Genomic DNA, 144,179 nt, shown 5'->3' with positions numbered 1-144,179 from the left:
GAAGCAAATATGAGATTTGTCTCAGAGAACTAACGCTCACTGAGACAAAAGGGAAATAATCTAGACTACACAAACAATCAGAAATAAAAATAAAACCGTTTCCCCGGCAACGGCGCCAAATTTTGACAGGGTAAAGTCGTATCCCCTAATCAAAAGTAAATACCTAAATCCTCTAACTAAAGTAGATAGGGAAGTAGGGTCGTTCTCCACAGGGAAACAAGTCTTTTTACTCCTAATTAATTATTATAATCTAAATTATCTAAGTAACCAATATTTATATTTGAGTATGAAACTAAACTACAAGGAATAGGAATAGGGAGAAAATAATATATAAAAGGATCTAGGGCATAGGTTCACCAATAAATAATACTCCAGGGTAAAATATAGTAATCAATCATTGACAATGCATAAATAACATGATTAACAGGCTCTCGCAATTTGTTAAACAACATAGATCTAACAGGCTCTCACAATTTACTAAATCTAAGTCCTTATTGAAAATAGCCTTAAATATCAAATTAACATCTGCTCGATTCATCAATTCAATATTGCTATACTTTTACAAGCCGCAATTGTAAAACGTTAAAACAATTCAATAAGAAATTATCATGCAATACCAATAATCAATAATAGTCAACCATCAAAGCATCAATTAACCAGATTGTAAAGGGCTTTCGCTACGTATTACAATCACACAATTAATTTACCGGTATTAATCTCATCTCTCGAATCTCGACTTAACCATTTATAAATTAATCTGCCTATTGAAACTAGACCTAAACATTAATTCTCATCTGTCGAATCTCGAATCAATGTTGTCAAACTCATGCATAAAAGATAGGCCTAATCTAGTCACTGAGCATTAAATCAATCAATAGGAAATTAATCTAGCATTGATAATTAACAACAATAAATTACCCCTTCATATTATTTATGGATCCCCATCAACCCTAGAAATAAACTACTCACACATATTAAAAACTAAACTAATCAAAGCAATAAAACAAGTCATGATGAAAGGAATAAAATAAACAACTAAGATTAAGAGAAGAGAAATCGTTACCAAAATAAATCTGGAATTAAGAGTAGAATTAAGAACAAAGGTTTAAGAGAAAAGAAATCTAAGAGAATAATTAAGAGAGTAAAGAAAGAGTAAAAAGAAGAAGAAAAGATCCTAAAATCGAATTACGGAGGAGTATTTATACTCTGTACAAAATCCTAAATTAAAACAAATTAAAACTACGTTAAACGTCTCCTAAGAAATACACGCGCCCAATCGGGCGAGGCACCGCCCAATCGGGCGCGCCTTTTTAGCCCTACAACTAATCTCGCGCCCGGCCGGGCGCGTCACCGGGCGCGCCTCTGGGCGCCATCCTTTTTGGCCGGGCGGCTCATTTGGGCCACTATTTGGACTACGATTGGGCTCCAACTCTTCGGGCCAATCTGGGTTTCCTCTTCCAGTCTTGAATACTCGGTCCAAATGCCCCGGTATCACCTATACCGAGCCCTTAATCACCAGTTCGATGGCTCTAACCGGCCCTGGGCTATAAACTCTGGTCGTGTTTCCCCAATGCTCGTGATTGCTCCAAAATATCTCGGGAAAATACTCCAAAAGCATAAATCCCTGCAAAAGTCAACCAAATCTACGAAAACACTAGAAAACACCAATTAGTAATAAAAGTGGCTTTAAAGAGCCAAAAACACTACTAATTATGACCAAGGGACGGGGGTAAAATACTATATAAAATAGACACATCAGCACGACTTTTAAATTCATAAGTAATAACATTGTTATTACGAATATTACAATTTAAAACACGAGTAATAGTTATAATATATTTTATATCTGTCCCTTTTCCGTCAAATGTCTAATTCAATTTAACTTTTATTCTTCTTGTTTAGATTGGTTATTAGTTCAATTTTTTTTTATGCAAGAAAAACAAAAGGTCATTGTAAAAGGCCGATTAAAATTAAATTTATGTTCAATATTATGTATTTTTTTCCAAGACAACATTTCGGCTCAGCATTCAGTATTTGTCAAGGAGTACAACAAATGATAAAAGCAATTTTTACACTATTTTGTATCTTTATCAAAAACTTTTGTATTCATCCGATTACTTGAATTGAATTTAGGATAACTTGTAGACTATTTTGGGTAACTTTTATTAATAAAGCATAAATAACTATTATTCATTACAGGGTAGCTTTTATAATAGGTGCACAATATTTTATTGTACATTTGATTTTTTTTATATGTTTGTATTGATTTCATAATTGACATCAAACTAAATTCTATCGATTTTATTTAATTTTCATAAAAAAAAATATTAGCCTTTCAAAATACGAAATATTTGTTCCTTAATTATGTCACTTTAATCATATTGCTTCAAATTAGTTATTATTCTTTAAATTGACTATAAAATTGGAAAGACTTTATGGATTATTTGTAGTATTGGAAAGTATATATTTATTATAAAAAAAAATCAATATTTATGTTAGGAAATCATGAAAATCTTATGCATGTATAGAAACTTGCTTTTATTGTTTGAAGTTTAACAAAAATAACTATGCTTGAATATGTAAACAATAATTATATAGATATATTTTATACATAAGATAAGCCAATGAGAGAGTGACATTTGTCATCCTCACATTGAGGCGCTTGTCTTTTAGTATAATATATAGATAGATTGATAATCTAAATACAACCTTTTTTAATTTTTTTAAATATAATTAATACTCCGTAATTTTTTTTAGAAAGTAGTTTTGGCGGGAAATTTTTTAATAATGCATTGCCAAGTGACTCCTTAGATCCGCTTTTAGTAATAGGTAATTGATAATTAATTGTCACTAGATAAACACTTTTTTTTTAATTTTATTTTATTTACCACGAAGATAAACTTGTATTTTTTCGACATCATGAGGATTCAATGTCTCTTTGGAATCCTTGCACCACCGAGGATTGGAAATCTCATTGCCTGTTCAACGGGTTCGTTCTATGTTCATATAGACTCTAGTTGGGTTGGTTGTGTTCACACTTGTGATGATGACTATAAAATCTTCTTAGTCTTTACGATGTACAAGAGATCTCATGGAACGTGTAAGTATCTATACTCATTAAGGGATGATGAATAGACAAATGATTTTGATGAAGATTATGAATGTGAAGTTGACTCTATTTTCCTAGATGAAGCATTGCATTACCTTGTATGCCGCTGTGTGCTACGTTTGAGTTGTGGACACTAAAAGAGAATAATAATAGGGATTCTTGGGAAAAGTTGTATTGAATTGACTTGTGGGAAAAATATTGTCATAAATTGCATCCAATTTTTAGGGTTTACATATAAGTGGTAATCTTTGCAGTCAACAAGAAATGTATATACGTGTCAGATAATGATCCACCTTCACATATCATATTTCCGAATCCCTCTTTTTAAAAAGTCTACAAGGTGATGGATTATGTGGAGAGTCTTGTGTGTTGTGTCTTCCTAATTCTGTTCAGTTAGTTAACTTTGGTGGCAGTCGAACCATAGGAACATGACAAGGGACCATATTAAGGACGTGGACACGATGGCTAAAAGGATAACGTTTTGGGTTGAAGAATTAAAATTGTGATGCTATAAGTATTCGTACGTAGTAAAATAGCTAGTAATCCTTTTGTTGACAATCGAATGTTCAATAGGATAGAGTTGATGAAAGGCAAAGAGATGTAGCATTTCAGGAACATGGTTAACAGAATAAATAAGCTTCTGCAAGGGATTTGGAACAAATGATACACTAACTTCTTTAATAGATTTCACGATATGTGAACATTCTGTTACAACAGCAGCATATTTTTCCTGGTGAAGCAGCATATCTATCATAAACTAGCTTCTTAAGTAGTCGATTTCACAATATGTGAATGTTCTGTTACAGTAGCAGCAGCAGCATATTTTTCCCAGTAAACATATCATCTCCCACACTTCTGATTCTTGAATAATACACATATCATCTCCTACTCACAAAATTACATATTTGCAGGCAACCCCAAAAATCTAGGAAACAATAGATGAAAAGCCTTTCATACTGCACAGCAAAGTTTTGGATCGATCGAAGCCAAACAGATGCAGAATGCTTGGTATCCAGTAAGTGGATGCCTATTACATTGAGAATTTCGGCTTCAGTTAACAACTCCTAATAAAAAGGCTAGGTTTCTTAGAATCAACAAACTTTAAGAAGATCAATGAATCCATTACCTATAATCTAGCACAAACTTTGACTTGCCCAATCTTCCAAGCTGCAGGATAGTTTGTCCTCCACTCCCCTACAAATTAGTCATTTTTTTTTACAAGTGTTAGCATATCCTTAAGTGACATGTATAAGAAGCTATAAATTGAAAGACTAAGCATATGTTTTCACTAAATTACGCTTCATTTTTTCATTGACTCTAAAACTTACATTCCAGATTAGAGAATAAATTTAAACCTTAAGGATACATATAAGTATAGCAAAACCCATTTTAAAACCAATCTTGTACAAAAAAAAATTGCGCATAAACCCATACCCTTACCTTCATAGTAAGCTGGATGTTCTTAACTGAGCTCCGAATTCTAAGGCCAGCTCTGACTTTCTCTCTGAAATCCAACTCGTATTTTTTTGAAATCTAAAGATGCAAATCAGTCAGAAATTTATTGTAAATTACTACACCAAGATGGAGAAAAATGTGATAAAATTATAGGAAAAAGCATTCTGACCTTGTTATAATGAGGTGCTCTTGATGATAGGCAATGAACTTGTTCTTGGTCCATCTTCCCCTCCCATTGTGAAGGAAGACCCTTCACATTTTGTACCTGTAGATGTCAAAATTTCACTGATTCAGTCACAAGGTCGTTGGTATAACTGTGATGTATTAAACAAAATATCGCGTCTTCATCAATCAAGATTGACCTGATTATTAGTTGTATTCTTTGACTGCGTGGACAGAGGCTGCTGCTTCGAAATCCATGCTCTAAGACTTCTGTGCCTCCCAGTCCAGGTAGCAATGGTGGGAGTGAACCTGCACATAACTCAAATTGAATTCAAGATGCTTTTGGTGCTTATGTTATAAACTATTGCTCAAAGCACCAAGAGGACGATCATAGGGAGGCTTACTCTACAATAGCCTCAAGCAATCTTGATCTATCAACCCTTGTCCTAGGGGACCTGCCCTGGGAAACAGAAATTCACATTTGCATTTCAATCACGAGTTTGGCCAGAGTACGAATCAGTGGTACTATATTTTTCATAATTTTCATGGACTAGAAATAAAGGTTCTTCATATGGAGTATCATGCTATCACTATTGTTGTACTTGTACCTTATTCCAGACATAATATCTTGAACCCATGAGGTTGGCTGTTACTAGACCAACGAAGCTGTCATCTGAGGTAGACAATACACCCTTTGTGTTTTGGGCTATGACGAATACAGACCGTCCACTACGTCGTTTGTGGTAAGCAACAGCCAGTTTTCGGTTTTGTCTGCCTTGACCCTCCTGAAAAAAGGCTGAGAAAATCACTAATCGTGTCCAAATTATAGCCAGTATCATTCAATAAGTCTACTTGTACTGTAGAAAACCAACTAATTTTATAGCATAATCCTTTGTTGTCATACAAAAAGACCACTTAATGACCTTTAGTTATGTTTAGAGAAATCTTAATCCACTGCAGTAATACACAACACAACAGCCAGCTAAACTTCATAAATTGAACTAATATTTTAGTTTGTTTTACAAGTCATAAATTGAACTAATACTTGTACAACAGAAAGATCAGTCTAACGGTCTAACAGGTACAAAAAATTATTGGAAATTAAATAAGCATAAGAAATTAAATAGGAGTAGAACAAGTACAAAGATATAATTGAGTCACTGAACTTCTGACATAAGAATACTAAAACGCTCAAGGAAATTAAGCAGGTACGTATCCATGAGCTATACAACTATACAAGTATATAAGTTTCCTAATATTTGTTCAGAATTGAAACGTCAAGAATACATGTACTTATGTGGAGCATCATGTGTCAACAAACAAATCCTCAAGAATGCAAAAATGAACTGTTATCAGATTATCAAGCATCAAAAGATATGAGCTAATTCAATAATCATAATGAACAGAAAAGTTAAAAGCAAACAAGGAGCATACATTGGTATACAAAGAATACAACCAACCGCCACGAAATCCTTGCGGTGCAGCTTCCTTGATTATAATACAAGTGCACCTTCCAACATCTATTGGTAGTGGTCTACACAATAAAGCCCTGCATAAAATTTTCACAATTACGCTAATCTATGATCATAACAGACCTTTAAATCATAGTATCATTATTTAGTACCAGTAACAAATTAACTCTTTTATTATCAAAATTGTACAGAAATCAAACCAACCTATTAGGCAATGTAGACCAAGAAGAAGCAGGAGCAGCCTCAGAGTCAGAGTAATCCCACATATTAACCGATTTCGCGTTCTCGGTCTCCTCAGCAGCATCCCACACCTTAAAACCAAACCCGAACCCGAAACTCGAGTCGGGTTCATTCATTTGTATACACAATTGAAGAGAAGAAGGCTTCAAAGCTCGTTCTTTACAATTCTGCAAAGATTTCCCATCTGGGTATTGTTTCTTGGTACAGAATTCAGTCATTTTTGGCACTAGATTCTCCTTATCATCAGTAAAGTTCGAAACTTTCTTTGATTTTGATATGAGAATATCATTTTCCTTACAACTCATTATGTTTTTGCTGCTGTTTTTGAGAGAAAGGTGATTTCCAAGAGGAATGACAGCAACTTCTGCTACATTTTCATTGGTTTTTCGATCAATGAGAGGATTTGTGTAGAGTGAATTATATGAAGATTGCCGTAAAATTGACGTTTTCTTCAATCCAGCCATTTTGTTTCTTGTTGGTTTTTTTTGGGGAAAGATTAATAGTTGTTCATGAAGGAAATTTGGGGGAATTTGGGAAAGAACGAAAGAAGTGAGGAAAATTGGATTGGTTTATCTGGGGAAAATCTTTGAGTTTGTCTTGGGTTTTGTTGTCATTAAGAAGGTGTTGGTGTTTCAAGGAGTTTGAATTTTGAAAGTGGAGAATGATAGTGATAGGGGAGTTTGAATTTGTAATTGCTACTTCTTGTAGTAACGGTAAAATTTTTTGGAGTTCTATTTTCGTTTGTTGACTATATATGGCGGTGACTTTTTTTTTTTTTTTTTTTTTTTTTTAAATTTTTTTATATTTTGAATTTATCAAAACTTTTAATTTTAGTATTGAGTAACAGTAAAACGAAAATTTATTAATTACTACCTCAAAAACAGAGGCCTTGTGAATTACTACTTCTAATAAAAAGAAGGTTTTCACTCCGTAATTACTAGGGGTGAGCAAAAATTCCGGGTACCTGAAATTGGAACCGGAACCGGTTAGGAACCGGCGGGTCCGGAATCGAAATTGGACCCGTGGTTCCAATTTCGTGTAATAAATTAAGGACCCGATTATAACCAATTTCAATTTCAATTTCAATTTCAATTCCAATTCTCAACTTTTTAGAACCGGAACCGGTAGGCTACCCGGTTACCTAATATATGCTAAACTAAATAAATTTTAAATAATAAAAATATGTTGATTGTATCTAATTTGTAAATTAAAAAAGTATTATTAATACCTAACATAAATACAAATAGCTTATTGCATGTATAAATATAAGTATTAAACGCTAAAAATGAACCTAACTAAAATAAGAATTATAATTTGTTTTATATTTTAACAATCACATACATAAGTGGGTACTCGGAATTGGAACCGGTACCCGGTGATTCCAATACCAATTTCTAAATTTTAGGACCCGGTTGAACCAATTCCAATTCAGGATCCAAATTTTAGGATCCGATTCAAACCAATTTCAAATCCGGGTCCTAAAATTTTGACCGGGTACCCGGTTTGCTCACCCCTAGTAATTACTGCCCCTAGTTCACCTAAATAGGTTTGATTACTACCTAAGGGGCACTTTCCGGTGACTTAACTCACCTTATGATGTCGTAACTCCGATTTAACCATAATTACCTAATTCTAATCTAATTAACCTAAATTAACCTAACTAACCCAAATTAATTAACACAATAAACCTAAAACAAAAAATTTCCCAACTAATTTTTTTGAATAAATTTATATTGTTGTAAGGTTTTGATGATTGTGAACAAATGATGATTATCTAACTAATATGTGTCTTGAGATGTGCATGAACCAAGGCATGAAGCATGAAGATGATTGAGTACATATTAGATCATTATTGAAGATTACAAAGTATGAATCGTGCTTGAGTTCCTTAGGAGAACACAAAAAGAAGTGTTTCTCAAGGGAACATAAAGAAAAGAAGAGTTCCTCAAGGGAACATAAAGAAAAGAAGAGTTCCTCAAGGGAACACAAAGGGAAGAGTTCCTCATGGGAACATAAAGAGAAGTAAAGTTCCTTAGGGGAACACAAAAAGAAGAGTTCCTCAAGGGAACACAAAGAGAAGAAGTTTAAATATTCAAACGTTCTTTTAGGCTTTATATGCAGCTCCTAAGAAGCACTAGAAGTCGATTCTTCGACGAAGGGAACAAGCAGCAGTTCCTTAATGGAACAAACAAAGAGAAGTTCCTTTGAAGGAACAAGAAGCTTTGGAGTAGAAGTTTCATCAGAGAAACATGAAGACGACAGAAAAATAAGAGTATATTTTTCTAATAATCATGTAAGTATGTTGGACAAGAGAAATTGTTTGAACAAGCCTAAGGAACTAAACTGGAACTTTAGTCTAGAAGGACTGAGTCTGATAGCTTAGAAGGAACTAGGTGACCAGTCAGTTCCTTTTGGATCAGTTAAAGAAAAATAAGTAACGTTCTTTTTAATGAATGAGTTTATATTTAGTTATTTATCTTTAAGAAGATAAAGTTTTTAAATGGATAAAATTAGTTTTCGAAATTTTTTTTTACTGTTTTGGAAAATAAATCTTTGATATTATTTTACAAAAAGATTTTATTTTGTTTTTAGAAAATAAATATCTTAAATATTATTTTACAAAAATATCTTTTTCATCAAATAAGATTTTAACTGCTTACTTTATCTTCTCTCCAAGAAATCAGTTTTCCTGATTTTACTCCACGTTTAACGAAGTGCACCAGACTTTGACTACCATGTTAACACGTTTCTCTACTGCCCAAGAAATTGGAAATTGCCTAAAAATAAGGAAACTTATTGTTAGTGGAGAATTAAGTGGGCGTAGTGGTTAAGTCTTATGCATGCTATAAAAGGAGAGTTAAGTTTTATTTTCAATATGTCTGACTTTAGTGAGTCATTCCAAAATAGCGTATGTTTAAACTGGAAGAGCAGTAGAAAAGAATTATATTTTTTCTCCATGTTTTTGAGTCAGTTCCTTCAGGTTCCAAGTTCCTTATAAGTCTCAAAGTGTCCAACATATTATTTTTATATAGTACATCTTTCATATGTATTTGGGAGTTGTTAAAGGGTTTTAGTGAACTCTTGTAATGGGGAATTTATGAGGGTTTGAGTGAATTCTTGTATTGGGGTGAGAACTTGAATGAGTTCTTTGTATTAAGAGGAAGATCAGAGTAAGAGTAAGAGTAAGGCTTTGAGTGAAGTCTTAAGTCGTTAGAGAGAGAGAGTTAAAGTAATCAACTGATTGAGGGATTAGTTGATTGGGGAACTCGGGTGCGTTGAGGAACTCGACAGAGGCTCAAGTTCCTTATAGGTTGTAATAGAGCCGTCGACCTATTTTAGTGGAATGTTTCGAGTCAAAATCCCATGGGGTCGAGGTTTTTCACTTCCTATTTGGCCTAGGAAGTTTTCCTCGTAAAATCCCTTTTATACTATTTCTCTATTTTAGTTTAGTTTCTTTTATTTCCGCAAAAAGTGACTAGCAACCTCCATACTACAATTCACCCCCCCTCTTGTAGTATTTCATCTAAATAACTTTTGTATCAGAGCAGGTTTCTCGAAGAAATCAAGAAACCCTGATGAGCAAGTTCTTGGCTAAGATGAGTACGTAGTACAAGAAAATTAAAGGAAGGAACTCAGCATTGCGTTGTTCCAAGCACCATGTGGAAATTAGCTTTTACTAGAGAAGTGAAAGATATTCAAAGACTCATACTTTTAAGGTAGGTATTTTGTTTTTGAGTTCTCCATTATATGCATACATTGGTTTAAGCTTGTTCCTTGTAGTATTTTTGTTAAAATCATTTTAATTCTTTTGAATTTTTTTTCCAACTTTGGTTAACGTCATTTTTAGTGTGTTTAAAAGATGTTATATTAATTTTTTTTTCATAAAGAATTGATTGATTAGAAGTAGCTCAAGGAACACATTTTGTGGAACAACAAACTTGGAAACCTATCAAAAGGAACTTTACTTTTTTTTTCTGACTTGGTAATACATGAATTTTTTTGATTATATGTTAGAGAAATAGTTTTTCCATGTATCTTGAATAATTTGAATATATATTATATAGATATATGTTGTTTCTTAGTTGTAAAGTAGTTATATAAATTTTTGGCTACTGTTACGAGCAAGAAGGAACTCAATTTATCTTGGGTTCCAAAGACAAAGATGTATATAAGTTAATCTTTTCAATTATGGTACATCATTTTCTTGTAAGATCATTAATGCATGATTATAGAAGATTATAGAAGAGATGATTTACAGGTTTATAAATCATGATTGAGACAACATTTGAAGCAATGGTCAACATCAAATTTATCGTAAGAAAAGAAGAGATGAAAACCCATTTGATTCGTTGAAATAAGGAAGAGGAACTAACGCCCGGTGATACTTACAATGTTGAATAAGTTCCAGTTCCACCAACAGGTTATTTCCTTTCGAAGATTGCAATACATATCAACGATTCAACCCATATGAACTATATTAATAGAAGTTCCCTTAAGCATTTTATAGGAATTTTTCTAATGTGAGGATATTATATTTTCAACTGCTCATTCTTTTTCTTATGTTAACTCATGTTGTCTATTTTGTTAATATAATGATAAACTTAATTATTTCTTCATGATTTTTGTGCAGTTAAATTTATAATTATCTGTAGGCTTTATATCTTGATTTAATAATTAGAAATGCATGATAGCTAGTCTCATAGACCTAAGGAACTGAACCTAAGGTCTGTTAGTATTAGTTTAGTGAATTCAAGATGCAGGAACTGTATGAATGGTACAGGGAACTGCCTGGTATGATATTAAGGTGTTAAAGAGTCTAATGAACAAAGTTATTTTCTTGTTTTCTATTTTTGAATGCCAAAACAAAAGATTTCTTGTGATTTGGTATTATTATCATGTTTCAGTTATTATATCTTGGACTAACCTACTGATCATAGCACTACACAATATAATTAAAAAAATGTTCATGGAAACCAAAAGAATATGTTACAGTTTAAGATCAAGAGGAACATGAAGATATATAAAGACGATATCTAGTGAGGGGGAATAACTCATGGTATCTCGACATTGGGTGCTCCTAACATGTGATGGAAGGCACGACAAAAGTTAACTCGCTAGTGGCCTACGATGGAAGAGCTTCAACTTTTGGCATATACTTAAAAGGTTGGTAAGTTAAGTTCCTACTCCATTGTGAACATTCTTTCGAGATCATGAATCACATTATGATATGTTCAAAGTTTTGTAACTTTATTTGTTTTACCAATAACAATTCATCATCTATAAAACTAGAAGTGTCATATTGAAAGGGAATCGATGAAGGAACTCATACTATGTATGAGGGTCACAATTTGGTTCCTTACAATAACCTGACATTTCAAGGATTTATTGAAGATGAATTCTTCTGTATCTCAAATGTATTTGACATACTGATTTTCCATACTTGATAAACATCAAGAAACTTTATTGTTAGTTTACCATACATCAAGTTCCTTACCATAAGTTTGTGAAGTATGAAAAGTGAGTGATTCTGTCTAATTTATCTTCTTTCAAAGCAAAATAATGATAAGGAACACAAACCTATTGAATCTCATTCATTTGGACTTTTGTGACTTTTTCAGTGTTTATTTTGAAAGAGATATGTCTTGGTTATATTTGATGATTATCATAGGAATATTTAACCACTTTCCTTAGAATATAACAAAGATTATATTTTTGTTATCTTTTCTATAAGGTATTCGGTGATTAAGTAGTAATCAAATGTTATATTAAAGATCTAACCATGGAACCAAGTTCCTTTGAAGTTTTATATTTTGTGCAGGAACAAAGTATTGATTACAAGCTCTCAATGTTGAAATCACTACAAAGTTATCAATGCTACTTGCTACATCATATACAAGGAAATGGTTAGACTTTTGAGAAACAAGGCACCCTTCATTTGAAAAGGGAAGTTTGATGATAGAAGTGATAAGGTGGTGTTCTTATGGTGCACCTCCAAGTGTGAAACATGTAAAGGTTACAACTAGGTATTAATGTGCATTGAGTGACCATAAATTTTATGAAACTAACATGTTTGTTCCCAGCATGTAGGTTTAAGAGAATTTAGTGTTAAACTCATTAGTTTCTTTGAGACTAGTGGAGTTTCTATAGAAGTATGTCACTTTATAAAAGTAGCATCAATCAACTACATTGTCCTACAGCTCCTTAGAAGCTCCAACATATCATAAAGTGTTGGTTCCTTAAGGAACTTAGAGCATAGCTTGACCAAGGAACATATGAAGCCTTACAACACGGTACAAAGGAACAAGCTAAGATGCAGAACCTTGAACTTATTCAGAAACACAAAAAAAAATCATTTGATAAGTTTTTATGAATATATTTGAGCATAGTTCCTAGATCAAGGAACTTTGTCAAGTTTGTGTTTTTGTAGCTAGATAATAAGTTGATTGCATATTATTTATTTTGCTGCTTACATTATGGGAATCGGGTTGTTTTTAAAAGATATCTAATATGAATTTTCTAAAGATTCTAACTATGGATGTTGTAAGGAGGATGATCCCATCGTAAGGGGTACTCTCCTTAAATTCCCTTAGCCACTTAAAAGCCTAGGACTTTACAATTGTTAAGGTGTAGTAGGATTTGAATTCCTGACTGTTTGGGGGACCTTGAATTAGAATTGATTTTATCATCACGCTTTTTTATAAGAAACAAGTAGGAGTCGCTAATGAGTTTTAGGAAAAACTCATAAACCTCGTTCATGCCTTCATGTGGAGTTCAAGGAATAATTAGCACAAATCATAAGTTTACCCATGCCCAAATTGGTCTATAAACCAAAAATGAGTTCGGGAGCGAGGGTACTAAGATAACGTTCCTTATAGAGGGAAATCGTCATCCTAAACGCGATACCTAAAACTATGTTAGTTGATTTTTTACAAGCATTAATTCACGTAGGAATTACATTGCAAAAGTTGTTATTTTTATTTAATAATATTCGTGAAAGAACAATAAACAAGATTCGCCTTGGCTTAGGTGATCAACCAACAATATTTAATTCAATTCTAGTCTTTATTTAACGCATGATACTATGTAGAATTGATTAATTAATTATTTTAAAAGTGATCGAATAACACTAAATAATTAATTAAAGTCCTTTTAAACAAGAAAAATAAAGGTGATTTAACTAAGTGCTCGGGAATTTACCACTTCTCTTTGCTAGATCTTCGTTTAGAACACTTATGGACACCTTCTTGTTGGGGAACCTCCACCGTAGTAACAAAGTATCGAAAGGATGAGTGTTTAGGACAAGAGGGCTAGGTTGCACAAGTTCACAAGTTATTTCGCCAGAGTTTTAGGTTAATTTCTGTCTCTTGAAGCCTCGGTTTAAGCTCGTATTTATAGAGAAGGATTAGGTTTAGGGTTTCGAGCAATCTGCCGCAGCAGGTGTCGCGCGCAATAGATGCAGTTGCGCGCAGCAACCCAGCGCAAGTTATAGAGTTGCGCTGCTATATGCAGCGCAACTATTGGTCTTGCGCGCGGCTTTATGGTAAGATTCGATTTTATATTTTCCCTATAATTTCCGAATAATTACAAATCTTCCGCAGCGCAACTCTGGAAGTTGCGTTGGGTGTCGCGCGCAACTAAAATAGTTGCGCGCGGCAGCCCAGCGTGACTTTGTGAGATGCGCGCGACTTTTTCTGCGGCAACACTAAGTTTTAACCTAGGCGCTCCTAAATCCGTCATTATTAGGGTTTAAGCACGGGCTTAAGACTAATTATGATCGAGTTTAGTTAATTAGACCCTTTTTTTGGCTTTTCTTTAATTTGGGCTAGTCTTTTGTGTTTTGTGGCTTAACTAGCTATCCATAAGTATTCTTCACTTTGATCCAACACGAAGATGGCTTTATTTATCATCATTGCACTTCCTGTCGGGACAAGAGGCCAAAAGTAGATGTCTAAAGTTAGCCCCCACTTTTATCGAGTCTAGATAGACGGTGATCAAAGTAGTCAAGGAAATAAACCCGAGACTCATTCTCCGAAGTTCTCTAAGGATAGAGAATCTTTCAGTAATGTTTAAGGATGTCGAAACAATCCTTGGTTCGCTAACTGCTTAAAACAAGTAGCTTTTAAGGCTAGAAAAAGTCCTTCCTAGTCTTAACGCGCTAAAGAATCTAGATTTATCCTTTGCAATTGTAGAACGCTCTTACAAGTAAAAGTATTCTGGGTGATGTCAGGTCATGAGAAGAGATCGGTTTTAAAAGAATAAAAGGGGAGGATTTCCTCTCAATTGTGTCATCTTTGGTCTAAAGTCCCTCGATATGTGATTGAAACTTTAGCCTGACTTTAACAAAGTAATAGATGAAAAAAGGGGTTTTCGGTATTTGAGCCGAAATGGTTCGGTATTCGAGTTGGGTCCGGTAATCGAGCTGGACGTCCACAAGATAGAAATACATGTCACAGGACTGAAGGCATATATCCAAATTCAGTGATAGGGAAGAAAGTCAGCAACTCTCTGATCAGTTTTGTCCACAAGATGAGTACAAGTGTCTCAGGACTGGGGGCACGTGACTACATAGGCGCGACATCGTCTCGTCGCTTCTTTATACAGGGGGTGGATTCGACACCCTAACTGTCCAGTAAGTTAGTAAGCACACTAACTCTCGTATTTGCTCCCATTCAAGAAGTGCATGTTCCTAAAGGTTCGACGCGCTTGTCGACTCGTTGAGCTAACGCCTACAGTAATTCTCTACCTATTAGTTCCGAGAGGTAGATCTCGCAAAGCTTGGGCTGAGTGAAATTTTACGCATCACCTACACCGTACAATTTTGCGCCTTACGATACGCCATTTCCATTTTTACGCTGCATGAAAACGCCTTCCTTTTTGCTTCGGACATGAAAAAATAAGAAAACCCGGACATTTGTAACGTCAGTACAGTAAAATGACAAACCTGTCTATGGATGCTTTTACGTAAAGCACCACCACGGAATGTCTTAAGGCACTCTTACGAAAAACGTCCAAAACGTATGCTTGGGGAAGGCACAAAGCACAATGTACATGCAATATGATGCAAAAAACTAACAAAAAAGAAAATAAACTACAATATGCAAAGCAATTAAAATTTTTTTGATAATTTGCGCGCCATTACGTCTAATAACGAGCAAAAACCGTTCAAAAAAATGATCAAACGGATCAAAATCAAAATCCCGGTCTTTTGGTGACCAGTATCCGCGCGCAACTCAGTAGATCGCGCTGGCCAGGCGCGCGCATCGTTCTGAATTGCGCTGGTCTGTCACGCGCAACTGATTCAGTTGCGCGCGACATTTAAGTCAGCAAAAGAGAATCGTTGAGCGCGATTTTTCATTTCTCTTTCTCTCTCCTTCCTTCACGATTTTCGCTTCTTTCTCTATCTAAAGAGCTCAGATTTTCTTGTTTTTCGAAGCTAAAGGAAGTAGATCTCGTCCTTTATTCATATTAGCCATAATTCGTTCATTCTAGGCTGAATTTGGGCGTTCGAACCGTCAAAATTTGGGGTTTTTTTTATTCGACTTGTTTTCATGAATTTGTTTGTTTGTCGTTGTGACATGTTTAAGCAAAATATTGCAACAAATTTTATGTGAAGTGATAAAGTATTGATCCTGTATGAGCATGTAAAGCATATATGTATTTTTTTGTTCTAATTTTGATTTTGTGCTTGAATTTTATTTCTCTTTTGTTTTGCTCATATAGACTATACTTGTTAATTTTAATGTAAATTGAAGTGTTCAGAACAACAATTATGTATAAAATTATAAATAAAATTTTGAACTTTTATAATAGCATGAATTTGTTCTTGCGACTCATGTTTATTTTTTTATGCCTAAGTTTCAAAATTGGTTTTATCAATGATAAAAATAACCGACGGTTATTATTATTTACTTATAAAACTGTGATCTCAAGATTTGCATTAGAGTAGTTTGGCTATACTTCGGGCTTTTGAGCCCCCATTTTATATTATCGAATATTGTAGCCCCCAATGTTGAGTGACTTCGATGACTTGTTTATATTGTAGCCCCCATTTTATATTATCGAAATCCTGTGTTTCGTCTTATTATGATAACAACTAGGATCTTGGAAACTATTAAACTAGTGTGTTTAAATCGTTTTTTGACCATTCATAGTTTTAACAAAGAAATTTGCTAAGTGTAGTAATATTGATTATTCATTAGAACAAGTAAGAGGAAAAATGAAATGTTGTTCAAATTTTTTGTCTATTCTTGCTACTTTTGAATTCTTTCTTTTGAGTTCGAATTTTTTTCACTGTTTTGAAGCTCGAGAAAGTAGATGTTATCCCCCTTGAAAAATTCTAATGTGTGGAACAATGGATAATAATGAAGACTCCTTAATTTAGAATTTAAGAGTCTTTTGTTTACATTCTAACTCATAAAATAATGTGTCTAGATACAATTTTCATGATGAATGATTGAGTACTAAACTTTCGTATGAGCAAGTATTTTTTATGTATCATGACTTTGTTTCTTTGCTCTTTACTAGTCATACTCTCTATTCTCTAGAGTAAATTGAGGTATTGAAACAAAAATTATGCAATAAGATTAATTTCTGAAGTTGCACTTGAAAATGGCTTGAGTATGTAACATGTTTAATGGCCAAGTTTAGCTGCAAACTTAGTTTTCAAAGGAAGAACATGATTATTAAATCATTGTGATACGTTTGAGAGTTATAAGGCTCGAGATCTACGTAAACCCTTTGTAGTTAGGCGATTCTCAAAAGTAGCTCGAATGGCATGAATATCTCATTTTGTTTTTATTTATTGATATTGGAGCCCCCATGTCTCGGGTTATGCGCACTCTTGCTATCTCACAAGTCTTGGAGCCCCCATTTTGGGGTAGTTCTAATGACTTACTATCGTTTAGGCCATCCATATAATCATGATATTGGGATGGACCTATATATATTTTTTGTATATATATGACACATTTGTATATATGTCATTTTTTTTTTCATGTGTACATTAATGCGAAAAAAATTTTGAGGGAGGGAAAGGGTTCCCGACATACCCCCCTCGAAAAAAATAAACAAACTCAAAAAAAGAAGGCAAAAGGAAGGAAAAAGAAAAAAGAAAAATAAAAAGTAGGGAAATAATAGAAAATAAAAAGAAAAAGAAAGTAGGAAAACAATGGAAAAAAGAAAAATAAAAAGAAAACAAGAAAATAAGAAAATAATAAAAAAATAAAAAATAAAATAAAAAAGTAGGCAAGAAAAGGGACACAAAGTGTTAGAAGGCAAGCGTATTATTCGTCTTAAGATCTCGTGAAGACTTCGTCATTATATGAGCCAAAATACGGAAATTAACCATAATTACATGCCGCGTCAGGGGAGTCGCGCGCACCTTTCAGAGTTGAGCGCGGCTGTCGCATGCATATAATTTTGTTGCGCACGGGTGTCGCGTGCAACTCAGAAGTTGCGCGCGCCACCTGTTAGTGAACTTTCCTTTAAGCCGAATTTGCCGAAAATTTGCCACTCTTGGGTCTATTTAAACGTGGTTTTGTGTAGGCTTTTAATCATCTCGCATTCATTCGCTTAGTAACATAAGAAATTAAAAAGAATTAATCTCTCTAAAATCTTATCCTCTCTGTCTTTTTTTTTGAACAATGGTGAAGACCTTTGAACAACGTTTGAAGCAATGGGTCACTTCCCTTTCAACCGAGGACAAACTAGCTTTCAAAATTTATCACTTGTCCCTTTATTAAATTATATGCAATTAGTTGTTAACTTTGATTTTCTTCATGCTGCAGTCAACCATTGGGACTCTAACCACCATCTTTTCTTGTTTAGAGGGGATGAAATTGTCCCCCTTCCTGGTGAGTTCGAGGCCTTGCTAGGTTTCCCTACAAACACTCTCCCTGTGACTTATTCTCCTACCTTGTCGGATCCCAAACCTATATTCCAAAGATTTTTTGGTTTGTCCGATAATGATATGACCAACATAGGAACTGAAGAAGGCGTGAATTTAATTCAATTTATTGAACACTTCGTCGCCCCTCGTGACAACATGACTAAACAACGCTTTAAAATTCGTGCTTTATGTTATTGTCTTGTTGTTAATTGTTTACTTAGGACAGGCAAAGAATACAGAGATTATTCAATGGTGTCCATAGCAGAGCAAATAGAGGGATGTCATTCACCCGCTCCTTTGGTTTTAGGCAAAAACCGTTCTATACTTGAACCGCCTTAGAGGAGATCCTAACGAAAACGGTTTCACGGGAAGTCCACTCCTATTACGCGTACATTTTTTTCGGCGTTTATCAGCGTAAGTCAAGAAGTTGCGCTGGCATGACCGGCACAATCTTCTGAGTTGCGCGCGGATTGCGCCCCCACTTGCTCGTGTAATAAATCGTAAAATAAATTATAATTATTATTTTTTTTTGTTTTTTTTTCTTTTCAGATTTGGCTCATGGAGCTAGCGTTTGCGAATTGTTGATCAGCCTCAAAACCTTAAGGCTAATGGAGTAAAGACATTTCCTGGACATCGAATCCTTTATAAGCATAAGAATGAAGAGGAATGGACGTTGTTTTTCTGTCATGGAGTTCCTAACATACGGTTTGTGATCCCTTGGTGGAACATAAATAGTATGATTGGGAATAGTCTCAATTGCCCTTACATTAGGCTTTTAGGCCTATCTAGTACTACTTATATTTTTCCTTGCAGGGTGATGAGACAATACGGGATGAGGCAATATATTCCTCCGCAAGATTGTGATGCCCCTAAAAATGCGACTTTTAAACCCGAAAGGATTGCTCGTTGGATGGAATATTGGTCAAGTCTTCCTAAATGGGTAATATAAAATCCTCCTGCGAGTATCACATTATCTTCCTTTTACAAGGCTTAGATGAATGCGGTGGATAAGGGTGAATTAAACAAGGCTCGATCTCAACTTAAAACCGCCACCGCTCGCAATCCACCTAAGCCTTTGATGCATTCAACCACTACTACTCCTCCTAGTGGTCAAAACAAAGGAGTGAGAAGAAAGTTAGACTTCTCGTCCCCTAAGGCTCGTTCGAAGGAAACAAAAAGAAAGGCTCCCTCCAAACCCGCGCAACAAGGTGTGAAAATTAAAGAACCTTCACCAAATACTCACAAGAAAGCTCCAATAGTCAAAGGGAAAGGAAAACAGGTTGCAAAGGCCCCAATCCCAAAATTGAAAAACAATGTTTGGGTGGAAAAGAAGAGTGTAGGGGAAAACTCTAAGGTTTCTGACAATGCTGCGATGGAAACTACTCCTCCATCATCTGAGACAATCGAGGACATAGTAAAACCTTAGAGTGTTACACAATTTTACCATTAGTTTTATTTTTTTATTTTATTTTTTTTTCCGAATAAAGTGTAATCACTGCTATGTATTTTTTTTTTCCGTTTACTATCTAGTTCAATAATGTCTCTCTTTTGAATTTTGAATGAAATAAAATGAGCTTCATATTTTTATATTTTTATATGACTGAATCATAAAGATTGCCTACGTATGCGCTTTGCAAAATAAGGTCTTTGCGTAGTTCTAATTTTTTTTATATTATTTTGTGTGTGTTTTTTTTCTTTAATCTCTTAGATAGATTAAATGAAAAAAAATTAATCAAACCTTGTTTAAAAGAATTAAATCAAAGTTTAATTTTATTTTCCGAGTATATGTTATATTTAAGAAACACCCTCTTTTTATTGTAAGTAGAAATCGCAACTTCATTCAAACGCAAAAAAATCGGGTTCGCAGTTCGTCATCAGGTGGCGAGGGCAACTTCTGGAGTTGCGAGAGCCTGTCGCGCGCAACAAAATTAGTTGTGCATGACATCCGCGCGCAACTATTCCAGTTGCGTGCGACACCTTTGCTACAAATGTCTCGAAAAAATTTATTTTAAAAATTTGTATTATTACCCCCCCCCCCCCAAGTGTGAAGATTCTTTCATAATGTTCGAAAAAATTTGAACACTTAGAACGGTTTATTAATTCTAAATACCCCCCAAGTGTTATGTATTTTACCGTGTTATTCGGTAAAATGCATAACACTTAGAATCTTTCAATTGAATGCTAATTAAAGTTGGTTGTATGAGTGAACGAGTTTTATCCGGATTTCATATTTAATATTTCTTAAGGCGATCAATGTTTATTAATTGGCGAATTTCATCTCCTCCAATATCCATTAATCTGACGGCTCCTCCTGATAGGATTTCAATTACGCGGTAGGGACCTATCCAATTAGGGTTGAATTTCCCTCTTGGATCGATTGGTAGACCCCTAACTTCCTTTAGTACAAAGTCACCTTTTTTATATTTCTAGGCTTTACCCTTTATTAAAATGACGTGCAATGCACCTTTGGAAGACTTGTACATGATGCAAAGCTCTTAATCGCGCTCATCGAGGAATAAAAGCTCTTCATACCTCGCTCTTACCCATTCAGCTTCCGGTAGCTTACTTTCAAGTACGATGCGTAGGGATGGTATTTCCAGTTCGACTAGTTGAACTGCGTCCATTCCAAAAACTAAGGAGTATGGAGTTACCCCTATTGATGTTCGTATAGACGTTCTATAACCCCATAATGCGAAGTGTAGTTTATTCGGCCAGTCTTTGTAATTTTTCGCCATTTTCATAATGATTGTTATATTTTTATTTTCCGACTCTACAGCTTCATTCATTTGAGGTCTGTATGGGGATGAGTGATGATGTTTTACTTTATAACGAGTTAAGAGGGTCTCGACTTCAGCTTTGAATTGAGATCCCTGATCACTAATTAGTTCATGTGGAAATCCATATCTACAAAATATGTTTCGTTCGAGAAACTTTACGACATGTTTATAAGTGATATTCACGTAAGAAGCAGCTTCAATCCACTTAGTAAGTAATCAATGGCAACTAATACGTACTCGTGCCCTCCTGATGCTGTTGGAGAGACTTTTCCAATTATGTCAATTCCCCAAGTCGAAAAAGGCCAAGGGGAAGTGAGATTGTATAGTTCGGATGGTGGAAGGTGTTGTAAATTAGCGAACATTTGGCACTGTGGACATTTTTTAACATATTGTATGCAATCATGTTCCATAGTGGACCAATAGTACCCTTGTCGTGAAATTATTTTTGAAAGCATTTTACCATTCATGTGAGGTCCACAAACACCTTTGTGAGTATTTTCCATAAGGCGTGTGGCTTCCGGTTGGCCTATACATAGTAAGCCTTGACCATTAGGTCCTTTTTTGCATAATTGACCATTTATTAGACCATATTGGGCCGCAAGTGTTCGTAAGGCTCGTTGGTCTTTCGATGAAGTATTTTCGGGATATGTGCCATGAGTAATATATTGGATGATATGATCATACCAAGGATTGTCTCCTTCAATGCCATTTATTTCCTCTATTGCGTTACAATACGCTGGTTCTTCTCTTTTATCAACGCATAATGGCATCATATTTAAGTGATCTGGAATGTTGATCATTAAGGCTAATTTTGCTAGCGCATTGGCAAATTGATTGTCATCCCTTGGGAGATATTTAAAATCAATATGTTCAAAATGCTCGATGAGTTGCTCTAGGTGTGCTTGGTATAATATCATTGTGGAGTTCTTTATTTTCATTTTTTAATATATGATTTATAATCAAACTGGATTCTCCATATACCTCTAATTTTTGCACCTATGCTAGCTGCTGCTTTTAATCCAATAATGCACGCTTCACATTCTGCGGCATTATTAGTAACCTCAATGTCTAATTTAACATAGATTGGAGTATGTGCTCCCTCTGGACTTATGAGTAACAGTCCTACGCCGCATCCTTTTTGATTGGAAGCACCTTCGAAGTACATTACCCATTTGTCATCTTGTGTCATGAGAATCTCTTCATCCGGAAGATGAGTAGTTTCTACATGACTTGTTTGAATTGGATGTTGTGCCAGGAAGTCAGAAATTACTTTTCCTTTCATTGATTTTTTAGGAATATATTTTAGCTCAAATTCAGCCAACATCACCTACCACTTAGATATCCTTCCTTGTATGGGTGGTTGTTCAAACAAATACTTTATCGGATTTAGTTGAGAAATCACATGAGTAGTGTGTGGTAACATATAATGTCGTAACTTTTTTGTTGCCCACACTAATGCTAGGCTTGTCTTTTCAAAAGTGCTATATTTTGTTTCGTATTGGATGAATTTTTTGCTTATATAATATATTGCACGTTCGACTTTTTCTACCTCTTGTGCTAACATGGCGCCTGTGGCTGTGTCTGTAACTGTAATGTATAGCCTAAGAGGTAGTTGGGCACTGGTGGTGCTAAAATTTGTGTACTTTTGAGATAATCTTTGATTTTCTCAAAGGCCTTTTGGCATTGATCGTCCCATTCATGTTTCTCTTATTTTTTCAATTTTTTAAATATTGACTCACATGTCATAGTCAATTTGTTGATAAATCGACTAATGTATTGTAACTTGCCAAGGAATCCCCTAATTTCTTTTTCTGTTTGAGGGGGAGGCATGTCAACAATTGCCTTTATTTTAGAGGGATCGATCTTGATGCCACGTGTGCATACTATGTATCCGAGTAAATTACCAGAAGTGACTCCGAAGGCGCATTTTTGTGGATTTAATCACATTTTATATTCTTTTATGTGAGTGAAAAATTTGCGTAAAGCTTTTATATGTCCCATTCTATCTTTGGACTTCACTATCATATCATCCACTTACACTTCTATTTCTTTATGCATCATATCATGCAAGAGGGTCGTAGCCGTTCTTTGGTACGTAGCTCCTGCATTTTTTAAACCAAATGGCAAAACTGTGTAGCAATACGTACCCCAAGGGGTAATAAAGCATGTCTTTTCTTCATGTTATTTTGTCATTAAAATTTGGTTGTAATCTGCGTATCCATCTATAAAGGATAACATCGCATGTTCGGTGGTGTTATCTACCAATATATCAATATGTGGTAGAGGAAAATTGTCTATAGGGCTAGCTTTATTAAGATCCCTAAAGTTGACACACATTCGAACTCGTCCATCCTTTTTAGGGACTGGAACGATGTTCGCTACCCATTATGGGTAATTACATGCGTGAATAAAACTGGTGTCCAACTGTTTTTGTACTTCTTCTTTTATTTTTAATGCAACATCAGGTTTCATTCGTCGAAGTTTTTGTTTTATTTGTTTAGAAGTAGGGTTCAAGGGAATGGTATGTTTCACGATTTCCCTATATATTCAAGGCATGTCCTTGTATGACTAAGAGAACACGTCTTCGAATTCTTTGAGTGTCGATATGAGGGTCAATCGCTCTTTCGGATTTAAAGTTAAGCCAATTTTGATTTCTCTCTTATTTTCGTTAGTTCCTATATTAACTATTTCAGTTTCTTCAACAATAGGGTTCTTTTTTTCTCGTTCATTCATTAATTCAACCAATTTATTAATGTTATTATATTCATTAGATTGATTGTTAGAGCATTCAAAAGATTCAAGAGAAGGCATATACTCGGAAATAGAGCTCATATTATTAAAATCAAAAGAGAGCACATCAAGAGAAGAATCCTTTTTGGGATCTTCATCCTTAGAACTAGAAAATAAAGACTTAGTAATGGCCACAAGGCCTAGATTTTCAGCTTCCCTAGAGTCTACAATAGATTCATCGTCCGATTCTTCAAACATCTTCCCTTCGCCTGTGACGATCTCCACTTTATCGCCTTTGTGATTGATCCATTTGAAAGATTTCCTCCATCCATGCTCAAAAGTTTCGTTTAAAGGGGTGATCAACGAGGTTGGGTCAAAGGCTTCATCTTGAATGGCGTTTTAATTGTTCATTGTTGCGACATGATTTTGCTCTAGTCCAAATAGCAAGTTAAATGCTTACCCATCATAGCACCCTAGAGTTGGGTGTTTTGATTTAACGATACTAAGATCGTCATCCAAGAATTAGCAATCATGAAATATCTCAAATCCAGGCTTCTTGATTCCTTCCCAAAACTAAGGGTTCCGGAAAGTCATAGCATGGGTAATCTTCTCCCTCCCTAATGAATTGTCCATTAAGGGTTTGTTGATAGGATGGGAGTAAAGTGAGTATCCCTTTCTTATTATTGTCTCTAAGTGCTATGTTTTTGGCATCGTGAGACTCCAATTCTTCTTTGGTTGGTTTATATCCCAATCCAAAGGAGAAGCTTTTCTTTGGGATAGGAAGTAAGAGAGATTTCTTTATTCCTATTCCCAAAGGCATCCCAGGAAAGTAACTACTCTTGATCAAGATGTTGTTTACTATCCGAGTGGAATATGGATCAAGCTTAAATGGTTCTTCCAAGTCTTCTTCCATTTTGATTGTGAATATTGGCTCCACGGTAAATCCCCACATGTCCTCTTCATCATTATCATGGTTTATTTCTAAGAGTGATTGATCATTTATTGCTATTCTAAGTGAAGAAGAATGTATAGTCATAGGAAGCCCTTGATAGTTCAACCTAATCATTTGATGAAGTGAGGATGGTATTGCACCAAGCTCGTGTATCCAAGGATGTCCAAGTAAAAGGTTGAATGTAGGCTTTATGTCCATAACATGGAATTCAACCATATTTTGAATTGGGCCTGTGGTAATTGGTAGCTTAACAGTTCCACACACCGATCTTCTTGAATTGTCATAGGCCCTTATGCTTTGTTTTGTTGATTGGAAATCTTTTTCTGGATTTAGGCCTAAGTATTTTTCCGTTCATAATGGGCATACGTTTACAGCCGACCCATTTTCTACCAAAGTTAGAGGGATGTTGTATCCCTTGCATCCCACCGTTAAGTATAATGCATTGTTGTGGGTAATGTCCTTTAAAGGCAAATCATCATTAGTGAAAACGATTGACTTGTTGGATTTCTCGCTAGTAAGCAAGCTAACAAGATCCTGAGGGGTTGTGTCTGTACTTACAGACAAAGCCGTTAGAGCGTTCATGAGAGAATTCCTATGTTCTTTAGAAGTACTTAGGAGTTCCCAAATGCTAACATTCACCTTGGATTGGCGAAGTTGTTTGACCAATGGATCTTCCACCTCAAGTGGAAGTGGTATTGTATTTTGTGTTTGACCTTGAGCTTGATTTTGTGTGGTTGAAGATCCATTTGGTGGTGGTGCTTGGTAGACTCACCCAGAACGAGTTAAATGATCTATCTCATTTGGGTTAGTCATAGGACTCATAAACCAACTTTCTTCTAGAGGCTTTGGATGTGCCTCCATTTCAAGATGCTCCATGAGTTGTGCTTGATGCCATTTTTCATCCAAGGAGAGATTCGATAAGTCTTGTGATTTCCCCAAGAAATGATCCAAATTAAGCGTTCCATTTTTTTCATTTTGCAAACAAGATGGAGGTGGGACGACGACATACTTAGAGACATATAAGTTTTTAAAGTTGTCGTCCCATAGTCCACATACTTCATTAGTTGCCCCTATGAGTATTGTGGATAAAGGTTCTCCTATGGGTGTGATATAGTTCAAAGGATTGAACGTGTCACTTCCCATATGGTCTTCCTCGATATGAAACACCCCTAAGGGGGATGCATTATTGTTAGGTTTAGGCGTGGGAATTCTCCCATCGTCTACTAAATCTTGTATTTTGTGCTTTAAAACGTAGCAACATTCAGTATCGTGTCCAATGCCTCTATGATAAGCACAATAAGCACTACCATTCCATTGAGGAAACCTCTTTTCTGGTGGAGTGGGTGGTGTTGTCCCTGTTGGGGCAAGTAAGCCTTTTTCATTTAATTTTTCTAGAAATTCTTTATAGCTTAGAGGAAATGGAGTAAATTTTCTCTCTTTTGTCCATCTTTTCCTAGGATCGTCATATTGATTCGTGTTATTGTATTGCGTGGAAGTCGTAAATACGTCAATAAAGGATGATGCATTATCATTCCCCTTCTTGTAGTTATTCTTAGTTTGATGATGATAATGAGGTTCGTTTGCTTTTTTCTTAGCAAGATCATCTTTAATCCTAGTGGCCATAGAATGAACCTTTTGAAAAGTGTCTAGACCAAGGTAACGTAGATGTTTGTTGTACTTTTCATGACAATTGTCAATGAATTTTTGTACTAACTCGAGTTCAGGTGGCCTTTGGGCAAGGTGGGCCATCTTTTCTCGCCATCTACCATAGAAAGCAAGGAAACCTTCATCGTCGCCTTGCTTAAGCATCTTGAGTTCACGTAAAGTTGACTTGAACTCTACGTTACTCTCGTATTAGGTGATGAAAGGCGAAACTACATCTTCCCATGTTGCTTTAAATTTTGGATCTATCCCATAGTACCACTCTCTCGCGGTTGGGTCTAGTGATATATAAAGGGAAAGTCAAAGCATAAAGCTTAGGATCAACTCCCTTTAGTGCCATTGTGCCAGTAAAACACATTAAGTGATTTTGTGGATTATTGGTCACCTTAAATATTGGCAATTCCGTAGCTATGAACTTTTCTGGTAAACAAGTCTTGGGGAAGGAGCAAACTTTTCTGCGTCAAAGTACTTGTTCCCCATTGTAGAACGAAGAACTAGCTTCTCTAACGACTTTTCTTTGATGGATAGTTGCTCCATCTTTTCTTGTAAGGCTAACGCTTCAACTTTTTTCTTTTCAGCATTTTCAATCTTCTTAATTCTTCTCTCCTCGGCCTCTTGAGCCTTTTCCTCTCTCATACGAAGAATCTCTTGTTGAAGTTCTTCGACGGTTGTCATTGTTGTTGGACTAGGATTAGTTGTCGAAGGAAAGTGGTTTGAAAGGGGTTGATCTTTGGGTGGTAAACGTAGATGCGAGTGCTTGGGGGTCCTCTTTCCCAAGCTTGAAAACCGGCCTAAAGGAGTACGAAAGGATAAGTAAATCGATACGCTTGCTTTTGAAAGGAAAAAAAAAGAAAAAAGACGTAAAATATACTCAAACGGATAACATCCCCCTTAACAATTCTTCAATGAAGATATTGTTCGGATGAGTCAATTTGTTTTTTAAGAAATAAAAACTGACTTGTCCAGTGGGTGCGCGCAAGTTACTAAGTTGCGCGCGGCTGTCGAGCGCAACAAAATAACTTGCGCTGGGAGGGGTCGCGCAACTTCTTGAGTTGCGCGCGCCACCTGCTCGTAGTATTTTTTTTAATTCGAGCGTTTTTTTAGTCGATTTTGTTTATTTGACCCTCTTTTTTTTTTTTTTTTTTTTTAATGTTATCCTTTAAATATGACGCTAAATCACAAAAAGACAACTTTGTAATTGGAAACCTAGACCAAAATAAAAAAGAAAAAGAAGTCCATCCTAACACGTTGCACATAGTCACATAATCACATAAGCATGTTATAAGTCAAGATTCATGCAATGTCATTCTAAGGTCAAAAAAGGCATGGGTGTCCAAAGGTACCATACCTTAAGAAATGATGCATAAATCAATCACTCAACGTGTTGATCCATGTGTAGACACCCATTTGTGTCTCCCCAAAACCAAACCCAGTGATGAGTACCTTTCACGTCGAATCATAATCGAATGAAGTGAAAGTGTGGAAAGTTTAGTGTTGCGGATAGTTTTAATTTCTTTTTTCCTCTCTCTGTTTTTGAAAACCTATTTTAAGAAAACAGCCAATCCAGTTTGGTTGGTTCATGATATGGGTCCAATAGTAGTGTAGTTGGATGGGGCTTGAAAAGAGCTTTCCAACGATATATTATAAGCCCAATTCCGATGAATATTGAGGAAGTTATGGCCAAATTACTGGACTGGGCCCGGTTTGAGCCTTATGTGCGGCCTAATGATCTAGAGGAGGGCCTAACATGGATTTATCATTCCTAATGCAATTAGGAATGGTTTTATTCTTCTAGATTCTTCTAGAAAGTTCTTTTCATTCCTATTTCGATTAGCATTGATAAATTGACTTTTGTTGACTTTTTAGAGTTTTAATCAGAATAAAAGAACATTTTTGAGGAAAATACGATTTTATCCTCCTGTAAGGCAATTTCTATCTGATTTTAAGAAAATGCGTCAAAAACTTAGTCAGCGCCAAACGCCAGCATTAGCGCCTGGCGCTAACCTTGGTTTTGCGCTTCAGAACTCTGTTTTGATTTTTTATCTTTTCGGCTGATTTTATCTATAAATAGCTTCCTAAAAACTCCGTTTTTATTCACCAACTCTCATCAAGATTTTCTTGGTTATTCTCTCTCTCTCTTTTCTAAACTAGTTTTCTCTCAAATATAAAAATTCCGCATTCATTAGATTTAGAAACACCTACCAAATTCGAAATTGCCTTCGCCCTAGACGTGAAAGGTTTTAATTTATGAGGGTTTGGTCCCAAATCTCTATTTCAATTATTTGATTTAATTGTTTTAATTATTATTTTCCTTGAAGTTACTAACGCGTGTATTTTGTAAATAGAAAGAGATACGAGGCATCCAAGTAAGTGCTTTAATTGTTTGCATTGTTATTATGATATAGAAATTATGTCTAGGTTGTTATTATGATTCCTAGTATCATGTTAGGATGCTTGATGTTTTGAATGACAACAATAAATTCCTAGCATCATGTTTAGGGTAAAGAATATAATGTCAATTATGATTTCTATGATGTCTTTTATTGTCTTTCATAATAGTATCGTGTTATGGCTAAAGCTTTGATTTTTATTGTTTAGTGACATGCTAGGGTTTGTTATTAATCTTGTTAGTATCATGCCTAGTGTAGGGAATATTTCAAGCGTTAATCCCCTTAGCTTGAACCCCACTGTGATCATACACTATAGTACGGTGGCGTCCAAAAGGGAAGAAGATAGAGCAAAAGAGTCGCGAACAAGATTTTTTAGGAACTTGTAAACCGTTCACGAGGTGAAGGTTACACCCCTTAACGATCCAAGAGATCGTCAACTCCATAAGGTCTTGAACCAAATAGGGTTCGGGGATGAAGGTACAAATCCAACCTAAAAGAGATTGAACCTGCACTAATAATAGGCCTCTACTTTATTCTGATCGTATTCATGTGCGCTTTCTGACTAACATACAACCAATAGGTTTACCCTAAACCTGTTTATCTATGTTGGTTGAATATTAATGCACACATAAATCTATTATTTGCGATCACTTGAATTATAATCAAATTAACCCTAAACAAGATTATTAATTATCTTATTAAGCGTGATTACAAGTACAAATTCCCTTTAAACATGCATAAAAGGTGTGATCAAGCAATAACAATAAATATCAAGCAACATAATAATAATAATAATAGAAATAATAATAATAATCATGTTAAAACATAATAATAGCAAGATCCTAGGCATGATACTAACAAGATTAATAACAAACCCTAGCATGTCACTAAACAATAAAAATCAAAGCTTTAACCCTAACATGATACTAACAATCATAAATATTAGGAAGAAAATAAAAGGCATCGTAACGATCATATTTAGCATTAAATCTACCCTAGACATGATACTAGGAAAATCATAATAACAACTTAAACATGACCTCTACATAATAATATCAATAAAAACCATTAAAGTACTTACTTTGATGCCTTGTACCTTTTTCTAATAACAAAATACACACGTTAGTAACTTCAAGGAAAATAATAAACAAACAATTAAATTAAATAATTGAAAGAGAGATTTGGGACCAAACCCTCAAAAATTAAACCTTTCACGTCTAGGGCGAAGGCAACTTCGAATATGGCTAGGTGTATCTAGATCTAATGAATGCGGAATTTTGTATGTAAAAGGCTAATTTAGAAAAGAGAGAGAGAGAGTAATCAAGGAAATCTTGATAGGAGTTGGTGAATGAAAACGGATTTTTTACGACATTATTTATAAAGAAAATCAGCCAAAAAGATAAAAATCAAAACAGAGTTCTGGCGCACGTAAAATTGAACCAGCGCCAACGCTGGCTATTGGCGCCAGGCGCCAAGCGTAGCGCCAGGCGCTACAGCTGGCGTTTGGCGCTAATCTGGAAATTCACGCGTTTTCTTAAAATCAGATAGAAATTGCCGTACAGGAGGATAAAATCGTATTTTTCCTTAAAAATGATCTTTGATTTTAATTAAAACTCTGAAAAGTCAACAAAAGTCAATTTATCAATGCTAATTGAATTAGGAATGAAAAGAACCTTCTAGAAGAATCTAGAAGACTAAAACCATTCCTAATTGCATTAGGAATGATAAATTTATATTAGGCCCTCCCCTAGATCATTGGGCCGCATATAAGGCTCAAATCGGGCCTAGTTTAGTAATTTGGCCATAACTTCCTCAATATTCATCGGAATTGGGCTTATAATATATCGTTGGAAAGCTCTTGTCAATCCCCATCCAACTATACTACTATTGGACCCATATCATGGACCAACCAAACTGGATTGACTGTTTTTCTTTAAATAAGTTTTAAAAAACAGAGAGAAGAGAAAAGAAATTAAAACTATCATCAACACTAAACTTTCCACACTTTCACTTCATTCGATTATGATTCGACGTGAAAGGCACTCATCAATGGGTTTGGTTTTGGGGAGACACAAATGGAGAATCCCTCACTTTGACTGAGTTTGGAGAAACATAAGTTTCGAAAACAAAAGTCAAAGTAGCGATAGGGACGGAGAATGATTCAGAACGTTCTGCGATCCTTAATCATTCTTGTAACGCCAATACCTGCAAAACTAGCGTTAGTTTAACAGATAAAAGAGTTAAGAAACGCGTATCTTGCACTGTCGAGCACACGTCTCTGAAAGTAACCGATTTGTTGCCGCTTTACTGTTGTTTTGATGACCTCCTGCCAAAAGAATGCCATCCTGCTTGAAAACCGCTACACTTGTAACTGCTTCCAATATAGAAGAATGCTTCGCTTGAAACAATCCTCTTATGCTTTGATAATATTCCACGTCCAAGGGAATACTATCGAAGATTGCTTCGCTTGAAACAATCCTCTTCCGCATTGATAATATTCCAAATCCAAGGGAATACCATCGAAGACAACTTCACTTGAAATCACCTTCAGTTGTTTTTGACAACTCTCCACAATCTAGGGAATGCCATCTTGCTGTTTCGATGTTCACTCGTCTCTGAACAAAGTAATTCTTTTTGTTTGATATGTTCTCGCGTCTCTGAACAAAAGAGCTTGAAAATAGGATGCCCACGCGTCTCTGGAGCAAAAGAGCTTGAAAGAAATGTTCACGCATCTCTGAACAATAGAGCTTGAAAATAGGATGCCCACGCGTCTCTGGAGCAAAAGAGCTTGAAAGAAATGTTCACGCGTCTCTGAACAATAGAGGTTGAAAATAGGATGCCCACGCGTCTGAGCAATAGAGCTTTGATAATATGCCCACGCGTCTCTAGAGCAACGAGATTAAAAGGAATGTTCACGCGTCTCTGAACAAAAGAGCTTTGATGTAAATGTCCACGCGTCTCTGGAGCAAGAGAGCTTCGAATGATATGTCCACGCGTCTCTGAACAAAAGAGCTTGATTAATATGCCCACGCGTCTCAGGAGCAAAGAGCTTCGATGATTGAACGTTTGTTGCGATAATATTCCGAAGAAAAATTTCCGAAGACCAACGCTTGCCGATCTCTAAAGCTCGCTTGAATTTTGCTTCCGCTAAAACCAGTATGTCGGTGTCTCCGTGATGAGCCAATTCTTAGGTGCTTTAAGCTAAGTGAGACGATCTTTCATCAAGTCGATCACTTATTATGATTGTAATCAAACAGACTACTTAATCATGTCAAATTTCTCATAGGGGCTAACTGGCGTACTAAGGAACCCGAAATTGTTGTACGAGATTGAAATCACCTTTCTGAGAGGCTTCGAGCTGAAATATCGCTGGCGCCAAGAATTGTATGTGTCGCTACTGAAATATCGCTGGCGCCAAGAATTGGCTCTGTCGCCAGACGCTGAGATCTAGCGCCAAGCGCTGAAATCTATTTCCATACGCTAGATGTTGTCGTCTGGCGCTGGAGTAGGGTCTTCCCTATTCTGCTGCACCTGTTTTTATTTTTTACTATAGAACTTTGCCAATCTCTTTAATTATCTTAGGGTTGACCTAATGTTTAATGTCGCTTGACTCATTGACTTGACACGACTCAAGGTATAAACTTGACTCTTTGTGACTGACTCAAGGTTGACTCGACTCGAAGTGTTTTACACATGTGTTAGAATCAAATCAAGGTGATATGACACGACATGACTCAACGTGTACATGACTCGTGTGTGCTTTGTAATGTGATCGTGCAACTCAAAAATGCAAAAAAGCAAAAAAATTTCGTCATTTTTGTGGAGGGTACCGACTTTCTCCTGAAAAAGAAACACGCGAAAAAAGAATCAAAGTTTTGAGGGCATGTTGAATGAGCTTAGTAAAATGTTGTTTGATACTATCCCTCAAGGTGCAAGGATTAATCCATCCTAGGCTATCTCAATTGTTGACTCAATGATGAAAGCATTTGGGTAACTTAGGCACGGAGGCTAAGCACTTCGTACTTTGTGATGCAATGACAATTTTGATTGATGAGTGATGTGAAAAGGCATGCTTCAGCGTTATGTTAAGATTTCATGACAAAGGGTTCCTAAGGGAAGTATATTTGGTCATGTATCTGTGCAGTGTGTGAAAGTGATACTAAAGTTAGGCCACAAGGGCTAAGTGTGTGGAAAGATATTATTTTTTAAAAGGGTCAAATGGTTGTGACTCTTAGGCTAGGTAAGCTAATTATGTAGGGATCAAGCCCCCAAGTTTAGCTCTACATGGATAGGGATGAGAATAGGAGATCCCTTGATATGATCAATTATGAATGTAAATATGAATGCATTTTTATTACGGTCGCACCTCGATGTGAGGTTGCCTACGTATCCGTTAGGAATCAGGCCGAACGTAGCTCTAGCCGAACCTCGCACAAATACCTCAGAAAGTTCTTTTAAAGGGTTGTAGCGTGGTTAGGCTAAAGGTTTGAAGAAGAAGGGGATAAAAGGCTCAAGACCCTAGATAAGCCCCCAAGGTGTGCAACTTTGCTTTTGAATATTTGTATTTTCCTGCTTGAGGTTTTCTACTCTTTTTTAGCTCTTTCTTTTGCTTTAGCATTTATTTCATTTTTATAAGTGTGGGAAATCCCGATCATGCGGTCTATCACTCACTTGGCATTCATGTTTCTCAGGCACGGTACCGAGCACTCGATAAGAGACGCAATCTGAGACATGTTCTTATCAAAGATATTTTCATATCAACGACATTGGAACACTTGCCCTTTTGTACACTTTTATTTATTTTTTTACTTATTTTTGCTATTTTAATTTTTTGAATCACTCAAGAATTTTTGAAATTTCATAAGTTACACACCATCCCATCCCAAGGTTAGGTAGATATGGGTTGAAAAAATAAAGGGTCTATCGTTAGATGAGGCTCAAAGTGGTTTACCAAAAAAGGATGTATAATTGAAGGGTAAAAGGAGATATGATGTGGCTACAAGAGGTGCCTCAAATCATTGGTATACCTTGTGCTTAGTTTAACATGAATTTTTTTTTAATGCAATATAATGAAATGATCATATGCAAGAAAATAAATGCTCATTTTATTAAAAAAAAAGGGAAAAGAAGGAATCTACAAAATTAATCTAAGGGAAAAGAAAAGGTGCCTATGCTAGACTTATTGGGGGAAGGGTAAATAAAGAAAAAAGAAAAAAGATGTCATGAAATCTCATCGTTGAAGCTCGCCTCATCACTCGCTCTTCTTGTTAACTGGAGGTGTGGGAAGCTTGTTATTATCAATCAAATGTTAGATAGCCTCCTTTAGCTTCCAACAGCTCTAAGTAGCATGACCCCTACCTTGATGGTACTTGCAGCGCACATTTGGATTCCAACTAGGCACTCTCTTCTAAAGCGGGGGATCTTGAAGAGGTCCAATAGGCGTAATAAGTCCTTTGGCATGGAGTCGATCGAAGGCGTCGTCGTAGCTAATTCCAATAGGGGTAAAATCCCTTTTTTGTTGCTTTCTAAATCCTAAGATCTCATTAAGGTCGAAAGTACCAACACTGCTGCTAGAGTAGGTGTTTTCGGAAGAAGAAGGATAGTCGTTCTTCTTCCCTTTACAGCCATTGTTGTTATTGTTACTGATCTTGGCCTTCTTGTCGCGCGCAGGAACATAAAGGAGATTTGAATCAATGAGATCTTGAACACGATCCTTGAGGGCGAGACATACTTTGGTGGTGTGATCACGACCTCTATGGTATCGACAATAAGAATTTGGATCCCAATTGGGAAACCGTTTTTCATGTGGAAGGTCTTGACTGGGACCTATGGAGTGAATATGACCTTGATCACGAAGACAGCCAAAAGCTTCATTGCAATTTGTTCCTATTAGTGTGTATTCTTCAATGGTCCGTTTTGCCCATGGCTTAGGAGCATTGAGTTCTTCAGTAAAATCTTGGCGAGAATTTTGTTCAATGGCCATCACCCGATTTGCTAGTCCTTCTACCACGTTCAAGAGCATGGCAACGACATCTTAGTTTTCGAACGTCCTCTTTTAGACTTGGCGAGTCTTCCTTGGAATTATCTAAGGAAAGACTTTCATTCTCCTCAATCATGGCCACTTCATCAAGAGAGGTTATATAAACTGTCTCGATCATGGGCTCTCCTACAAGTTTGATAAGAAGTGATGGATCGAAGGATGCTTGATCATCTTCGATGGCTAGAATCTCGAAAGTTTCATTATTATCGATCAGATCTTGAATAGCTTCTTTGAGTTTCCAACACTCCTCAGTGTCGTGACCCTTTCCTTGGTGATATTTTCAGTGCTTATTAGGGTCCCACTTGGGTGGCCTGGCTTTTGGAACTGGATATTTGATGGGCCATATGGGCATGACTAGTCCTTTGTGATGTAGCTTCTCGGAATTTGTTTCATAACTCATACCAAGTGGAGTGAACACCCTTTTTGATATTTGGATTTGTGATTTAGAGGCATTCGTGGCATGTACCTCATTAATGGGAGAGGAAGAAGAAGGATGGTCATTCTTCTTTGCTCTCGCACTATTACCTTTCAGAAGGTCATCTTCAATGTCAATGCCTATATTATATACAGCCTTGAAAGTATTCAAGTTGTGTTGGTATCTTAAGTGCCTTGAATACTTCCCTTGGAGGTTCTTGATAAACATCCTCACAGATTCTTTTTCGATAGGAGCCTTGACCATATTAGCGAAAGTTTCCCTCCATTTGTTGAAGAAAGAAGTGAACCCTTCGTTTTCTTTTTGTTTTAACATCTCGAGTTTTCTATGGTCTGTTTCGTCTTGAATGTTACGCTTATATCTATCTATGAAAGCGTTTTCTATGGACTCCTAGGTGGAGGTTTTTTCTTTCTCGAGAGAAAAGAACCATTGCTGGCAAACGGTGTCGAGAGATAGTGGGAACAGAGAGGGGAAAACCTTCTTATCGATACCCTTAATACTCATTATGGTTTCAAAAGCTCTTAGATGAAAGTAAGGGTTACTAGTTGCCTTTAATTTAGGGATGTCAGTGGCGTTGAACTTATGCGGAAGAAGTTCCTTGTCCAGCGAGACCCCTTGTGAACTAATGCCCTGAAATTTATAGTCACTAGATAGCTTGCTCAAGCTTTCTTGCATGAGGTTCATTTGTTGTTGCTTCACAGGGTCATTAATTTTGAGGGTTAAAGCCTTTAACGCCTCAGTCACGTCAGTCAATTGACTCCTAAGTTCATTGACCTCTTCTTGACTTGCCATTATCTTTTTAGCTTTCTTCTTTTGACGGATTGGTTTATCAAAAAGTAAGACTTGAATAAAGAGGTTGTCCTTGATTAATCGCCCTTCTCTCCTCGACCAAGTACTGTGGAAAAGGAATTTGGGGATATTCATTGTTAATTATTTGACTCAAATTCTATTCAACATGAAATGGATGGAGGAAGGTAGGAAGAATGAAGGTTGTAATGTGAATAAAGCATGTAGAGAATGGAAACATGATGTAGATGGAGAAATATGAAAAAATTAGGAATAGAATGTACCCCCAACTCAAATGACGGAGAAAACCGACTCATGCATGAACCTAAGACATGGTCATGGTGTATATACATATTAGTGGGTGCTTTATTGTGAGTGCAAGTGACATGTTAAGACTCGTGTCATGACCATGTGGCTAGACTATGTGACTAGACTCGAACAAAGACAAAGTTAAGACCTCACGTATATGCATTAAACTGGACAGGCTGTGGTATTTTAGTCATAACTTTTGATCTGTGACTCTGATTGGGATGAAACTAACGCCAAATTAAAATAAAACTCGGGGCTACAGATTCATAGGTTCTACGACTCGTAGTCTTCTTAGAACTTCGTCTATGACCAAAACAAGTTGGCGTTTGTGCAGTATACGGGAATAATAATCCGGGTTGATTTAAAAGAACTATGACCCGATTTTAGGCATACTTATTAGCTCAAATTAATTAGTCAATTAATTAATAAAAGTCCTTTAGTTATTAATTAGTTTATTTAGGCTTAATCACAAGTCAAACCAAACGGTTAGGAAAAAACACATAGAGTATGCACAACAAATAATGCACAATTAGTCAAGTAGGCACAATATGATCTAATTTCTACCAGTTTGCTAATTAGTCATCATATTGTGCCTACTTGACTAATTGTGCATTATTTGTTGTGCATACTCTATGTGTTTTTTCCTAACCGTTTGGTTTGACTTGTGATTAAGCCTAAATAAACTAATTAATAACTAAAGGAATTTTATTAATTAATTGACTAATTAATTTGAGCTAATAAATATGCCTAAAATCGGGTCATAGTTCTTTTAAATCAACCCGGATTATTATTCCCGTATACTGCACAAACGCCAAGTTGTTTTGGTCATAGACGGAGTTCTAGGAAGAACTACGAGTCGTAGAACCTATGAATCTGTAGCCCCGAGTTGTTTCTTTAATTTGGCGTTAGTTTCATCCCAATCAGAGTCACAGATCAAAAGTTATGACTAAAATACCACAGCCTGTCCAGTTTAATGCATATACGTGAGGTCTTAACTTTGTCTTTGTTCGAGTCTAGTCACATAGTCTAGCCACATGGTCATGACACGAGTCTTAACATGTCACTTGCACTCACAATAAATCACCCACTAATATGTATATACACCATGACCATGTCTTAGGTTCATGCATGAGTCAGTTTTCTCCGTCATTTGAGTTGGGGGTACATTCTATTCCTAATTTTTTCATATTTCTCCATCTACATCATGTTTCCATTCTCTACATGCTTTATTCACATTACAACCTTCATTCTTCCTACCTTCCTCCATCCATTTCATGTTGAATAGAATTTGAGTCAAATAATTAACAATGAATATCCCCAAATTCCTTTTCCACAGTACTTGGTCGAGGAGAGAAGGGCGATTAATCAAGGACAACCTCTTTATTCAAGTCTTACTTTTTGATAAACCAATCCGTCAAAAGAAGAAAGCTAAAAAGATAATGGCAAGTCAAGAAGAGGTCAATGAACTTAGGAGTCAATTGACTGACGTGACTGAGGCGTTAAAGGCTTTAACCCTCAAAATTAATGACCCTGTGAAGCAACAACAAATGAACCTCATGCAAGAAAGCTTGAGCAAGCTATCTAGTGACTATAAATTTCAGGGCATTAGTTCACAAGGGGTCTCGCTGGACAAGGAACTTCTTCCGCATAAGTTCAACGCCACTGACATCCCTAAATTAAAGGCAACTAGTAACCCTTACTTTCATCTAAGAGCTTTTGAAACCATAATGAGTATTAAGGGTATCGATAAGAAGGTTTTCCCCTCTCTGTTCCCACTATCTCTCGACACCGTTTGCCAGCAATGGTTCTTTTCTCTCGAGAAAGAAAAAACCTCCACCTAGGAGTCCATAGAAAACGCTTTCATAGATAGATATAAGCGTAACATTCAAGACGAAACAGACCATAGAAAACTCGAGATGTTAAAACAAAAAGAAAACGAAGGGTTCACTTCTTTCTTCAACAAATGGAGGGAAACTTTCGCTAATATGGTCAAGGCTCCTATCGAAAAAGAATCTGTGAGGATGTTTATCAAGAACCTCCAAGGGAAGTATTCAAGGCACTTAAGATACCAACACAACTTGAATACTTTCAAGGCTGTATATAATATAGGCATTGACATTGAAGATGACCTTCTGAAAGGTAATAGTGCGAGAGCAAAGAAGAATGACCATCCTTCTTCTTCCTCTCCCATTAATGAGGTACATGCCACGAATGCCTCTAAATCACAAATCCAAATATCAAAAAGGGTGTTCACTTGATAGGCTTATCGCGTACCTAACAAAAATAACCTAACTATTCCTTCTAACTGTGTAGTAGGGCAAGTAAGGATCGAATCCCAAGAGACTATGGTTCATTCAATTAATCAGACTCAATTAATCACTAAGCACGTCACCAATCAATAATGGATGATAATAATCAACTAATATATTAAATAACACAATTAACTAGAGGAAATATTAATCAATAAACTAAAGCATCCAAGATCAAGCATTACCACGATTATGATTGATAAACTAATAAATCTACCCCCAATATATAAATCAATTGACAAGAAGAAAAGCAATCCCTAATAATAATACCAAAGGTCTCTTCCAAGTTATCAATGGCTTCCCAAATTAACTATCAAGCCTACTTCCGTGGAATCAAGCGAATAAGGGACATTAAACACCATGCCTAGATTCCTAATTATTCAATCATCTACTTCCGTGATGATCTTCAAACCCTTAATTGGAATAACCTAATCCCGTTAATACCCAACTTCCGTTGCAATAAGAACAAAGGGATGATAACAATACTAATTATTCCTAATCTAGTATTGGCATAAACACAATCAATTAAGCATGTCAATTGGGATTATTATTGGGGAATTTAAAGATCTACTTTATACATCAATCATAATCGAGCTTAGCAAGATCCCGGATTAAGGAAACTACTCACACATCATAATAAAATCAAAATCAAGTTCAAAAACAAGAAACAGTAAAGAAAACATATTTAGAGAACAGTGAATATCAGAAAAGAGTGAAGTAAGATAAATACCAATTACTCCAATTGAAAGAACTCAAATTGTTGATGAACAATTGATTAATCTGGGATTAAAAGATTGAAATTGCTTAAAGGAAATAAAACTAGGGTTCTTGAGAGTTTTCTAGGGCTTAAGGAGAAAAACTAATGAAAAACTCTCCTTAAAAGTTAATTACAAAAGGGTATTTATACCCTCAAAAGATAGAAATTCGGAAATAGCTGAAATCGCGCAATCTTGAACATCGCCCGGTCAGACCGGGCAAACCTCGCCCGATCGGGCGGAGGAAGGCTGCGTAAAATACGACAGTTTTCCTTCTTTGCCCGGTCAGACCGGGCGAACCTCGCCCGGTCGGGCGCGCGTAACACGTTTCCAGAATTGCATCTTCATAACTTGACTTCTTCATCGCCCGGTCTGACCGGGCGAAGCCTGCCCGATCGGGCGCGCGTTGCACCGTTCAGAATTGGGCTTCTTCCTGTGAACTCTTCATTGCCCGGTCTGCCCGGGCAAGCCATGCCCGGTCGGGCACTCCACATAAATTGCAGTTCTTGGCTATCAACTCTTCCGAATCTACTAAAAACACGTCCAATTGCCTAGAAACGCTTCATATTCCTGAAAAGCTTACTAAAACAATCGAATACACTAAAGAAGAGATTGTTAGCAAGAAATGGCTCCGTAGAGCTCAAAACCATATAAAATTACTAAGTAAAACCGGGGAAAACCATTGTATAAAACACGTATATCAAATTCCCCCAAGCTAAACCTTTGCTTGTCCCTAAGCAAAGCAATGAATAAATAAATCAATACTTCACCCCAAAAGCAATTCAAATCAATAAATACGATTAAAGGTAAACTCGACAGTTATGCATCAAAGTCAACCAATCAAATCCATCTGACTACTCATCCTGTCTGACAATAGTCAAATAGAGCAAACCACAAGAGCATATAGAATTCAAGACTAGTGTTCACACACTCAACTCTCATTTATGTGGCGAGTAAAAGATATACTCGATCGCTCTCCATCCAACTCCTTTAAATGTGAACAATGCCCTCCCAAACTCACGCACTCGTGTGTTTAAAGAAAACAAGCACTCAACCTAGCAGTCGACTCGAAATATATCAAATCATTCTTTGCATTGGAAAACAACTAATTTCACATTCACACAACTCTATGCACAAAGGTCAGAAGGTCTTCAAAGCTTGTAATGTAAGGCTAGGATAAAAGGTAGGAAATATTTGGGAAAATGTAAGAGTAAAGCTATGCTTAAGGGAGCCAAAATCCTAATAAATAAAACCAAGGTCAAAATGAATTAATGACCAAATCATCTCCAACACAACTCAACTCTACCAAAAATTCACCAAACATCCAATTATATTAAAAATTTCCAACACTTAAAATTTCACTCATATATACAAAATATAAAATTATAGAACTTGAGTGAACAAACAAACTTTGAACTCTCCTTTTTTTTTCTTGAGCAGCCTTCAATTAGAACACTTGAACATTGAAACAATTTTTTCTTTTGCTCTTTCTTTTCCCTTTTTTTTCATCTCACATTGGAATTTTTTCTTTGCACAATAAATTTTCAATTTTTTCAATCCACAACAATAAGAACAAATAAAAACTTCTCAAATCCACCCAAAATTGTGCAGATTACATGCACACTACAACTCCCTCACCTCACTCACTATTAGCTCCCCCAAGCCAAGCTTGGGACTAGTAACCAATGGGGCTTAAATAGGCTTGTAATGTGGCAAAATAAACAATAAAAGGGCACAAGCAACAACATGGGTAGCAAGAAGGGAACAAATGTATCTAATATCGTCTGAAAGCCACCTAGAGGAACAAATGCCTTCGTCCTCCTCAATGTGCATATTAATGAGTCATGCAAACATTACTCAAAGTTATAAACCAATACTCAACTTCATTGACATACCAGGAACTAACACACATTCCTAACCAAATCAACTAGTCAAGCACTATATTCACAAGTAGTTGGGCAAAATTGACTCATGTTAAGACATCCAAGTAATCAAACATCAAATCATGGCTAACCTATCCACAATACTCGTCATCATATACCAAGAATTAAAACAATTTTCATGAATGGGGCACAGGGAAGCATGATTTATTATTCATTGGATCGTATTTTTTGTATGTTTTTTTTTTTTTTTTTTTTTTTTTTAAAAAAAAAAAAAAAAAAAAACTAAAATAACTACACTAAAATAAAACAAGAAAGATAAGAGAGATAAGGAGAGAGAGAGTACCACATGTACGAAGCAACTCCCCCAAGCTAAATGCGGCAATGGCCTCATTGCAGCGTAAGGAGAGCATAGGAATCTCGACGGCTCCTCAAAAAGAATCGGGTTGCCTCCCTCAAGCGCTTGTTTAGAAGGTCATTAGCTTGACCGTATTCATCCTCATTGAGTTTGTGGTGAGGAAGAGAATGTGATATCTGACTTTTCTTCAATAGGATCTCCCGCTCGATAGTGCTGCACCCTTTGTCCATTGACTTTGAAGGTGCCCCCGGTGTTGTTCCATAATTCAATGGTGCCATAAGGATATGCTTTGTAGACCGTGAAAGGGCCCGACCATCTTGACCTGAGTTTCCCTGGAAATAGTTTCAACCTTGAATTGAATAGAAGGACTTGCTCTCCTTCTTTCACAGAATTTGGAGGGGGAAGTTTCTCTATTACCTCTACTTTGGCTTTGTCCACCTCAATCCCTTTGTTTGAAACTACATGGCCTAAAACGATTCCCTGTTGTACCATAAAATGGCACTTCTCCCAGTTCAATATCAGATTGACATCCTGGCATCTATGGAGCACCTTTGTTAGATTATCAAGGCAAATATCGAAAGATGAACCATAAACAGAAAAATCATCCATAAAAACTTCCATAGAATTTTCTATGAGACCTGAGAAAATAGCCATCATACACCGTTGGAACGTGGCTGGGGCATTACACAGTCCGAATGGCATTCTGCGATATGCGAAGGTGCCATATGGACATGTGAATGTAGTCTTTTCCTGATCACAAGGGCGGATGGGGATTTGAAAAAAACCGGAATATCCATCCAAGTAACAGAAAAAGGAATGGTTAGCCAATCGTTCGAGCATTTGATCAATGAAAGGCAAGGGGAAATGATCTTTACGGGTGGCTTTATTTAATTTTCTGTAATCAATGCACATCCGCCACCCTGTAACAGTTCTTGTGGCAACAGGCTCGCCTTTGTCATTCTTGACAACTGTCATACCTCCTTTCTTTGGTACTACTTGTACAGGACTAACCCACTTACTATCTGAGATAGGGTAGATTATTCCTGCAGCAAGCAATTTGAGAACCTCTTTCTTGACTACCTCCATCATAGTTGGATTTAGCCTTCTTTGAGGTTCTCTAGAGGAGGCATGATCGTCCTCAAGAATGATCTTATGCATACAAAAAGAGGGATTAATACCCTTGATATCATCAATGGTATACCCAATAACATTTCTATATTTTCTTAAAACAGCGAGAAGTTTCTCTAATTCAATGTTATTAAGCTCAGCATTAACAATAACAGGGTATGTATTTTTAGGACCAAGATATGCATATTTAAGATTAGATGGAAGGGGTTTCAACTCTACCTCGGGAGGCGTCGAACTCTCCCCAACACTCGATGTACTAAGGACTTCCTTGACTGGAGCGATGATTGGATTAGCTTTTGCGTCTTCTAGTAGCCTCGTGTACTCCCTTACTTCCCAATCTTCATCATGGATACTCCCTATCAACACCGTTTCAAGAGCATCTTCCTTTTTGATCAGGGGAAGTTGTTCTTGTTGTAGATCATCGAGGACATCCACTTGACAAATAGTCTCACCCATAGACGGATTTCCCATAGCATTCAGTAATGAATACTCCATTTTCTCATCCCCTACTTCAAATGTTATTTTCCCATTCTTCATGTCAATAATTGCACCTGCAGTAGCTAAGAATGGTCTACCAAGAATAATAGGGACATGGGCATCTTCTTCCATTTCCATAACAACAAAATCACATGGAATAAAGAATTTACCAACTCGCAATGGAACATCTTCAAGTATACCGAGGGGAAATTTAACTGACCTGTCTGCAAGTTGCAGAGATATCCTTGTAGGCTTTAGCTCACCCATTTGAAGCTTTTCGCAGATGGAGAGCGGCATAAGGCTTACACTTGCACCAAGATCGCATAGCGCTCTATTGATCTCTATATCTCCGAGCTTCACTGGGATTGAATAGCTGCCTGGATCACCTAGTTTCTTAGGAAGAGTGTTTTGCAGAATGGCACTACATTCTGCAGTTAGAGAAACAGTAGCATTCTCTGCAAGCTTCTTCTTGTTAGATAGCATGTCTTTCAAAAACTTTGCATAAGAAGGCATTTCAGAAATTGCATCCAAGAACGGTATATTAATGTGAAGTTTCTTAAGGATGTCTAGAAATTTACCGTACTTTTTCTCTAACTTAGCCTGGGCTAACCTCTGTGGGAAAGGGACTCTTGGCATGTATGGGGCGAGAGGTGGGATCGGTTCCCGTGGCTTTTCTTGAACATCATTCCTTGGAATTAGGCTGTCTGGATCTCCCGCCCGGTCGGGCAGTGATTGCCCGGTCTGACCGGGCGAAGAAGAGCTGCTTATGTTCTTCTGTTTGTCTGGAATTTCTTCTTGCGCCCGATCGGGCAGACCTTGCCCGGTCTGACCGGGCGAAGAAGAAATTCGCACAGTCCCCTGTTTTTCGTCGACTGCTTCTCGCGCCCGATCGGGCGGACATTGCCCGGTCTGACCGGGCGAAGAAGAATTTTGCAAAATCCCCTGTTTTTCACTCATTCCCTCAATATCTATCGTTGATGGTTCCCTTACGGGAAGGTCTTCCAACTGTTTTCCACTCCTTAAAATTACAGCATTCATGTGCCCCTTTTGTGGTTGCTCTGTTTGGCCAGGAAACGTACCTGGTGTTTTTGAAGATTGGCCGACTTGATGAGCAAGTTGGCTTATTTGATTTTCCATGAGCTTATTCTGGGCTTGTAACTGTTGGATGGAATTATTTGTGGTGTTGATGAAGTTCTCCATCATTAGTTCGAGATTGGATTTTTGAGGGAGTGGTTGCATAGGTTGCATGGGTTGTTGTACTAGGGGTGGTCTTGGTTGAAAACCAGGTGGATTATAATTGTTGTTTCGAGGTGGGGGCGGAGGTGGATTTTGCTGAGCCTGGGTGTTTTTGTATGAGAAATTTGGGTGATTCTTCCAACCTTCATTATAAGTATTAGAATGGGGATCGTATGGTCTTTTAGGGTTGGAATTGTAGAAGGCATTGGCTTCCTCAATTGATACCTCATTCGAATTTCGTGGGCAATTAGGTGCGATGTGACCTTGAGTATTACACATTTGACAAGTTTCTAGCACATTATTAGAAGATCCAGTTTGTAATCTATCGAACTTGCTTGAAAGTGCCTGCACAGAACTAGTTAAAAGAGTTAGAGCATCAACATCTAATTTACCTCCTTTCTTGACACTATTTCGGCCGCCTGGGTGATAGTTGTCATTGGCTGACATCTTCTCAACCAGCTCCTTTGCTTCGGTTGGATTTTTAGTTAAAAGGGAGCCTCCAGATGCGGCGTCGATATAGATCCGGAATTCATGGGTTAGACCGTTATAAAAGGTTTGGATTAACATCCATTCAGGTATGCCATGATGAGGGCACTGTCTCTGTAATCTCTTGAATCTCCTCCATGCGTCATATAAGGATTCTTCATCTGATTGCCTGAAAGTGGATAGCTCGTTCCTTAATCTTGCAGTCTTTTCTTGTCCCAAGAACTTGACCAGAAAAGCTTTTACTAGTTTATCCCATGTATCAAAGGAACCAGAACCCTCATCTCTTAACCATTCCTTCGCCCTATCCCGTAATGAGAATGGAAAAAGGCGAAGTCTAAGAGCATCATCTGTAACACCATTCAGCTTCATAGTGTCACACTTTTCCAAGAAACCATCTATATGATTCACTGGGCAATCAAGAGGTGTGCCAGCAAATGAATCATTGGATATGAATTGAATAAACTGCGGTTTCAATTCAAAATTCTGAGCGGTGATAGGTGGTCTAACAATGCTAGAAAGGAGTCCGGTTGTTGTGTCAGGGATACCGTACTCCAAAAGAGACTTTGTTGCTTGGTCTTCCATATTTCTGTTACCTGCTCTTCTTCTACTTCTTCGTCTTCTTGCAGTCGCTTCAATTTCTGAATCGAGAGGCACTAAGTCGTCTGACCCTGAGCGACGTGTTTGCATACAACAAAGAACTAGGCAAAGAACATCAAAAACACAGGAGGCAATAGCCGAAGCAACAAACAACGCTTAGTAAAAACGAATCACGGAAAATCAATATGAAACCGTTAGTCCCCGGCAACGGCGCCAAAAATTTGATAGGCTTATCGCGTACCTAACAAAAATAACCTAACTATTCCTTCTAACTGTGTAGTAGGGCAAGTAAGGATCGAATCCCAAGAGACTATGGTTCATTCAATTAATCAGACTCAATTAATCACTAAGCACGTCACCAATCAATAATGGATGATAATAATCAACTAATATATTAAATAACACAATTAACTAGAGGAAATATTAATCAATAAACTAAAGCATCCAAGATCAAGCATTACCACGATTATGATTGATAAACTAATAAATCTACCCCCAATATATAAATCAATTGACAAGAAGAAAAGCAATCCCTAATAATAATACCAAAGGTCTCTTCCAAGTTATCAATGGCTTCCCAAATTAACTATCAAGCCTACTTCCGTGGAATCAAGCGAATAAGGGACATTAAACACCATGCCTAGATTCCTAATTATTCAATCATCTACTTCCGTGATGATCTTCAAACCCTTAATTGGAATAACCTAATCCCGTTAATACCCAACTTCCGTTGCAATAAGAACAAAGGGATGATAACAATACTAATTATTCCTAATCTAGTATTGGCATAAACACAATCAATTAAGCATGTCAATTGGGATTATTATTGGGGAATTTAAAGATCTACTTTATACATCAATCATAATCGAGCTTAGCAAGATCCCGGATTAAGGAAACTACTCACACATCATAATAAAATCAAAATCAAGTTCAAAAACAAGAAACAGTAAAGAAAACATATTTAGAGAACAGTGAATATCAGAAAAGAGTGAAGTAAGATAAATACCAATTACTCCAATTGAAAGAACTCAAATTGTTGATGAACAATTGATTAATCTGGGATTAAAAGATTGAAATTGCTTAAAGGAAATAAAACTAGGGTTCTTGAGAGTTTTCTAGGGCTTAAGGAGAAAAACTAATGAAAAACTCTCCTTAAAAGTTAATTACAAAAGGGTATTTATACCCTCAAAAGATAGAAATTCGGAAATAGCTGAAATCGCGCAATCTTGAACATCGCCCGGTCAGACCGGGCAAACCTCGCCCGATCGGGCGGAGGAAGGCTGCGTAAAATACGACAGTTTTCCTTCTTTGCCCGGTCAGACCGGGCGAACCTCGCCCGGTCGGGCGCGCGTAACACGTTTCCAGAATTGCATCTTCATAACTTGACTTCTTCATCGCCCGGTCTGACCGGGCGAAGCCTGCCCGATCGGGCGCGCGTTGCACCGTTCAGAATTGGGCTTCTTCCTGTGAACTCTTCATTGCCCGGTCTGCCCGGGCAAGCCATGCCCGGTCGGGCACTCCACATAAATTGCAGTTCTTGGCTATCAACTCTTCCGAATCTACTAAAAACACGTCCAATTGCCTAGAAACGCTTCATATTCCTGAAAAGCTTACTAAAACAATCGAATACACTAAAGAAGAGATTGTTAGCAAGAAATGGCTCCGTAGAGCTCAAAACCATATAAAATTACTAAGTAAAACCGGGGAAAACCATTGTATAAAACACGTATATCATCACTCCACTTGGTATGAGTTATGAAACAAATTTCGAGAAGCTACATCACAAAGGACTAGTCATGCCCATAGGGCCCATCAAAGAAGCTATTCAAGATATGATCGATAACAATGAAACTTCCGAGATTCTAGCCATCGTAGAAGATCAAACATCCTTCGATCCATCACTTCTTATCACACCTGTAGGTGAGCCCATGATCGAAACAACTTATTTGACCTCTCTTGATGAAGTGACCATAATTGAGGAGGGTGAAAGCCTCTTCTTAGATAACACAAGGGAAGACTCGTCAAGTCTAAAAGAGGACGTTCGGAAACTGCAAGATGTCGTTGCCATGCTCTTGAATGTGGTAGAAGGACTAGCAAATCAGGTGATGGTTATCGAACAAAATTCCCGCCAAGGATTTAATAAAGAACTCAATGCTCCTAAGCCACGGGCAAAACGGACCATTGAAGAATACACACCAATAGGGATGACTTACAATGAAGCTTTTGACTGTCTTCACGATCAAGGTCTCATTCACCCCATTGGTCCCAGTCAAGACCCTCCGCCTGAAAAACGGTCTCCCAATTGGGATCCAAATTCTTATTGTCGATACCATAGAGGTCGTGGTCACACCACCGAAGTATGTCTCGCCCTCAAAGATCGTGTTCAAGACCTCATTGATTCAAATCTCCTTCATGTTCTTCCGTGCGACAAGAAGGCCAAGATTAGTAACGATAGTAACAGTGGCTGTAAAGGAAAGAAGAACAACTATCCTTCTCCTTCCGAAAACACCTACTCTAGTAACAGTGTTGGTACTTTCGACCTTAATGAAATATTAGCCATGGATAATCGAGGATTTAGAAAGCAACTAAGAAAGGATTTCACCCCTATTGGAATTAGCTACGATGATGCCTTCGATCGACTCCATGCAAAGGGACTCATTAATCCTATTGGACCTATTCAAGATCCCCCACTTGAGAAGAGATTGCCTAGTTGGAACCCAAATGTACGCTGCAAGTACCATCAAGGTAGGGATCATACTACCGAGAGCTGTTAGAAGCTAAAGGAAGAAATCCAATATTTGATCGACAATAACGGGCTTCCAATACTCCAGTCGGCAAGAACACCAAGTGATGATGAGCCAAGGGACAGGAAGAAAGCTTCAACGACAACATTTCATGATCTTTTTTTCTATTTTTTATTCACCTTTTCCCCAATAAGACTAGCATAGGAACCTTTCTATTCTTTTAGATTTATTTTGTAGGGTCATTATTTCTTTTCCATAAATAAAATGAGCATTTTATTCTCTTACATATGATCATCACATTGCATTGCATAAAAAAAAAAAAAATTCCATGTCAAACTAAGCACAAGGTATACCAATGATTTGAGGCACCTCTTGTAGCCACATCATATCACATTTCACCCTTCAAATATACAATCCTTTTTTTTTATAAACCACTTTGAGCCTTGTCTAATGACAAACCTTTCATTTTTAACCCATATTTACCTAATATTGGGATGGGATAGTGTGCAACTTATGCAATTTTCAATATCATAAAAAGCTTGAGAGACTTCAAAAGATTAAAATAGCAAAAAAAAAATAATAAAAGTGTACAAAAGGGCAAGTGTTCCAATTTCTTTGACATGAACATGTCTTTGATATGAATACGTCTCACATTGCGTCTCTTATCGAGTACTCGGTACCGTGCCTGAGAAACATGAATTCCAAGTGAGTGATAGACCGCATGATCGGGATTGCCCACACTTATAAAAATGAAATAAATGCTAAAGCAAAAGAAAGAGCTAAAAAAGAGTAGAAAACCTCAAGCATGAAAATACAAATACTCAATAGCAAGGTTGCACACCTTGGAAGCTTATCGAGGGTCTTGGGCCTTTATCCCCTTCTTATCCGACCTTTAGCCTAACCACGTTACAACCCTTAAAAAGACCTTTTTGAGGTATACACATACTTGTGTGAGGTTCGGCTAGAGCTACGTTCGGCCTGATTCCTAACGGATACGTAGGCAACCTCACATCGAGGTGCGGCCGTTATAAAAATGCATTCATATTCACATTCACACACTCACACAATGATCATATCAAAGGATCTCCAATGCTCATCACTTAATTTAGAGCTAGACTTGGGGGCTTGATCCTTACATCATTAGCTTATCTAGCCTAAGAGTCACCATTATTTGACTCTTCTAAAAATAATATTTTCTCCACACACTTAGCCTTTGCGACCTAACTTTAGTGTCACTTTCTTACACATCACAGATTCATGACCAAATATACTTCCCTTAGGAACCCTTTGTCATGAAATCTTAACACAACGTTGAATCATGCCTTCTCATATAACTCATCACTCATCATTGCATCACAAAGTATGAACTGCTTAGCCTCCGTGCCTAAGTTACCCAAATACTTTCATCATGGAGTAAAAAAATTGAGATAGCTTAGGATGAATTAATCCATTGCAAAACATTTGACTAAGCTCATTCAACATGCACCTTCAAAAACTTCACTTCGATTCTTTTTCGTGTCTTTCTTTTACGAGAGAAAGTCGGTACCCTCCACAAAAATGACGGAAAAGTTTTTCTTTTTTGCATTTTCGAGTCGCACGATCACAATACAATGCACACACGGGTCATGAGTCACACGTGTCATTTCACTTCGAGTCAAGTCATCATCGAGTCAATCACAGCGAGTCAAGTTTATACCTTGAGTCATGTCAAATCAATGAGTCAAGCAACGCTAAGTCTTAGGTCAACCCTAAAGAAAGAAATTGGCAAAGTCCTATAGTCAAAGATAAATACGGGTGTATCCCAGCGGCAGCAAGAACAGAATATGGAAGGCCCGACTCCAGTGCCAGACGACAACATCTAGCGTCTGGCCACAGATTTCAGCGTCTGGTGCTAGATCCTAGCCAAATTGCCGCGCCAAAGGCATTGCAGTGGCGATAGAACGCTCAACTACTCAGAGCAGTATATTTCAACCTCTTTCAGAAATTTTGGGTTCCTTGGTACTCTAGTTAGCCCCTATAAGCAATTTGACATGATCAAGTAGTTAGCTTGATCACAATCGCAATAGGTGATCGACCTGACGAAAGATCGTCTCACTTAGCTTAAAGCGCCTAAGCATTGGCTCATCGGAAAGACACCAACGTACTGGTTCCTAAATAACAGAGACACTAACATACTGGTTCATAAACAGCAGAGGCACCGACATAATGGTTCACAAGCAGCAAACCGCCGACGTACTGGCATAGCGGAAGCAAAGTTCAAGCGAGCTTTATAGATCGACAAGCATTGGTCTTCGGAAATTTTTCTTCAGAATATTATCGCAATAAACATTCAAGCTCTTTTGTTCAGAGACGCGTGGAAAATCCTTTCAAGCTATTTTGTTCAGAGACGCGTGGACAATCCTTTCAAGCTCTTTTGTTCAGAGACGCGTGGACAATCCTTTCAAGCTCTTTTGTTCAGAGACGCGTGGACAATCCTTTCAAGCTCTATTGTTCAGAGACGCGTGGACATATTAAAAAAATAAGCTCTTTGTTCAGAGGCGCGTGAACATATCCAAAAAAAAGAAGCTCTTTGTTCAAAGATGAGTAAAAATCGAAACATCAAGATGACGTTCCCTAGATTGTGGAGAGTTGTCACAAACAACTGAAGGTAATTTCAAGCGAAGTTGTCTTTGATCGTGTTCCCTAAGATGTGATGGATGGTCATAAAGCGGAAGAGGATCGTTTCAAGCGAAGCAATCTTCGATAGTGTTCCCTGGCTTGCAGAAGATTATCAAGGCGGAAATTGGAGAGAGTTGCAAGCGTAGCAGTCTTCAAGCAATATGGCATTCTCTGACTTGCAGGAGGTCATCAAAACAGAAAAAGCAACAAATAATCGGTTACACTTTCAGAGACGTGTGCTCGACGGTGCAAGATACGCGTTTCGTAACTCTCTTATCTGTTTAACTAACGCTAGTTTGCAGGTATCGGCGTTACAAGAATGATTTAGGATCGTAGAACGTTCTGAATCATTATCCATCCCTATCGATACTTTGACTTTTGTTTTGGAAACTTGTGTTTCTCCAAACTCAGTCAAAGTGGGGGCTTCTGTAGAAACCCATTTGTGTCTCCCCAAAAACAAACCCAGTGATGAGTACCTTTCACGTCGAATCATAATCGAATGAAGTGAAAGTGTGGAAATTTTAGTGTTGCAGATAGTTTTAATTTCTTTTCTCCTCTCTCTGTTTTTTAAAACCTATTTTAAGAAAACAGCCAATCTAGTTTGGTTGGTTCATGATATGGGTCCAATAGTAGTTTAGTTGGATGGGGCTTGAAAAGAGCTTTCCAACGATACATTATAATCCCAATTCCAATGAATATTGAGGAAGTTATGGCCAAATTACTGAACTGGGCCCGGTTTGAGCCTTATGTGCGGCCCAATGATCTAGAGGAGGGCCTAACATGGATTTATCATTCCTAATGCAATTAGGAATGGTTTTAGTCTTCTAGATTCTTCTAGAAGGTTCTTTTCATTCCTAATTCGATTAGCATTGATGAATTGACTTTTGTTGACTTTTTAGAGTTTTAATCAGAATAAAAGAACATTTTTGAGGAAAATACGATTTTATCCTCCTGTACGGCAATTTCTATCTGATTTTAAGAAAACGCGTCAAAAATTTAGTCAGCGCCAAACACCAGCATTAGCGCCTGACGCTAAGCTTGGCGCCTGGCGCTAGCCTTAGCGCCTGGCGCTAACCTTGGTTTTGTGCGTCAGAACTCTGTTTTGATTTTTTATCTTTTCGGCTGATTTTATCTATAAATAGCTTCCTAAAAACTCCGTTTTTATTCACCAACTCTCATCAAGATTTTCTTGATTATTCTCTCTCTCTCTTTTCTAAACTAGCTTTCTCTCAAATATAAAAATTCCGCATTCATTAGATTTAGAAACACCTACCAAATTCGAAATTGCCTTCGCCCTAGACGTGAAAGGTTTTAATTTTTGAGGGTTTGGTCCCAAATCTCTATTTCAATTATTTAATTTAATTGTTTTAATTATTATTTTCCTTGAAGTTACTAACGCGTGTATTTTGTTATTAGAAAGAGATACGAGGCATCCAAGTAAGTGCTTTAATTGTTTGCATTGTTATTATGATATAGAAATTATGTCTAGGTTGTTATTATGATTCCTAGTATCATGTTAGGATGCTTGATGTTTTGAATGACAACAATAAATTCCTAGCATCATGTTTAGGGTAAAGAATATAATGTCAATTATGATTTTTATGATGTCTTTTATTGTCTTTCCTAATAGTATCGTGTTAGGGCTAAAGCTTTGATTTTTATTGTTTAGTGACATGCTAGGGTTTGTTATTAATCTTGTTAGTATCATGTCTAGGATCTTGCTATTATTATGCTTTAACGTGAACATGTTTATTTCTATGATTATGATTGTTATTCTTATAATAGTTGTTATGATGATTATTATTATAATTATGATTGTAATTATTTATTATATTGCTTGATATTTATTGTTATTGCTTGATCACGCCTTTTATGCATGTTTAAAGGGAATTGGTACTTGTAATCACGCTTAATAAGATTATTAATAATCTTGTTAGGGTTAATATGATTATAATTCAAGTGATCGCCAATAATAGATTTATTTGTGCATTAATATTCAATCAACATAGATAAACAGGTTTAGGGTTAATCCTATTGATTGCATGTTAGTCAGAAAGCGCACATGAGTACGATCTGAATAAAGTAGAGGCCTATTATTATGGCAGGTTCAATCTCTTTTAGGTTGGATTTGTACCTTCATCCCCGAACCCTATTTGGTTCAAGACCTTATGGAGTTAACGATCTCTTGGATCATTAAGGGGTGTAACCTTCACCTCGTGAACGGTTTACAAGTTCCTAAAACTTGTTGGCGAATCTTTTGCTCTATCTTCTTTCCCTTTGGACGCCACCGTACTTTTGTGTATAATCACAGTGGGGTTCAAGCTAGTGGTAATGCTTGAAATATTCCCTACACCATGACATCGCCCTCCCAACATTTTGTTGGTGATATAGGTGGGATGAATGTTATTGATTTTGGGATAGACGCCTAGTGTTGGTGACCCCTAGTTAATGAGCCAATCCCCAATGGTTTAAGTGCGCTATGCTTATGCATGATGCAATGTTGCTTGTTTGATTTTTAATTTTGTGCAAAAGGAAGATATTATGCGTTCAAGTCTTGCTCTCTAACTAGAGATTATCCAAGTTAATTCTCGTTACAACCCATAGGCAACCTAGTGTTGGATACCTTGGACCATAACTACGAATTAATCATGTAACCTCTAAGTCCCCAGTGGAGTCGCCACTGAAGGAGGGTGATCCCATCGTAAGGGGTACTCTTCTTAAATGCTCTTGGCCACTTAAAAGCCTAGGACTTTACATTTATTAAGGTGTAGTAGGATTTGAATTCCTGACTGTTTAGGGGGCCTTGAATTAGAATTGATTATATCATCACACTTTTTATAAGAAACAAGTAGGAGTCGCCTTAGGAAAAACTCATAAACCTCGTTCATGCCTTTCTTCCATGTAGAGTTCATGGAATAATTAGCACAAGTCATAAGTTTACCCATGCCCAAATTGGTCTATAAAATAGAAATGTGTTCGAGAGCGAGGGTACTAAGATAACGTTCCTTTTAGAAGGGAATCATCATCCTAGCCCTAGTACGACCTCTACTAGCTCTTCCTTTTTCATAATTTCATCACAAAACAATATATGCAACGCGATACCTAAAACTATATTATTTGGTTTTATTTACAAGCATTAATTCACGTAGGAATTACATTGCAAAAGTCGTTATTCTTATTTAATAATATTCGTGAAAGAACAATAAACAAGATTCGCCTTGGCTTAGGTGATCAGCCAACAATTATTTAATTCAATTTTAGTCTTTATTTAACGCAAGATACTATGTAGAATTGATTAATTAATTATTTTAAAAGTGATCGAACAACACTAATTAATTAATTAAATTCCTTTTAAACAAGAAAAATAAAGGTGATTTAACTAAGTGCTCGGGAATTTACCACTTCTCTTTGCTAGATCTCCGTTTAGAACACTTATGGACACCTTCTTGTTGAGGAACCTCCACCGTAGTAACAAAGTATCGAAAGGGTGAGTGTTTAGGACAAGAGGGCTAGGTTGCACAAGTTCACAAGTTATTTCGCCAGAGTTAATTTCTGTCTCTTGAAGCCTCAGTTTAAGCTCGTATTTATAGAGAAGGATTAGGTTTAGGGTTTCTAGCAATCCGCCGCAGCAGGTGTCGCGCGCAACAGATGAAGTTGCGCGCGGAAACCCAACGCAAGTTATAGAGTTGCGCTTCTATATGCAACGCAACTATTGGTCTTGCGCGCGGCTTTATGGTAAGATTTGATTTTATATTTTCCGTATAATTTCCGAATAATTACAAATCTTCCGCAGCGCAACTCTGGAAGTTGCGTTGGGTGTCGCGCGCAACTGAAATAGTTGCGCGCGGCAGCCCAACGCGACTTTGTGAGATGTGCGCGACTTTTTCTGCGGCAACACTAAGTTTTAACCTAGGCGCTCCTAAATCCGTCATTGTTAGGGTTTAAGCACGGGCTTAAGCCTAATTATGATCGGGTTTAGTTAATTAGACCTTTGTTTTGGATTTTCTTTAATTTGGGCTAGTCTTTTGTGTTTTGTGGCTTAACCAGTTATTCATAAGTATTCTTCACTTTGATCCAACACGAAGATAACTTTATTTTTCGTCATTGCACATCCTGTCGGGACAGAAGGCTAAAAATAGATGTCTACAGATGACTATGAGGAACAACCTTTAGGATTTGAAAATCCTAAATATTTTTACCATATTTATGAGCCTAACAAAGTTCTTTAAATGTTGAAGCATGCAGGTTCATACACAATGGTATGAGAGATTATTCAAGTTCCTTCTTGAAACTAATCTAAAAATTAATTGTTTTACTTTCAAGAGGAACTTATTGATTTATTAGTTGTACATACTTATATTGTTATATCTTTGGTGCAACTAACGAATCTTTCTGCAAGGGATTTTTAACCTTGTAAAAGCATGATGGGGAACTCAGCTTCTCTTTGGATCTGCATCCAAAATAAGAGAAAGGAATAGTGCTCTAATCGACAAAAATGTGACAAGTAACTTTCAAAGAAAGATGGTCAACGATCTCAAAGTCACTTAATGAGTTTCAAGTCAAAAGTGATTGTTCGCATCGAATGTGAGTGCATCAAGAGGATGGAACGAATCATTAAGGAACTCGTAACTTAGCCATCAAATTTCGGTCCATTGCAAATTTATTGTGATACATGGTGAAATATAACTTGAGTTATGTCCTCTCATATTCACGATATTGCATAGTTGATGTTTTAATTAAGTGTTGTATTTATTAAGGAACTTGCAATATGATGTTTGAATACGTGGAATCTCTTTCTTATGCTTTCACCTAATTAGTAAAGTATGGAATGTTTTAAGGAATAAAATATATTGAAGTACGGCATGAGCATATATACATATTTCTTTCTTATAATTGTCAAGTGTGGTTTCTTGTGCACATTTTAAATGAAGTAAAATACGTACATACATTTAAGTGTATTGTGTCACACTTAATTACTGTGTTGTAAAAGACATATCACTTGCCTAAAAGTGGCAAAGGTCTCGTTGAGAATTATGGATGCTGTCAAAAACAAAAATCCTAAGTTGCTAAAGGAACAATGGAAGAAACTTTGATGGAATAGGACAGGTACATTCCCAAACTATTTTATCTCATATGGTTATATATTCTAGAGGGAACAAACCTACCATTTTGCCAACTTTCAAATTATCCACACCATTCATGTTCGAAAACAACATTATTCTACAACATTATGTTGTGTGTCCGTGTTGTGTTATGGTTTGTGTTTCTCATTTTCATATTTTACATATACATAACTTCAAAGATCCTTATTCTCATTATGTTTTCCTTAAGTCATTTATATCTTCCCACTTTATTTTCACACAACCCATGTGCTCTAAGTTAAAATTCATCCTTTTTATGGTTCAATGATACATGAAGAGTTGGATGAATACATGTTGAAGGGGGAATGTGTGGAAGGAGTGAAGTACTTGTGATTTATCATTTAATGTTTTGGAGGAAAAATCATCTTGTGGAATTTCTACAAAAATATTAAAAAAATGAAAAGGAACTAAGATGAAATAAGGGAGGAACCAATTAAAGTGGTTCATATATTTGGTGTTGGAACTCAAGAGCATATGAGTAAGTTCCATCTTCATTACTATACGTGAATGAAAGAAAAATTAAAAGTCACCCTTCAACAAAAAAAAAAAGGTGATAGAAGTTATAGATGATGATGAATATTACTCATGAAGCTTGAGAAAGCTAAGGAACAGAAGGAGATATTGGAAGAACTTGATTATGAATATTAATTCTAATGAGCATGTTCCTTAAGAAAGTTTGGTGGTTGAAGTGAAGGGAACTTGGTAAATTCATATATACCAAGGTAATGTGTGTTGAGTTTCGTTTAACATCCAAGAGTCTGAGATGAAGGTAATTAAGCTCTTATGATTGTTAAGAACCAAATTCAAACATTCTAAACTAAGAGCACAACATCTGTTTCCCTCTACTCGAAATATTTCCATTATATTTTTTTTTCATATTTTTTGAGCTAAATATTCATTATCCTTTTTTTTCTAACAAACTTTCAAAACCGATATTTTCTTGATTTTGTATCTTATCTGTCAAGTTCCTTCATTGGTTTTGAAGTTGGTCTTTGGATTGTGAATTGGAAATTTGTGTAGTAGCATCCTAGTTTGAAAATTGAGTCTCTTAAACTTAAGGAATACCAAGTGTTTAACCATTTTTATGGTGGTATGTGTGACATTTTCCCTTATGTATGTATGCATAAATGATTGAATTGAATTAATAAATGTGTGCAACAATACCTTTTTCGATAATGACAAAAGGGGGAAGAATATGTGTGTGCAATGCTTATTATGAGATGTGCTTATTGAAATTCTTATTTATTCATGAGTGATGCTTATTGAATAATGTAGTTAAGCTAATTTATGTTGGTGTAAGTCCATATAATGTACGTCAAACATGTTATTGTCCATTTATAAGTAGTTCCTTATCATACATGCATGAACTGTTCAAATGCTCCTAATTTGCATAATTAAGAGGGAATAATATATGTGCATCCTCTATTATTTATCTTGTGATAAGAATCATTTGTTTTTCATCATCAAAAAGGGGGAAATTGTTGTAAGGTTTTGATGATTGTGAACAAATGATGATTATCTAACTAATATGTGTCTTGAGATGTGCATGAACCAAGGCATGAAGCATAAAGATGATTGAGTATAGATTAGATATCATTATTGAAGATTACAAAGTATGAATCATGCTTGAGTTCCTTAAGGGAACACAAAGAGAAGAGTTCCTCAAGGGAACATAAATAAAAGAAGAGTTCCTCAAGGGAACACAAAGAGAAGAGTTCCTTAGAGGAACATAAAGAGAAGTAGAGTTCCTCAGGGGAACACAAAAAGAAGAGTTCCTCAAGGGAACACAAAGAGAAGAAGTCTAAATGTTCAAACGTTCTTTTAGGCTTTATATGCATCTCCTAAGAAGCACTATAAGTCGGTTCTTCGACAAAGGGAACAAGTAACAGTTCCTTAATGGAACAAACAAAGAGAAGTTCCTTTGAAGGAACAAGAAGCTTTGGAGTAGAAGCTTCATCAGAGAAACATGAAGACGACAGAAAAATAGGAGTAGGTTTTTCTAATAATCATGTAAGTATGTTGGAAAAGAGAAATTGTTTGAACAAGCCTAAGGAACTAAATTGGAAATTTAGTCTAGAAGGAACTGAGTCTGACAACTTGGAAGGAACTAGGTGACCAGTCAGTTCCTTATGGGTCAGTTAAAGAAAGATAAGTAACGTTCTTTTTAATGAATGAGTTTATATTTAGTTATTTATCTTTAAAAGTTAAAGTTTTTAAATGGATAAAATTAGTTTTCGAAAAAGATTTTTACTGTTTTGGAAAATAAATCTTTGATATTATTTTAAAAAAAGATTTTATTTTGTTTTTGGAAAATAAATATCTTAAATATTATTTTACAAAATATCATTTTCATCAAATAAGATTTTAACTGCTTACTTTATCTTTTCTCCAAGAAATCAATTTTCCATATTTTACTCCACGTTTAACGTAGTGCACAAGACTTTGACTACCACGTTAACACGTTTCTCTACTGCCCAAGTAATTGGCAGTTACCTAAAAATAAGGGAACTTATTGTTACTGGAGAATTAAGTGGGCGTAGTGGTTAAGTCTTATGCATGCTATAAAAGGAGAGTTAAGTTTTATTTTCAATTTGTCTGACTTAAGTGAGTCATTCCAAAATAGCGTATGTTTATACAAGAAGAGCAGTAGAAAAGAATTATATTTTTTCTCCACGTTTTTGAGTCAGTTCCTTCAGGTTCCAAGTTCCTTACAAGTCTCAAAGTGTCCAAAATTATTAGTTTTATATAGTACATCTTTCATATGTATTTGAGAGTTGTTAAAGGGTTTTAGTGAACTCTTGTAATTGGAAATTTATGAGGGTTTGAGTGAACTCTTGTATTGGGGTGAGAACTTGAGTGAGTTCTTTGTATTGAGAGAAAGAGAAAGCTTTGAGTGAAGCTTGAGAGAAAGATCAGAGGAAGAGTAAGGCTTTGAGTGAAGTCTTAAGTTGTTAGAGAGAGAGTTAAAGTAATCAACTGCTTGAGGGATTAGCTGATTGGGGAACTCGGGTTCGTTGAGGAACTCGATAGAGGCTCAAGTTCCTTATAGGTTGTAATAGAGCCGTCGGCTTATTTTAGTGGAATGTTTCGAGTCAAAATCCCTTGGGGTCGAGGTTTTTCACTTCCTATTTGTCCTAGGAAGTTTTCCCGTAAAATCCCTCTTATACTATTTCTCTATTTAAGTTTAGTTTCTTTTATTTCCGCAAAACGTGACTAGCAACATCCATACTACAATTCACCCCCCCTCTTGTAGTATTTCATCTAAATAACATGTATCCCCAATACAACCACTATAACGGCTCCTTCACCATATCCAACTCAAATCCTCTCATCCTATTCAGTGCAAATCTCCCAATCTTCAATCTTCCTGTCACATTGCACATACAGTTGTTTGATTAATTTGAGTAATTTGCAAGAGGAATACATCTTAAGAGGTAATTGATTAATTTGCTTCAATGTAGCTGTAAAGTTGTTTGATTTTTAGTGTTCATTGTAAAGTTTGGGATTTTTTTTATTTTTTTTTTAATTTTTATAATTGAACAATTAAGCAACATAAATCCTTCAATTCAAACCCAATTTAGCATTTGTTATTGGTTGCAGATGAGTTTGCAAATTGCTCAAAAAAATAGAAGGCTTCGTAGATTGTAGGTGTGGGTTACCTATTTCAATCATGACCTCTTGGACAAAGGAGAATCCGGGGAGACGATTTGTTGCCTGCCAGATTTTGATGCAGAAACAAACACAAGGGGCTGCAATCATTTTTACTAGCATCATGAAGAAATGACTCGGTCGCAAAGGGACACCATACTAAGGCTTTTGGAAGAAAGACAGGAATTACTGAGAGTTGAAAATGAGATTATGAAGTGTAGGCGTCGTTCGATGTGCGCCTACGTTAAAGCATGGGTGAATATGCTTGGCCGTCATAGGAAGTGGGAATTGACATAATACGATTAGAGACAAGTTAAGTAGGGAGCCTCCAACAATTTTTTGAGGAACTTGTAAACCGTTCACAGTTCATAAAAGGCAACCACGATAAAGGGACAACGAAAGGGAACAATAAAATGACCCATGAAGGTTACACTCCATTCATAATCCATGAGATTACTAACTCCATATGGTTCAGAACCACGAAAGGAGGATCAGGGATGATGGTACGAAGTGAGTCATGGAGTCACATTCGCCCGTATTGGCCTCTACTCGATTCTTATAGTGAAAAGTGATTCCTGCAATCTTAAAGGCATGCAAACAAAGATTTAATTTGCTCCAAACTATAATTATGCTAAATTGGTTGAATATTAATGCAACACATAATACTTAAATATTGTGATCACTTGAATTAATAACAAGATTAAAAGGATCCTAAACCGGCCGTCCAAATTATCTTATTAGGCGTGATTTTCACTTACATATTCCCTTTAAACATGCAATATGGTGACTATAAAAAATATAATAGAATAAACATCAATATTGGAAGCAATTCAACAATAACAGCGTTAGTAAAATCGAATAATAAATTAACCTAATCATGATACTAGCAATATAAAAATAAAATAAGTAATTAAGTTAATAAATTACTTACATTCCGCGCGTTTCTTAAAATTGCTACATCATGAATAAATTGTTAGTAACTTTAATAAAAAATATAAATCAAATTGAAAATTAAATTAAATAAAAATTAGAGTTGATTTGGTCCAAACCTCAGTTAATTATACCTTTCATGCCTTAGTTTACGGACGGAACCTCGGGTTAAAAGCAAGTTTAGCCCCAAGTCTTAAGACTTAATTGGGTTGACATCATCATTTTGATTCTAAAGATTTATACTTAAGACTTTTCCCATTTTTCTTCAAAAATCTCAAGCTAGTCTCAAGTTGAGTCTTGAAATTTCAAGACTCAACTTAAGACTTGAGATTAGGACCCACTTCACTTTTATTTTTATTATCCCTTTTTTTTGTACACTTTTCTACATATAATATGTCAAATATTTAAGTCTTAGGGCTAAAGTGATAAATTTGAGTAAGTCTTAGTGAGTCTTAACATGAATTTGATGACATCATTTTCAATGGGGACACAAAAAATGATGTCACGTCCAAGTCTTAAGATTTGGGGCTAAACTTGCTCTAAGTATGGACTCTTTAGAGTGCTGAAGGGAAGAATGGTGTAATTAGGAATATAGGTTTAAGGCTTAGAATATGAGAGAGAGAGAGAGAGAGAGAGAGAGAGAGAGAGAAAAAAAAAGAGAAGAGAATGATTTTTGGTGTAAACGAGAGGAAGAGAGAATGATTTGGTGCCCTAAATTGTAGAAAGGAGGGGGGTATTTATAGGGAAAATGAGCAGAGGGAACACACGGAACCCTGAAAAGATAAAAACCCTAAAAAATATTGCCGCGACACGGAAAAACTGTCGCGACACGGCAAAAATTTCCGTGGCACGGGAAACTCTTGTGTGACGCGACATACTCTTGAGTGACGCAGGAAATATTTGACCTATGGGAGTAAAAACATGTGAAGGGTTTATGCGGAAAAGACACGAGAAAATTTCGTGACACGACACACGTACCATGACATGGCAGTGTCCACCATGGCACGGTACAGTACACCGTGTCACGGTAAAAAAAACGCGTGAGAAAACATGGAAATGACACGGATAAAGCACCGTGACACTATGGTGAGATGTACCGTGTCACGACAAAAAGGTACCGTGCCACAATTGAGTTTCACGCAAAAAAAAACATTGAAAATAGCACCGTGACATGTTGTAAATTACCGTGTCACGGCACCAGGCACCGTGCCACATCATCAGGCGCCGTGACACAGTGCTTTTACACTGTGCGCGGTAATTCCAATTTTGTACACGTTTTTAAAATCTTCATAACTTTTGATCCGTAACTTGTAATAAGGCATATAATATATCATTGGAAATATTATCAAGTCTTCTTTCTAATCCAATTAGAATCAGGTCAAAATCATTTGTATATTTTAATATATGACCGTTTTAGTAGAAGGGTTTCGATTTTTGGCCGAGTTTAGGATTTTGCTCACATCTTCTTCGTTTTAAATCGGAATTGGGCTTATGATATATTTCTGGAAAGCTTATTTTAAGGCCTATACAACAAAATAATAATTGGATCATAATTTTTAGGCCAAAAAATCAGTTTATCTCGGTTTTGTGATGTGGACACGAAAAGTAAAAAGTAATTTATGGTTTGGGGAAATGAGCTAGGAATTGGATTGGTTTATGAAATGTATTGGATAGAACATGGATTTAAGTACTCCGAAAATTAAATACTCAACCCAACCAATAATGGCGGTGAAATGTTGTTGGTCATCAGATTTGGTTTTGGGGAGACATTTTTAGGTGTCTACAGAGGCCCCCACTTTTACTGATTTTGTAGAAACGTCAGTTTTGAAAACAATAGCAAAGTAGTCGCTAGGAACGGAGAATGATTCAAGACGTTCTACGATCCTAAATCACTCAGTATACGCCGATTGTAACACCCCAATAATTCTCTCTTTAAACCTGTGAGGACCCTGAACAATATTCAAGAGAATTACTGGCGTGCTACCGCCACGTGTTCAAACGTTAAGGCTTTATCAGAAAATAGCAGCGGAAAAACTAAATCAGTTATAAATAAGTTTCAAAACCAACAAATGAAACCAAATTAAGTCATACAACTTGGAACCATTAAGACCCTTATTCAAAACCCAATAAAAGTAGTAAGTGATTAAATTCAGTGTTCAAATAAATTCAAACCCAAAAGAAATAGTGTCGAATAAAATCGAATTAAAATAAATTCAAACTTTCAAAAGAAATAAAATGCAAACAACCAACTCTCTACTCAAGATCCCACAACCCTGATGAATGCTGCATGTGCAAGAATCTGTGGTAATTCTGCTCCCCAATATTACAAGTGTAAAAATTGGATCGTCACAGGGTCATTTAAAGGCGAAGGCCATGACCAAAGAAAGACACACAAAGCACGCAATCAGCAAAGCTGAGTACATACAAGCTGCGAAATAAATTAAGAAATCCATAACATGCTACTGATAATCAATCATCATGCATCATTAAATTATAGACTCAACACACGACTCAACTATTTATATTACTAAGACTCCATTAATTAATAATAGGTAAACATTATTTTTATTCATTGGATTACGCAATAGACAAGGTTGTCCAACCCAGGCTCCATTTAGAACATCAATAAAAGAAAAACCCCATGCCTCCTTTCGGAAACATCAATAAACATCCAACGACCACGGGCGCGACTCCGTGACCGTAGTTAGTATGAGATCTCACCTAACTCCTAGTTTTGAAAAATATTTGAAATAAGAGACTCGTAGATCAGACGGCCTCGAGAAAAGTACACGGCTAATACCCCATGTACCCCAACCCCTGATTGTCATTACTCCAGAAGTGCACCAATCCAGAGTTTTATTGCTCATCCATCTTGCACTTTATGTGATTTACAGGTTTAGACTTGGTGATGACTCATATGCATAACAATACAATCAATCCAATATCAATTCAATCAAGTAAAACAACTTTTCAATTTCAATTCTTGATTTATTAGTGGCAAGCAACATTTATTATTTATTCCTTTACTACCTCGGTGTATAAACACCTTGAGTGCATAAGGCACCCCAAAACCTTAACCTCGTCTTAGAAGACTTAAATTTTTCCTTTACTCATCCTGCTTGCATAATCATGAATGAGTAATAAATTAATCATTACACCAATCATATACCTTTGCCTCTAAGCGCACCTTGCATAATTAGAGCACAAATAATACTTGCAATATAAAATAGTGCACGTCATATGAAATTCACAATGTATAACCAAACAATTTAACTCAGTCATCCCTATACATGATACTAAGTTCACGATCCGTCATCCTTAAACATGCACCTAAAAGAAAGGTTTCGTAACCTGTACGTACCTTGAGCAAACGAATTGGTATGCCACTTTACTAACTAGAAATCACCTTCAATAAACTCCTCTCCTAAGCCAAATAATAACATCTCAATCAATACCCAATCAATCAAATTTACAGCAATACTAATTTATTTTAAAACCTTCAAAATCCAAATCAAACAACACTTTAAAACCTTCCCTTTAGTTAAAATTAAAGGCTTATATATAGTTCTTTAAATTTTCTTCATAAAAACCTTAAAATTCACTCTTATACATGAAATTACAGCAAGTTCAAAGTCTAATAAAAATCTGAAAATTATATAAAAACCCCTAAAAATCTCCCGTTTTAATGGGTGATTAAACCCTCTTTATAAAACATCAAAAGTAGTACTTTGAAACCATTTCCAACACTTAAAAATTCAATAAAACATATATTTATGCTTAATTAACTTTAAAAATAATTAATTTTATTAATCAAACTCAAGGATAATATTTTAAGTATAAAAAAAACTTCGTTAAAATCAAAAACTGCCCGAAAATCATATTTAGAGGCTGAATTTGGCCACGAGATGGTGGTGCTCACTATTAAAGGTAGTGAGTCTTTCTTAAAACGTTGTTTTCACATGGAAAACACTACTTTATCATCAAAATCGGATGAGTTCAGAATCTGATCGGGATTAATATTAACGAACGAAAATCTAAAAATTAAAACACGAATCTACCTGTTCAAAATAATCTGGAATTAAGTTAAAATAATCAGTAGTTATAATCACCAAAATTTCAAAACATCATTACTATAAAAGCCCTAAATCAATTGTTCATAAAAACTCTAAAATCATGAATTTCAATAAATTGAAACCCTAGGTTTATAATTCATAAAATATGAAATTTATAACAAAAATATAATCTGAAATTTATAATCTTTATACCATTATAATATAATTTGATACTAAAAATATAAACTTTATACTAAAATCAAAACCCAAAACAATTAAATTAACATTAAGCAAAATAATGAAACAAAGGAGGATGAAAATAAGACTAACCTTTTTGTGTGGGAAATTTTTGGAGATTCATGGGGTATTTATAGGAGAGAATTATTGTAGGGTAAAAAGAAAGATTGGGCCTCATAAAAATAATGGTTCGATTAAGTAAACAAATGGGTGAGGCTTGTGTGATTGGACATAAATTGTAGAATAAAGGTGCATAAAATAATTTGTTCAAATAATTTTCAACCCAGATTAGTAATTTGAAACTTTTGAAATTAAATTATGAAAAATAACAAATAAATATTATAAATAAAATAAATTTTCATTTATAAAATATTTAAAAATACGGGGGATTACAATCTACCCCTCTTAAAAGAAGTTTCGCCCTCGAAACTTAACCCAAAAGCCATAAATTTTCCAAAACCATTCAAACTTTTGTGTTTTATATTGCTGTAAATTGATTGATTCTCAACATGCACACTCAACAAACTGAACTTTATGCTTAATAGACTCGTACTTGGCCAAAGTTTACATACTTTAATTGCATGTAAATACAACAATAGTGCATATTAATAAGCAAAATAATGCAAACTCAAGCAATAAATAGCATAATTGAGGTAAAAAGCGTGAAATTACATTGCATTATACTCCTCTTAAAGAAAAGAGTTACGCCCCCGTAACTCACCTCAATAACATCATTAGGCATTTCTTTTTCATTTCTTCTTTCTGCAATAATTTATCCATAACTTGTTATTCTATAATTTTCTCAAATTTGAATAGTTCAATTCATAGGCACTCAATAATCCATTTAGCTCTCCTTAGCTAAACAAACGAAGGCTATTAAGATCTATAAAAATCTTACCGGTGACACTGTATTTCGAATGAATCTCCAATGTAAACAATATATACGCAATCTCAAGATCATGGTAGGGTAATTGGTCTCATAAGATTTGTCTTGGCAAGAAGCATTATCATTTTTCCATTTTGTTGCAACACACATCCATTAAGTAAAAACTTCAAGTCCAACACTCCCATTAGGCAAGACTAAAACAAGTGCAACGATTAAATGTTCTTTAAGAGTTAAAAGGCTTGTTTACACTTCTCATCCCATTCAAACTAACTCTCTTTCATCAAGGTATATACAACAATCCTCAAAAGTCCTTCACAACCCTCTTTAAACATCTAATCCCAATAAAATCCTTATATCGGTCACATTGTTAGGTGTAGACCACTTACTCACCACTTGAACTTTTTTGTCCCGAAATGAAACTTACTCTCATTAATAAAAATTCACACTTCAAAAACTGAGCATATTACAAGTCGTCCCTAAAATGTCACATAATCCTCAAATGTCTATTATAATTCTCCTCACTCTTCAAGTATAGCAAGATATCATTAATAAAGCCATATATTTATCGAATTACTGTACTCATGGAAATACTCGATTCATTAAATCCATAATGATTATTAATACATTAATTAACCCAAAAGGCCTGATTTATATTTCCATGTTTATGAATCCATGGGCTCCTCAAAATTTTCTTCTCTCCAACTTGGTTTTCAAATTCTCCCAACGAAAGTCAATTATCTCACGAATCGTATCCCTATTCTCTTTCCACCAAAGTTATGCTCCTCAAATTCTCATGGCAATTCAAAACAACAAAAACTCATCTTTCACTACCTAATTCTACAGAAAAGCAGGGTCTCCACTCTCCTTAAAGTATGCGGCTTGACCAAAGCAAAATTCATACACTCCTCTCGTGTAGTTTATCATCACCAAATATATATAATTCATCAATTCTCCAAGTACATTCCTAATTTGATCATAAGGTTTCTCAAATAAACACTCATTGGTTGCAAAAATTGAAGGAGATATCAAATAATAAAAATATAGATCTTACCAATAACCTAAGGCACCTAATAAATAATAAATAACATCATTAAATAAGCATAACCAAATAGTCACATAATTACATGCTTCATATAATGATCATCCATACATACACATTACATTGCACAAATCATCACAAATTAATCTATATTGTATTCTTTAATCCTTACACATGATTCTAGGTGATCACAACACCCAAATTCGCATGATTATATAAAACATATACAATTAAATATAACTTGCATAATAACTACATTAAAAAAAATGGCACCAAGAATTAAATTATAATGCACATAGAAAGAAATCATTTGTCCTATATGCCTAAGACTACCCAAATCTCACACATAAAATAAAATAAATAATACAAAGGTTCAAAGAATAAAATAAGTACGGAGATTCAACTAATTTCAAAAATAATTAATAACATAGTAATTTATAAAAATACATATATTTTAATTAAACTGCCGAATTATTTTAATTAAAAATAATTTTTTTTTTGAAATTAAAGTTTAACCTTAAATCACGTCATAAAATCCAGAATCATAAGATTTAAAACGTTAGGCGCCCAAAAACTTTAAAAGTAACTTTAGTGGTAATTAAATCGAACCTAAGCTCCCAGATACCACTTTGTAACACCCCAATAATTCTTTCTTTAAACCTGTGAGGACCCTGAACAATATTCAAGAGAAATACTGGCGTGCTACCGCCACGTGTTCAAACGTTAAGGCTTTATCAGAAAATAGCAGCGGAAAAACTAAATCAGTTATAAATAAGTTTCAAAACCAACGAATGAAACCAAATTAAGTCATACAACTTGGAACCATTAAGGCCCTTATTCAAAACCAAATAAAAGTAGTAAGTGATTAAATTCAGTGTTAAAATAAATTCAAACCTAAAAGAAATAGTGTCGAATAAAATGGAATTAAAATAAATTCAAACTTGCAAAAGAAATAAAATGCAAATAACCAACACTCTACTCAAGATCCCACAACCCTGATGAATGCTGCATGTGTAAGAACCTGTGGTAATTCAGCTCCCCAATATTACAAGTGTAAAAATTGGATCGTCACAGGGTCATTGAAAGGCGAAGGCCATGACCAAAGAAAGACACACAAAGCACGCAATCAGCAAAGCTGAGTACATACAAGCTGCGAAATAAATTAAGAAATCCATAACATGCTACTAATAATCAATCATCATGCATCATTAAGTTATAGACTCAACACACGACTCAACTATTTAAATTACTACGACTCCATTACTTATTCATAGGTAAATCATTATTTTTATTCATTGGATTACGCAATAGACATGGTTGTCCAACCCATGCTCCATTTGGAACATCAATAAAAGAAAAACCCCATGCCTCCTTTCGGAAACATCAATAAACATCCAACGACCACGGGCGCGACTCCGTGACCGTAGTTAGTATGAGATCTCACTAACTCCTAGTTTTGAAAAATATTTGAAATAAGAGTCTTGTAGATCAGACGGCCTCGAGAAAAGTACACGGCTAATACCCCATGTACCCCAATCCAGAAGTGCACCAATCCAGAGTTTTATTGCTCATCCATCTTGCACTTTACGTGATTTACAGGTTTAGACTTGGTGATGACTCATATGCATAACAATACAATCAATCCAATATCAATTCAATCAAGTAAAACAACTTTTCAATTTCAATTCTTGATTTATTAGTGGCAAGCAACATTTATTATTTATTCCTATACTACCTCGGTTTATAAACACCTTGAGTGCATAAGGCACCCCAAAACCTTAACCTCGTCTTAGAAGACTTAAATTTTTCCTTTACTCATCCTGCTTGCATAATCATGAATGAGTAATAAATTAATCATTACACCAATCATATACCTTTGCCTCTAAGAGCACCTTGCATAATTAGAGCACAAATAATAAAAGGAACGGTGTCCATCGAACAAGTGTATTATTCTGATAACGGGTTCAGAATTATTAGAAAGCTAATATATTCAGTAAGGTCAAGTGATCGGAATGCCTGAGTGGAGGCCGCTTCCGATCAGTAATATTAATATAATTAATATTACAGCTTAATCTTGACTGACCCCTTCGGGTCACACCCAAGCAAAATATACGAACCGACTCGACGAATTAATTCGGAAGAAATTAATTCGTCGCCCGAGTGTTAAATATTTAGACGTCGGTAATTCGAGTTTGGAGCGTCGAAACCGATCATCGGATGTCGAGTAAAAATTAATAAAAAGACGAGACGCGCAAAATAATAATAAATCGACCATATTCCCAAAATACCCCTAGCATCGAAGTGCCCCGAGCATCCAAATGCTAGGGGCAAAAAATGTCCAAGCATAGGTGGCTAGCAAGCGCACCAAGCCGAGCCTAGCATGGCTGGCTAGGTGCGTGCAAGCGCACCGTGCTAGCAGCCACGCACAGTAGCAGCTAGCAGCCGCGTGCACGTGGTGCGTGCAGCAGCTAAGCTACCGCAAGCTAGGCGTGCTAGCAGCGCACGCACTAGCAGCCACGCTCAGCAGCAAGCCCGCACCAAGTGTGTGGTTTGCGTGCACAGCAGCAACCCACATCTTGGTGCGGGGGTGAGCCCGGGCTGGGCTCGTGGCTGGGCTATAGGGCCGGTCACTATGGGGAAGCTTGAGGAATATGGGAGCAAGTGGGTAAGGACATGTGGCACAAGGAGAGTATTGAGTGGGGAGCAAGTATGGTCCCCTACTCTCCATGTGGTCCTCACCAACCCATTTCACATGGTAATGTCACTTGTATATTTAATATTAGTTTGCAATTTTAATAATTTAGCTTTAAATTAATTTGTGGAATTCATGATCCCACATTGATGGGATAGAAATTCCCACTCATACTTTCCTCTATAAATACCATCCTTGGGATTTGGAGTAAAGTGCTTGAGTGGGAGTTAGAAAGAGCATTCCATATTTTGAAAAAACTCTTAAACTCCATTAACACTTGGGTTTTGGTCGGACCTTGCTAACTTCAAGATAGTGGACCTAAAAAGTCGTGTTCGTCCTTTATGGGTGGATACCGTTGGAGGCACGGCATTTGCGGTGCTCAAGGCTTTTAAGTAAGAGCCCGTTTTGAGAGGGCGAAGCTCGCTTCAAGGGTATGATTCGTTCTTCCTTTTCTTGTGCTTATTTATTTATGCTTTATGGTTTTATTAATTACGAGTGGTTCCTTGGGTCGGGGTTGTTTCTGCGGTGAGTCGGACTCACCAAACCCCAACAGCGGTATCGGAGCCTCGCGTTATTTTATAATCATGTTTTTCAAGGTTTATTTTGGCTTATTTTTCTGGTTTAAGTTGCTAATTAGATTAGTAGCTCGGTTTTATTTATTTTAATCCCGTTTTTAATGTCGAATTTGGCCCACAACCCAGATTTTCGCCCCAAAATAGTGAATTTTAGGTGGAAAAGGTGTTTTGCAAAGGTTTTTACCCCAAAGGAACTGTGATTTTAGCCAAATTCTGACCAAAAATGCCTTTTTCGAGGGATTTTTCGTTTTTGACGAAAAATTTTAAGTCTTTTCTAACCTTGAAATTAATGGCATAACTTGTTGATTATGTGGTTGATTATTTGCATTATTTTCTGCATTTTTAAGTCCCCTTAAAGCACACTTACTTGGTAGTATTTGATGCTTAAAGGTTGATTTATTTTCACATAATTGGAAACTAATTACTTTTTAGTGTGAAATTTTTTGTTTTGAGGCTTCCTAAGTGTTAAAGATTCAATCTTTATTTGTGATAAGTGATTGAAACTTTAAAAACCACTAAATTCCATGTTATTTTGTGTTAAACTTTGTTGTTTTAATCATTTAGAGTTGATTGGAAACATAAAGTTTCAATTTTTGTGATAGAAATTTGGTTATCTTCATGTTGGAAGATATAATTTTCAAGGATTCGCAAAATTTAGATGTTGTAATTTTCATTTGAACATTAAAGTTCATATTTTTCCAACTTCCCCTTACTTTGTCAAATTCGCAAGTTTAATTTAAATTGATTAAATTAAAAGTGAGAAAATGCCTCAACTTTGTTATTGCACCAAGCTAAACCAATTTAATTAAGAATGGTTCTTAGAATTATTTTGATTATTTGCACTTTGAAATTTTATTAAGTTAGACTTGTTTAAAATTTTATTTTTTTGCTCATTGAGTTAGTTCTAAAATTAATTAAGAATTAATTAATTATATCTCGCGAAATGGGATCAAATCCCGAGGCCATGGCACGCAAAACGAGGCAAAGAACCACCCTTGGCTAGCCGGGCTGCATAGCAGCCCGCATGTGGCTGCCAAGGTGGCTGCCCCGCCTTGCGTGCGGTCACACGCGCGGCAGCAGCACACGGCCGCAACAGCCACGCACCAGCAGCCATGGTTGTGCGTGCGCGTGCATGCGTGCGGCAGTGGCAGCAGCCCATGGCTGCTTGCCGCGGGCCGTGTGTGCGGAGTTTTTTGTGTGTGCATATGCTTGGTGTGGTGAGGTGAATAGTCGTAGTATGATTGGTTTGCATGAGCCGCGATTATTCGAGTTTCCTTGGCAAAACGCTTAAAGCGAAAGCCACTTGAAATGCGGTTGGCTTAATATTGCGTATTTTGTCGTTTTATTTATTTTAATTAATTTTGTTTATTTTAATTAAAATTTTGGGAGGCTAGGCCTCGGTTTTGAGCGGCATTGGCAAAATTTTATTTTGACAAGTTTGGGTGCTACCGACTTAATTAATTGGATTAATTAAGGGAAATGCGGAATTTAGTGGGAGCTTCAATTAATTAATGACGTCAAATTACATAATCGGTTAAACAACTTTGACTAGTTTTAATTAGGCGTGTTAATCGGATTAACCACCTAGATTAGTTACTAGTGCGCGCGTTGTTTAAATGCATTTTACTTGTTTGATATTGTAAATTGCATGGGCCATTCACAAATAGTGAATGGATGAATGGAATATATATTCTCTCTCACAGGTTTTATGAAATGGCAACTAGTGGGACCCGAGTAGGATAGAAAATACGGACTATGTGTCGTTATGTATTTTTGTAAATCTAAATACAGTCTACGCACAGTTAAGTATTTTTGTACCTTAATATTTTGATTATTCGTAGTCGTAGACACTAGTATTTGCATAGTTTGGTTAAGTCTTGAAGACGACGTATCTTGGAAGACAAAGCCTTGAATTGCAAATGAAGACCTTTTGAAGATTTGAAGAATTCAAGGGGTCATGCTAGTTGCCAATGTGCATCTATAATTTCGCTTTATATTTTATGCTTATATACATGTGAATTATTCGTTAGATGCATGTTTAGGTTTTCTTTATGTTGCGATGATTAGTTAAGTTCACTTAAATCAACCAACATAGAAATCCTAGGTCCCTAATAATATTGAGTCAAACTTGCCTTTCCAAAACAACACTTACCAACCGAACGAGGGTGATGGTAGGCTACGCCAAAGCGAGATGCCATCACTTCTCCAAGGCTCATAAGGCACACCGGGTGTGCACGTTGGTTTTGGTTTAACTCATCGGTATGAGTGAGGAGTCCTCACATACCGTGGCAAAAGAGATACATCGTCAAAGATGCATTAGATGTGACGATTGCCTAACCAAGAGTGGCTTAGAGCCATTAGCAAGGCAATGCTTACCCTAGAAGATTGAGTATTAAGACAAGCCAAAGTATGCTTAACCACTCTTTGTTTCTTCGGATCTTGTAATCGCCTTATTTTCACAAAATAGGGACAATTTTACGTGTAAATAAGACGCTAAATAAGTATTGAAAATTTGCATGAATAAAATTCAATCTTATTTAAGTAATTTTGAATGGTTTTTTATTAAAATTCTTTCAATTGTAGAATCATGTCTTCAACTAATGACAACGACCTTATGTACCCGAAACTTCCCGAAAAGTTACCATTTTTGCTCAATTTGGTGAACTTTAAGGAATGGGAAGATGAACTTCGAAAGACACTCAGAAATTACTACCTAGAGCATATCTTGGACACTCTGATCCCCAGTTTCTACTCGAAAGGGATCATGAGTAATGAAGCTCATGAAGAATGGAGCATGGATTGCAAGAGAGTTTCGAAACTCATGGAAAACTCCATCCCGGTTCAATGGAAGGAGATTTTCTCCGGCTATTTTTCGGACATGATGCTCAAGGCGCTTGAGGATGTAGTCAATTTGAGGGTCACCAAAAGTGCTAGGGGCAATTATGATGGTCACGTGGAGGATGTGACTAGGTCACTCTCCAAAATGAGGATCAAGCCACCGCAAGATGGTTGTCTCTCGAAAGAAAGACAAGAGGTGTGGGGAAAAGTCTACAATGCGAGACTTAGGCCCGGAATGCCACTTCAAGCTCATGTAATTTAACATGACAAGGCTATTCAACCATCTGGAGCTAATTGGCAAACCTGTGGAAGACGAGCAAGCGGCTCACATGCTTCTTAGCTCTCTTCACTCGGGATATGTGGGGCTTAAAATGCGTCTCACCGCCAATAGGGATACACTGTCCTTAAGGGAAGTCATCCAAGAGCTCCAAAAGACCTATTCTTGCAAGAAAGCTAACTTTGCCCTTAGACCAAGGAAGAAGGAGTTCAAAGACAAGAGGAAGATGCGCTGCTTCTATTGTGGTAACCCCAGACACTACAAAAGAGAATGCAGCAAGTATCTGGATGATGAGGCGAAAGGAAAAGTAACCTCAACCTCAGGTATCATCTTAAGCACTTGAATATAAGAAATTTTAAAAGGTATTCGATACCGGAAAATTGACTCACAATACACTCCTTTTTCAGGAACCAAGTGAGCGGTGCTTTTTCATGTGGAAATGAGTACACAAGTAGGATGAAGGTGATCTATCCAAGAAAACTTGTAATCTCAAGTTTTGTCTAAAGAAGTAGAACTTATTTAGATTTATGCACCATACTTTTGATGTATTTCCGACGTTGGACGTCGTTTTCATCAACCAAGACTTTTGTTTTGATGTCTTGAATATATTTATGGAATGACACTTTCACGTGTTTTTAGACAAAATGTTTGATACCAATGCAAAGAAAGCTAAGACTACACCGTCTAGTCAAACTTACTTGTGGCATTGTCGTCTTGGCCACATTAACATCAAACGCATCAAGAAGCTTCTTCAAGAAGGTATTCTTGACTCATTATATTTGATTTAGAATCCTTTGAGAATTGCGAAGGATGTTTATTAGGCAAGATGATAAAGCAACCATTCTCCAAGTTGGGAGAAAGGGTCGGTGACTTGTTGGGACTAATACACACCGATGTATGTGGGCCAATGAGTACACCCGCAAGGAGTGGTTATCGGTATTTCATAACCTTCACGGACGACTATAGTAGATATGGTTATGTCTATCTAATGTCGCACAAATCTGAATCGTTTGATAAATTCAAGGAATTTCAGAACGAAGTTGAAAACCAACTCGGCAAGAAAATCAAAGCGCTTCAATCGGATCGAGGTGGCGAATATTTGAGCCAAGAATTCGATGACCATCTGAAAGAACATGGAATACTTTCAGAGTTGACACCTCCGGGAACTCCTCAATGGAATGGAGTATATGAAAGGAGGAACCGAACCCTGTTAGACATGGTCCAATCGACTATGGGTCTTAGTGAACTTCCAATCTCTTTCTGGGGACATGCACTTTTAACTGCGGCACTTACACTGAATCGTGCTCCGTCAAAGGCAGTGGAAAAGACTCCATATGAATTATGGACAAATAAACCTCCAAGGTTGTCTTTTCTCAAGATTTGGGGATGCGAAGCATATGTCAAGAAACTCATTTCTGACAAACTTCATCCGAAATCTGACAAGGTTTACTTTGTGGGTTATCCAAAAGAAACCAAAGGGTATTACTTCTACAACAAATCCGAGAATAAAGTGTTTGTTGCTCATGATGGTGTCTTTTTGGAGAAGGAGCATCTCTCCAAAATGATAAGTGGGAGGAAAATCGAACTCGACGAAGTTCCAGAGGACGAGCAACAAGGACAAGTTGACAATCAAAGTGCTCACGAAGCATCTGTTGACATTGGACAAAGTTAAAATATGCAAAGTCAAACCGACAATGCAAATGCTCAATCCATTACCCTACGTAGGTCAACTCGGGCAAGATCTCAACCTGACAGATATCTCGATGTTGTATTAACCGAAGATCAGGACATCCTAGTAGTGGATGGAGATGAGCCGACAACCTACAAGTAAGCTATGACGAACCCCGACTCTGCAAAATGGCAAGAGACCATGAAATCCGAAATGGACTCCATGTTTAAAAATCAAGTATGGGACTTGGTTGATTTACCCGTAGGTTACACCTATCAGATGTAAATGGGTTTTCAAGATGAAAACTGACAAAGATGGAAATGTATTCATTTACAAAGCAAGGCTGGTAGCAAAAGGTTACAGGCAAATTCACGGCGTTGATTATGATGAAACCTTTTCTCCGGTAGCTACGCTTAAGTCCATTCGAATTCTTCTAGCGATTGCTGCATATTACAATTATGAACTATGGCAGATGGACGTCAAAACCGCCTTCCTCAATGGAATTTTGGAAGAAACTATGTACATGACACAGCCTGAAGGTTTTGTCGACCAGAACAATCCTAATAAGATATGCAAGCTTAAGAAGTCCATTTATGGATTAAAGCAAGCAAGCAAGCAGAAGTTAGAATCTGCGATTTGATGAAGCCATCAGTAAGTTTGGTTTTATCAAGAATCCAGATGAGTCTTGTGTTTACAAGAAGGTCAGTGGGAGTGACATCGCCTTCCTAGTCTTATATGTCGATGACATTTCGCTCAATGGAAATAGCATTCCGTTGTTAGAGTCTGTAAAGGCTTGGCTCGGGAAATGTTTTTCAATGAAAGACTTGGGAGAGGCTCAGTACATACTAGGCATCATGATCTATAGGGATAGATCAAAGAGGATGATAGGAATGAGTCAAAGTACTTACATCGATAAGGTACTAGCTCGATTCCAAATGGAAGGAGCCAAGAGAGGGAACCTACCCATGTCACATGGCATAACCTTAAGCAAGAAGCAGTGTCCAAAGACACCTGATGAGCGAGAAAGGATGAGTCGTATTCCATATGCTTCGCTTATTGGATCGATCATGTATGCCATGATATGTACTAGGTCAGATGTATCGTATGCCTTGAGTGCTACGAGCCGATACCAATCAGGAGAGGCGCATTGGACTGCGGCCAAGAATATTCTGAAGTACCTTGAACAAGGATAAATTCCTGGTCTATGGCGGTAAAGATGAATTGGTTGTTGAGGGATATACCGACGCAAGCTTCAGACAGACAGAGACGACTCCAAGTCACAACCCGGATACATATTCTGTCTCAATGGAGGAGCGTTTAGTTGGAAGAGTGCAAAGCAAAGCACAACCGCTGATTCTACAATTGAAGCCGAGTACTTGGCAGCGTCTGAGGGCAGCCAAGGAGGCAGTTTGGATTCACAAGTTCATTGATGAACTTGGTGTTGTACACTCCATCAAGGGTCCAATAGACCTCCATTGTGACAACAATGGAGCTATTGCTCAGGCTAGAGAGCCACGAGAACATCAGAAGGTCAAACATGTCAAGAGGCGATTTCACATGATTCGAGAATGGAAGACAGAAGGTGAAATCAGAATTTGCAAAGTGGGAACGGATGACAATGTAGCCGATCCACTTACTAAACCCTTGTCTCAAGTGAAGCACAACAAACACATTGAGGCAATGGGAATCAAGCATGTCGCGAACTGGCTTTGATTTCCATATTATAGTGTTTTAATTAAATTTTGGACAATGTTAATGTAAAGCACTATGATGAACCATTCAGTTTTTGGAGTAATTAAAATTTTTCATGCAATTTAATTCACTCCGTCTCTATTTAATTGTGGTTTAGAATTAAATAATGAGTCCATTCGATTTTAATAAATATTTACTAAATATTCAAAATAGGGTATCAAGTCAATGGCTTGGATAAAGAAACACCTATTAAGTGAACATTGAATATTTTAATCGAAAATTATCCCTAATCAAGGTCATATTTTTTGTGGACGATTAATAACCATTAGAGATTAGTGTGTAGTATGATTTGTAGCACCGTTTCTTGTGCTATGAAGATATAAATCATTTGCACAGGTGTTGTTTTAGAACCATACTGGATCGACCTATGAGAATACTTTAAGAGATTTAAAATCGTCATAAGTAATTTTTCTCATTATTACTATCGGAACTCTTTTCCTTGACCATGAGTAGTGGGAGGTCTCTTGTTTGAGTACTAGTCCGCTTTGGTATCCGCCAAACGTCTGCCGTAACTGGGGATTATAACGACAGATATCGGGTGGCTAGGTCCTCTTAGTAAGAGAAGCTACATTACAAGACTGGAAATGTCCCCCTACTAACAATAGGAAACATGTCTTGTTGTTTACAAGACCTGTCGAAGAGCGAGACTGTGAAAATGCATGGTCGCGCTCATATGGATTTTAGAAATCATCTGCTTATTGACAGTCAAACTCGGATTTCGAGAAACACTTCTGGACGTAACAAAGATGACGAGTAATCTTACTCTGTAGTTCATGAAGAGACATGAAGAGACGTAAGAAAGGGCTATATACTAAATGCACACTTGTCCGAAAGGACAAGTGGGAGATTGAAAGGAATGGTGTCCTTCGAACAAGTGTATTATTCTGATAATGGGTTCAGAATTATTAGAAAGCTAATATATTCAGTAAGGTCAAGTGATCGGAATGCCTGAGTGGAGGCCGCTTCCGATCAGTAATATTAATATAATTAATATTACAGCTTAATCTTGACTGAACCCTTCGGGTCACACCCAAGCAAAATATAAGAACCGACTCGACGAATTAATTCGGAAGAAATTAATTCGTCGCCCGAGTGTTAAGTATTTAGACGTCGGTAATTCGAGCTTGGAGCGTCGAAACCGATTGTCGGAAGTCGAGTAAAAAATAATAAAAAGACGAGACGCGCAAAATAATAATAAATCGACCATATTCCCAAAATACCCCTAACATCGAAGTGCCTCGAGCATCCGAATGTTAGGGGCAAAAAATGTCCAAGCATAGGTGGCTAGCAAGCGCACCAAGCCGAGCCTAGCATGGCTGGCTAGGTGCGTGCTAGCACACCGTGCTAGCAGCCACGCACAGCAGCAGCTAGCAGCCGCGTGCACATGGTGCGTGCAGCAGCTAAGCTGCCGCAAGCTAGGCGTGCTAGCAGCGCACGCACTAGCAGCCACTAGGAAGTATTTTTAGAGTCATTTTCGCGTTTATTTTATCTTATTTTCCCTTTCTTTCTCTTGTTTTCTCTTAATAACATTTCTTGTTTATTTTGGTAATTTTGTCGTGTTTTAGTTCTTTTCGTAGTTTTTATTACAATTAGTTTATTATCGTATTTTATTTGCTTTTGATTTGTTATATTTCGTTCTTTATTTTTCCTTGAAAGTATTCTAATTTACTTTTATTTATTTTAATTAGTTTTGAGTCTATTTTATTTTACTTTCTTTGCTTGTATAGTTTTTGTTTAGTTATTATTAGTTTTGAGTTTATTTTGTTATTTATTTGATTTTATTTACGTGTATAGTTTTATTTAATTTTTATTAGTTTAGTGTTATTTCTCTCTTTCTATTTTACTTTATTTTATTCCTAATTTATTTATTTCATTTTTATTTGTCTTGATTTCTCCTCGGTTTTGTGTTTAGGGTCCCGGGTTTCATGTCAAGTGAGTTCGGAGATCGGGGACGAGTGAAAGTGTGTGCAATTCTTTACTTTGATGGCTGCTGCCCACCTCTTATCCATCACCCCACCTTCTTAACCTCCACCACACCAATTCCCCTGCTCCCTCTCGCACACATCAGCCCACCAATTTACACTTCACAGCCGTTGTTACCACCTTCACCCCCAATCAACTCCACCTCACAGCCGAGCCGCACCACTGCAACTCCCCCCACCTCCAGCTCCCACGCACCAGCTCTCAGCACAGCTCCAATTCCCTCGCCTGCTGCCACCCTCACAACACCACCAGCCGCAACAACGCACACCAAGGACCACCACTCACCTCCATTTCCCCTGCTCCAATTCGCACAATCACCCCGAAACAGCCACCATCACAATCCCCTGCTCCGCCACCACAATCAACCACAGCAGCCACTCAATTTCAGCCACCAATTAACCTCCTCCTTCCACTCACACCACCTGACCACCTAGAACCTCCCCTGTTCCACCGTCCAACCAAATCCCCTGGCAGCAACCTATCACCAACACCAGCAGCCACCCAAACCAAACCAAAATCACCACAGTAGCCCCTCACCAACACCACCGTCAACAACCAGCAACAATTAAGCAATTCGGCCCCTCAATTAAGCAAAAATCAGATTAAATTTTGATTTCAATCAAGTTCGAGCAAACCGTTGAGGGTTCGGCCGAACGTCGAGTCAGAGACTTTGAGGGTTTTGTTATTCGAAGAGGAGTGGTCGAATACACCCATGGTTCGACCGAACCAACCCCGTAGTTCGGTCGAACCAACCATCGGTTCGATCGAACCATTTCACGAGACTCGCACATGATGGTTAATGAAGATCGAACGGCCTTGATTGATGCTCAATGATAAGAGATGATGATTGACGGTGGTGATTTAACGATAATTGTTGATGATGGTGGTATGATGATCGAAAATCAGAGCAGCCATGAAGATCGAAGAGAAGGAGTCTGATGTTTTTGTTTTTGGGGTTTTATTTTGTTTTTCTTTTATTTTTATTTCTTTTTCTTTTCCCTTTTCTTATTTTCTTATTTTTATTTTTATTTTTATTTTAGTTTCTGATTTTTTTACTTTTCCTTTTTAATTTAATTTAATTTATTTTCTTTTCTTTTCTTTTTCTATTTTTCCTAGCTTAGTATTTATACCCATTTTTTTTTGGGGTAATAAAATATAGAATAAGTATCATTTTTAATACTCTCTAATTAAATTTAGGAGAGTTTCTCTCTCTACGTTTAGGTTAGGATTAGTCTTCATTGGTAGAGAGAGAAAGTGGGGTTTTCTTCATTAATGAACTTGGATTTTGAAGAAGGAGCTTGTTCAATTCTTTGTATACCTTCATCTTCAATTAATGAGCAATCTCATACTCTCTCTCCTCTATTTTTATTTGTTTTATTTTGATTATTATTTTAGTTGTTGATATTGCTTGTTGATCATGTTTATTCTTGATTGTTTGTTAATTAATCTTGTTATTAGCATGATTAGTGAGTAATTTCCCCATTAAGGGAATGGTTGTGGTGTAGTTGGACTTTGAGCATGTTCTAGGGTTTAGAATTGATTTATTTGTGATTAAAGTCTTTATATGCTTGATATTCTTTAATCTTCTTGCAAGTGCACATTGTTGGTTGATTAAAGGTGAATCTTTGCTAACAAGAAACGGAAGTTGACTTAGTTAAGGTTCATTACTATCGATTGTTATTTAATATTACCTCCTAGTATATGGTTCTAATGTGGAAACATAGAGGCTATGTTAGGAGAAGCCAATTGATCCCGAAAGGCGGCTAGATTGGATCCTTTATTTCGATATTCGAGCATGTTTAGTTCATAATTAATTCAATTTCTATGCCTTTGTTTATGTTCAAGTGAATGCTATACCTAAACCATTTTTCTTAATGTTTTATTTCTTGTTTTAGCATCTTTAGACTTTAGTTTATTTATCCCCTATTCCGGACTAGCTTAATTGTCGATAATATTTGGTGGTGTTTATCCGTTCTCTATGGTTCGACCCCTATGCTTGCCTTATACTCGTATTAGGTTTGTTTAGGTTGTATAAATTGTATTTGATCTAGGGATACACAATTGACGACGCGATTATTGCCTTGTCAGCCACGCTCAGCAGCAAGCCCGCACCAAGTGCGTGGCTTGCGCGCACAGCAACAACCCGCATCTTGGTGCGGGGCTGGGCTCGGGTTGGGCTCATGTCTGGGCCATAGGGCCGGTCACTATGGGGAAGCTTGAGAAATATGGGAGCAAGTGGGTAAGGACATGTGGCACAAGGAGAGTATTGAGTAGGGAGCAAGTATGGTCCCCTACTCTCCATGTGGTCCTCACCAACCCATTTCACATGGTAATGCCACTTGTAGTAGTTTGCAATTTTAATTTAATTTAGCTTTAAATTAATTTGTGGAATTTCATGATCCCACATTGATGGGATAGAAATTTTCACTCATACTTTCCTCTATAAATACTAGGGCTGGCAGAAGCTGACCCAACCCGACAACCCGACCCGAACCCAACCCGAAATAAATGGGTTTTGAAAGAGATTTTCAACCCGTTTATGTAATTGGGTCAACCTGAACCCGACCTGAAGTTAAATGGGTCGGGTGCAGGTTGGAAATCCCAACCCGAAACCAACCCGCCTAAACCCATTTAATTAATTGGGTTGGTTTCAGGTCGGGTCAACCCGAACCTAACCCACCTAAACCTGTTTACCAGCCCTAATTTTAGTTATTTTCACCCTAACTTTTAAATATGGGCTAAGCCCAAATATCTAACCACAAAAATGAAAAACCCTAAGCTTTGTTCTTTATTCGCGCCGCTTCCCCAATTCTCCTCTTTCACTCATTCTCTCTCCTCTCTCTCTCTTTCATCTCTCTTCTCTCTTGTTTTCATATTTTTTCCATGAAAATTGTTTATTAAAGCTTGTGAATCTTCATCTCAACATTGTCAAAGGTAATTTGCTTGCTAATTAATTCTCTTTACTTAATTGTTCTGTTTTTTTATGCATTTTATCTTAGTTCTTCAATTTCATCTCAACATTAGTTTGTTTTTATGTGTTTACTTGTTTGCGATTTAATTTCTTCGATTTACCTTTTTCTGATTTAAGCTCGTTTGTTATGAGTGCGTTTTGTGCATGCGGTTTTTTCACCATCTGATTATGAGTGAGATTACTTGTTTTTACAACTGTTTTTTTATGAGTTTATGAGTGAGATAAGTGATTTTGTGCTAAGTCTGCATTTGGCATTTAGTATTTTGATAAAGTTAGCCTAATTATTTATCTAATTAACTAATTTATTCTTAATTAATAGATGGTTGAAACTTGATTGTCCTCTTCCTCCTTTACCCGTTGAACTTGCTGGTTATGAAGAATCAGATGATGAAGTTACTAATTGGCAAATATTGAATTTCTGTTATATGTATTTTGGAACTCTTGGAACTTTTTAGTGTTGTATAATTGTACTATAAACTATGCAGCAAGTGGCTTTGAATTTGCATTTTACATTTTTTTATGTTGTTCAATATTTCAGGTTAATTTTTGAAAAATAATTATATTTTTATTTTTAAAAATTACAAGATTAGTTAAAAAGATTACAGGTTAAAAAAAATAACAAGGTTAATCAATATTTTTTAAAATAAAAAAACAGGTTAAGACGGGTCGGGTTCAGGTCAACCCGCTTAAAACCAGGTCGGGTTCGGGTTGAATTTTCTGACCTGTTTAAGTAAACAGGTCGGGTTCAGGTTGGGGGGGTCCTGACCTGTTTATGTAAACAGGTCAACCTGAACCCGACCCAACCCGACCTGTTTGCCAGCCCTAATAAATACCAACCTTGGGATTTGAAGTAAAGTGCTTGAGTGGGAGTTAGAAAAAGCATTCCATATTTTGGAAAAACTCTTAAACTCCATTAACACTTGGGTTTTGGTCGGACCTTGCTAACTCCAAGGTAGCGGACCGAAAAAGTCGTGTTCGTCCTTTGTGGGTGGATACCGTTTGAGGCACGGCATTTGCAGTGCTCAAGGCTTTCAAGTAAGAGCCCGTTTTGAGAGGGCGAAGCTCGCTTCAAGGGTATGATTCGTTCTTCATTTTCTTGTGCTTATATTGGATTAGTTCATTAAAGGAATAATCCCCAAAATTTTTGACTCTGTACCAGGGATTTCACTATTATATTTATTTATGCTTTATGGTTTTATTAATTATGAGTGGTTCCTTGGGTCGGGTTGTTTCCGCGGTGAGTCAGACTCACCAAACCCCAACTAATAATACTTGCAATATAAAATAGTGCACGTCATACGAAATTCACAATGTATAACCAAACAATTTAACTCAGTCATCCCTATACATGATACCCCTATACATGATACCTGTACGTAACTTGAGCAAACGAATTGGTATGCCACTTTACTAACTAGAAATCACCTTCAATAAACTCCTCTCCTAAGCCAAATAATAACATCTCAATTAATACCCAATCAATCAAATTTACAGCAATACTAACTTACTTTAAAACCTTCAAAATCCAAATCAAACAACACTTTAAAATCTTCCCTTTAGTCAAAATCAAAGGCTTATATATAGTTCTTTAAATTTTCTTCATAAAAACCTTAAAATACACTCTTATACATGAAATTTCAGCAAGTTCAAAGTCTAATAAAAATTTGAAAATTATATAAAAACCCCTAAAAATCTCCCTTTTTAATGGGTGATTAAACCCTCTTTATAAAACATCAAAAGTAGTACTTAGAAACTATTTCCAACACTTAAAACTTCAATAAAAACATATATTTATGCTTAATTAACTTTAAACATAATTAATTTTATTAATCAAACTCAAGGATAATATTTTAAGTATAAAAAAAACTTCGTTAAAATCAAAAACTGCCCGAAAATCATATTTAGAGGCTGAATTTGGCCACGAGAGGGTGGTGCTCACTATTAAAGGTAGTGAGTATTTCTTAAAACGTTGTTTCCACATGGAAAACACTACTTTTTCATCAAAATAGGATGAGTTCAGAATCTGATCGGGATTAATATTAACGAACGAAAATCTAAAAATTAAAACACGAATCTACCTGTTCAAAATAATCTGGAATTAAGTTAAACTAATCAGTAGTTATAATCACCAAAATTTCAAAACATCATTACTATAAAAGCCCTAAATCAATTGTTCATAAAAACCCTAAAATCATGATTTTCAATAAATTGAAACCCTAGGTTTATAATTTATAAAATATGAAATTTATAACATAAATATAATCTGAAATTTATAATCTTTATACCATTATAATATAATTTGATACTAAAAATATAATCTTTATACTAAAATCAAAACCCAAAACAATTAAATTGACATTAAGCAAAATAATGAAACAAAGGAGGATGAAAATAAGACTAACCTTTTTGTGTGGGAAATTTTTGGAGATTCATGGGGTATTTATAGGAGAGAATTATTATAGGGTAAAAAGAAAGATTGGGCCTCATAAAAATAATGGTTCGATTAAGTAAACAAATGGGTTAGGCCTGCGTGATTGGACATAAATTGTAGAATAAAGGTGCATAAAGTAATTCGTTCAAATAATTTTCAACCCAGATTAATAATTTGAAACTTTTGAAATTAAATTATGAAAAATAACAAATAAATATTATAAATAAAATAAATTTTCATCTATAAAATATTTAAAAATACGGGGGATTACACCGATACCTGCAGAAAAGTGTTAATTCTACAGATAAAAGAGTAAAGGGATAGAATGCGTATCTGACACCAGTGCATCGGTGACAAATATGAAAGGAATGGTGTCCTTCGAACAAGTGTACTATTCCGTTAGTGGGTTCAGAATTATTAGAAAGCTAATATATTTGATAAGGTCAAGTGATCGGAATGCCTAGGTGGAGGCCGCTTCCAATCGGTAATATTAATGCATGATTAATATTACAGCTTAATCTTGACTGAACCCTTCGAGTCATACCCTTAGCAGTAAACGAACCAACTCGACGAATTAATTCGGAAGAAATTAATTCATCGCCCGAGTAATAAATATTTAGACGTCGGTAATTCGAGCTTGGAGCGTCAAAACCGAGCATCGGAGAATCTCAAATGTCAAGACGGGAAAATTCTTTAAGTAACAAGTAAAATCCTAGCCACTCGAAAGGCTAGAAAAGCGCACCCAACAGAAGCGTGCCACATGGCAGCACACATGGCAAAACGCCAAGTGGCAGCACACGTTGGCAGCCGCCAAGTGGCAGCGTGCAATGTGGCAGCATGCCACGTAGGCAGCGCTCCACTGGGGCGACACATGTGGCAAGGGCCGTGGACCCGGGGCGATGGGTCATGGACATGGGCCGAAATAAAATGGCCCAACCGAACCTAAATTGGGGCTCAAGGTTGGGTGACACATGGTTAGTTCACATTGCATGTGAAATGCCTTGGGGACCAAGTGGGAAAGTGGTCCTCACCTAACTATGTGACACTTGTTCCTTGGTTTATTTAACTAAGGATTGAATTCATCAATCTTTCCATGTGAGATCTTTTTGTGAAAAGTCCCACATTGAAAGATGAGTGGAATTCACAAGCTATCCTTCCTTATAAATAGTCAAAGCATGGCATGAGAATTCCTTGCTTGAGTAGGAGTTCAATAGAGCATTGCATTAGCAAAAATTCTCAAACTCATATAATACTCGGGTTTTGGTCGGACCTCGCTAACCTTGAGGTAACGGACCTAAAAGTCTCTAGTAGTTTTTGCGGGTGGATTTCCGTAGGAGGCTCGCGTATTTTCGGAGTTTAAGCTTTCAAGTAAGAGCCCGGCTTTGAGGGCTAAGCACGCTTCAAAGGTAAATTCTGATTTTATCCTTTTATGTTTATTTGTTATGCTTTATGGTTTTATTAATTGCGAGTGGTTCTTTGGGTTGGGGTTATTTCCGCGGTGAGTCGGACTCACCAAACCCCAACAAAATATGTTTGGTAGCTTCCTATGCTTGAAGGAATTCACCGGATGATGTTTGTTGAAATGCTTTCCATGCCTAAGGAAAGCCGACTGACGAGTTTGGTAGCTTTCTATGTTGGAGAAATCTACCAGATGATGTTTTCCATGTTTGAGGAAGTCGACATATGAATTTGGCGATTTTCTATGCTTGAAGAAATCCACCGGATAATACTTTTCATGCTTAAGGAAAGTCGACAGATGATTTTGGCAGTTTTCTATGCTTGAAGAAATCCACCGGATGACACTTTCCATGCTGGAGGAAAGACTTGTCTGATGATGTGATTGCAAGTCTTTGTGTATCGAGAACCTTGCGCCATGAATCGTCTTCGCTTGGGAGATGATCACTAAAATGATAATGGTTCGCTTGTCCCCGAACGTGGGCTGTAGATGGTTCGCTTGTCCCCAAACGTGGGCTGTAAATGGTTCGTTTGTCCCCGGACGTGGGTTGTAGATTGCCCGCTTGTCCCCGGACGTGGGCTATAGATGGTCCGATTGTCCTTGAACGTGGGCTATAGATGGTCTGCTTGTCCCCGAACTTCTCCAAAAGAAAAGGAAAGAAATTTTGAACTTCCTCGTTGAGCAAGAAAAAATGAGTCACATGGATTGAATTGTGTTTCGGGGTTTTCTGATGTCCTGCGGGTGAGTTACAATTCCGAGACTGGAACCGGGCGCCTGTACCTGCAAAACAAATGGATGCTCCGGATGATTGGAGATCCGCCTCCGACGGTCAAGTTAGTACTTGATTAAGGAGTAATTAATGCGGAAATTAAAGTGATTGGGTCTCTCTAGGTGAGAGTGTTTAATGTGTGTAATCTGCGTTTTTTGTGTGTTATCTCCCTTAATGAGGATTAAGGGAGGTATTTATAACCTCGGGAAACGTGTCAATCTAGGTTTAGGTTAACCTTGGGCTGATTGGGCTTCCCTCGGAAGTTGGGCCTAGGTGACCGGTTATCCCAGGTGTCATGGGAAGGACACGTGTCGTGTCGTAATTGGTCCATAGTGGACGGATCATTGCTTGACACGTGGCAGGCTCCTATTGGCCCATGTGACGGACACATGGCGGAACCTGATTGGTCCACTTGTCAGATGGTGATTGGTGGGGAAAAATCCCCTAATCATTTGCCCCTCACAGGTGGCACGTGACTGGTCACGTGTTACCTGTGACAGGTATCGCCCTGTAACAGGCGACGGCCTGCTACAGGTGTCACTCGGCGAGAGGCCGAGAGATTCTCCCGCCAAAATTTTGAATTCTGGAAGTGACCCTTCGCCTTCTCACTTCGCCTATATAAAGGAGTGTTGACTTCGGTCATTTTCACACTTGAAAACTTTGTGAGAGAACATTCGGACCCCTGAACTTGCTCTGACATTTTGGACCCTTTCTGCCTACCGCCTGCTCTAACAAGCCGACTGCAAAGAATTTTCAGAACTTCATCACTCGTTCAGGTAACCGTCGGTTCTCTTACTCTTAATTTTCTCTTACTTTATTCTTTTTTGAAATGGCACCACGGAAGCACACAACACGACCTAGGTTAGTGATCAGCCGGTCACCGGGGACGGCTGAATCTAGGACTAGGAGTGCCGCCTGCCCTTTTCTGGACCCATCTTTGCCCTTTATACAAAGTCCGACTGTATCTGTGTCTATGCAGAGCATGATGGCCAGAACAAAAAAAGACTACCAGGATCTTAAACTCAGACGGCTCCTCCCACAGGGTGCCGATTAGTGAAACATCTGACCAGGCGCCAGATGTGGAAGTGAAACAAAGCGGCTTGAAAGCCGGCAGTTCTGAGGGAGGAGTCAAAGTGACCCCTTCCCATTTTACAGTTGACAATTCTACATTCTCTTCTGCTCCTTTTAAAGGAGAGGAGGCGGGCCCCTCCGGGAGAGGGGAGGAGTCGTCCTCTTCGGACTCGTCAGAGGACGATTCCGAGTCTAGCTCTTCTGGCCATGCTTCTCTGGACACAGAAGAGAAAAACAGTCGCCTGCAAGAGGCGAGGCTTTCTCACGCAGTTGAGAAGGGGGACGATTGGGCGGAGCCATCCGCCTCTCACCGAGAGCAAAATACCCCCTACTACTGCACGGTACCTCGGGGCCGGATCACAGCCATGCAAGAGAAAGTGGAGAGCTTTATCGCAAACCACACAATGGGCCCCGGCTTTTTAGTGTTTGTGCCGGATCCAGAAGACACAGTCGTCTGGCCGGCTGGTACCAGTTATGATAGCGCCTGCTTTGGCTGCTACGAGGCGGCCATCAAGGCTGGGCTGCGCTTCCCACTACATCCGGTTGTTCAGCGGATCTTGGATGGGTATGAGTTGGGGTTATGGCAGTTAGCCCCGAACTCCTAGGTCAACGTACTCGGCTATGTGGCCGGGTGCGAACTGCACGGGGTGGAGCCGAGCTTCGAGGCTTTCGCCCACATGAACTACCTCAGCCGAACCCCTAGGGCAGGCGGTACCGGCTGGTATCAATTGACGAGCCACAGGAGCTACCTCATGACGAGAGGTAAAGCAAACAAATGGAAGGACTGGCGGAGCACCTTCCTCATCATTGAGAGTTCAGACACAGAGCTGAACAAGCGCTTCAACAGGTGGAACAGGAATCCGCCCCTTCTTGCAGGCGGCCGCAGCATGCCGCCTGTTCCCCCCAAGGCTAAGAAAGAGATCCTAGATAAAGGACTCTTCAAAGTAGAGTCGAAGGTGAACTCTACTTCAGGGGTACGAGAGCAAGTACCCCTGCACTGCGTCCCGAGCTTCAAATGGCTCTACGACGAGTACTTTTTGGCCGCCTGTGGCCTCAGCAGTCGGTGCTCAAGAGGTAGCCGGCCTGTCGAATACTCTGCTATTCCATGCATTTCTTCTTATGACTTTTATTAACTTTGCTATTTGTTTTTGCAGCGGACGCCTAAGAAAAATTACCGCCTCCAAGACTGCGGCGGCCATGTTGCGGGCCTCCATCATGCAGCAGTCTTCAACCGACTCCCCCAACAAGGGGGCACCCTTGGTGGGATTCGAACCTTTCACCCTCTTTTTGGAGTTGTGTTTATGCATATACTGACTCTTTTCTTCTTTTTTAGACGGGCGCTCCAAGAGCTTCTTCTTCCCAACAGCCGGACCCCAAGGCCCGGAGGACGACTGTTGCGAGCTCTCCTGGTTCTGCCAGGAAACATGCGGCGGCTGAGAAACAGCCGACCAATTCTTCTAAAACTCCAGCTGGGCCACCTAGAAGTATGAAATTGTCCTTGTAAATTTTAGACTTGCTCCCTTCTTTACTAGGTCTAATCCGTTTGTTTATGCTTGATGCAGCCGGCCCTCAGGAGCCTGACTTGGTCGAGGTGGCCAAGTCTATGATCAAGGTCGTTCCTCCAGCTGAAAGGGAGGCGGTCAGGGGTTTCGGCACCCTTGACCTAGACGGGATTGCAGGGGTCCTTGCTGGGGTATACTTATCATATTTTTGAGTATTTGAATTCCAGGACGCCTGTTTTCTTTTTGTTTGGAAACTGACGCCTGTTCCCCTTTTTACTTAGGCCCTGCTCCGAGTGAACGGCCTTCGCAAGCCGCTTGACCGGAAGAACAAAGAGGTAAAGGCTGCAAAAGCTATGGCCGCCTCTGACTGTGATAAGGCAATGTTTCAAATTGCCCAAAATGAAGTTCTGACCATTGATATTCTTTATTATCAGGCGCAGGCTACCGCCGCTATCCGGGCTCAGTTAGAGGCGGCTCAGAAGAGGAATAGCGAGCTGGAGGCGACCATCAACAACCTCAAGGCCGAGCTGAGACCTCTTCGCCAAAAGATGTCCTCATACGAAACCTTGGAGAAATCCTTGGCGAGCGTAAAGGTACGCCTGGTGACCCAGGAGAAGAGTCTTACTCAGGAGCTCTCGGAAAAGGCCGAGCAAGAAAAGAAAGAGCTGGTCCGGGAGATGATGGAAGACTCTGCTCAAATCCAGCGCATGACTTGGGGCCGCCTCTTCCCCAATGCCGACTTTGCCTCATGGGAAAAAACGTACCGCCAGTGTTCTGATAGATATAATCAAGAGATCCTGGCGGCTGCTGAGGAAGAGGCGTTGGCGGCTGCTGAGGAAGAAGCGTTGGAGGAGGAGGAGCAGTCGGTAGTGGCGCTTGTGCCGCTTGGGGGTAATGCATCAAAGAAGGATGCAGTTGAAGCCGAGTCCAGCAAGAAGAGTGCTGACCAGGCGGCAGCTGCTAATATTGAAGATCTGCCCCCTTCTTAAGCTTTATGTCTTCTTTCCACGGCCTGTGTGCCGTTTGTTTGTATTTACCCGGCCAGGGGGCCGGGGCTCTGAATATTTTGCCGGTCTTTAATGACCGGCTTCTTTTTAATGAATATTTTTGTTTTGCTTCAAATTTGTTTAAGTATTGAATATCCTGATATCCAATTGTACACTATACCGACTGTTTTACATGGCCGATAGTTGCAGACAGGTACGGATAGTTAGTCACGCCGCCTATGCCCCTGGACGACTGGTCGTCTGTTTCCAGGCTAGACGATCAGTCGGCCATTTATCCAATCGGTATTCGAACCATTTTAAAGACTGGATCCCCTTAGGCAGGCGGTTCTGTCATATAAAATTAACTAAGTAGGAAAGTGGTTTCCTACTTGTCATGTTTTTAGGCTAGAGACTTTAGGCCGCCTAGGCCGATTGTTCCCCGCCATATTTAATCTAGTGTGAACCGGTGCTGCATGAACACCTTTTTAGTTTCATACTAAATTTTTAAGGAGTGACCAAGTAAACATGATTGTTACCTAGTCGCCAAGTAATTGAGTAGTAGAGGTATCAAGCGGTGGGTACCGGTTGTTCCCCTTTATTCGCCAATGTTTGTTGGCTTTTAACTCATAGGTTGTTAACCTAGCAGGAGTAGTGGTTGAGAGCCACTGTTTGCTAAAAACAGGCGGACGACTCATACCTTTTAGGCTCCATACTAAGTTTGAGAGAGTGACTATGAGTTAACTTTGGTGTTACTCAGTCGCCGTCATTCCTGCTTGAGTAGTAAAGGTACCAGGCGGCGGAGGCCGGCTGAACCTTTTGATTCGCCAATGTTTGTTGGCTATTAACTCAAGAGGTACCCCCTGCATTTATCCCAAGTAATACAGGCGGTCATCTGACTCAGATGTCAACTGCTACCACTGGTTTGGTTAGTGATAGAGTTATCCTTGTCTCAAAAACGGCTACGTGGTTGCCCTTGGGGACAGTCGTATAGGTGCCGTGTAATTAGTTTATAGAGCAATGTTCCACCCAAAAGGGAGCTGCTCTCTGCGACGAATTTCATCCGGAGGGATGCCGCCGGACGCCTGCTATGATGTTGGGACAGGTCGTATTAGTTTTGAATATTGGATCAGTTGGCTTGGCGCCTGGTCTGATCATTCGGCCTGTGGCCTTGGTTAGTTCTTGGTGAACGTAGGTGCTAAGTAAAAGGAGGGTAGCCGCCTGTTTAGGCACAGGGTCGGCCAGGCCCTGATCATTTTTAGTTAAGTATAAGGGGGGTGGCTGTGTGTTTGGAACCAGTCGGCCCTCTTCTATGGAGAGTAGCCGACTATATGTCCAGACGGCATGCCCCTTTTGAGTAAAATATTCAATGGAGAGTAACCGACTGTAAAGGTACAGGCGGCATGCCCCTCTGAAGATAGAGTAAAATACTCAATGGAGAGTAGTCGAATGTAAAGGTACAGACGGCATGCCCCTCTGAAGATAGAGTAAAATACTCAATGGAGAGTAGTCGACTGTAAAGGTACAGACGGCATGCCCCTCTGAAGATAGAGTAAAATACTCAATGGAGAGTAGCCGACTGTAAATGTATAGGCGGCATGCTTCTCTTAACTAAGAATAAAAATTAAACATGGAGAGTAGCCGACTGTTTGTTAGTAGGCGTGCCCCTCTTAGTAAAAAATTGAATATTACGTATTCAAACTTTTATTAAGTAGCCCTTGACTATTTACATCATTCAAAAGAAATATTTCTTAAGATTATCTACATTCCAAGTACGAGGCAACGGTTGTCCGTCTGGTGTTCCCAGACGGTAGGTACCGTCCCTGACCTCTTCACAGATTCGGTAGGGTCCTTCCCTGTTGGGAGTTAGTTTGTCAGACTCATTAGCCCTACCAACTGCTTCCATTTTTCTAAGTACAAAGTCCCCCACTTTGAGTGGACGCCTGTGTACTTTTTTGTTGTATGATCTAGTCATTCTCAGGCGGTAAATTTCATGGCGCAAGACAGCATTGCCCCTCCTTTCAGGAAGTGAGTCTAATGTCAGGCGCATGGCTTCTCAGTTTGCCTCTTCGTCATAAAGCATTACTCGAAGAGTCGGCTTGTAGTGTTCTATTGGAAGAACAGCTTCCGCACCATAAGTTAGGAGGAATGGAGTTTCTCCAGTCGCCCCTTTTTCAGTCGTCCTAATGGCCCAGAGAACATGTGGTAATTCATCCGCCCATAGGCCGCCTGCTCGTTCAATCTTTTTCTTGAGACCGTCTGAGATGATTTTATTAAAGGCTTCTACCTGGCCGTTTGCTTGTGGACGGCCGACAGATGCAAAGTAGTGTGCAATTCCTTGGTCACCCAACCAGCTTTTGAGAACAGACGTCTCAAATTGGGGACCATTATCAAAAACCATAGACATGGGAACCCCGAACCGAGTGATGACATTTTTCCAAATGAATGAAATTACATCCTTCGTCTTGATTCCCTTTACAGCCTCCGCCTCTACCCATTTAGTGAAGTAGTCGACGGCAACAAGTATGTACCTCCTTCCGCCTGTAGCAGGCATATATGGACCCAGAATATCCATGCCCCACTTAGCAAACGGTAGTGGGCTATGAATGGTAGTGAGGTCAGTAGCCGGACGGTGAATTAGTTTGCCAAACCTTTGGCACTTGTCACATTTTTTTCACCATCACCATCGCATCTGCTTCTAAAGTAGGCCAAAAGTAGCCCTGCCGCCTTGCCCGTTGAGCAAGCGTCCTACCGCCTATATGGGAAGCACAGTAACCAGAGTGAATATCGTCCAGTATCTCTCGCCCCTTTTCTGGAGTAACACACTTTAAGAAGGGTTGAAGGTACCCCCTTTTGTGAAGTTCTCCCTTTATTATTTCAAAACTGGTTGCTCGTTTTTTCAGTGCTGCCGCCTGTTGATGATCATCCGGCAGGGTACCATTTGTCAGATATGCCCTGATTGGATCCATCCAGGTTGAGCTTCTGTCTAAGATTCCAATAGGTTCTTCCTTAATGCTTCTCTTCTCCATTACTTCCCAAAAAACAGTTCGAGTAGTATCACAGGAGGCGGATGATGCTAATTTTGAAAGAGCATCCGCCTGGTTGTTTTCTGATCTCGGCACTTGGGTCAGATGGAAATCCTCAAGGGAGCCGACTGCTTGTCGGACCGCCTGTAAATACTTGATCATGGCCGGATGGGTTGCTTCGTATTCGTCATTGTACTGACTCACTATCAATTGTGAATCGGAACAGGCGTCTATTTTTCCTGCTCCTGCCGCCTTGCACATGTGGATTCCGGCTAGTAAAGCTTCATATTCTGCCTCATTGTTTGAGGCCTGAAAACTGAAGCGTAAAGCATACTCGTACCTGTCGCCCTCTGGCGACTGACATATGACTCCTGCTCCACAACCATTTGAAGTAGAGCTTCCATCCACATATACCTTCCAGACTTGGTCTGTAACTTGAGAGTCCTGAGGACGAGTCATCTCAACAATAAAGTCAGCAAAGGCTTGCCCCTTCACTACTTTTCTAGGCTCGAAAGTAACTTCGAGGCTCTGTATTTCTATGGCCCATTTGATCATTCGGCCTGACGACTCCATGATGGTCAGTGGCCGCTTGATAGGTTAGTCTGTATACACGACGACTGCATGTGCCAAAAAGTAGGGCTTCAATTTTTTAACAGCCATGAAGAGTGCAAGACCAAATTTCTCCACTAAGGGATACCTCAACTCGGCATTTTTCAGTACATGACTGACAAAGTAGACCGGGAGCTGACAACCGTCTCTTTCAGCAAGGAGAACAGCGCTTAACACATGATCAGAGACGGCCAGGTACATGTAGAGTACTTCTTTGGGCAAAGGGTTGACCAGCCTCGGCAAGGAATGCAAGTGAACTTTCAATTTCTGGAAGGCCGCTTCAGCATCCGGCCCCCATTCAAACCTTGCCTTTTTCTTAATTGCCTGGACAAAGTATAGGCATTTGTCGCCTGATCGGCTTAGAAATCTTCCCAAGGCCGCCAGACAACCTGTTAACTTCTGAACCTCTCGGATGGTACGAGGCGACTGCATGTCAATGACCGCCTGCACCTTCTCAGGGTTCGCCTCTATTCCTCTCTGATTGATAAGGAATCCGAGAAATTTCCCAGACTCAACTCCAAAGACACATCTCTAAGGATTGAGCATGACATGGTGCCGCCTGAGTGTGGCGAAAGTTTCTCGGAGGTCCGACAGATGATCTTTCTGAAGTTTAGACTTGACAATCATATCATCAATATATGCCTCGACATGTCTCCCAATTTGATCAAAGAACACAGTGTTTATCATTCGCTCGAAAGTGGTCGGGGCATTCTTAAGACCAAACGGCATGACCGTGTAACAGTATAACCCCTGATCAGTGACGAAGGCCGTCTTCTCCTGATCTTTCTTCCATAAAGGAATTTGATGGAAACCAGAGTAGGCGTCCATAAAGCTCATCAAAGCATGGCCGGCCGTTGAGTCGACCAGGTTATCAATTTTAGGCAGAGGGTAACTGTCTTGGGGCACGCCTTATTTAAGTCTGTGTAGTCTACACACATTCACCAGATGTCATTCGGCTTTATAACAAGCACCACATTTGCAACCCAGTCTGGGAAGTAACATTGCCGAATGAACCCTGCATCAAGTAATTTTTTAACTTCGGCGGCTGCCGCCTGACTTCTTTCTTCGCCATGGTTCCGCTTCTTCTGCCGTACCGGCTTCTTTTTCGGATCCACGGCCAGTTTATGTACCGCCAGATCAGGACTAATGCCTGGCATTTCATGGACTTCGAATGCAAAGATGTCCTTGTATTCTTTCAATAGCTTGTGAAAGTCATCACCTAGGTCCCTTAGAGCAGTCGTCCCAACTTTGACTGTTCGGTCAGGACGCGAGTCGTCTAAGATCAGGTCCGTATGCTCACCAGCCGGCTGAGGGCGGAATTCATTCGACCGCTCCTCTGCCAATGATTGCTATTTTCTGTCTTTTCTTGCGGCCTCTGTCTGGGATGCCTTTATCTTCTTGCCGCCTGCTTCTTGAACAGGCGCACTCTCCTTGACATTGTCAAGGTCTATTTTTCCACCGTTCGACATAGTGGCCATAACAGTGGGCTTGACATCCGAGAGATAGCACTCTCGGGCCATCCTCTGATCTCCCCTTAGGGACCCGACTGTTCCATTATCCCTCTCAAACTTGAGCAACATAAGAGATGGGATTATAACAGCCTTGGAATTATTCAGGGTTGGTCGTCCCAGAATCATGTTGTAGGCCGAGAGTTCTTTTACAACCAGGAACCGGACTACCATGTGTCGTCCTTCCCCTTTTTCGCCCAGGCGGATGGGTAAATCCACTCATCCCACTGGGTGGACGACCCCTCCTCCAAACCCTACTAAAGGGTGGGATGCCGGATGTATGCAATCAGTCTGATATTTTAGTTTCGACAGACATTTGCTACTGATGAGATCTGAGGAGCTTCCGGTATCTATGAGGATTCGGCCAACTCTCTGGTTGGCCACTTTACATTCAATAACGATAGGGTCGTCATGCGGCCCTCTTACCCCTCCTAGATCTTCTTCAGTGATGACAATCTCAGGAAATGAATATTTGGAGGGTCGTTCTTGGTGAACGGAATTTACATCTAACCGTCTGATATTGTCTTTGTTGCCCCTAATAGTGGGGCCGCCTCCTGAGAAGCCGCCTGCAATGGTGTAGACGACTGCATCATCTGTATCGGAGCTGTCGGCCCGTTGATTTTTTTTTGGTCGACTGCTTTTTTGAGGAAGTGTTCCCCGAAGATTTCTTGACATAAGTGTCAAGGTCACCTTGCTCAGCCAGGCGGTCCAGATACCGCATGAGACTGATGCATTCATTGGTGTGATGACCAACATCTTCATGATAATCACAGAATTTTTCTTGGTTCCGATTGTTTGCAGAACTCTTCATGGGGACCGGCTTCTCAATTGAGATCCGTCCCTTGATTTCCTTTAGGATAAATTGGCTATCCTTGTTAAACACATACTTCTGGGAGTATGGTTTGAATTCTTTTTTCTTCTTCTGGGACGGCTGTTTAGAGGAATCAGTTGCCCAGACCTCTTTTCTCTTCTCGTCTTTGTTTGACGACTGCTTCTGTCGTCCTTCTCTTTTGTCGGACCTTTTCCCGTCTGACTGTTTTACCGTACTACAAAGATCAGTCGCCTGTATATAGGCTTCCGCTTCAATCAAGGCCTCTTGAAGAGTCGCCACCCTCTTTCGGACCAAATCAAATTTGAAGGTCGACCCGTCTTTGAGACCTCTGAAAAAGTCAGTATAGGCTACTTCATCCGGTAACCCTTGAATCTGTATTCTCATCAGGTTAAACCGCCTGATGTAAGAACGAAGCCCCTCCTTTTCGCCCTGCTGAATTGTTCCTAAATCAAGGGTCGTCTTCTTCGCAGGGATGTTCATGGCGAAGTTGGAGGTGAATAAGTAAGCAAGCGTCTTGAAGTTATTTACACAACCAGTCGGCAGGTTGCCGAACCATTGTTGTGCGATTCCTTTGAGAGTCGTTGGGAAACACTTGCACCAAGTGAGATCATCCAACCCTTGAAGGTACATCAGGTTGGTGAATGCCATCAGATGGTCTTCTGGGTTAGTAGTGCCATCATAGGCGCCTACTAATACATTTTTCACTTTGGCCGGCTGAGCGGCTTCAGTAATTTCCTTGGAAAAGGCCGACGGCTGTTCACCAAGTCTAAGCAACCGTAGCTGCCAGTCCATAGGTTGGACATTTTTTGCTGCATGTCCACCAAACGGAGGTGGCTGTAAAAAATACTGTTGTTGCGGTAAAAACGGTAAGTTTGGTACCGCCTGGTCGCTATGAAAGCCGGACTGACGGGAGGTGCCGCCTGACTGACTCTCATGATACGACTGAGTATGCCTCATTGAGGTATTTCGCAGACTGTCTTGGAAGTTTGAAGTAGAGGCCGACTCTGACAATCGGTCACTCTTCTTCTGCTCTAGCAGTAGCCGAGCGTCTGTGTATGTTTTCCTCGACCCGTCCGCCTGAATATGACGAACAGGTTTCCTATTTCCTGGAGTAGGAAAACGGTATTTTGTGAAATCAAGGGCAGGTGGCTCCCACTTCCTAGATTTAGGATGAGGGGTCGCCTCTCGCCCTTGAACTGGTTTCCTCTTCCGTGAAGTGGAGGGTTTCTTAGCCGACTGCTCCTTGTCCAGAGCAGGCGGCTTCTTGTTGATCAACTCTTGAATTTCTCCTTGAAGTCCCTGATGAAGGTCATGAGTTCGTTCCTTGTGATGGGAGCAGACCCATCAGTCGGCTGCTGCCGAACAGGCGGTGCGCCTGCTGGCTCGCTTCCAGTTTGAAGATGTTCTTGTTCCCTCCTTTCGGTATGACGGGTACGTCGGGCCCTTAGGGTCCCGTCTGAAGCTGTGTGAGCTTCAACTTCAAATTCATTCTCACTATCGTGGTCCGACTGAACTAGAGGGTCGTCCAGGGGACGTCTCTCTTCAGGAGTCGGTACAAACGTGGATGCCATCTCAGAAGTACTCTCCCCACAGACGGCGCCAAATGTTTCGGGGTTTTCTGATGTCCTGCGGGAGAGTTACAATTCCGAGACTGGAACCGGACGCCTGTACCTGCAAAACAAACGGATGCTCCGGATGATTGGAGATCCGCCTCCGACGGTCAAGTTAGTACTTGATTAAGGAGTTATTAATGCGGAAATTAAAGTGATTGGGTCTCTCTAGGTGAGAGTGTTTAATGTGTGTAATCTGCGTTTTTTGTGTGTTATCTCCCTTAATGAGGATTAAGGAAGGTATTTATAACCTCGGGAAACGTGTCAATCTAGGTTTAGGTTAACCTTGGGCTGATTGGGCTTCCCTCGGAAGTTGGGCCTAGGTGACCGGTTATCCCAGGTGTCATGGGAAGGACACGTGTCGTGTCGTAATTGGTCCATAGTGGACGGATCATTGCTTGACACGTGGCAGGCTCCTATTGGCCCATGTGACGGACACATGGCGGAACCTGATTGGTCCACTTGTTAGATGGTGATTGGTGGGGAAAAATCCCCTAATCAAATTGCTTATCTTGAAAATAAAGTATGCATGTTCTTAATCCAAGAGGCTAAGGACGATTACATCATGTGACACGATAGATGAATGAACTTAGGTCATGGAGCTAAGCATCGTATATGGTGTAAAGAAGCAATCTTGAAAGTCACTTAGGTCTAGAAGCTAAGCACGTATATAGATGAAGTATTTATTGCATAATGAATGTTGCTTAGGTTAAGGAGCTAAGCACGATATGTTTTGTATGATTGCAAATCATTGATATATAAATGTTGCTCAGCACATTATGCGATGCATGAAATATTGAACATTGCTCAAATCAGGAAGTTAAGCAAGTATACAACGTTTCTTCTAATGAATGTTGTCTAGAAAGATGATGAAGCATGCGTGGTAGGGAAACAAGATTTCATGATAAATGGTTCCTAAGGGAAAGATGATTTGGTTATGTATGTGTGCAAGAAGTGTGTGAAAGTGTACTAAGGTTGGCTGCAAAGGTTATGGTGATGGAAATATATGTGAGAAGAGTCAAAGATGATGACTCTTTAGGCTGAGTAACCTAATGTGATGTGGGTTCAAGCCCCCAAGCCTAGCTCTAAATGGGTAGGGGTAATCATTGGATATCCTTCGACTCGATCATGCATATGAATGTGGACGCACCTCAATGTGAGGTTGCCTACGTATCCGTTAGGAATCAGGCCGAACGTATCTCTAACCAAACTTTGCACAAGTGTATGTACACTTCAAAGAGTTCTTTCAAGGGTTGTAATGTGGTTAAGCTGATGGTTTAAGGAAGAAAGGGGTAAAAGGCTCAAGACCCATAAGAAGCCCCTAAGATATGCAATTTTGTATTATACTTCGCAAGTTTTATTTTTCATGTATTTTTTTGTTTTGAATTTCTTTTTTTTTCTTTTTTTTTTTCTTTTGAATCAATGTAGGCAATCTCATATCATGCGGTCCATCACTCACTTAGCATTCATGTTTCTCAGGCACGATACTAAGCACTTAATGAGAGATGCAATTTGAGACGTGTTCATATCGAAAACATTGGAACACTTGCCTTTAGACATTTTTTTTTCTGAACTTGCTTTATGAATGTTACACAAATTGCATACCTTTCGATCCCAAGGTTAAGTGAATGTGGGTTGAATAAATAAGGTCAATCGTTAGACGAGGCTCAAAGTGGTTCATGAAGAAATGGATATGTAATTGAGTGGTTAATAGGGAATGAATGGGTTGCAAGGGTACCTCAAATCATTGGTATACCTTGTGCTCGATTCGGCAATTAATTTTTTTTTTTTTTTTTTTTGAATGAGTGAATGAAAAATTCTATGATCGAGATGTAAGGGAAATATGCTCATTTTATTAATGGAAATTGTGAATCAACAAACACAATGATCAAATAACAGAAAGGGAAATCTATGCTAGATTAATGGGGAAAAGGAAAATGATTAAGAAAAAAAAAATATCATGAAATCTTGCATGATGAAATCGCTGTGCGCTTGGTCTTTATTACTTCTTGCCGCCTGGAGGGACAGGAAGTTTGTTTACATCCACCAAGTCTTGATTGACATCCTTGAAATTCCAACATTGCTCGGTAGTGTGGGCCCTTCCTTGATGATACTTGCAATGGGCATTGAGATTCCATTTGGCGCTCATTTCTTCAGGTTTTAGCTCTGGTAATGGCCCATTAGGTGTGATCAAGCCTTGACCGTAAAGGCGAGCAAAGGCCGCATCATAAGTCATTCCTAAAGGAGTGTAAGTTCTTTTTTTCTTGGGCAATGGAGCATCAAGAGCTAACACTTCATTAAGATCAACTTGGCTTATATTGTTGGTAGTATTTTCGTGCTTAGAAGACGAAGAAGAAGGATGGTCGTTCTTCTTGTTTTTCCAAATGTTATTATTGTTACTAACAGCAGTCTTTATTAGCTCATCCTCGATATTGATGCTGATGTCGTATACAACTTCGAAAGTGTTCAGTGGAAGAAATTTGAGATGTTCCCTATACTTGTGAGTCTGATTTTGAATAAAGAGACGAACTATCTCTCTTTCTTTGGAAGGATCTACCAAGAGTGAAGTTGTTTCCCTCCACCTGTTCTGATAAGTAGTGAAGCTTTCATTCTCTTTCTGTTTGAGAATGGAGAGTTCACATTCAGAAGTTTTACTTTGAATGTTACACTTGTAACGATTCATGAAACTGTCAGTGACATCTTGCCAAGTTGCAATACGCTTGGCATCTAGGGAATAAAGCCATTGTTGGCAAGTATGTTCTAAGAAGAGAGGGAACACCATAGGGAAGAGTGTAACGTCCAATCCCTTAGGAGCCATGGTTATAGAGAACGCCTTCAAAATGGAATATTGGATTCTCAGTAGGCTTGAACTTTGGAATATCAGCAGTGGAGAACTTTTCAGGGAGCCTGTCTTTCACATCCAAAGGAGTAGGAGGCTGTTCCACATAAGTGAAATCCTCAGAAATCTTACTCATTTGTTCCTTTAATTTGTCAAAGGTAGAAACAGTGACCTTGTTTTGTTCCATGGTAGTGACCCTAGTGGTAAGGGTTTCCATCATGGCAGAGAGTGCCTCGATGGATTTGTTGATATTTTCAATATCTTCCTTAGTGGCCATTGAAAGGTGATAAGTAAGGTGGAGATGGCGAAGTTCTCTTGAAAGCCTCTTGGATTTAAGAGATTATTGCGGTAATGACTCAAACCGTATTAATCTACCTCTACTCCTTGACCAAGTACTGTGAAATAAAACAATTCACTTAATTGTTTGACTCATTGCTCAAGATAGGAAAGGAAGGGAAAAAATAGACATTTGAAAGCAGGAGAGAATAAACTCCATTCATTTTTTTTTTTATTATGACGAAAAAAGGTGCATGAACCTAGTATACGATCATAAACGACATGGTGCACGACTCGAGTCGGGACATAAAGAAAGTGTGTGGACTATACTCGACTCGTGAGTGATTAAGTGATGTTATAAGACTCGTGGTATGATCGTGTGGCTAGACATGTGAACGGTAACCAAAATGACTGACACATGGACCAAATTAGCACGGAAGACCAAAATAGGGGCTGACTGGGGTTTGGAAAATCTAAATATGCAATTCTTGTTACAAATAAGGACTACATAAGATTATTTTTAAAATAAAAATCAACTTCGTTCTTTAATACGAAAAACTACTTACACTAAAGTCATGTAATAATTTCGCCCAGAAAAAATTTAACTAATTGGTTTAATTTAAAAAAAGAAAAAAAAATAAGAATGTAGCTTTTCTTAATATTTATAATTACCTAGCCAAAAATGTCAACTTGAACATTATAATTTCTACCATCAAATTAAATCGGCTTGTATCATTTTTATTAATATGAAATACGTGTGATTGTATGAATTTAAAACATTATTCTTCCTATTATATCCCTGAGAATATCTGTTTACATAATTTGCCGTTGATTTTGTTGTTTTATCTTCCTTTGCAGCTTTTCCCCTCTTTTGCTATTATGTTACTTTTGTTTCAAAGTAAACAATACATTTAATCTTCCTCGTCTTCTTCTCAATCTCCTTAATCTTACTTTCAAACCAAATTAAATGTACTATCTAAGAATTGATTCTTTGAAAAAAGATCAAATTATTTCCGTATTTACGATTAACCCAAAACTAAAACTAATTAGATATATACAAATCCAAATAAAGAATTGATCAAATTTAAACTCTATAAAAAGCTGAATGAACATTAACCTCAATTCAAAATCAACATTTACATAAATTTTGTATTACTTGTCCTATTAAAATCACTTTTTATTAGTTACTTAAAGATATAACCAATAATCATTCATAATAAAAAAAAATTGGTTAATTATGCAACCTGCACCTATTATTTTTATAAAAAATTTAAAGGTCTTATTTCGATGGACCTTCGGCATAGTCATTTTGATGGGCTGAAGACTGGACTCAGTCCAAGTCATGAATTGGCTGAGGATTTCCTGCACAGCAAACACATGTAAACTGGTTTCGAGGGTTATGCTGAGCAAGCCCTCCGATGCCGAAATCTATAATGAGTAGACAGAGAAAATGTTATGCAAGAGTATTAATTTCTTTAGACTATTTCTGAATGAATGCAGAGTGGAAAAAGTGAAGGCTTTTATGCCTTAGCACAATTGGGGATATGGTCATAAGCCAAATGGGCTAGGCACGTTGACTGGGCTATTAACTTGACTCGGCATGGATTGGAGGATTGGACCTTTGACCTTGGGCTTATAATTGAATCACTTGTGGACTGGCCCAATTGACATAAATTGGATCCAAATAGCTTGCCCCCCAAACCCGAATTGGAAGCATGACAGGTCGGTTCTTGATTAACAAAAAATGAAGAGCAGTAAATGATTTAATTTAATCAAACGATTTAAATTTGAACAGTTATTAATGAAATAACTGCTATTTAGATAATAATTAAGGAAGTTGAAAGGATTAGTAGATAGTTAATTTGGAGGGAGTGTGTTTAACGGCTACTTAATGGGAAGTTAGTGGGATTTAACTGGCACGGACTCCCATATTTCACTTCTAGAAAGATTTGAACCGCTAATCTACTCTCTCTCTCCTAATTTCCTTACTAATTCACATTTGAATTCGCGCAAAAACCCTAAGTTTGCTAAAAGAATATATTGACTAGTTTGTCTAAATGCTCCTTTTTGGTCATATATTGACTAGTTTGTCTAAATGCTCCTTTTTTGGTTATAAACCTAGCTGATGTAGCAAGAAACAAAGGCCTTTGTGGTGGGATCCTACCACCTTGCTCTACATCCCAACCCATTAAAGAAGAGAATCAAAATCTCCAAACCAAACGTGTCCTTACAAGATGGGCAATAGGGGTTTCAGCTGTTTTAGCAGTAGGAATAGCAATCTTAAGAGGCAACATAATGTACAAAAGGTGGTAAGCGAATGGTACATGTTTTGAGAGATATGATGATTCAGGCAATGGGGCATGGCCTTATAGACTAATGGACTTCTAAAGACTCGGGTGTACTACTAATATTTCATCATTTATGTTTAATCCAATGTTTATATGGACACCGGTAGTGATATGGTTTGTTTTCTATGTTCTCCCTTTGAATGCATTCTTTGTGAAGGCAAGTACCCCGGTTCCCTCTCCCCTCTCAACGTCTCTAATTCCTCTCCTCTCTTGCAAGTCATATGCATGCTCTTCCGCTCACTCTTCTTTGTCTTCCTTTGATTTCAAAAGTATAGAAGGTGAATTACTTTTCTATTTACTTTAAGAAATATTTTATTTACTTTAAATTATTTTGAATCTACTTTTATTACTAGAAATTCAAACTCACTTATCCAATGATTAAATATATGAACATGTAGATTAACTCACTTATCCAATCAAGCTCACTTTTGAGTAAATATTACCTACTTTTAATTTAATATTATTTACTTTTGAGTTAATATTAATATTAGTAATATACTTTGACGATATTTGATTTACATTTTAGTGTTTTTTATTTACTTTTAAGCTATTATGATTTACTTTTGAGTACTTTTTATTTACTTTTGAGTAATTTTGTTCAACTTTGAATGTTGAATATACACTAGCCTACTAGCTCAATAGGTAGAGCATTGTGCAAATTCACAAAAGATGTGGGTTCGAATCCCACGTAGGTTTGTTTATTAGATAAAACTATTGTTTTATTCACTCTACTTTTGAAATTTTCGTATTTACTTTTAGTATATTTCGATTTACTTTAAAGTCTCTTTTATTTACTTTAAATTCGATTTTATTTACTAAACTTATCTAGAACTAACAGTCATAAAAACTCTAACACAAACTCAAGGCTAGATGAATCAAATACAAAAGAGGAGCAAGAGAATATAGGTTTACTTTAAAGGTTTTTTTTATTTATTTATTTACTTTAAATTCAATATTATTTACTTTTAGGACAACTAAGTTTTTGATTGCATACAACCTTGTTAATTCTAAACAGCTTATCTAGAACTAAAAGTCAGAAAAACTCAAACATTTTGAATAACTTTAGAGTGTTTTGTAATTACTTTTTAAGATAACCTATGTAGGGATCGAACCTACACTTATGCCTCTGTATAGAGCTAATAGGTTTACTTTAAAGTATTTTTTTATTCACTTAAGAGTCGTTTTTATTTACTTTTTATTCCTGCTTCTCTAACAAACTTAACTCTCATCTCAACAACTTAATTCTAATAAATCAGCTAACAATCAACTAAAATGCTAATCATTTTTCAATACAATGCTGCAATATGCTAATGCGGACGAGTTTAAAATTTTATATAGCTAATGTGTTATATATTTATTATTTGTGCTGCATATTTGCGGGAAGGGATCACAAATTTGCTAATAGTCTTACCTTGCTTACATTTAGAACTGCTTCCGCAGAGCTTTCATCTTTTGGTTGATACAATATCTTCTTCGCTATGATATTATTTTTTGGAACAAGTAGAAATAGTCATATTAGGTATGTTATTTCTGAATTTGCTCCAAATAAAATAACTACTTTTTTGCATATTCTAGAAAAATTATTATCGTTTGAAGTTGTTATTAAAATTGCTAGTAGGTAATGAAGAGTTTGATTATTAATAAATTTACCCTTTCAAACTGATTATGAACAGCAGCTGCCCTTCCTTTTCTTGTGTATGATCGACCTATTTCTCGTTGTTTCTCACTCCTCTTCTTGGATTTCCTGTTACAAGAGTTAAAACATAAAACTATAAGTTTCCGTGCTGAAACTGTTAGAAAAAAAGGGGGGGTGCTCTAGATCAATCTTGTGACCTAGCCAGTGACGAAGAAGAAGAGATTCTTGTAGGAATTAAGCTCCATGAGATTTTATTTTCTGTCATAATGTTGTACTAACAGAGAAAGATATCGGACAAATGGGAAATTCTACACAATTTCAGTCTTCAATTAGGATTTTACATGCTAAAAGGTTTTGCAAGGTTCAATTTTATACAAATCATCACTCTTATTTCAGAATAAACCTGGTTACTCATCTAGGATAAGGGCTGAGTACAACTTATATTCGAGCATATAACGCTTGATTGCTTTGCTTAGGATTTTTTTTTTCAGAAAAACGTGGGGGATAAAACTGATAAGAAATCAGACTACATCAAGCTCTGCAATAGCAGATAAACCATGTGGGAAAGAGTCTGTATAAACTAGTTCAGTCCCCCCCCCCCATCAGATCAAGCCTAGCAGCTAAGTGTGTGACAGCATTTTCCCTTCTTCTTACATGACTGCAAGAGAACACCTCAAAGACCTTCCCAAGCTTACAAATGTCTTCAATTATAAGTTTAGTGGGAATTCTACCTTGCCTTTTCCAGCAAACAGCCTGAACAACTTCAATAGCATCACATTCGAGTTCCACCTTTCTGAAGCCAAGTTGTTGAGCGAAAGTAGCACCCCATCTAACTGCAAGAGCCTCTGCCAGCTTCACCGTACCATCATCTAGCACCCTTCAAACTGCGACAGCTAGCAGCCTCCCACCATCATCTTTGATGCACACACCCAACCTCACATCAACGCCATTAAAAATAGCAGCTTTGCTTAGGATCGAACAACTTAATTATTAGACATAAAAAATGCCCCAACTCAATCATTGGGAAAATCTAGCAACTAAATGTGCTAAAGTATTAACCACTATCTTAACATGACTTCATCAAAAATCATCAAATTAAGACATTGAATAAATAACACGACCAGTCAAGAGAAACAAATAGCTAAGCCCTGACATTTTCCCCTTAATTTTCTCAACGATAGTGAGAGCATCATTCTCCATCCACACCCTGCTATAGCCAAAACTACATGACATCTCAACCCCATAACACAAAGCAGTAGCAACACTTGGTTCCCACATGCTAGTTCTTCTCCTTACTATAGTGTTTAAAATCTTGCTATTTGAGTCCCGCACAACCACCCCAAGACCCACTTCCTTCCCATTAATGATTGCAGCACCCACATTATTTTTAATCAGATTACTAAGAGGTACTATGCATTTTGAATAACTTTAGAGCTAATTTGATTTACTTTTTAGTTATTTTGATTTACTTTTGAGCTATTTTGAATAACTTTAGAGTGTTTTAATATGTATTTTCAGAGAACCTATGTAGGAATTACTTGTACTTTAAAATGCAATTGGATTACTTTTACTTGGTTTATATCTACTGGAATTGATAAATTTATAACAGCACAAAAACCACCTTCATGGATAAGTCAACAACATCCAACAACAACCTAGCATCAAAATAACAACGAAGCTCCAAAAAGTACAAAAATGTAAGCTAAAACATCCAAAAATTCATATAAATTCAATCGATATAATTTTAAAACAAGAGTTCACTTAATTCACATAGAATTGTTCAAAAATTCACTAAAATTCACATAAATTTGGATGCCAGAGTAATCATATCTAGTTGATTAGGTAAAATCTAGCAACAAAATCAATCTCTAAAATCATTCTCTAATTGAGAACTGGTAATACTAAATGTAAATTTGATATCAAAATTGAACGTATGAAGAAATTCAAAACGTTTGATTTAAGAATTAACAATAAACCCTCAATAATGAAATCGAAATTTAATGATTACTAACCAGAGAGAAATAAAACTTCTTACCTCAGAAGTTGCTTCAATGGAGTAGAGAAAGCTCGGATTCCGCGTCGATGGAGTAGAGAAAGTTTGGAAGCCGTATCAATGGAGAATTATTCAGTGCACTTGCTTCAATGGAGGAGAGAGATTGACCAGAGGAGAGAATTTGGAGTGAGAAAGTTTCGTGATGAATCTGGGCCGTCAGATCACGCGCCTTTTGTGTTAGATCTGACGGTCTAGATTAGTTCCTAGTTCTTATTATAGGATTGGTTCTCATTATACCCTGGTCCTATATATAAATTGAGATCTTGTGAGAACTAAGGTGAATAATAGGAACTAAGAACCAATCTCAACCATTGATCACACTCAATCTGATGGCTCACGTTTCACCCGCATTCATTAATGGCATTTTCGTAGTTATGCGTTTTTTGCAACTTTTTTTCCAGTTTTTAAACTTTTAAAGCAATTTCATTTACTTTATGACCGATTTCATTTACTTTTACTAAATTTTTATTTACTTTTTAGAAATGAAACTAGGGAATCAATTTATAACATTCAAATATTACAAAAATGTCATTAATGACACAAGAAGCATGTGAGTCGTCGGATTAACATGATCTAAGGGCCTAGATTAGTTCCTAGTTCTTATTTTAGCCTTGGTTCTCATTATAACTTGGTTCTATATATATATATATATATATATATATGTGTGTGTGTGTGTGTGTGTGTGTGTGTATTATAGTGAATTAAAAATCTCTCAAGATATAATTTTGCGAAAAAATCCAATATATATAACTAAAGTAAGCATTTTTAGAGTCCATTTGGAGCACCACTTAAGAAATATATACTTGATTCAACCAATAAGAAAAAAGATTTGTATTTTATTTTAAAAAAAAAATTATTTTGCCACATAGATAAAAGTAACGAATTAGATTTAATATATATAAATTTTTAATGCCACGTGTATTATAATACACGAATCAAATTATTTTAATGAAAAATAAGTAAAAATATAGGAAAATATTAATTTATTAAAACAATACTATAGGTATAAGAAATCCAAAAAAATTAGAAAAAGATAAATCTCCAATAATAAATAAATATTCAAATGGTAAACACTTATAATAAAGTTTGATACCTATTGTAGGCATCATTTGAAGTGTGCCTACATTGAAGCATGTGGTGAATATGCTTGGCACTCTTAGGAAGTGGGAATTGACGTATACGATTAGGGACAAATAAAGTATGGAGTCGCCCACAAGTTTTTAAGGAACTTGTAAACCGTTCACGGATCATTAAAGGCAACCACAATAAAGGGACAACGATAGGCAACAACGATTGACCCGTGAAGGTTACACCCCATTCATAATCCATGAGATTACTAACTCCATATGGTTCGGAACCACGAAATGAGGATCGGGGATGATGGTACGAAGTGAGTCATGGAGTCACATTCGTCTGTATTGGCCTCTACTCGATTCTTATAGTGAAAAGTGATTCCTGCGACCTCAAAGGCATGCAAATAAAGATTCAATTCACTCCAAACTATTATTATGCTACATTGGTTGAATATTAATGCAACACATAATTTTAAAATATTTGTGATCGCCGATTAAACAACAAGATTAAAAAGGAACCTAAACCGTCGTCCAAATTATCTTATTAGGCGTGATTTTCAATTACATATTTCCTTTAAACATGCAATATGGTGATCAATAAATAAACATAATAGAATCAACATTAATATTGGAAGCAATTCAACAATAATAACGTTAGTCAAATCAAATATAATCAACCTAATCATGATACTAGCAATATAAAAATAAAATATGTAATTAAAATAATTAATTACTCACATTACGCGCGTTCCTTTAAATTGCTACATCATGAATAAATTATTAGTAACTTCAATAAAAAAATATAAATCAAATTAAAATTAAATTAAATAAATATAGAGTTGATTTGATTCAAGCCCTTAGTTATTTGTACCTTTCACACCTTGGTTTAAGGACGGAACCTCGGGTCGAGGATGGACTCCTTGGAGTGCTTAAGGGAAGAATGGTGTAATTAAGAATATAGGTTTAAGGCTTAAAATATGAGAGAGAGAGAAGAGAATGATTTTTGGTGTAAAAGAGAGGAAGGGTGAATGATTTTGTTCCCCGAACTGTAGAAAGGAGGGGGGTATTTATAGGGAAAATGAGTTGAGGAAACACACGGAACCCTAAAAGTATAAAAACCCTAAAAAAACACTGCCGCGACATGGAAAATCATGCCGCGACACGGCAAACTATGCCATTACACGGGGAAAAGTAGTGTGACGCGGGGAATTAGCAGCCCTAAAATGATAAAACGCGTTTTAGGTTTTACGCGGAGAAAACCCGGGAAATTCCCGTGTCACTCCATATGCACCGTGGCACGGAAAAATATGGAGTAATGCGGCTGCACCGTGACACGGAAAAATATGGAGTGACAAAGAAAATTTTGGAGTGACGCGACAAAATTTGGAGTGACGCGGCAGAATATTGAGTGACGCGAGACATTTTTTGCATCCAAGTTCATAAGCGCGTGAGAAAAGTAACGCGAAAAAAATACGGGAGAGCACCATGACACTTGAAGAGTACCGTGTCACGGTACTAGGCGCCGCGCCACGTCATCAGGCGCCGTGATACGGCAGTTTTACTTAATTCCAATTTTTAACACGTTTTTAATATTATCATTACTTTTAATCCGTAACTCGGAATAAGGCGTATAATATATCATTGGAAAGCTTATCAAGTCTACTTTCCAACCCAATTAGAACAGGACAAAATCATGTGTAGATTTTAAGATATGTCCGTTTTAGTAGAAGGGTGTCGGTTTTGGCCCGAGTTTAGTATTTTGCTCATATCTTCTTCGTTGTAAATCGGAATTGGTCTTATGATATATGGTTGGAAAGCTTATTTCAATGCCTATCCAATACAATAATAATTGGATCAAAATTATAAGGCAACAAAATCAGTTTCTCTTGATTTTGCGATGTGGAAACGAAAAGAGGAAAACAAGTTATGGTGTAGGGAAATGAGCTAAGAAATGGAGTGGTTTATGAAATGTATTGAATGAAAACATGGATTTAAGCACTCCAAAAATTAAATACTCAACCTGACCAATAATGGCAGTGAAAGGTCTTTCATCATAGGGTTTGGTTTTGGGGAGACATTTTTAGGTGTCTACACCTATCATTATAAATATATTATGATAGTATTTATGATAAGAAATAAAAAAATTGTTTGTTAATTATAATTAAATTAAAATTTTTGATACATACCATTATAAATTGACACGTCATACGACACAAACAAAATTTCGTATCAATAAAACCCAATCAAACGAATTTGGTGTTAACTATTTTTGGTCATTAATGGCCGGGTAATTTTTAGCTTAATTTTTAAAATCATATGTTTAAATTTGAATTTGTAATTATTACTTAAATTGTGTTAATTTGGGATATTTAACGATTATATGTTTATGCTTTATTTTTCTAAAATTTTCTTACATGGAGATCTAACACATCATACGACACAAACAAAATTATTTATTTATTGGTAAATATATTGATTTATTTATTTTATATAAATGTAAAGATTTGATTTATATAAATTTCAACTTTGCTAACATTTAACAGTTCAATTTATCCATAAATGGTAAATTGGTTGTGAACGAAGTATGTGATTCTACTGAAATAAAAGATATAGTAAAAACAAATGAATAATGATTTAACATTTTAATTATTAAAATCATAAAATATTTATCTTTCACATTAAAGATTTTATATAACGGATAAAATATGATACTTACAATTTATTTATATTTAATAAATTCATTATGAATTACAATATAAAAATTTAAATTAAAATTTTGTAATTTTGTCTAAAATTATTAAACATAATAAATCAAATAACTAAAAACCTCAAATGAAAAAACCATACTTCGGACGAACTTTAATCTGGTGGAAAAATAAATTGGCGGAAAAATATTTAACTAAATTTTGACACGTCATTTTTATGTACCTTTAGTATGTAGTTATTGGTTGATTATTGATTATCGGTAACAAACAAGAAGTAATCTTCCTCTATTATTTAGATTACTTCTTGTTTACTACGCTAAATTTCTATTTACTTCATCATACTCTTTAAAATCAAGTAATTGCAACTAAAAATAAAGTTTATATACATCTAACAGGTTATACAAATGCTAATTTCAAAAGTTAATATTTTTTTTTTTTTTTTTTGCTATAAAAATAATTTATGCACTTAATGCAAATAATTGTTTTAGAAATCAATGGGAAGAGCAGTCAAAAATGCCAAGGTATATGGAGAAGTGGACTTCCCAAAAAGAGAACACCAAGAAGGAAGCTTCATCAAAACTCTCTCTGATTTTGGAGTTAATCTGTTTATATCCGTCCTCAATTTTATAAGATATTTTTGTGCATCAGGACTGGCATGACTAGTAGAACGCACAGAATTTTTGATCCATTGAAGGGTAAGATCAAATTTTGTTGGAGCATTCTTTCCTCCAGAAAACTGAATGACATGCCAACCACCAATGCTACTCTTATTGCTCATTGGAACTAGCTCCTTATGATCACCTGATACTGAGAGAGCACACATATGTCAATGTAGAAAAAAAATATATACATACTCCGTATATATGATTGTACGATTTTCTCTTTTCTTAAGCGAGATAATAACTCATTTAGATGAGGATGAGACATAAATTAGGACAGTTCCAACCATGATAATATATCAATCTCGATCCCATATAAAAGAAACACTCTTAATATATATATATATATATATATATATTACTAAAGAAAAGATTCTAAGATCTGTTATTTTCATTTTACAACAAACATATGACAGGAAAATCAAACTTAAGAGATACAAGTATAACCAAAGCATATGTCTCTCTTTCCTATTACCAAATCTTGTGATCCTCATCATATTAGCCCTAGATAGTGAATGGTTGTTTAACCAATCATCATAAGAATCAAATGCACCCATGTTAACAAAAATGTGTTAGGCTTTCCCAATATTCCAGTAACACAGAATCTTTTCCGTTAACAACCATTCACTATCTATTATATGCAACAAATGTTATTTTCCTTCTTATAGTAAGTTTTTTTTGTAAGAAATGACCAAACTACCCTCACTTAACCAACCTACTCCCTTAATCATTTCACTAACAATACTCTATTATAACCCTAACTTAACTCATCTAAACTTCAAAAAAAAAAATATCAAATCTGTTAAAAAAACACCAAATCTCTCAACATTCATCTTGTTCATCAAATTTCTCACTCCTCCATCATCAAAATTTCTCTCCTCCTTCATCTTCCCCATCTTCTGTCAAGATGTGGAGGTGGTTGCCTATAGGTGTCATGGGTATGGTGTGGATGGTGGTTTAGGTTTTGTGGGTTTCGTGGGTGGATCTAGGTGTCGAGGGTCTAGATGGTGGTCTAGGTTTTGTGGGTTTCGTGGGTGGTCTAGGTGGTGTTGGGTTTTGTGGTGGTGGTGGCTTAATCGGGATTAATTCAATTCGTGGGGGTGGTAGTTGTTTTTGGTGGGTTTTGGTGGCTGTTTTTTACAAGATATGGTGGTGGTTTTCGATGGATTTTGGTTGTTCCAGGGGCTTTAGGTGGTGGTTTTCGGTCGATTCGTGGGTGTAGGTGGTTTTCGTTGGGTTCTGGATTTTCGATAGTGGTGGTGGTTTCTAGGTTTTTGGTGGGTTCGGTGGTGGTGGTTTCTGGGTTTCGGTAGTGATGGTGGTGATTTAGTGATTTTGGTTAATTGTGTTTTTTCCTTTTTAATTGGATCAATACTTCAGTACTACCCTTGTATTTCACTAATCATGTTTAAAAACTTTTGCCTAGAAGTCCGCGCTACCCCTTTTGTTGCAAATAACCGTTAACGGAGGTAGTATATATATATATATATATATATATATATATATATATATATATATATATAAGACACAAAATAATCCATATTTTAACCTTATGGCTTAATCTTATCTTAAAAGTTTATGGGTGTCTTACTAAGTTTTGAAATTCATTGCTTTGTTTAAATATGTTTTTCTAATTTCTACTATATAAAAAAAAGGTCCAGGTCAATAGGCAACAAATTCATAGTTCGTATAAATAGGAAATTGCTAAGAGAAATGGTGATTGGGAATTACCAAAAGAAGATGCAATAAGTTATTTGAACAACTATACCTCGGAATTCAAAATTTGTTATTTCATCTGTATTAATTGCAATAGACCATCTCGTGGAGACCCCTGTGTCAATTGAAAGCTCAGTCACTCTTAAATCCATCTTCCTGTCGCTCTTAATTTCAATTTTGGGAATATCAAGGTCACTCCATCCTTGTTCAGTTTCATTGTAGCTCAAGCAACCATAGTTCACAGAGAAAGTAACAAAATCCACAGCTGTCTCTCTACCACATTCAAAACCTTCATTGATCTGTTCAATCTCCCTATCCAAGTTCCCTGGAGTTGAGGAAAAGAATGAAATATACGAGGTAGGGTCTCTTGCATTATCATGTCCACCCATTGTATCAACAACGTGAACAACCTGAGAAGCATTAATAAAGGTTATCTATTCGAAAAAGTGAATGTTGAACATCTGAATTTGGTGATATGAGAGACTACTAATAAGAAAAAACACTGAATTCAGACACAACAATTATAAGCCAGTATGCAGCTTTACATGGAATACATGGTATGAACAATTTATTTTCCAATGAATGTTGATGAATCAGGTAATAAGACCTACCTAAGTGCTTTTGTATATGAAATATATTCTGAATTTATTTTTTCTTGTTTGGTAAAGAAACACATTGCATAATACAAAAACCAAAAAAAAAAAAAAAAAAAAAAAAAAAAAAAAAAAAATCTTTATTCCAAAAAAGTATATAACAGACTACATCAACCAAAATTAAATCTCATTCAATCATCCAGAAAGAATCTCTCCACCACATTCACTTCTATCTAATGCCAGTTTTGCCACATGCACTTTAAAACCTATTTAATCGTGTGATTTTTAACTCCCTTCACACAATAATAAGAAACGGAGGAAGTACTTTTTTTGTTTAAAATGATATAGATTATTTAGTGATCATATCCCAGGACTAACTTTAGGAATTAAACTTGGATGAGAAAGCACATTATATCAATTCTCTTAGCTTCAATGTTTACTTGTTCTACATAGCTATGCCATGACTTTGAAGATTAGGAGTTCTTTTGAGATCACAAAGGTGAGGGTATTAGGCTGTCAGGTTTCACGCACTTGGATTATAGAAACAAGGGTTTTATAGTTTTATTCTTTCTACATAATGAATCTTAGTCACCAAAACCACTAACATAAGATAACATTAAATAGAAAGGACAGATGGTCTTGATACTCTTGAAGCACAAACTAACTCAACATTAACTCTCTGTAAAATATTACTTTTTACTACCTTTGTTCCTTAATATTCTTGAAAATTATTTTCACTGGAATTAAGGCATCAGGGTAGAATGAGTAAAGGTGGGGAACAAGTGATAAAGAAATTGTGGATATTGCATGTGGATATGTTGTGGTGGACTAAAGGAAGGTAAAATGGTAAAAGTTCCTGGTCAAAAATGGAATAAAGTAGATGTGTAAAGAGCATTAAGGAAGTACTTATTGGGAAAGAGCAAGGAGCCTTTAGGAACAGAGCTAGTACGTTCTATGACTTTGTATAGCTAGAAACAATAAATAACTTCAAGAATTTCCTAAATGAAAGAATTCTAAAAATTATAACATTAAACACCTAATGTGCTTATATTTTAGAATAGGAGTACATAACAATTAGAACTATAGTATTCTCAGATTAACATTATATGCCTTATAGATTTATTACCCAATTTTGAACCCACAACGCATAAATATTACAAAGCCCATCTGCTCAGAGCATCAAAAAAAGTTTTATATTCCATACCACATATCTGCCAAATATTAAATTTAGTGTGCAACTGGAAGTGTGACTGTCGATTTTACTATCCCATATCATTATTCGAAGGTAGGAGAAAGGTTTACGATAGTACTTAGACGGCATACTTGTTTGCTGAGCCCAATCCTAACACTATATCAACAGATATCATATCAAATCCGGTCAGACAAAGAAAAATGTACAACTTCCAAGTTCATAAAGTAATCACATGCAGAATCATTTTATTTTAAATATAGGCTGATTGCTGAGGATTATGGCAATGAAAGAACATCTTTTCTGCTGAAAAAGTATATGTTATCAGTAACTTACATTCACAGTTCTAGCAGTCTCTTCGGAGTAACTTGGAATGACACCAGACCATACTGCAGCCAGGGAGAGCCCAAAACAAACAAAACTCACCAGAATGATAGACTTTTTAGCTCCTAGACATGTTGCAAAAAAAACACAAACCGTAAATTAATTTGGAATAAAACTGTACAGAACATTTGACAATCTCATTCTATTTCAAGACTAGGGTGGCTAACATAACTAATCATGTCCGGGGAGCTATTTCAGTTGTTGCCTTGGCAACATGGCGAGGGAAAATATGTAAACAAATATTTTTAGGGTATATAATCCCTCAGCGTATACTACCACATAACCCCAAAATTTTCTTTATATTTTTTAATTTTTTTTGAAAGGAAAAAATTTCTTTATATACAAAAATAAAAAATAATTCTTTTACAAAGCCAGTAAAAATGAAAATTCTTCTGTGATCTTACCCATGGGTTCAGATACTTTCATGGTCAACCAGTCTATAGAAGGATGGAACTATGAATCTAGATTGGTATTTCTGAGTCACTAGGTTCATGTCGATATCAAAAAATCTCCCTAACAGTCAAGCAATCAAGCATACTAAGAATATAAGATGCAAGAGTTGAATAGCAGCAGACCTGAAAGGTGGATGTAAGAAAGTAGATACACCAATGTCAAGCATACAGTAGCAGCTACAACTACAGATACAATTACATTCAGCAGCCATTCAGGAACACCCCCAGGATTTCTGCACAGTAATAAACCAGCAGAATTAGCATCACTCTGAGTGCCTGATGAACATACACTACTTTTTAAGAAGATAACTATTCTGCACATATTTATTGATAATGATATATGAAATTATGAAAGAAAGGCTCAATGAAAATCTTACTATTGCCCTAGTAAGGCAGCACAAATCTAAATTCCTGCCTAGGGTGGGCATGAAATTTATATTTACAATCTCAGATACACAGAAATACAGAATGTGATGAAGAAAAAACTAGAACCAAATGCCAATGAGAAGAAGATGAATTTATGAATCTTTGTGCTGCAATACATCATGAACATATGGGAACTGTAGATCATTCAAGAATGCTCTAAGAAGCACCCGATATGTTTTCTCTATCAAGATACAGAATTTATTCTCATACTTTGCAGCCAACTATTTTTAAGGACGATTTCTTTTTTCTTTTTTTATTCCTTTTACTTAGCTTTTATTCCTTTTTTCCTTTCTTCTTTGCTCTTTTTAACAACATTCTATTTACTATTACCTAAAAACAAATTAAGGAAAAAGAAAGCGACAACTAGCGTTCAAATACTTAATATCACTAATAGAATTTTTACCTGTCAAAGCGTACAGCAGTCCCGATAAGTACACCCAATATTCGAATGATCGAACCAATAGAAACTAAGAGAGGAACTGATAAAGAAATAAGTAAGGTTACAATCTTCAGCGGCTTGGGTAACCGAATTGGGGTCAGTGTTGCCTCTAGTAGCCCATCTACATGAAGACAAAAGTTAGTTCGGAAAAATGATTGCAAAAATTGCAAATAAAGAAGATAGCGTTCCAATGCCTTCTTTCACTAAGGTTGCACATGGAATGAACACAAAATACACAAAAGCAAGAAGTATAAGAAGATAGAGAGGAAGGGAGAGAGTGAGCCAAGTATGAGTAGAGTAAATGGGTGAAGTTGTAAATGTTACCATAAATTAAGCATTGTGATTTATTTTTAAACAACTTAAGTTAGCAAGTGTTGCAATTTCAGCGAAATGGAAGGAGTATATAAGATAGATAAGAGAATGTTCTGTTTTGTTTGTTTATAATGATTATTATGTCAATCTACAATAAATTTCTCTAAATACAGAAGTTAACATACAGAAGTGTATTCACTTACATGAGAAAGCCGGCGCAATAAGCCAAACCAAGGGTATATATGAACTACCAACTTTATAGTAATGTGCCAGAACCAAAATAATCAGCCACTGCATAGTTCCTGATTTAAAGAGCCACCTTTCAGCCTCTAACCTGGCTAAATTAACTTGAACGGATGGCAATAAAGTCTGCTTTCCCTGGGCATATGCATTAGAAAGATACTTTTGCAGAAGGAGAAAACCAAGATTTTGACCAGCAAAAGCCCCAAGAAGAGAAGGGAACCCAAATAAACCAATAACCAACCACGGACTTGCAATGTAAGGCACTGCTGCCCACGATATGCTTGAGAGGATGAAGGCAACACCAATAGAGAAGCTCAAAGAAACTATCCACATAAGGATAACACTTAAAATTGACAAAGAAAACGAAACTATAGCTGGATAACCGCCCATAAATAAGGACATGAACCATATCAACAGCGACTGCAAAATCACAGAGTTGTTCAGCATATTTGCAAACTGCTGACTATACACGATCATGTAGCTCCCCTGACAATTGCAAAGATATAGGTATTATATACCAAAAAAAATAAAACAAAAAAATATACAGAAACTATATATCGAGCATACAGAAAGTCAAATCAAACAATAATCAATTTTCCACAAGTATTACCAATATGTCAAAATATATGGCAGAGTTTTGATCGGCATGTTCTGGTGCTCTGGAAGCATTGCCTTTCACAAGATCAGTTGAAGATGCAACATGAAGCAAAAACGCCAACATATTTTCTCCAAGATGCTGAAGAGAACCAGGCTTTAATAGCTCAACTTTGTCATTCTGCATATGGATATTATCTTAATCAAAATATTTTCTCCAAGATAATGCACGATATTCTCAAATATTCAAAATATTATTCTCTTTCATCAAAATATGTTTAATAAAGGAAGTGGTAAACTAATGGGATCAACTGAGGTAAAAGGCTACTTATTCACCAATCTCATGAGAGAGGCCATGTGGTGGACTGTAGACATAGTCTACAGAAAGCTTTATTGGTGAATGAAACCACATATTGCATTGTAAGGCACAATACAACTATCCCAATCACATCTTTTGGGGGTAGTAGCCTTATGGCCTTATGTATTAAGCTATTACTAATTTCATGATTTCTATTAGTATTTTGCCACTCACAACAGAAAATAAATAAACATATAATAACATGTTGCTGTTGCACACAAGAGTCAGTCTAGAGAAAGCTATTCAAGACTTTTTTTTAAGTGCGTAAGGAGCGGTGAGAGGGATAACCTTGGGGGTAGTTTGAATTCTTACCAATGAGAAATATATCAGCTAGAATGCATCCCTTACTAAGCTTGCTCAATAAATAATTCTCAAGTCATTAATTGTTATAAGCATCATTTGTTAAATTTAATTCAAAATATATATTTATCTTACAATTTCAAGACTCATATCAATACAAAGAATAGCATCCTTCATGCAAAACAGCAATAGAAAATGCTCTCACAAGAAGTGACTAACATTCGTATTGCAGCCTCTACCATTACCAAAAATACGACCACATCATTTCCAGCTAGGCAGTATTGCAAGGATTTTCAATTGACCATTCGACAAAGGATGTTTCAAAAACCCACAATCTTGTCCAAATCAAATAATCCCACACCAAATCGCCCAGAATTGAAGGCCATATAATGTGTCTCAGTCAAATGTTCCTTGCTATTCAAGTGAATGATTCTCCATGTCTCTCTAATTATAGCTCCAAGCCTCTAATTGTCATCTATAGCTACCCTAATTATCTTACCATTAATATAAAATCCTAAAAAAATTTAATAATCAAATTCATATTGCAACAACCGCAACAAGGACTGTAATCAATACATCAGTTATGTTTCCTCAACAAATGATCATTTCCTTGATCGCGACCAAAACCATATTTTTCAAACCATGGCCTCCACTAAAATTTAAAAGCATATGAAGAGTGTGGTAAGGTCTATAGATCTAGCAACAACGACTAGTTAGGTCATAAAACCTGGAACCAAGACGTATTTTACTCAACTCTTCATTTCATCAGACACCTTGACACTTTAATTTGGGCCAAAATCAAACAAAATGTTCACAAAGCAAAACCTTGGTAATTAAAGCAACCTAAATGGAAGTGATAGGATACAAGTGATACAGCTCTTAAAGTGCTCAATATATTATCGGTGCCGTTGGTGGTAAGGAATTTCATGAATCTTATGTTCTTGCATTCTTGTTTGGCTTACTTCTTTCATACTCTCCCAATTTTATTTTATTTTTTTGCTGCATGGGTATTAAGTATATCGTTAAACAAGGAATTATAAAAAATAATAATAAAAATAATTTAAGTAGATAGAGAGAAATTAAAAAAGGAAATTTTGCAAAAAACCACATTTTATATCTTGTTTTTTGCATATAACCACCTTTTAAATAAAATATTGCAAAAGACCATCAATTTTAAAAATTTTGTTGCAAATCACCACTTTTTTAGCCAAATTTATTAATTGTTTTACATTGAATTGGTGGTAAGTTGCAACAAAATTTTTAAAATTGGTGGTTTTTTGCAACATTTTTTTTAAAAGATGGTTAAATGCAAAAAAAAAAAAATTTAAAAGGTGGTTTTTTGCAAAATTTCCTTAAAAAAAAGGTAGGGAAAGTATAAATTGTCAGAGATCAAAATTGATGTGGTTTAGAGGGAAAACAAAAGGTTACTTTTACTTTTAAATGAAAAAGGAAATTATATTTTTGCCTCATGGAGGAAACAACAAATTATTTATTTGCTACAATGAAGAAAAGATGAGTGTTACAAGCTCTCATGTACCATTTGCATTCCACACAGCACTATACTTTTGGGGGGAAAAGAGGAGGGTATTAAAAAGATCTTCTAGTCGTGAGTTTTCCTAGAATAAAATTTTCACATTTACATGGTATCATTCAGGTACCACTCATAATTAATATGATTAGTTCGGAAGAGTGTAAGCCTACATAAGTGTAGCCCCTACATAAGTGTAGCCTTCAGAGAAATATTATTTTCTCAGGAGGTTTGACTGATAATAAATACTACCTCCGTTTCGCATTATCTGCAACAATTTCCATTTACGGAAGCTTCACATTATGTGCAACAAAAACCAAACTTTCCTAATATAGCAATTTTTTTGTATGATTTTACATTTATACCCTTACTAAATTTTAATTCACTCCAATAAACAACATATTAACCTCATAATCCAAATGAATTTATCCATAATTAAAACCCTAACCCACATTCTCTCTCCTCCCTCACAACCACATCCACCACCAACATCACCAATTTTTTCTCTCTCCTCCCTCTCAACCACCACCAGGCAGCCCTATTCACTATTCTCTTTCTTCTCACACAACTACCGCACCACCACCACCGCTCATATCAACTCACCTACTCGCTAGTTCGTCACCGCCACCGCCGCCCCTCTTTGTCGCTGTTCAAAGTCGTCGTAGTCTGCTCTTTTCCCCTTTTCAAAATTCGCCGGATTTCGAAATAAAATGGGTTTTTGGAACCAATACGAGGTGAGATTTTGGATCTTGTTGGTTGTAAGGTGGAATTTTATATCTTTGTGGTTGTGAGGTAGGATTTTGATTTGTTTCCTTTGTGGTGGTTTGTTAGGGTTTTAGATTTAAACTAGGTTAAATCCCGTGTCATGCACAGTGATCTTTATATATAGTTATATATTATTGATTGAGAAATATTATAATCATAAATTAGTCAAGAAATAATAAAAGTATGTGATATGTTAATTTGATATTTGCAATTTTAATTGTAGCTTCAAATACACAACTAAAACAAAGTAGGCAAAAAATGTGAGCAATATTATTTTTTTATTGTAAAATAGATCACTAATTATTTAAAAATATTATTTTTTGTTATATATTGCCCAATTTTTTTTAAGAAAAATTTGTGAATAAATCTTTTATTTTAAATATAATTTTTATCACGTGTCAATATGGAATATGTACAAAAAACAAATATGTGATTTTTGTAAATGATTTGTTTCCTTAATTAAAATATTTTTTTAAAGAAAAAGAAAAAAAATAACTAAGGACACACCAGGAGATGACATGTGTCATCGCTGGTGTATCTTTTAGTATATAGTATTGATTAGAGGGGTTTTGTTGGGGTTTCGGTTTGTTGAAGGTGGTAAGGTGGTTGTTTCGGTTCGTTAGATGGGTTTGTTGGTGGGCGGCTAGTCGATGATGGTCGTGTGAGTTAGTTGGGGTTTCGATTAGTTGGAGGTGGTAAGGTGGTCGGCTGGTTGTGCGAGTTGGTTGGGTGGGTTCGTTAAATGGCAGTGCGAGTTGGTTGGGTGTGTTTTGGGTGGTGGTGCGAGTTGGTTGGGTGGGGTTTGGGTGGTGGAGCGAGCTACTTAGTGATGGTGACCGGTGAGAAGGTAGGTTACAAGGTGGGTGTTGGTGGTGTTACTTTCTCTCTAATTCAATTAATCCCATGACCCTTTTTTTACTAATCTTTGCTTAACATATTATGTCTTGGGGAATGTGAAAGGGAGTTTGTTGCATATTATGTGAAACGGAGGTAGTAATGTGTAATTTGCAAACTACTTTTCTTCATAGTTCCTTAAATAAATTATCCTTGTACTTCCTCTGTTTTTATTTTTGTATCATTTTGGTTTTCACGGACTCCTAGGTAAGTTTGGGAGTAGAGAGAGAGGTAGAGAGGGAAAAAATAAACGGGCCCATGTGATATGAGAGAAATAGGGAGAATTAATTAGTTAAAAAGGAAAGTGATGCATCTAAATTCAAACTTCCATATTTAGAAAGTGGTGCATCAAAAAAGAAATGGAGGAAATATAAAAAAGATATAACTTGTTCTAGACAAATTATAAAAGGAAAGTGATGCATCTAAATTCAAACTTCCATATTTAGAAAGTGGTGCATCTGAAAAGAAATGGAGGAAATATAAAAAAGATAAAACTTGTTCTAGACAAATTATCACAGCTGCATAAACAAAAAAAAATAATTCTTTCCAGCTAGAAACACCAACACATTGTGAACATGCCAGATGGCAGCATATTCTTATCCAAAAATTTAGACCACACAGTATGTAATGCCATAATTGTAAAATAATATTTCCTCCTTTTTTTTATAATTGAACCATTTAGTGTTTCACGTTTGCCAATGCAAAACTTTAGATATTAATATCTTTAATTTGGTTTTAGTAAAAACTATAGTCCGTAAAGATTTGATACAAGAATAATTCAAGACAAGTCCAATAAGGTAACACATGATTATATTTTTTCTTACCTATAAAATACAAAAGATGGTCAGAGATGGATGGGTGAATAGTGAAAGAATCGAAATGGTGCGATTAAAAAAAATGAAGGGAGTAATAATATATGACATAGCTTAAGCTTTTAAGTTGGTCACATAAACTCATCAAATTAAAGTATGATGATGACCAAATCAAAACTATACTTCCAGTTTTTTTCCCATACAAAAATTGAACCAAATCAGAACTGCACCAACCTGAATTATTGATGCCCACAGATTGGTCTGCCGTAAATAGTACTTCCTCCATTCCCTTTTATTCACAGCATATTCCTATTTGTAAGTTGCAAAATAATTGCAACATTGTTTAATTTGGCCAGTGGTTCTCACTTTATCTCTCTCCTCTGTTTAAAATTGTGTGACCCCCCCCCCCCTCCTTCCTCTCTCCCTCCAACCACTTTTAAATTAAATAAGGGTTGAGGAAGTACAATGAAAACTCTGAATAACAACACATCATATAATCAAAATAAAAATAAACTAAACCAAACTGAGGCCTTGTTTGATTCACAGCATAAAATGAGGGAAATGGAAATTCATATAAATTGATAAGTTGGGTAATTGTTTGGTTGTCACACAAAAGTAAAAATAAAGGAACTGAGAATATTTCCACAAAATATGGGAAGTATATTACCAAGTCCCATTAACGAATTAAAATTCAAGGGAATTTTAAATTCCCACAATGCCAACCAAACATAATAAGGAAATCCCTAGGAATTTTATTAGGTGAATAACTTCCCATTAAGTGCTTCCTATGGGAATTTAATTTCCATGTCAACCAAAAGAGGCCTGATGGATTATTGCCTGATGTGACCCAAGCCAAATTTAACCAAAAAACCCAACAAAACAACCCAAGTGCTTTTCTCATTATTTATGCCTAACCCATAAGAAAAAGCAACCTCACGAACCACCTGATATCTATTCAGATGTTTAAGTCAGAGATTGCAAAGAGTGCAGAGTTGCAGACGTTACTGGACAGAGGGAGAATTTTTTTTCCCAAAAGAGACCCTTTAAACATATTAATAAGTTTGAAATCAAGCAAAACAAACCTTTGTGTGATAAACTGCTGTATTGTCCGTGAAAGCAAAGTCAAGTCCAGATAGACCAGCTTCCTGGTAAACTTGAAAGTCTGTAGCAGATTTAATGATACCGGAAGTAAATAAATCCTGCGACACTAAATCAATTGTAAGTGTTCATGTGTAAAGAAGCTAATGAAACAAACACGAATAAGAAGGTGCACGATGTAACAGAAAACTCTATATTACACCCACGGTCACAATGACAAGTCTGAAAACTATTAACTTAGTCTCAGGATAAAGATGTGCGCTAGACGAACATGTAGTTTAAAATTTTATAAGCAAATCGTTACAGTTCATTTATTCTGGCCATATAGTTCATTTCTTACTTCAGCAGCGAAAATGAACATAAATTTCACAAATTATGAGATATTTGGATGCACATCATGGTCCCAGCTCCATGAGTAATAATAAAGTGGCTATATTCATACATGATCACATACCATAGCGTACCTTATTGCTATATGTAGGCCATATTGGGAAGAAAAAGAACAAAATTGATTTGTCATGAATTCAGTATTTATTGGCAAATACATCCAACATTTGTTCTTATTTGAAACTGCAATGTAGCACACAAGGAACTAACCTGTGCCATGATATTACCAGATGGATACTTAGCTACTAAGGCAAATTTTTCGATAGCCCAAGGATGAGTTCCAGCCTGAAAGATATATATATATACACAGAGCACATCAACTTAATAGCTCATGATTTCTTATTTCCAATGCGAGCAGGCAGTATTATTGTATAAGCAACAAGAAAAAAGAATTTAGAATTTAAGGAAAACCATAGAGCACTAGAACAAAAAATAATATGGATTTTAATCAATTAAATTTTTTTTTTTGAAGTGAATTAAATTAAATTATTTTATCCGTGAGATTGACTATGGAAACCTATGGCATGAAAATATTTAGATTTTGACCTGAAAAATCCCGGCCTTTCCTCCAACGCCCATGGCCTCCAAATCAATAGCAACACGAACAGTTTCGCTCCATGGATGCTGCATAAAGATAGCAGGTCAAACTTAAATTCCAAGCAACTATACCAATTCTCTTCCTTCCCGTGATAAATTGGAAAGATAATGGAAAGAAAACGCTATCACCTTGAGCATGTAGATATGTAAGATACCTGATTAATGAAGCTATGAGCACCGTTTAGACCCTCTTCCTCACCAGTATTAAACAAGAAAATGACAGAGCTCCTGAAGCTGTGAGCCCATTGTGAGACTCCTCTGGCAAGCTCCAACATGACTGCAACACATGAACTGCAATCACCAGCTCCTCCCCTAAAATACAAACAGTTCTCAACAGATTAAGACAAAGAGCAAATAAACAAGTTTTCAGTAAAATATGCACAGTGCACTTACACAATGCTGCAGGATTTGCAACTATTGTGTACTACTATAACAGTTACAGAAAGCTCGATGCATGTTTCACTCAAAGAGAAAACGACGGTCTACTAAAAAAACATTCAAAAGATGACTAAGGAGCAAGGTATGCGGTCCTTGGTTTCTCACACAACAATGTGCACTTACACAAGGCTTTCCTATGATAATGAATAATCATAAAAAACCTCACATTATATCCCCATGCGGACATCACGGAATTTTCCCTAGTAATTCAAAAGGGGATCTGCAGCCCTGGATATTTAAAGACAAAGTCAAGCCCCAATCTCCTAGTGGCCTAAGCAAGAAATGAGGAAGCAAAACTAATTAACAATAGAAAAGATATATCAATTCCTAGATTATATAAGTTCATTAACCAAAATAAAAAATAAAAAAAAATTAAAAATAATAATAATAATAATAAATTAAAAAAAAAAAATAAATAAATAAAAAGAGAGAGAGAGAGAAATACTACGTATTTTATTACTTGCTCCATATGCACCTTTTGCACTATTCATTTGACCTACTTTGATTAATGTGTTGTGATTTATACATAATAAAAAAAATATAGCCTTGTGGGTACTTGTTGGAATCGTCTCAATAAATAAATTATTAATTATCAATCACTATATATTATACTTCTTGATAATTAAAGATATTAATGATCAAAGATTTACATCGGCATACGTGCCAAAGAGAAATATAGCAAGTAATAACATACGGAGGGAGTAAGAGAATAGTCATTTTTTGCAAACGGAGCCAATGGCACTTGACAGTTTCATATTTAACTTATACTTCATTTTCATCACTCAAAGGGATTTTGCTTTCTAGAATTTTGACTTTAGTCTAATCTGACCATGTATCTGATTTATTAAAAAGTTTTCTTCGTATAGAAATTTTCAGAAAGGATTCAAATAGAAATATTCAGCTCTCCAACCAAGAATCAAGAGAGATTAAAGGAGACATTGAAGCTATAATTAAAAAAATCTCCCAATGCAGCCAGGAGATGACCAATATACTGTCTCCATTTATGTTTTCTTCACACAAAACTATCGCCAACAAGAATTCCTTAATTTCCTTACTTTTAACAACAAAACATCATCTCGTAAAAATTTATATGTAATGCATTTCACTAATGGCCCGTGGTCAAAAGAAATAAAAAGTTTATCCTAAAGAGCATCTAGATAACATGTACTTCACTATTATAGATCTAACTACTAAGAAAAACAAGTTCAGAAAATTAATTCATATACAATATGTATAGTAAATATAGCTTTTTAACATACAGTAGGCATGATTCAATTAACTACAGGTGAGGTAATAATGTATAAGTAGAATAGCAGTAAGATGTGGTTTCCTGAAGTTGATTAGCAAATGCAATTATATTAACACTAAATGGCGTATAATTTTTGTTGAGTAAAGGACGTATTTTGGAATTTTTTATGAAACAAAAAATGCTACTAGCTATTTAATAGCATCAGATTAACTCCATCCAATCCTTTAAAGACATGAAACACAGGTCCAAGCTCTAGTCCATCAGAAAGGCATACATAGATATAGATGTTTCAAGAGAATAAGTATATTACTAAACTCTTCTTCAGAAGCTTGTCACAAATACAGAGACAGTCAAAAGTCAAAACAACAGTGAAAGATATTATAATCACATACGTACGTTGAGAAAACAGTATCAATGTGAGATGAAACCAAAACAGAGTTTTCCTTGGCTTCAGATTCATATTTGGGGGTGATCCTCAAGATAATATGATTTAGATCAGCATAAATAAGTGTTTTCCCTACAAATAAGCCGCCATTAAGATGATTTGCACCCTCTTTGACATAAAACTCTTCCACCTCAACATCAACTTCCCAATGAGATGTGTTTTTTATCTTTTCTGCAGCAAGCAGCACATACTGCCCAATAGGAAAAGGAAAACCATAAGAGAAAGATTGAAAATGATGTATTTAGAGAAACTGTATTCAATAAAATAATTGCACAGTAGACAAAATCGCAAGGATCACTTAAGTGAAAGGCGAGTGATGCAAAATCCATGAGAAGGCTTATCAAGTATGCAAATTTTAGTAGACAGAGGGCATACAAAAGTCCAGACAGCTAAGGGCCAACACAATCAGAGTATAAGACAAAAAACCAAGAGAAAAATAAAGAGTGAAAGTCAAACAAAAAACCAAGAGAGAAACTTTAATACCCAGGATCCTTCAAATTAAAAGTATCAGATTTCAAACATACTGCTACACATTTTTTTTTTGTCGAAACAAGTTAGCTATTTCTAATTTCGAATGGAATTTTTTACTTTCAAGTTGTGAGTCAGTGATAAAACATCACAACTATTCAGACTTTCTAATTTGCACGAATGCCAGGACTAATACTGTCCAGCAGTCTACCAATTAGAAATGAAACACTATCCAGCAGAGAATTAGTAATCTAGATTTAGCTCTATTAGTTCATATCAACTTGCATGAATAATGGACAAACAATGCAGAAAACTGAAGAAAATGGATTTTATAGTGAATGGTAGTAGATTTAAGGTTATACTATGTTTGAGCTGGTATGTTAAGAAGAGACCCAGAAACGAAAAACAAACCAAACAGTACTACCAGGCGTCCATGTATTGTTTACAAAGCTAGCTTTTTTGTGGCACTCATATTCCATTTTGGAGAGCTCAATGCTGACTCAGATACCCTACCAACTTTTAGGCAGGGATCAACAGCTAAATCAAGGGAAAAAAGAATTCCTAGGGGCATCATGGGTAGGACAAATAATAACTACTCCTAGTAAAAAGTCAAAATATATTCTACAATAAAAAGAAACTGAGAACAACAGCCCTTCACAGATTGTTAGAGAGAAATTCACAAAATAATCACTTCCACTTCCAAAGACCTATTTACTTCACCATAAAATACAGCTACACAAATGAAACAAGTGCATGGTACTATGAAAGACGACACGAAACAAACTCTTTTGAAGTTCCCTCCTTATTGATGATCATTCACATACAAATTTTCAAGCACAAAAGAATACAAGTTCGTCCAGGGTATAAGAACATTCAGCAACATGAAAGAACATTAGTCGTTTAGTTAACCTACCAACTTTTAGGCAGGGATCAACAGCTAAATCAAGGGAAAAAAGAATTCCTAGGGGTATCATGGGTAGGACAAATAGTAACTACTCCTAGTAAAAAGTCAAAATATATCTACAACAAAAAGAAACTGAGAACAACAGCCCTTCACAGATTTTTAGAGAGAAATTCACAAAATAATCACTTCCACTTCCAAAGACCTATTTACTTCACCATAAAATACAGCTACACAAATGAAACAAGTGCATGGTACTATGAAAGCCGACACGAAACAAACTCTTTTGAAGTTCCCTCCTTATTGATGATCATTCACATACAAATTTTCAAGCACAAAAGAATACAAGTTCGTCCAGGGTATAAGAACATTCAGCAACATGAAAGAACATTAGTCGTTTAGTTAACCCCCCCCCCCTCTCTCCTTGTTGAAGAATTAGTCACATTTGCCTTGGAAATACACATTATCAACTTACCCCAGTAATCACTTAGCTAATGAGATGTGCAAAGGATCCAATAGTAAGGATAATACGGTGGTACGCTGCTAATTTTACTTTAGTCAATTTATTTTAAACTTATTTTATTCATAATCTGCTTAATCTTTGTTGATGTTCAGCCATCCTAGTAGAACAACTATAGAAACTGATTAATAAAAACAGAAACAGGATATAACAATCACATTGTAGATAACAAGTACCACCATCAAGGCATCAACCCCACTGCCAAATTGCAATAATAATAATAATCGATTTGCCACACTAGCTAAATGTGGCACATAATTTAAAGACAAAAGAAGTTTTGAACTATGAGACTGAGATACATAATACTCAAGAAATAAAACCTTCAAAGCGGGGTCAAGAGCATCAGAACCAACAGAATGAGGACCCAACTGAGTCAATTCCTTGACATGTTTCATAGCTTCTATCTCCGAAAATCCCCGTTTGCCAGCCTTATCAGCACTCAAAGGTACCGGCAACACCTCGTACTGATAATGATAAACACTCCATGAGATATAAACGAGTAATGCAAAGAGTGTCAGCATAACATACGATGACCTATTTGCACTACGCAATCGTGGCATTGCCTCATCCCAAGAAGGCTCTTGTGCATTAGAGGAACTACCAACTTCATTACTCCCATCAGCTTTCCATTCTTGTGAGGACCTTTTGTTTCTCTTCCGCATCTTAATTTTTCTGTAAAATTCAATCATTTATAAAAGGCAAATTTGTCAGAAAAAACCTTTTAAAAGCACCATTTTGCGAAAAAAAAACCTTTTAAAAGCACCATTTTGCGAAAAAAAACCTTTTAAAAGCTTTTTTTATTTAAAAAAAAACCACCACGTCCATTATTTTTGCGAGAGGAAACCGGTTAACTTAATTAACTTCTAATTTACTTATTTAATCTCTAATTTCCTCCTATTTCTTCTAACTAACTTCTAATCCATCAAACAACTTAATAATTAGATTTAATTTATATATATAAATAAACCACCACCCCAACCACCCTTCCCCCTCCCTTGGCAGCAACCCCCACCCCCACTGAACCCGCTGGATCCACCCCACCTCCGGCGACCTAGCTCCGCCGTCGGCCGACCCTCCCTCCCTTATCCCCGTCTGCGACCACCACCTCCCTTCAAATTTTTGGCTCTAGTTTACTCAAACATGCTCAAATCAAGTCCAAATCAAAAGCAATTTGCTTTAAAATCACCCTAGCATCACATATATACATAAACAAAGCCAAAACAAGTATCAATTGCAAGCAAGAAGCATAAAATTAAAAACCCCCAAATTGATTTTCTAGGGTTTATTTTTCAATATAAAAAGGTGGTGGTCGCCGGCAAGGATAAAGGGGAAAAACAGGGTTGGACGGCGGTGGAGATAGGTTGCCAGAGGTGGGGGATTTGGGTGGCGGGTCCAGTTAGGGGGAGGGGGTTGCTACCAAGGGAAGAGGAAAGGGAGGAGAAAGGGGAGGAGGTGGTTGGGGATGGTGGTTTGTTTTATATATAAATTAAATATAATTATTTAGTGAGTTAGTGGATTAGAGCTTAATGAGAAGAAATAGAAGGCAATAGAGCTTAATTAAATAAATAAGTTTCCTCTCGCAAAAAAATAAATGTGGTGGTTTTTTTTAACCAAAAGGCTTTTTCGAAGGAAAAAAGTTCTCCACAAGATTTGAACTCGCAACTTCTAATTGAAGAACTAAATATCTTACCACCAAACTATGTGATTCTTTACGTAATTTTTTGAATACAAAATATTAATATGTAGCAAATGACATTATTAATAACAAATTTAATTACAAGAAAATTAAATCATAAATTATAATGTATATTAATAATAAGTTAGGTTCATGTAATAACCCGGGGCATCGCCCAAGCCCAAAAACTAGTTTGTCATTATAAAACAATATGATCAGTTTTTTTTCCAAAGATCAACAATTATATCATTATATTTCTAGCAAAAGCAAATTAAGGAACATCTTTATCAAACTATACAACAAAATTCTCTAGCTTGGTTGTTAGTGTCGCCAATTTTCATAATTAACATGATTGTTTCTCAAAATCAGGCCCGTCCCTGAGGCAGGGCAGGAGGGGCGGCAGCCCTGGGCCCAGGGAAAAGAGCTCTGATTTCATAGTTAAATCCTAACATTAAAGTGTTGTGCAATACATTAGCAACCAAATTTGATTCATAGTTATAGGGATATTTGATTCAATTATCGATCTCATAATTTCAGAGATATTTGATATGATGATAACAAATACAAACAACTTACCTCAGAAGTTGCTTCAATGGGGGATACAAGAACTAGATTCAACGGAGAACGCCAACTGCGCTGCAATGGAGAACGTTTACTTGAGTGCGCTTCAATGGATATCTCACTAATCTGAGAGAGAGCAATTCTATGGATCCCTTATGACCTATGGACCAAATTATTGTAATTTAATGCATTTACATTGATTTTGTGCCATCAATATAATTCTATTCTAATTAAAACCCAACTCAATAAGTACTTGAGTTTGTAACTAACTGATATTGCATTTAGTATATCAAGGCCTTGTTTGTGCTATTGTCCCATTAATTCAATTCTAATCAAAACCCAATTCAATATATGTATTCTTGTTCTCTGCGATAAACAAAATTTGTTTGTGACATGGTATTTTGGTAAATAAATCAACAACTTTATCCAGTCATCATCACCGTAGGACCCACTTTTATGGAAAAAGTTGTTGATTTATTTACAAAATTGTCATGTGATAAACAAATTTTGTGAATATTAGAGATTAACTTGTATTTACCCAAAAATGTTAGTAAGGAGTATTGTCAATTTAGGTTTTCCCTTAAAAGCTTGCTTGTTCATTTAGTATATCAAGGCCTTATTTGATTGACAACATAAATGAGGGGAATGAGAATTCATGGTGTTTTGTAAGAGTTTATAGGTACTAATTGCGGAAAACATGAATCATATTCATAAAGCACCTAATCTCAAGATCATGCATAACACATAAAGAATAAGAATTAATACCTTTGTAGCGTGATTCCACGTATGATCGAGCAAGAACAAGGAAGACAAAGAATCTCATATGTGATTCCTCTACTTTGTCCACGGGCACGGATTAAGACCTCCACTAAATAAATGGGTTGAGTCTTTATATGATCGTCCAATTATGGGATAGCGCAGACCTTTTTAAGGGTTTAGAGTAAACCTATTTTAAAAAGTACGGAATATGGAGTATTAGTTTAAATTTACACTTCCTTTTCCCTAATATTAGGGTAGCTAACGCGCACGTTGTGCGTGCCATAGCTAGTCATATCCGGAATCTCTTTCGGTTTAACCTTATATGGAGTTACATCACAAATTTAATGATTGGCAACATAATGAAATAAAATATATAAATAAATGTATTTAGGGGTATCAATGTCCACACATTAATCTTAAGAGTTAAAAATGAAGAGGTAATAATCATAATGAGGGTAAATAAATAAATAAACACTTTAAATGGTATAATTGTCTAGACACTATTCATTAAAAAAACTTGTACATATTAATGAGGGTATGTATGTAAATACACATTTTGAAGGGTATAACAAGCATAGCATTATTCATAAGAATAATCTTGTACTTTTTATAAGGTAGGGATTATCATCACACACCAAAGCTTGTATAATTTGTCTTTTAAAAAAAATAAAAATAAATAAAAAATTAAAAAATTAAAAAAAAAAAAAAAAACTTGCATAAATTGTTTGCAAGTTTTTTGTTTTTTTTTTAAAAAAAAAATTTGAAAACGACTAAAATTACATTAATTAAACTGATTTTACAGCAAACGAAAGGAAAGTATGGTAACATAAGTCAATCACAATTTATCATGTGTTTAGGATGACTTTTCCTCTAAGAAATGTGGTTAGGATGACTGTTTTGTGATGGCCATTATGGCAAACTAATAGTGTCGTGTAAAGTGTGAACTATGCAATTGTATAGGTAGTGTTACCTTTGCGGTTTTAACATCAGTTGACGGTCACCTACATTTATTATAAATGCAGTTGCAGACTAGCAAGTGTAGAATTCACTTAGTAATTGTATGAGTTGGTTAGTGTTCTGTGTAAAATGGAAATTGTTAGTCAATAACTTTGGAAGTGACAACTTTAATACTTTTTTTAAAAAAAAAAAAAAAAAAAAAAAAAAAAAAAAAAAAAACACATCTAGATCAACTAAATTTCCAAAATGCGAGAAGAGTTTACATCACTCCACACCCATTGGTCAAACTCTCATGGTTGAAAGAGAGTCAATTTGTGTACTACATTATTACTCCCCACCCCCCCCCCCCCACTTTACAACAGACCATGAAACACTAGTAAAATTAGAAGAAAAAAAAAATTCTAGAATATCCTATATTATCAGATGATAGCTAGGAACTAGGGTCATACAAACGCTTTCTCATTGCCTCAATCACCACCAGATTATCACTCTCGATCTCAATGCAACTCACACCCTTGTGTCTCACAATCTTCATGCCCTAAAATACCGCTTTCACCTCTGCAAACTTAGTCTCTCATTTTTCGCTCCACTACACAGTAACTCCCCAAAGCACCACCCCCTCACTATACCTGCAAACTACACCCAGCCCCATCTCCCCAAAACACCAGCATCAATAATAATTTTAAGTACATCAGATGCCGAAGGAGACCCGCCCACAAAGACACTCTTTCCACCCATCAATTCCCCTTGTTATTCAACTTTCCCACCTCACGCTGCTTCGTATTAATCTTCAAAGCATAGGAAACAATTTGTTCAACATTCGGATTTTCACCCTTAATCATTCATTTGTTCCTTGCACCCCACATAGCCCAACACATGGTAACTGAACTCACCAGTCCCCACCAAAAATTACAAAAACAATGGTCCCACCAGTCACTCATATTACAAAGAGAGTGAGACAAAACCACAGAATAACTGGACTTACTCCAAATTGTTTGGGCTAAACTGCAATCTTGACGAATGCATGACAAATTCTTCTTCTTTCTAGCAAACACCACAAGCTAGTAGTCAGGGCACAAACTAGCTACAAAAGAAATCAGCTTTAAAATCTTATGTAGCCTAAAAAAGCTAATTTGCTAATTAGCTTACTATTGGAGTTGCTCTAATACTCAGACCCGTCTTTAGACATGTTTTTTCTCACACACGAAACAGGGCCCCCAAAAATCAGGGACCCATAATTAAAAAAAAATAATAATAATACATCATAACCTTACATATTCACCTTTTTCCCCCTAAAAGACCACCATTTCCAAACTAAAACCTAAATATTCATCTTAAATATTTGACTTTTACTTTTTAATTTTTTAAAAAAAATTAAATTGATTATGAAAATATAATTGAGGATTTTGCTTTAAAAAATATTAAAAGGATGATACTTATTAAATAAAAAGGTTTTTTTGTTGTTTTATTCAATAACTATTAAACTTTTTTTTAACGAAATTACTATTTAACGTAGTAATATGAATATTTTAGCTCTATAATAATTTGTAGTACTGTACTTTAAAAAAATGCCATTTTATAATAATAATAATATTTTTAACCTTTTAAAATAATCCTCTAAAAATTGAAGGACCCTTTAATAGTTAGAACAGGGCCATTAAATTGTCGGAGGCGGCAGACGGCAGTAATACTAATTAGAGAAAGACTCAATCTGTCCAATACTATACGCTAGGAAGAACTTTATTAGGGTAGTAGCCCCATCGATTCCTTTAATTGGATACATTTTAAATTTACACCCTAGTGTCCCAACCAGTCCAGCGAACACCCACCCAAACCTTAACTCTAACTCTCGAACCCCACATATGTGGCTATAGACACCTAAAAATGTCTCCCCAAAACCAAACCCGATGATGAACAATCTTTCACCGCCATTATTTGTCGGGTTGAGTATTTAATCTTTGGAGTACTTAAATCCATATTCAATCCCAATACATTTCACAAATAACCCAATTCCTAGCCCATTTCCCCAAACCATAACTTATTTTCCTCTTTTCGTGCCTTTAAACCCACAATAATCATTTATTTCGTGTCCTTTTTATAAAAATGTTTAGTCTAATTTATTTTAGTCTAAATATGGGTCCAATTATTGAATATTTGGATGAGGCTTGAAAAGAGATTTCCAACGATATTTTATAAACCCAAATCCGAGTTATAACGAATAAGTTATGGTCAAAATATTAAACTGAACCCAAACCGAACCTATGCCCACCTTACCTACGACCCAATGATCTTGTGGAGGGTCCAAAAAGTTTAATCCCATCCCTAAACCAATTAGGATTAATTGGAAGCTTTTATAAGTTTCTAAAATATCTTAATTATCCTTTTTGAAAAAATAAGATTAAAGAGTTTAAAATTGAATAAAAATTTTCTTTTTGAAAGTCCTAATTCTATCCGAATTGAAAAAAGTTCAAAGATAGTCAGATATGATTTTCACGCCTCATAGTTTTTATCCAAATCTTATATTTTTGGATAGCCCTTGAAATTATCTTTCCAATGATATATTATAATATTAATTCCGAGCTATAACGGAAAAGATATGAATGAAATACGAAATTTTATCCAAAACTGACACCGTCTCACTATTTCGGCCATACTTTTATTCTACAAAGGATTTTAATTTAATTCCAATTGGTTTAGAAAGTAGATTTCAACATCTTTCCAACAACATATTATTTATCTTATTCGGATTTCTGGATCAAAAGATATGATAAAAACAAAAACCACAAAAATTGTTGTCTATCGAGTTTTATTCTGATTAAATCCTTATCTTTCTTAATTCTTCGACCCTTCTTTTTTCATTATAAATAGAGGTCACATCACCCCTTTTTTAATCATCAACAAGCTTGATCATCAAATCATTCTCTCTTCCTCTCTTTTACACCAAAAATCATTCTCCTCTCTCTCTCTCTCTCTCTCTCTCTCTCATTCTTAGCCTTAAATCTATTACACCATTCTTCCCTTAAGCACTCCAAGGAGTCCATACTTAACCCGAGGTTCTGTCCTTAAACCAAAGCGTGAAAGGTACAAATAACTGAGGGTTTGGACCAATTAAAATCTACATTTATTTAATTTAATTTTTAGGGAAATTCTACATGATGGTGGTCTCCTACTTTTAAGTTTTCCACGTGGGAGACGATGTTTTTTTCGAATCTCTAAAGTGTCATATATTTTTTTTAATTTACAATTAGTGGCCTAATTTTCATTAAAGGTGCTAAACATCTCCTAAATGGCTACTTTTTTAACTAAAGTAGACAAAATGACTAACCTGCCCCTGATTTAATTCATCCCCTCCCCTTTTTCATTAATGCCAACCACACTGCACTATTCCTCGACATTGACTAACCAAAATCCCAAAACCTTTCTTCTTCATTCAAAATACATCAAATCACAAACTGAAACTTAGTGTGTTTTAATTAGGGTGAAACAAACACAATCGATTGACGTTTTTTTTTTTCGAAATTATTGAGCAATTGGTAGCGATTAAGGGTTTGGTGAAGATCGAAATTTGGCAAATTTGGGAGAGCGAAATTTAGGGTTTTTGGTGGGATTTGAAGCAGAATTCGGACAATCGTGGACATCCTAGGAGTTACTAAGTGCTATACAGACCTTAAGCAAGGCATGTCTTTAAATATTACGGGTTTTTGATGTTTTTTTAGACTTGCAGAAGTTAGGTGCTCTGTTTTTTGTTGTGTGTGTATATGTTGATTAAAGATGATAACTTTATGCTTGTATGTGGATGTTTGATGTTTAAATTTATGTGTCTGGTTGTTATGTTGCAGAATGGATCAAGTTATGCTTAAGTTTGCTCATACGGGTAATGTAATTGATGTTTTTGTTGAAGATGTGGACAAAGTCATGTGGATTGATTTGATCATTGAGTGTGAGGAAGGGTTTAGGAAAAACAACTATGACTTCCCTAAATTCCCTAAGTTTCACTACTGTTATAAAATGAAAGATGTTAACATTACTTCTGATAGTGATCTAATGAGTATGCTGGATAGATTGAAGGATAAGGCAGAGATTACTATTTGGATTGGGTTGGGGATAAACCTAGTGACTGTGTTATTGCTGCTAGAAAGCTTGCTGAAACACTAAACAAAAACAACCCTGCTAGCCCACCTAAAAACTTGAATAGTCCAGAAAAGGAACAGTCTCAGATAAATGAGGGATTAAATGATCTTAAACAAGGTTGGATTGTAGGAAATCATGAAAGTGATGATTACATAAATGATATTAGGATAGAAGCTGAGTTAAATTACAATGCACCAACTGAAGAGGAAGATGAATATGAAGAGCAGATTCAACAAAAGGGGAAATGAAAGATTGCACCTAAATCTAAGAAAAGTAAGAAACTACCTGTCAAGAGAAAGCTACAAATAGGCTATCAACAAAATAGGTATAAGAAGAATTTGTATGGTGAGGCTATCAACTAGAAGACAAAAGTGCAACAGTTGGAATGAAGATGAACCTTGCCCAAAAATAGTAAAGAGAATAAGGGTGTTGACCTTTGAATCAAGAACTTGCAAAGCTTATTAATCAAGGGAGGGTGAATATGAAGTGAGGGATGGGAAGTCTATGCTTCATGTATCACTTAACAAAAAAACTTGTATTTGTGGTTTATGACAAATTTTAGGTTTGCCTTGCAATCATGCAGTTAGAGCAATATTGGCTGCTGGATTGAACCCTTACAACTTATGCAGCACATGGTTCTCAGTCCAAACATATAAGCAAGCTTATGCCTACTCTATTCACTCTATACCTAATTTTGAGCACTGGCCAGAGATTGACATGCCCACAATCCTACCACCACAAATGGCAAGAGCCATTGGTAGGCCATCTAGACAAAGGAAAAGGGCAGCTGATGAACCAGGCAAAGGGAAAAGGTCAAAACAATGCAATGTTCTAAGTGTCAGTCCTATGGTCACAACAAGCAGACCTGTAAGGGTGGACTCACTGCAGCTGAGCAAAGTGCAAAGGTTGGCAAGAATATTGCAAAGGCTAGGGATAAAACTGCAGCAAGGAAAGCTACTAAACAAAGTGCAGAACAGAGCACTTCCACATCACAGCCAGTTGGAAAGACAAGATTCACAAGAAGCTCACTTAAGTTTGCTTCTCAACCTGAGCCCTCCATTAATAAAACTCAGCATTCCCAGAAAGCTTATGAGGGTCCCAACAGCGAACATGTTACTAGGTCAAAGACAAATGCAAAAGGGATGAACAAAGTCTAAGCTATCCTGTGACATGTAGCTTACTGAACTAAGTCTAAGCTTAAGTATTGTGGTTTTTTTTATGAGCCTAAGATACATATATGATCTGTATTTTGACTAAATCCTTTAATTTCATGTATTTTGACATTGCAACATGCTTTTGATATCATATGCAGAACATCATTTCATATTAGTTGCTATCATTTCATATGAGATTATTGCAATAGGCTTTTGATATCATATTTAAGTCATATTCTTCTTTTCAATATGTTTTGTAACATACTCCATAAAATTGTTGGCTAAATTAACATAACCAAAGAAAATACCATAAATAAACATCCATTAAATGTAATAGACAATAAAAATTCCAATCCCAATTTTTATTTATACTCAGCAGAATTACATAACTTCATTTATAAAACCCGTACAATTTAGGATTCACCTACTTGCTACCCATACTACCCCTTTCCCTTCATTACCCTGAGTACATCATTTCATGTAAACAAGAACACAATTGCAGCAATCTCTGAATTTGGTGAAGCATCATAATAACTCACAGTTGCATCAGATGCGCCCCTCTTCCTTGAAGACAGTCCTCGATAATTCATCCTTATCCAAATGCAATTGTAGAGCTTTTTTTTCGCAATTGAAATTGCATATGAAACCCTAGAAAATGAATTGGAAAAGGGGAATTGATGTTAGGCGGGAAACTGATAATAAAAAGGGGAGGGGATTAATTAAATCAGGGTTAGGTTAGTAATTTTTATCTAATTTAGTTAAAAAATGAGCCATTTAGGAGATGGTTAGCCCATTTAATGACAATTAGGACACTTATTGTAAATTAAAGAAATTTAGATGTCACTTTAGAGATTCGAAAAAAACATCGTCTCCCATGTGGAAAACTTAAAAGTAGGAGGCCACCATGTAGAATTTCCCTAATTTTTATTTGATTTATATTTTTTTATTGAAATTACTAAAAATTATTCATGATGTAGAAATTTAAAGGAACGCGCGGAATGTGAGTAATTAATTACTTATTGGGAAATTCTCACTGGTAATCACTAACTATTTTTTTTTCTCAATGGTAAAGGGTGCAACTTTTACTTATCTTTGGTAATCAAACAGTAATGTCATTAATTAAATGGTAACTTGTTTTTAAGTATTGCTTAATTCTTAAACCATGGTATAGGGAATATTTCAAGCATTATCCCAAACTTGAACCCCACTGTGATCATACACTAAAGTATGGTGGCGTCCAAAGGGAAAGAAGATAGAGCAAAAGAGTCGCCAACAAGTTTTAGGAACTTGTAAACCGTTCACGAGGTGAAGGTTACACCCCTTAACGATCCAAGAGATCGTCAACTCCAATAGCTTTGGAACCATGACTGGTAGTTCGGGGATGAAGGTACAAATCCAACCTAAAAGAGATTGAACCTGCCTTAATAATAGGCCTCTACTTTATTCTGATCGTACTCATGTGCGCTTTCTGACTAACATGCAATCAATAGGTTAACCCTAAACCTGTTTAATTTATGTTGGTTGAATATTAATGCACAAATAAACTATTATTGGCGATCACTTGAATTATAATCATATTAACCCTAAACAATATTATTAATTATCTTATTAAGTGTGATTACAAGTACAAATTCCCTTTAAACATGCATAAAAGGCGTAATCAAGCAATAACAATAAATATACATCAAGCAACATAATAATAATCATAATAATAATAAGAATCATAATAATAATAATTAAAACAATCATGTTAAAGCATAATATCAATAGCAAGATCTTAGGCATGATACTAACAAGATTAATAACAAACCCTAGCACGTCACTAAACAATAAAAATCAAAGCCTTAACCCTAACATGATACTAACATGAATATTGGGAAGAGAACAGGAAGCATCATAATAATCATAATTTTCATATTTGATATTAGAAATTATAGTTATTATCCTAAACATGATACTAGGAAGATCAAAAAATCTTAACATGACACTAGGAATCATAATAACAACCTAAACATGATTTCTACATCATAATATCAATAAAAACCGTTAAAGCACTTACTTGGATGCCTTATACCTCTTTCTAATAACAAAATACACGTGTCAGTAACTTCAAGGAAAATAATAAACAAAACAATTAAATTAAATAATTGAAATAGAGAATTGGGACCAAACCTTCAGAAATTAAAACCTTTCATGTCTAGGGCAAAGGCAACTTCGAACAATGCTTGGTGTTTTTTGGTCTTGTGAATGCGGAATATAAAGGTTGGTTTAGAAAAGAGAGAAAGAGAACAAGCTTTAGCTTCGAGAGAGAAGAGAATTAGAGAATTCTTGAGAATTGATGATTGTAGATGATGAAAAACAGAGTTTTTAGGAGGCTATTTATAGAGAAAATCAGCCAAAAAGATAGAAAAAACAAATCAGAGTTTCGACGTGAAAAAACAAAGTTATGCGCTGATAATTTTTTTTACACATTTTCTAAATTCAGATAAAATTTAACCGTACAAAAGGACAAAATCTTATTTTCCTTAAAACACTCTTTTATTCTGAATAAAACTCTAAAAAGTCAACAAAAGTCAATTTATCAATGCTAATTGAATTAGGAATGAAAAGAACCTTCTAGAAGAATCTAGAAGACTAAAACCATTCCTAATTGCATTAGGAATGATAAATGCATATTAGACCCTCCTCTAGATCATTGGGCCGCATATAAGGCTCAAACCGGGCCCAGTTTAGTAATTTGGCCATAACTTCCTCATTATTTATCGGAATTGGGCTTATAATATATCGTTGAAAAGCTCTTTTCAAGACCCATACAACTACACTCTTATTGGACCTTTTCTACAAACCAACCAAACTGGATTGGCTGTTTTCTTTAAATAGGTTTTCAAAAAACAGAGAGAAGAGAAAAGAAATTAAAATTATCCGCAACACTAAACTTTCCACACTTTCACTTCATTCGATTATGATTCAACGTGAAAGGTACTCATCACCGGGTTTGGTTTTGGGGAGACACAAATGGGTGTCTACAGAAGTCCCCACTTTGACTGAGTTTGGAGAAACACAAGTTTCAAAAACAAAAGTCAAAGTATCGATAGGGACGGAGAATTATGATTCAGAACGTTCTACGATCCTAAATCATTCTTGTAACGCCGAAACCTCCAAATTAGCATTAGTTAAACAGATAAAAGAGTTAAGAAACGCGTATCTTGCACCGTCGAGCACACGTCTCTAAGGGTATCCGATTTGTGTTGCATTTCCTGTATTTCTGTATCTTTGACAACCTCCTGCAAGCTAGAGAATGCCGCCTGAAGACTGCTACGCTTGTAACTGCCTCTAATTCCGCCATGATAGACTTCTGCAAGCTAGAGAACCCCATCAAAGATTGCTTCGCTTGAAACGACCTTCTAACACTTTGTGACCATCTTCCGCAAGCCAGGGAACACGATCAAAGACAACTTCGCTTGAAATCACCTCCAGTTGTTTGTGACAACTCTCCGCAAGCTAGGGAACACTGCCGAAGATATCCTCGCTTGAAGCTATCCTCATGTGCTGCGATAATATTCTAAGGAAAATTACCGAAGACCTACGCTTGACGATCTTGAAAAGCTCGCTTGAACTTTGCTTCCGCTATGCCTGTACGTCGGCACTTCTGCTGCTTTTGAACTTGTATATCGGTGCCTTTTGCTGAATTTTGAATCCGTATGTCGGTGCTATTTGCTGAATGAACCAGTATGTCGGTGCCTTGCGATGAGCCAATGCTTAGGTGCTTTAAGCTAAGTGAGACGATCATTCATCAGGTCGATCACTTAATTGTACTCGAGTCGATTATTAAATCATGTAAAATTGCTTAGAGGGGCTAACTGGCGCACCAAGGAACCCAAAATGTATTGCAAGAGGTTGGAACAACCGCACTGAGTGACTAGACAATCTATCGCCGCCGAAATATTGCTGGCGCCACACATATGGCTATAGCGCCAGACGCTGGAACTAGCGCTAGGCGCTAAGCCTTATCGACTGGCGCCAAGGCTTGTCGCTTGGCGCTAGAGTCGGGTTTTCCATAAATACCCTTCTCTTCTTCATTTTCACTGTTGCTGCTCGTTTTTTCCTCGAGAATTACTCAGAACTTCAATTTGCTCGTTCTTGTTCTTTTCTCAATCGAATTCGCTCAAATTTGTTGCAAATCAAACCTTATTCCATCCATTTTCCCGATCTATGTAAGTTTTCTTCAAACTCACTCCGGGTTTTAATGAATTTCGCATATGTTTGTTCACGAATTTCTTAAAAATTCGAAACATAAATTGCTTAGTTCTCTTTGTTTGTCAAATTTTATGCCATGAAACTGCTTGATTATGTTTATATATTTCCTTGGGAGTAATTTGAGACTTGTTTTACTCAATTTGGTGAAGAAACGAGCAAATCACCATTGTTGGACCTCTTAAGGTCGGGAAGACAATGTGGCTTGTTCTTGACGTTTTTGCTAGCAATTCTTGTCCATTTGTCACAATAATTAATATAGTATTACAAGAAATTGTTTGAATGCTTGAAAAATGTCTTATATGCTCAATTTGAATTTGTGCTCTGTTTTAATACTACGTACTCTTTTTTTTTTTTTGCGAACATAGTATCATGCGGCTAGGCGAACCTTAGATACTGTAGAACCTTAATTTATGATAATTCTGCACAATGTAGCATGGTTAGACAGCGAGGCTCGGGTTCAAGGTCCCGAGACGTTCGACGGGAGCACGAGCCCGTAGAGGACGACGCCGACCCGTCCACTTCTCTCGGCTCTCTCTCTGAGTGGGATGAGCGGACTTTGTACTTTTCTCCCGTTCCCCACATTTCTGAGAGTGTGCGACGGGGAATCACGGTTGGTAGGACGCGCTGCCATGGTTCAGGTTGCGATACTTTGGGCGACCTGTACAAGATGTACATCGGCAGTGACGGAGAGGCGAGACTTCTCTGGGAGTCTTGCGGACTGGCTGCGCTTTTTGAGACCTCAGAGGCCATGATTGCGTCTAGCGGGGGTCATCACGTGGTTCGTGCTCTGGTGGAGTTATTTTGAGACACCACCAACACTTTCCACTTTCCTTGGGGTGAGATGATGGTCGCCCTGACTGACTTCAGCCTCATTATGGGATTGAATTTTAGCTCTGTTACGCTGCCGTTTGACAACGAGATCATCGTCTTTTCTCCTGAGGTCGTGGAGCTGTTGTGTCCGATTGTTGTTCGGGCTCGTGCTGAGGTAGAGTTGACCCAATTCAATGCGAAGGGGATTCGCCATTCGACTCTAGCAGCGGCTTTTGATGATGATGCGACCACCCGAGAGCAGAGGGTGCGCATCTTTGTGCTTATTTTGCTGTCAGGGACGTTCTCCCCTGACAAGGGTAGTAGAGTGTTGCTTTACTACCTACCTGCAGTCCGTGATCTACATTCGATCGGGACCTATGACTAGGCTAGCTTGGCCTATGCTGACTTCATTCGAGATTTACGAGACTCGTGTTGACATTGGTCCTTCACGGGGAACTTTGTTCTATCCGGCTTTTGGAGGGTTGTAGAGGTATACTTTATCCCCCTTTAAAGTTTAGCTCTAAGCTTTGATTAGCACTTGCTGATAATTTTTGCCTTTTGTTGATCTGGTTTTACGAGTACTTTCCCTCGGTTGCGCCGGCGAGATCGTCGCCACGCAGGTTTCCTGTGAGTGCTTCCTGGGGAAGCCGCCGTGCTGGGATGTCTACTACTTACGTCCGAGATTGGATCATCTCGGTATGGTTCTTTACATATTTGAACACTTTGCATTACCTTTGATGGGTCCTTATCTGATAGGCATTCTTTGAGGAGCCTGACGTGTTGTACCAGCCGTGGGTCGGTTTGGTTGTCCCTGGGTTAGCCGCACAATATACTACTGAGTGTCGCCACTTCTTGGGGACATATGGAGCGATCGCGTATCTTGGAGAGAGGGTTGCTATTCAGCATTCCTCGGACACTTTTGTCGTTCTTGCTCCTCCACCGCGTCACATGTTCAATGCCGCGAGGTTGGTGAGCATGTTAGAGAGAGTTGGTACCCCTTGGTGATCTTATACGATCCCTGGGCGGTGCTATGAGGAGGAGCTACTGCCGTTGTTAGCTCCATTCCTTGTACTGGCTGAGGAGGTGGCGGTATGATTTTCAGCTTTTTCCTTTCGTTAAGTAGCCCCCAAGTAATATTTTACTGACTTTGATTTGCTTTTGCTAGGCTGGACCTACTGAGTTCGTGCCACCTCGTATGTCCATCCACTATTAGGGGACATACGGGCCGATTGAGGAGATGATTCCTCCGGCTCCCAAGGGTGAGCACTTCGTGGAGTGGTCGATCCCTCGTCACCAGACTCGGGTAAGCTTATTTATTTGCAACTTTTGTCCATATAAGTTATGCATCATTACTGACTTTACTTCTTTGATAGTTCTCATGCGAGGTGGTCATGGCGATGGCACGGTGCATAGATGCCTTCCGAAGCCAGCTCGTTCGGATGATGAACGTGGCTACATGTCTTCGTGACGACGCCGTTCAGGAGGTAGTTTCCTTTCTTATTTTGCATTACTGCTTCTATTTTTCATGTTTCTGATTTTAGTTTCTTTTGCAGGGTCAGCCCATTCCTTCTCGTACCCGTACGAGACCTGAGGTACGGAGAGAGCCGACGAGGTCTAGCTCGAGACGTCGCCGCACTAGTTCTGGCGGTCAGGGTGGTC

At 37.0% G+C, this 144,179-nt stretch overlaps 2 protein-coding genes and 2 long non-coding RNA genes across 13 annotated transcripts; 1 reads left to right on the top strand and 3 right to left on the bottom strand.

Moving 5' to 3' along the window:
- Positions 1 to 3,763: 3,763 nt before the first annotated feature.
- LOC110713231 (tubby-like protein 8) lies at positions 3,764 to 7,003 on the bottom strand. Its single transcript, XM_021891688.1, has 9 exons — positions 6,403 to 7,003; positions 6,161 to 6,275; positions 5,335 to 5,511; positions 5,131 to 5,186; positions 4,927 to 5,035; positions 4,734 to 4,829; positions 4,550 to 4,642; positions 4,236 to 4,303; positions 3,764 to 4,136 (listed from the first exon to the last, which is right to left on the bottom strand). The coding sequence occupies exons 1-9, from the start codon at positions 6,900 to 6,902 to the stop codon at positions 4,061 to 4,063; spliced, it is 1,290 nt and encodes a 429-aa protein (XP_021747380.1). The 5' UTR covers positions 6,903 to 7,003; the 3' UTR covers positions 3,764 to 4,060.
- A 2,069-nt stretch (positions 7,004 to 9,072) lies between these two features.
- On the top strand, positions 9,073 to 12,849 carry LOC110713239. Its single transcript, XR_002509828.1, has 2 exons — positions 9,073 to 10,154; positions 10,697 to 12,849. It is a non-coding gene; the product is annotated as an uncharacterized LOC110713239 (long non-coding RNA).
- Positions 12,850 to 62,963: 50,114 nt separating this feature from the next.
- LOC110713247 lies at positions 62,964 to 106,839 on the bottom strand. 9 transcript variants are annotated; one of them, XR_002509842.1, is made up of 5 exons: positions 106,654 to 106,839; positions 105,350 to 105,580; positions 104,633 to 104,726; positions 104,394 to 104,458; positions 62,964 to 63,061 (listed from the first exon to the last, which is right to left on the bottom strand). It is a non-coding gene; the product is annotated as an uncharacterized LOC110713247 (long non-coding RNA). The 9 variants fall into 9 exon arrangements; XR_002509841.1 differs by lacking the exon at positions 62,964 to 63,061 and adding an exon at positions 100,573 to 100,753; XR_002509837.1 differs by lacking the exon at positions 62,964 to 63,061 and adding an exon at positions 100,982 to 102,062 and having other exon boundaries at positions 106,654 to 106,838.
- A 3,951-nt stretch (positions 106,840 to 110,790) lies between these two features.
- On the bottom strand, positions 110,791 to 130,708 carry LOC110713254 (endoplasmic reticulum metallopeptidase 1-like). 2 transcript variants are annotated; one of them, XM_021891711.1, is made up of 14 exons: positions 130,468 to 130,708; positions 128,537 to 128,888; positions 126,279 to 126,517; positions 124,351 to 124,507; positions 124,145 to 124,222; positions 123,809 to 123,883; positions 123,196 to 123,312; positions 117,473 to 117,637; positions 116,823 to 117,348; positions 116,272 to 116,428; positions 115,566 to 115,675; positions 114,943 to 115,055; positions 112,877 to 113,234; positions 110,791 to 111,256 (listed from the first exon to the last, which is right to left on the bottom strand). In XM_021891711.1, the coding sequence occupies exons 2-14, from the start codon at positions 128,876 to 128,878 to the stop codon at positions 110,934 to 110,936; spliced, it is 2,760 nt and encodes a 919-aa protein (XP_021747403.1). In that variant the 5' UTR covers positions 128,879 to 128,888; positions 130,468 to 130,708; the 3' UTR covers positions 110,791 to 110,933. The 2 variants fall into 2 exon arrangements, with proteins under 2 accessions (XP_021747403.1, XP_021747404.1); XM_021891712.1 differs by lacking the exon at positions 130,468 to 130,708 and adding an exon at positions 128,998 to 129,174.
- Between the last annotated feature and the right edge of the window lie 13,471 nt (positions 130,709 to 144,179).

Source organism: Chenopodium quinoa, unplaced genomic scaffold, assembly GCF_001683475.1.
Source record: "Chenopodium quinoa cultivar QQ74 unplaced genomic scaffold, ASM168347v1, whole genome shotgun sequence".
Lineage (NCBI taxonomy): Eukaryota > Viridiplantae > Streptophyta > Magnoliopsida > Caryophyllales > Amaranthaceae > Chenopodium > Chenopodium quinoa.
The sequence above is the reverse complement of the archived record's forward strand: the minus strand, read 5'-3'. Positions and strand labels throughout refer to the sequence as shown.

Bases quoted from the DNA above. Each gene is read 5' to 3' on its own strand.
- LOC110713231 (XM_021891688.1), bottom strand. From the start codon at position 6,902: ATGGCTGGATTGAAGAAAACGTCAATTTTACGGCAATCTTCATATAAT. The intron at 5,187-5,334 runs GTACAAGTACAA...TCTGTTTCCCAG, and splicing joins GATATTATGTCTGGAATAAG to GGCAGGTCCCCTAGGACAAG. The intron at 4,304-4,549 runs GTAAGGGTATGG...ACTAATTTGTAG, and splicing joins ACATCCAGCTTACTATGAAG to GGGAGTGGAGGACAAACTAT.
- LOC110713254 (XM_021891711.1), bottom strand. From the start codon at position 128,878: ATGCGGAAGAGAAACAAAAGGTCCTCACAAGAATGGAAAGCTGATGGG. The intron at 124,508-126,278 runs GTACGTATGTGA...TTTGTATTTTAG, and splicing joins ATTGATACTGTTTTCTCAAC to GGGAGGAGCTGGTGATTGCA. The intron at 111,257-112,876 runs GTATAGTTGTTC...GTGCTCTCTCAG, and splicing joins AACAAATTTTGAATTCCGAG to TATCAGGTGATCATAAGGAG.